Below are 144,179 nucleotides of genomic sequence, written 5' to 3'. Positions count from 1 at the left end.
TGGTGGCCCATAGATAAGGATCTGGGATGGAGAAGAATTCCGGAAGTTCCGGATTCATCCACAGTGGGGAGTTCGGGGAGCGACGACCCGGACCCGTCCGAACGTAGGGAGACATCAGTGTCCAGGCCCTGATCACCGCCTTCAAGGAAACCGTGAGAGGGTAAGGAGCCCTCGTCCCCCGAAGTAGTACATTACGCAGGGCCTCAAAGGACCCCAGCAGGGCCGCCTCCAAATCAACAACAGTATTAGAGGTGTCAGACACTAGCCAATTGTGTGCATGCGTGAGGAGACCTGCAACGTAATAGAGGAAGAAATTAGGGCAAGCCAGACCCCCCCCCCCGTGTCCAGGGCCGCTGTAGAAGGGAAAGTTGAAGACAAGGGGGGCTGGCACCCCAGAGGAAAGTTATGATATGGGAGTTTAACTGTTTGAATACCCTCTTCGGGATCCATACTGGGGAGTGGCGTAACACGTATAGGAGAGGGGGTAACAGCTTTATCTTGACAAGATTGATCCTACCAATTAATGTCAGAGGGAGGTTGGCCCAAGCCTTCAGTTGCACCTTAAACGTCTGCAAAAGGGGAAACAGGTTCAGGTCACAAAAATCGCTAACCTGAGGGGATATGACAATGCCCAGGTATTTAAGTTGGTGGGTCCAAAGCAGGGGCAAAGACGGATCTGCCTGAAGCCGGCCCGTCGCATCAATGGGGATAATAAGGGACTTGTCCCAATTGACCCTAAGGCCAGAGATGTCTGTAAAGGCCGAGAGCAGGTCCAAGGCTGACCAGAGAGACGGGCCGGGGTCCCGGAGGGAAAGGATAATATCGTCGGCATATAACGCCAACGTTTCCTCCAGGGACCCAACCCGAATCCCCCCCATCCCCCCGGAGTCACGGACCGCCACAGCCAAGGGCTCCACCGCTAAAGAGAACAGCGCCGGCGACAGCGGCACCCCTGTCGAGTGCCCCGCGCCACACTGGAGGCGGAAGATGGTTTGTCTCCCAGTTTGATCTGGGCTTGTGGGTGACTGTAAAGAATGCCAATCCATTTGCAAAAGGTCGGGTCAAAGCCAAAGGCCTCCAGCACCTCCCCCATGTAAGACCAGGCCACCGAATCAAATGCCTTTTCCAAATCGAGTGCCACCAGTACCCGCGCCCCTTGAGCCTCAGCCGGGACCTGCATGAAGCCTCTACGAATGTTAATATCAGTAGACTTGCCCGGCATAAAGCCAGTCTGGTCAATGTCAATCAAAAATGGGAGACCCTTCATTAACCTGGTGGCCAACATTTTGGTAAGGATTTTGAGGTCATAATTAAGGAGAGAAATCAGCCGGTAAGCCGAGCAAAGGGAGGGATCCTTTCCAGGTTTCTGGATGAGAACAATATGAGCCTGATACAGGGAGCTAGGGAGTGCCCTCAACTCCAAACAAGAAGCGTACAACTTTAGGAGTCTGGGAGCCAACTCCGAAATGTACATCTTATACCAGTCGCCCCGGCAGGCCGGCAGGGTGGGGGGTCTTCCCGGGGGGGAGGGAGCAAATAGCCAGCTCTACCACCTCAAGGGTAAAAGCAGCGTCTAGGGATGCCGCATCCATCCTCCTCCGACAGTGTGGGTAAGGACAACTCCCTGAGAGACCCCAGCCCCCTCCCCCCGGCCTGAGGGGATGGCTGTGCTCTATAAAGGTGCTCATAGTAATTCCGAAATTCCAGTAGTATGTCAGCATCCAAAATGGTATCCCCCTGGGCAGATTTCAGGGTAGGAACTACAGTTTGCAGTCTAGAGTCAGCCACCAGGTTCGCCAGGTGTCTCCCATTCTTGTATCCCAATTCAAAAACGCTGATGGGCTGATGGGATCACTGCTGATGGGATGTGGAAGCTGACAGCCCTGGGCGCCAAGGACTAAAAAATGTTTTGAAATATATCACTGAGGCGGCCCCCTTCCCCACCTCTCCTCTCTTGACCAACGGAAGCCTCAAAACTAGCTTTTCCATGAAACTGGAACCTACCAGAAGAGCGTTAAATAAACTACTCTTAAGGTGTCCTGAGGATATTTCATCCTCTGCTTCCTCTGTGGGGATGGGATGAGTTCCGAGATTTTCCACTTGTAACGGTGGTCAAGGAGGGTTATCAACCATCACACCCCAGATGAAGTCCAAGAGGACAAATGTACTGTATGTCGGGTTATAGTGAGCTTTCCCCTCAACACTGGGCCCATTCCAGACATGTGATCTTATCCAATGCTTGTTATTAATATGGAAAATGTACGTTTTTTACTTCTCAATAAATGTCAATTTTTGGACGTTATTACACTATGTGGAGTTTCTTTATCTCTTTGAGCACCTGAGCCAGCGAAAGAGGGACCATACATCAAGGGTTGTTTCAGCAAGTTTTTATACCCAATGCTCATGCGACTCTTTGCCACTGGTATTAGAGTGCACTATTTCTGGTAAGCGCTCCCAAGTTTCATATTTGGTGATTGGAGCACTGGCGATGTATTTTCCTTCTTCCTATTTTGGTTAGATACCTTGTCAAGCATGTGGTACCCAAATGGCTGGTGTTTTTGCCATGCTTGATCTGCTTGAAGCAATGTTTTCAAATTGCAACAGTGCGATCGGCAGCACATGTGCTAAAAAAGGCCCAGACAGCTGAGTTGTGTGACGTTGCCTGGGAGACAACAGCTCCACAATGTGTGATGGAATAGGGTGGCTGCTCTCTACTCTTCTATGATGACTGCCTCGTTGGGATTGTGCCTTATCCTCACTTTCCTTCTCTGCTCTATCCGGCACCCAAGTCGCATCAGTGACCTTATCGCCATCATCCCCTCCATCCTCATCATCATGGGAGCCAACTTGGCAATACCCTGCAGCAGGGGGAACATGACTGCCAATTTGTTGTTTACCAGTGTTCTCCCCTCTCTGTAGGCTCATGTACCTACCTTCCTAAACCTCAGAACCAACGTCAGAATCAAGTAATGCCTGTGCATTGTCAAGAAGCAAGTGGCTGACACTGTGTTCAAATAACTCAGCTGACTCCTCCATGCATGATATTGGGGCTATGGCAGTAGTGGCTGTGGGCAAGAAGGCAGAATAAGCCACTGTGGAAGCTGTGGTGGACTGAGTACTAGTCTCTGCTTGGGTTGAAAAGGATCAGGAGGATGAGGATGGTTTAGTAAGCCAATCCACCACCTCCTCTGCATGCTGTGGCTGGATAGAATTTGCAACATCACTAAACAGAGAAAATGTTGCCCTGCCTGAGGACTGACCAGGTCCACCTTTTCCTGTGGACACAGACGCTGCTGGCCCCCTCACAGTGCTATGGGAATGTCTTCCTTTCCTTGTTGGCCTCCCAGACATGATGGGGGGGGGGGGGTTATTACCGAAATGTAATAGAGATGGAGAAATGTGTACTTGGATACACTCTAATTAATGGAAAATGGTGTTTGATGCACTTTAACTTGAGCACTCACTACACAGGCACACTCCACAAACACAAAACAATATTCTGCAGTAGAACTGCACTGACACAATTCAATATACTGTAGTAAAATTGCACTAACACACTTCAATATATTGCAGTAAAAATGCCCTGATGCACTATAATATCCTGCAGTAAAGCTGCACTGAGGCACTTCGATATACTGCAGTAAAATTGCACTAATGCACTTCATGATACTGCAGTAAAAGTGTACTAATGCTCTTTGATATACTGCAGTAAAAGTGCACTAATGCACTTGGATATACTGCAGTAAAATTGCACTAATGCATTTTAATATACTTCAGAAAAAGTGCACTAACGCACTTCAATATACTGCAGTAAAATTGCACTAACATACTTCAATATACTGTAGTAAAAGTGCCCTGACGCACTTCAATATACTGCAGTAAAAGGGCCCTGATGCACTTCAATATACTGCAGTAAAAGTGCTCTGACGCACTTCAATATATTGACGCACTTCAATATATTGCAGTAAAAGTGCCCTGACCCACTTCAATATACTGCAGTAAAAGTGCTCTGACAAACTTCAATATACTGCAGTAAAAGTACCTAGAGGCTCTTCAATATATTGCAGTAAAAGTGCCCTGACACACTCCAATATACTGCAGTAAAAGTGCCCTGACACACTTCAATAAACTGCAGTAAAATTGCCCTGATACACTTCAATATACTGCAATAAAAGTTCCCTGATGCACTTTCACCAGTTGCTGACTGCCCGCCGCAGTTTTACTGCTTCAAGGTGGCTCGGCTGCGCTAACCGACGTAACTGTACGTCCCCACAATTTTCTGATTTGGTTCAGAACCGATCAGTCATCAGGTCCAGGCCAATGATTTTTGGCCTGGACCTGGTGATCGGTTCTGACCAATTGCAGAGCGTCCTGTGCCTGTGTAATGTAAACACAGGCACAGGAAATTATGTAATCTCCTCTCCTGGAGCCCTTTTCCGTTGCAGCGTGAAAAGAGAACATCAACTGTGAGTACACAAGCACTACACTGACACCAGTACACCTAGGCACACATTTAACCCCATGATCACTCCCCAGTTAACCCTTTCACTCCCTGTCACAGTGTACACTATATACAGTATACAGATAATTTACTGATCACTGTATTAGTGTCACTTGTGACTTCAGTTAGTGTGAGAGGCAGTTGGTGGTAGTTAGAGGTAGTCCCAAATAGGTTTTGAGTACCCGCCATATATCCCCTAATAAAGATTTAACCCCCTGATAACCTCAAGTTAACCCCTTAATTGCCGTGTGACAGTTATAATTCCCCTAATTGCCCTGTAAAGGACGACTGTTGACTATTATATTGTACAGATCTTTTTTCTGATCACTGTATTAGTGTCACAGGTGACATCAGTTAGTTAGCATCAATACAGGATAGCGTCAGATTGCTTGCTGAATATTTAGTAATACATTTTAACCCTTTGATTGCCAGTGATACACACACACTAAACACCCCCATTTCTAGTATAGTGTCAGAACAGATCAATATCTGATCAGAACTACACTAGCATTACCAATAGTTTAGTATTGCGCTCCCAAAATGCAGCCTTAGCAGGATCAGCCCTGACATCTGCCAGCATCTGTGTTTAGCCCCCCCCCCCCAGAAGCACAGAATCAGCAGATTACCATCACTTCCCATACACAGCACGCTACCGCAGTGTTAGCAGAGTCAGGCCTGATATCTGCTAGCACTAGCAGTTACATTTTTTGGCAGGGGTTTAAACAGTCCTTGACAACAAGGTGCTTTTTTTTACCTGTGAGTTACACTAGGTACTTATAAATTTATAGGCCAAAATGTCCAAACAGAGGTACACTAGTGAAGAGGCCTACACAATGCTGAGCATGACAGATGAGAGCGATGGGGAAGCCTCACGGTCAGAATCTGGCTCAGCATTTCAACCTGTAGACAGCAGCGGCACCCTGACAGATAGCTCTGACGATGGAATAGTGGTCCCTGCTAAGGACAGCTGTACCCGACCCCATTCTTCTGTTGCTGAGGTGCAACAATCGCAGGGTTCTCGTATGCAGCAGAGTGTCGGTACTAGTGCCACTCAACCTTCCGGTCAACTGGCAAGCACCAGCGGCTTAGTACATCCTGGTCGTAGTCAAACCAGCACTGCAGTAACACTTGGTGACGTGGCGAGTCCTATAAGTGCAGTTCAAGCTGGTGCGGTGGCTAGCACAAGTAGTGTCCCGCAGCCAACAAGAATTCAAAGACAGGCTCGCAGAGCTCATAGTGTCCTTTCTGATTCGCTTGCAAATCCTGATTGGGAGCCCGCCACTTCTGCAGCGCCTGTACTTCCCCATTCACTGGTCAACCAGGAATTCAGGTGGAAACAGCCGATTTTACTCCCCTTGGTTTTATAAGCTGTTTTTCATGGAAGATCTTTACAGATCTATTGTGGACCAAAGCAATTTATATGCCGATCAATTCATCGCCACAGATCCAAATTTGACCCTTGCCAGAGAATTTGCATGGAAACATATCACTGTTTCCGAATTTAAAACCTTTCTGGAGAGGGTGTGGCCGGCCGGAGATGGAGATGGACGCTCTGCTCTGAGGCTCGGATTACCAGAACGGGCACCAGCGACAATCAGCACAGCTCTGCACAGCATCGACACTCCAAAAGAACCCTAACTGATCCCCCTACCTGTCAGCTACATGGCAGCGAAACTAAAGGAGGACAGGCTGCCCCAAAAGCTTACCGACTTCATGTTTCAACCCGTGGACAGGCAGGGACAAGATAGCGCCAGAGCCGTGGCGCTGAAAACCAGCTCCATCCCCCTTCAGCCATCCCGACATGAGACTGCATCTTCTCAGAACAGCACTTCAATAGAGATGGCCAACGCTGCAGCAGACACAGATGAATCCCCTCCTGGCAACCCGACCTCCGGAAGCCTGGCCAAAGCGAGGATGAATCCCACATCGTCTGCTACATCTATATCTTGGGCCACAGCTATCACAACCTGATGCCATAGCCATGTACCCGACCGTAAATCAGCCTGTCTTGGACACTATGCTTAGGGATATGTTAATATCCTTGAGAAGTACATTACAATCAGATATGCTATCTTTCATGCAGCACTTCAAACAAGAGGTTACATCCCTGGGGGACAGAATCTCACATGTGGAAACGGATGCATGTGTGACTACTGTCAACGAGCTTATAGACACTCAAGCTGATCTTCACAATGAGCATAACTGGATCAAAGATAAACGGCAGACCTGGAGGATAGGCCATGCTGGAATAACATCAAAAACAGGGGAATTTCCGAAGAAATACAACCCCAATATCTATCTCCATATGTCTGAAGCCTAATCAAAGCTATGCTGCCCAAGCTCAAGAACATAGAACTAGTCATTGACCACATCCACAGGCTCCCAAAGCCCTCACACCTACCAAACAAAATACCCAGGGATGTTATCCTCCGTATACATTTTTTCCATGTTAAAAACCAACTCATGCAAAAAGCACGCACCATAGGATTTCTACCTGACCCCTACACTTACCTGCAAATATATGCTGACCTATGGCAGCACACCCTACAAAAACACAGGCAACTAAATATCACCAAAGCCTTACGCAACCATAATATCCCGTATCAATGGATCAACCCTGCCAAGCTTATGGTCACCTACCAAGGCTCTAAACAAATTATGAGAAAAAATGGTGAAATACCAAAATTAACTGCTCGAAGTGGATATTGGTTGCACAGAATGCACTAATTAGTGCTGTGTTAACCCTTTATATAGATCGTGAATATTAAATATTAATTAATTTGAATAAATAATTATATGTGAATATGTAATTTGTGGGAATTTCTTCCGCACTGCAAGCAGCAAATAAAACGTATATAACGTGATAAATGTGAAACGAGGGTAAAAATAGCTACAAACATTTTTGGCAAAAGTTATAGTTAAAATAACCACAGAATATATTGTAAACAGCATCCTTTCTTACTAATTATTTATTTATTTATTTACATAAGAATTGGCATTACTACTAGAGTCTAGGTTATCTGGACAAAAATTAAATAATCGCTTATTGTGGTTTGTATATATGAGTATAATGCTTGGACGTAAAATGCGTTATATATATCTATAACTTTTGCCAAAAATGACCTCGGCAGGCATCCTTAGCTAAAGGAATGAACCTATCAATCTGTGAAGGAATGGGCGGTTCATGAGCCGGAGGATCGGGATTGGATGCTGGAGTGTTTGTAGTCTCTATATAAAGTGAAAGGAGATGTACGGTCACATGATCCCCTGATGACGTCAGCACGGCCTGACGAAACGTGCGTCGGGAGCGTGAGACCGTAGACTTCCGGGTTGGCGGAACGCAGGCGTGGAGCAGCGTTCCATTCACCAAACCAACTGATATTGTGATTCTATTAGAAGGCGAATTTTTGTGAGATGTGGAGTAAGTGCAATTTTATTATTAAATTGTTGATTATACTGGCATACTGCACTATCAGAGTCTTCTTTTTATTGCATTTGGATGTCCTGTATATCGGAGTTCCATAAATACCTGGTCACACTCCAGAAGACAGTGATAAGGATGGCCTGGAGTTATTGTGGATACTAATGCTGTTTGCGACCCCCTATAGAAGTGTAAGGTTTTGCACTTGGGGACTAAAAACATAAAATCACAATACACGTTAGGAGGGGAACCCTTGGGGGAATCAATAATGGAGAAAGATCTGGGAGTCTTGGTTGATGATAGATTAGGCAATAGCATGCAATATCAAGCAGCAGCTGCCAAAGCCAGCAGAATATTAGCATGCATAAAGAAAGGGATGTATTCCAGAGATAAGACTATAATCCTTCCACTTTATAAAACTCTGGTCCGACCGCATCTGAAGTATTCTGTCCAGTTCTGGTCGCCAGTCCTCAGGGGGTATGTGTTGGAGCTGGAGAGAGTCCAGAGAAGGGCAACTAAACTGATTAGGGGATTGGAGGAACTTAATTATGAAGAGCGTCTGCAATCACTTGATTTATTCTCCCTGGAGAAGAGACGCCTGAGGGGGGACATGACAGCAATTTACAAATATCTCAATGGGGATCTCAGCTTAGAAAAAAAGCTGTTCAATCTAAGGGATTGCACGAGGACTCGAGAGCATACAATGCGTAGAGGAGAAGCGTTTTAACCTCAGGCAACGTGGGGGGTTCTTTACTGTGAGGGCTACAAGATTGTGGAATTCTCTACCACAAGAGGTGGTTTCTGCGGGAAGTATGGTGGCTTTCAAAAGACTCTTAGCCATACATCTCAAGGATCAGAACATTCAGGGCTATGTGAGATGATTACAGCCACACACACCTACACAAGTTGAACTGGATGGACTATTGTCTTTATTCAACCTCATCTACTATGTAACTATGTAACTATAATCAAGGGGTCATATCCTTCTGGTAAGGAGTATTTATTAAGAGCACTGGGTGAAGGTGTGGAGGTGAAGGTTTCACATCACTTCTATCAAGTCTACGATTAACTATTTGATCACCTTGAATTTCAAGCACTTAAAAGGACTTTATTTATATTTATTTATTTAATTATCTATTAATGTATTTATGCATATAAGCTGGTTTTTGTGCTTTTATCCATTGTTGTGGTGTTGTAGCTACTAATGGTTTTTAAGCATTATTGGACTTCTTGTATATCAGCTTTTATCTATTTATTTACGCACTTAAGCACTTTTTGTGAATATCATTGTGGAGCGCAATATTTACCCTCGTTTCACATTTATCGTGTTATATACGTTTTGTTTGCTGCTTGCAGTGCGGAAGAAATTCCCACAAATTACATATTCACATATAATTATTTATTCAAATTAATTAATATTTAATATTCACGATCTATATAAAGGGTTAACACAGCACTAATTAGTGCATTCTGTGCAACCAATATCCACTTTGCGCAGTTCATTTTGGTATTTCACAATTTTTTCTCATATTATCACTATTGTGTTGATCGTGCAGCAATGGCTATATTTGATTTCGTGAAAGATCGGAATACAACAGATATTTTTTCAGCACTGTAGTACTGTATCTAAAGACATGGAACAGAGTGTCAAAACTCTAAAAAATGTACTTGAGAAAAAAATCAGTGTATGGTGGGATTTGGCCACCTTAGAGCAGTACTCTAAAATGAAAATGACACCCAGGAGGTTACGTTGGGATCTGGGTCCTAATGATGGTTTTCTGGACCCAGACCTAAACAAAGAATGGTTTAATTTTTTCAACCATAGTGAAGCCAGACTACTCAGTCTAATAATAGCACGCAGGAAAGTCAAAATGGCCAAACTAGAGGAAAAAATTAGTGAATTAAAAACCATTTTGGAACCATTTAAGGAAAATGCTGATTTTAAAGAGAAAATTACTTCAACCCAGAGATTTTTAGATAAAATCGATAAGGACACCAGGAATAAAAAAGTCACTAAATATCAAAGAGATTTGTTAGACTACAAGGAATCTAAAGTTTATAAATGGCAAGGTATCCCTGTGGGACCTAATACTAATATTACAAATATTGCCCCTATTCAGTCGCCATTAGTGAGAGAGATAGGGATTGAAAGATTCACGGACCCCAATTTCACTCCTATTGGAGGGGCACCAAATTTTGACAATGATGGATCATATGAGAACTCAGGAAATAGGCAGAATAGGCCTCAGTATTACAACCCATCACAATATAATGTGCCTACCCACAATAGTTACTCCCCCTTGGCTTATACCCCTGATAATCAACAGTATAAGAGTTTTCAGAGGAGGGGGCGAGGTGGCGCCCCGGGTCACAGAGGGAGAGGAAGAGGCTCCTACCACCCAAATGCAACAACACGTGGCCACAGAGGGGGTGGGAGAGGCCAACCCTGGCAACGGGGACGAGGCTCGCAACATTGGGGGAGACCCCAACAAACATGGAACCAGGAGAACCATTGGCAGAGAGAGAACCATTGGCAACAATGGGGAGGGGATACTTATCCCCAATATCAACAAGGGGCAACACCTCAACGGAATGGTCCACCAGGAGGAAGGCCAGAAAACAGAGGAGAGGATGCAGAGGTGGACGAAAGGAACAAAAGAAAAAGAGAGTTCTAGGGGCTGGGATTTTTAATCTCAGTGATGCCCAGTTCACACCTGATGAATTGAAAATACTGGAGCTTGGCCTGAAGTTTGCTCCTGACAAAAGTTTTGATAAGTTCAATACTTTTATTGATGTGGAAAAGTATGTCAGGAAGCGTAAAATTAAAAAACATTTCCTAGAGAAACCCATAAGTCAAAATCCTAATACCACAGAGTATCAGGATAGCGGATTAAGGAATCGGTCTATTTTTAATCCACCCAAAGCCTCCAATCATTGCTTGGAAGTTTTTAAAAATATGGTCGAAGATGATGTGAGAATAATAAAATTCAGTAATCACCATACCAGAAAAGACATGGAAAAGGGTCTAAAAGAATTAGAAAATCGCAAAGATATTGTCATAAGAGGGGCTGATAAAGGTGGAGGAATAGTGGTCCTTAATAAAAGTGACTACAAGCAGGAACTTGATAGGCTGGTAGGTGATCAAGTTACCTACAAAAAACTGAAAAGTAACCCCACCCACAGCCTGAAATGCAGATTAGAAAAATTGGTTAAAAAAGCCAAAGAAAATGGTATTTTGACAAAAAAGGAGGCACAATATCTCGTACCTAAAGCACCAAGACTACCCACGATATACCAGCTGCCAAAAGTCCACAAAAATAAAACAAAGCCCCCTGGGAGGCCTATAATAAGTGGAATAGGATCCATATTTTCCCGAATAGGTGAATATGTGGACCATTTTTTACAGCCGGTAGTACCTTTATACCCGTCTCATCTCAAAGACAGCAAACATCTAATTAATTTATTAGAAGAAGTGGAAGTACAGTCGGATACGTTGCTGGTTACAATCGACATTGAATCTTTGTATACCAGTTTAAAACAAAACGATGTATTAAACTCCACTATTGCTGCTTTGAACACTAAAACTGATGTAAAACCGGCCCAAAAAAGTTTATTTGTGATGCCCTAAGTTTAGCTATGGGAAATAATTATTTTTGGCATGACCGTTGTTATTACAATCAAGTTAGAGGCGTGGCAATGGGCGCTAAATATGCCCTAAGTGCAGCAAATATTCTCCTTGGACAATGGGAAGAAGAAGAGATCTTTAAGAACCCTGATCCTTCTTTGATCCTATATAAGAGATTTATTGATGACTTGTTAATATTGTGGAACGGATCTGAAGATTCTTTGAAGCAATTCCTTGACAAGATTAACAATAATCAGCATGGTCTGGTTTTCACAGCCACATGGGACAAGGCGTCAGTAAACTTTTTGGACCTAACTTTGGTGAAACAAGGTGGGTCTGTTTCTACAATGAGCTATTTTCAAGAAACAGATAGAAATTGTTATATTCCCACCAAGAGCTGTCACCACCCTAAATGGTTAGGTGCTATACCGAAAGGGCAATACATGCGTATTAGATGCAATTGTAAAAATGATGAAGATTATCTTGCCCAATCCAATCTCCTAACATCAAGGTTTGTTGAAAAAGGATACAAACTTGAGGATGTTATAAAAACAAGAGATTCAGTGCGTCAGTTGCCAAGGAGTGAACTATTGAAAACAAAGAATAAGACAATAGAGAATAAGGGGGATATGGCTTTTTTAACTGATTTTAATAGGAATTTTTAACAAGTTGAAGCAATCGTGAGGAAACACTGGCCCATTTTAAAGAAGGACAAGACTCTGAATAAAATTTTACTTGACAAACCGTTATTTATTTATCGGAAAGCCCCCAATCTAAGGCATATGTTGGCCCCCGAATATATCTGATCCCCCAAAGAGAAAACCTACATTTTTGGATGTCAAAGGTTTTTTTTTCCATGTGGTAGATGCAATGCCTGCCAATCAACCAAAAAAAAAAAAACCCTAGGAAAATTACCACCTTTCAATCCAAAGCTACAGGGCAAAAATTCAAAATCAACAAACTCATTTCATGTAGATCCACACATGTAACCTATCTAATAAGTTGTCCTTGCGGGCTACAGTATATAGGCAGGACAACCCGACAACTGTCTATCAGGATAAATGAACACATTTGAAATGTGAAAAGAGGTTTTCCAAAACACAGCCTCTCCAATCATTTCCGTTTATATCACAATAGAGACCCCTCTTTGATGTCCTTTTGTGGTATTGATGCAGTTGACAATCATTGGAGAGGGGGAAACATGACCCAAAAGGTCTCTATGAATGAGACCCAGTGAATACTTTACAACCCTTAGGTATGAATATTGACATCGATTTAAATTGTTTTATCTCTAATTTTTAGTCCAATTCTTAGTCCTGAAGGTTGGATTTGCATCATCTTAAATTGAATTAATCAATAATAATAGTTTTAAAATTGATCGTTTAGATTGGGTATAATATAATTAATTTTTAAAAAAAATATATAATTTTTTTAAAAAATATTTTAAATTATATTTTATTAAAATCATAATCTATTGATATTTGTTCTTATCTGATTGATCCATTAATAAAATACAAGTTTTAAGCTATAATGCCATAATATTTAAAATAACCACAGAATATATTGTAAACAGCATCCTTTCTTACTAATTATTTCTTTATTTATTTACATAAGAATTGGCATTACTACTAGAGTCTAGGTTATCTGGACAAAAATTAAATAATCGCTTATTGCGGTTTGTATATATGAGTATAATGCTTGCACGTAAAATGCGTTATATATATCTATAAATGACCTCGGCAGGCATCCTTGGCTAAAGGAATGAACCTATCAATCTGTGAAGGAATGGGCGGTTCATGAGCTGGAGGATCGGGATTGGATGCTGGAGTGTTTTTAGTCTCTATATAAAGTGAAAGGAGATGTACGGTCACATGATCCCCTGATGACATCAGCACGGCCTGACCAAACGTGCGTCGGGAGCGTGAGACCGTAGAACGCAGGCGTGGAGCGGCATTCCATTCACCAAGCCAACTGATATTGTGATTCTATTAGATGGCGAATTTTTGTGCGATGTGCAATTTTATTATTAAATTGTTGATTATACTGCCATACTGCACTATCAGAGTCTTCTTTTTATTGCATTTGGATGTCCTGTATATCGGAGTTCCATAAATACCTGGCCACACTCCAGAAGACAGTGATAAGGATGGCCTGGAGTTATTGTGGATACTAATGCTGTTTGCGACCCCCTATAATCAAGGGGTCATATCCTTCTGGTAAGGAGTATTTATTAAGAGCACTGGGTGAAGGTGTGGAGGTGAAGGTTTCACATCACTTCTATCAAGTCTACGCTTTTAAACATTGCTGCGATTAACTATTTGATCACCTTGATTTTCAAGCACTTAAAAGGACTTTATTTATATTTATTTATTTAATTATCTATTAATGTATTTATGCATATAAGCTGTTTTTTGTGCTTTTATCCATTGTTGTGGTGTTGTAGCTACTAATGGTTTTTAAGCATTGCATACAAAAGTTGCCGTGTATTTTTGGCCCTTACCCCTATAAGGAGACCAACAAAAAAAGGGAAAGAAAAAGATGGGGCTTTGCAGGCCAATGGGAGTAGAAGGATCAGACTAGAGACCAGTTTATAAAACCAAACAGCATTTTATTGGTATATCGGATAAAAAACATAAAACACCATGCATAATGAATGCAATTGGACTGACATACAATATAAAATCAAGTAAAGTGAGTCATTTGCAACATAGAAATACGTCCCAAAAGGGGGAACAGAATCAAAAAGCCTGTATAGGATGGAGAGAAGGTCTCACGATGGAATCGGTCAGTGTAGGTCCCCAGCAAGCCGACGCGTTTCGCTCAAGGCTTCCTCAGGGCCTGAGAGACCAAGACAGACCGGTATTTCCTTATTGATAATGACTCAAAATAGATGACAGGGTTGTGGCGACACAGCTGCTGAATAGGGCTTACTGCTTCCGTATTCAGAACATACGTTTCCTTTTGGCGTATACATACATTCAATTTGTGCTGAATTCACACATTTTTTGGACCCTTATAGTCTCCACTGTTGGAAGTATCCTGGCAATCTCGACTATCCACACACTCTCCCTAATATATTCAGGATTATAGATGCTCACCATTAGGTGTAGGGGGATCTATTATGGTGTAAGGGTAGCCTCAGGCAGGTAGTAGTAGGCACATTTTATGTAGTCAGATACGACGTCATGCTCCAGACCTATTTTTACGTACAGGAATGGCTCCAGGCAGGGAAGGATATGCATATATGTCTCACTGTTTTAGATAGGAGGGACAATAAGTCCCGAGCTCCATAAGCCCTCAGCAGCTCTATTCCGTCAGCAACCTGCCTGGGACTTCTTGTATATCAGCTTTTATCTATTTATTCACGCACTTAAGCACTTTTTGTGAATATCATTGTTGAGCGCAATATTTACCCTCGTTTCACATCTAAACAAATTATAACATCACCTGATGAGGGCCTACAACACTTGCATGCCCAGGGAATCAAACCAGATCTTGCACCACATAGTGCGCATACTGCAGAAAGAAGAATTCCATCCCATAACCAGCCGATGCCACAGTGCAACAACCATAAATCAGGCCCACGTTGAATCCACTCCACGGACGACGCAAGCTACCATGCCCGTTTTAATACCAGCTAGCCTATGGCTATACAAGAACTCTTTACCCCCATATTCTCCCTGCGCACATACAGTGCTTGCTCAGGAAGTTACAACGTTTACTACTATTTTTCTTCTCTTGTTTTTTTTATTCATCTGCTTTCTTTTCTTTTTTGCATCTACTGCAAACGTTCAAGACCTGCCAGCTGCAGTTTTTTTCTCACTCACGGTCCACATACACGTTGCTCCAACTTTTTCTTGCCACCAACTACTCAGTCCAACCAGGCCACTTGTACAATCAACGACAATTACATTAACTGCACCCTAAATATAGAAGTGTTACCAGAACATAAAGCTCCTGCACAATGACTAGCAAGCTGTTATCCATCAACACTAATGCAGGGAATCAGACATTCTCCAAAACATCCACTGTGGGTGAATCTTTATAAGGCATGTGCTTTAAATGAGAGTGATTGATTCTTCACCAGTAAATGACACCTTTACTACTTTTTAAACTTGTGGGAAACAGTTAGTGCTAATCACTAATTAACCTGCGCTAAGGACAAGGAATATCAACAAGAAGGAACCTCTGACAGTTCCTTTCCCAGATAATATAGTATTTAATAATCGTGTATTGTCAATAATTTATTGGTAAGCATAAACCATATAGATGTGTGAATGGATGTGTTAGTATAGTATAAATTAAAATAAAATTAATATAAATATAAATATATAGATTCAAAAATATATATGGGCAGCGTGTCAAAAAGAGAGTGGATGACGCCCAATAAGTGGGTACACAGTGGGGTGTAGACCGCGCTCACATAAAAAATCAATAACAAGCTCATAAGCGTGCATAAAGTGATTGTGCCACAATGAATGCTCCACAGTGATCACAAATAATTAATGCACATTATAATTTTGGTTCAACCCCCTTGGGATTATTCATTGTTTTCAGCACTTTATAATTATTTGTGATCACTTGTGAAACATTCTTTGTGGCACGATCACTTTATGCACGTTTATGAGCTTGTTATTGATTTTTTATGTGAACACGGTCTACACCCCACTGTATACCTACCTTTTAAATTTGTCCCTTAGCATACCCACAGGCAGTGCAAGAAAAATGTAATCTAGAGCCCAGGGCAAACATGCCAAATTGCGCCCCCCCCCCAAGATGTATAAGCATTATGTATCAGCAAAAATCCCCCCCCCCCCCAAAAGATCAAGCACTAATCTGCATGCTTAGCTCAAATCCTCTCATTCCACATATGCTCCCAGCACAATTCCCTCCCCTAAAAAAAAAAAAATCCCCCCTCCTAGCACAAATTCTCTACCCCTCAAATTTCCGCTCCGAGCCCAAATCCCCCCCCCCCCCCCAACTCCAGATTCCCCTCCAAGCACAAATCCTCTTCCAATCCCCCATCCAGGCACAAACCCCCCCCAATCATCCCTTCTAGCACAAATCCCCCCCCCCACCCCCCCATCATATTACCTTTTCTAGCACAAGCTTCCCAAATCACCATCCTAGCAAAAATCCTCTTCCCTATCTCCCCTCTCAACACAACCCCCCCCCCCCCCCCGCAAGTCACCACTCCTAGCACACCTCCCAAATTTCCCCTCCTAGAACAACTCTCAGTGCGACCCACTGTTTATTAGTGTGCCACTCAGGCTCGATCACGGTGGAGAGTAGTGTGGGTGATGCCCATGTGTTTCGCTCCGCCACCGAACTCAGTCATGCTGGGGCAGGACGGAACACATTGGGGACGTGGCCTGGCAGGAGCCAAGGCTGAGGTTGTCTCTCTTATTACTACCATAGGATTCTATGGATATTTGGCACCAGGGATCTTTCCTCTCTTCCTTCTAGAACAGGTAGGACAAAAAAAAAGAAAAAAGCTAAATTGCACTATTGCTGGGCTGTACTATGGGTACAAAAAACTAGCATACACATACTTGGTATTGCTGTGATCACCAGGAGCAGAATTTATTTTGGGTTGTTTTTTTGGTGGTAGGTTATGGTAGTAGAAAAATACAGCTGAATTTTAAAATAAAACATTTTTTTACTATTTTGGGACAGTTTTCCTTTGATGATAAAAAAATCAGGAGATATCCATTACCATTTACTATGAAATTATAGTCCAATTTGTCCTGAAAAAACAAGCTATAGTCCACCTGGATGCACAAAGTAGTTGGGATGATATGTACGATTTTACTAACAAATGTTAAAGTTGCAAAATTGTGCTTAGGGATTTAGAGTTAATTTATTCTTAGGCACAAAGGGGTTAAAAACACATCATACTTACTTCTCTTTGACACCAGAAGATGTCTGGCAGTGCTATCAGCACAGAACTGATGGAAACCAGTGGGGCCCAGGTACCCTCATGTACTGTCAGATCTGATGAAGGGCTTGTCCCGAAACATATAATCTCCATCACTTTTACCCCCCCTTGTGGCATTCAATCTTTATCCCACCATCATCCCCCCATTTCCTGAACATGACCGCTGTTGGTGCGTGATACGTCAAGCACAGTGGGGCTGCCTTTACCATCTGCCTTGCAGCCAGGAACGGACTCTCGTGAGCTGACCGTCACCTGCCGATGACGTCATCCGCTGGCGCTGCTCGTGACAGCTGAGGTGAGGAGACACCGGCTTGTTGCGGTCTTGCGGCCGGTCCGTTCTACAGGGAGTTTTGCCTCTCCCCTCCACCCCCAGGCCACGGATCTCCCTCTTCGCCACTTCTCATGTGCGGTCGCTCCCTGGGCTTCTCCACCATCTAAGAGGCCTGAGAGATGTTTCCATCTGCCTCCCTGACTTCCATCACAGGTACTGCCTCACTTCTTGGATGTATCCTGCTTAACAGCATTTACACCAGTTTTAATAAATGAGACACTTATCATTTGTGACCATTCATTGTGATATTTCATCTGTGACTCCTGTGCCCACCTTCAATTGTTTTGGGGAGCGCTTACAATCCCATCCATTTGTGGTGTTTTCGTACTTTTTTCAGCTGAATCTGAGCATGGGACAGCTGCACCCCTGACATGGACTAACTGGCACTTCACATATGGACGTCCATCCCATTTAGCTTGACACCACAGCTTTTGGGTTCTCTGATCATCTAGTTTCCAGCGCCAGGATTTCTTTGTGTATTTTTTCACTTACTAGACAGCCTGCTGAAATCTTTTGCACAGTAATGTATTTCTGGCTCTTTTGTTCTAAGGACATGTAAAAGGGACATTCCAAACTTCTTAAAGCATCAATTGGATGCATTTTTTCATAAAGTCCTAATTTCAGTCCATTACAGGTAACTTTAAAGTGGCATGTGTTAGGGTCTCCCTGCCCACGCCCATTACCTTCATCTGCCCAATTTGTGCTATAATAATCATCCGATAAAACATAATGTTTACTTCATAACAAATACATGCACAAATTTATCATAATCAGCAACCTGCACAAATGTAATAGTAACAATCCTGGAAAGAAAATCGATGATTAGTCCTCTGTACACTGGTGGTCAAAGATGAAATGGCCCTTACATTGATAGTCAGAGGAGAGGTGTCCCCTTATTTTGGTGATCAGTAGACAAGGGCCCCTTACATGTGGTCAGTGGGAAATTCCCCCCCCCCCTTTACATTACAGTTGATATGGTTGACCACCCCCTCCTCCTCAAAAAACACCTTTAGCGTTACTTACAATTCTACTTCCTCCTCTCCTCTTCCTTTTGCTGTTGGAGTCCCCCAAGGTTCTGTTATTGGACCTCTCCTATTTTCAATCTACACCTCCTCCCTGGATCCAATACCATCTCTATGCTAACGACACCCAAATCTATTTCTCTACCCCGCAGCTCACTCCCTCAGTCTCCTCACGCATCACTAATTTACTAGCAGATATATCAGTCTGGATGTCACACCACTTCCTAAAACTCAATATATCCAAATCCAAACTTATAGTTTTTCCTCCACCACATGCCCCTTCCCTTGAAATCGATGACACAACTATCAGCCCTTCCCCGCATGCCAAGGTCCTAGGTTTAGTCCTGGATGCTGAACTCTCCCTGAAGCCCTACGTCCAATCACTGTCCAAATCTTGCCGCCTCAACCTCCGCAACATCTCCAAAATATGCCCTTTCTAACCAATGACACAACAAAGCTCCTAGTTCACTCCCTGGTCATCTTTCACCTCTACTACTGCAGCTTCCTTCTCATTGGCCTACATAGGCTATCCCCCCTTAAATCTGTCATGAATGCTGCTGCCAGACTCATCCACCTTACCAATTGCTCAGTGTCTGCTACTCCTCTCTGTCAATCCCTCCACTGGCTTCCGCTCACGCAACAAATTAAATTAAAAATACTAACAACAACTTACAAAGCCATCCACAACTTAGTCTCAAAATACCAGCCTAATCGTTCTCTTCATTCCTCTAGCTCTCTAGCTCCCTGGTCACCTCCTCCCATGCTTGCCTCCAGGACTTTTCAAGAGCCTTCCCAAACCTATGGAACTCCCTACCCCAATCTGTCCGATTATCTATTACTCTATTAGCTTTTAGACGATCCCTGAAAACCCTCCTCTTCAGAGAAGCCAATCCTAACCACACCTAACAATGGTATTTGACTTTTCTCCATCAGCTCATCTCCCACAGTTATTACCTTTTGTTTCACTTGACCCTCCCTTCTAGATTGTAAGCTCTAACGAGCAGGGCCCTCTGATTCCTCCTATATTGTATTGTAACTGCACTGTCTGCCCTCATGTTGTAAAGCAATGTGCAAACTGTTGGTGCTATATATATCCTGTATAATATTAATAATAATAATACATTGGTAGTCATTGGAGAAATGTCCTCTTTGCATTGGTGATGATGAGTAAAGAAGGGCCCCTTACATTGGTGATCAGTGGGAGAAGGGCACCCTTACATTGGTGATCAGTGGGAGAAGGGCACCCTTACATTGGTGATCAGTGGGAGAAGGGCACCCTTACATTGGTGATCAGTGGGAGAAGGGCACTCTTACATTGGTGATCAGTGGGAGAAGGGCACCCTTACATTGGTGGTCAGGAAAGAAGAGCCATATACATTAGTGGTCAATAAGAGAAGTGCCCACCTTACATTGTTAGTCAGTGGATAAGTGTCCCCTCACTTTTGGAGGTCAGTACAGGAGGACCCCCTTACATTGATGGTCAGTGGAGAAGGGCACCCTTACATTGGTAGTCAGTGGAAAAGGGTCGCCTGCATTAGTGGCCAGTGGCAGAAATGCCCCCTTACTAAAATGGTCACTGGAAAAGGTCATTCTTTCATTAATGGTCTTTGGGAAGAATGGCACTTACAGACAACTAAGAAGAGAAATATGAGAAGAAAGCCACCTCTAGTCCTACGCTGTTGGTTCTGCCTGGTGGTACTGGTGCCAGAACTATACAAGTACCCTGCTCTCTCTCTTTATTTTCCTGAATTAGAGATTGCAGGTATTTCACACCATCTTGTGTTTAGATATATTTTAAGGAGTTCCCCTACATATTTGAGGATGTTACAAGTTACTTGGTGGTAAGGGCTGGGGACACGGCCTACAGCTGAGCAATTTATTAGCATGCAGCCATTTGGAGTCCTAACACTTAGCTCCCAGTGGCAGCTTGAACTCGTAAGTTTTGTACTAAAATTTGCAAGTGATTTCCAGTGGAATTTTTATAGTTGATCTTATGTTTATCTGTGTATGATACTGAAAAAGAGCCACTACTCTTAAAATAAGAATCATAGGCTTTTACCAGGCAACCATTATGGACTAAGAAGGATTAATTACTATGCACCTAACAAACCCTCTTTTTGGATTAATCTAAACCAGCCTTTCTCAACCTTTTCATCTTGGAGAGACCCTTGACTTTCCATTCTCAGGGAACCCCTGCTAAAAGTTACTATATCAACAACTTATGATACATTAGTGTGATGGTTAGTGGGAAGAATTTCTCAAGAAAAAGAGAGGGGAAGCGCCACCTAAGTGTAGTGTTAAAATGTTAGCATTTATTGCACAGAGTTTAAAAACACTTACAAAAGGCAGAAGATAGTCACACTCAGTGGCGTCGGAAAGGGGGGCCTGACCCGGGCTATAGCCCTGAGTGGTCCCCCAAAAAGCCCCGGTTCTCTTGCTATATGTAAAGCATTATTAGCCCAAAGTCCATGATCCTCCTCTGAGTCCTCTCTGTGGTGTTGCTCTGTGCTGTCTGGCCTGCAGTGCCTGGCCTGCGTGCTGCGCCCACACTGGTTGCTAGTACAGCCTGCTGCTTAGCGTCTAGCAACCAGTGATTTCACGTGACGTCAGCGTCCTCACGTGACAGCAGGAGAGTGCGGGCAACGGTCAGAGCAGAGGAGGATTTCAAATTCCTCCTCCGCGCCCAGAATTACCTCCACCCACCGGCTACCTCCCTCTTCTCCGGGCAGCAGCGCGGGCTCAGCTTAGAGCCGAGGGAGGCCCTGAAGAGACAGGTCGCGGCGGCACTACAGGTCAGTCAGACTCATCGTCTGTGTAAATATTATTTACTATTTTAATATATTTTAATGTATTATTGTTTATTAAATAATATGTTGCTTTCTGTGCTTCCCCTGTCTCAAGTAATTGCAAATACTCTCTCAGGAAGAGTATTTGCAATTACTAAGTTGAGACAGGGAAGCACAGAAAGCAAAAAATGATAGGCTATATATTTATATATATTGTTTTTAAAGCATTTCCTTTATTAAATTCCTTATTTACACATGTGAGGGGGCTATTCAAATACATGGATGTTGTTTTACCTTAATACAGAGAATGTATCAGAGTAAAAAATGTCCTGCCTTTAACCACTTCAGCTCCGGAACGTTTTACCCCCTTAATGACCAGGCCATTTTTTGCGATTCGGCACTATGTATTTTAATGAATATTTGCGCAGTCGTGCGACGCTGTAGCCAGATACAATTGATGTCCTTCTTTTCCAACAAATAGAGCTTTTTTTTTTTGGTGGTATTTGAGATTTTGCGCTATAAACAAAAATAGAGCGACAATTTTAAAAAAAAAAATCGCCATATTTTTTACTTTCTGCTATAAAACATTCCCGATAAAAAAAAATTTAAAAATCAAATTTTTTTTATCAGTTTAGGCTAGTTTGTATTCTGCTACATATTTTTGCTAAAAATAATCCCAAAAAGCATATTTTAATTGGTTTGCGCAAAAGTTATAGCGTTTACAATCTACGGGATAGATGTTTGGACTTTTTATTTTTGTTTTTATTAGTAATGGCGGTGATCAGCGATTTTTAGTGGGACTGCTACATTTCGGCGGACAGATAGAGACCCTAACTGACATTTTTTACACTTTTTGAGGACCAGTGACATTAATACAGTAATCAGTGCCAAATAATATGCACTGTTACTGTATAAATGACACTGGCGGGGAAGGGGTTAACACTGGGGGTGATCAAAGGGGTTAATATATGTCTAAATATGCTTACTGACTGAGTGGGGGGGAAGGGTTCTGTGACAGACACAGAGAGATCGGGGTTTCAGCATAGCTGAAACTTCTGATCTCTCCCTGCCTGTATGACAGAAGACTTGCCTGCTTTGTTTACATAAGCAGGCGGGTCTTCTGTCAGTCACTCTAACAATTGCGGGAGGCCGGCGGCGATCACCGCTGCTCCTCCCGCAGCCCACCTTCCACTGTCCCCCCCCCTGAGACCGCTTGCACAAAGTCACGTAGATCTACGTGACTTTGCACAGCCGAGCTGCCCTGCCGCAGTAAATCTGCGGTGGGCGGTCAACAACTGGTTAAATATAGGTTTTATATAATACTCCTAATTGCTAATTATTAACAATTCCAAGATTTGGTGTCATAATGGGTTCATAGAACATTTTATGGTGGGGCATTGGGCAGGGGTGAGGGGGAGGGGCATTGGGTGGAGCTTAGGCGGTACCTACTTTTAAATGTGGGAGGAGCTTGGGCTGAACTTGCTTTAAAATGTGGGAGGGGTTATCAGATTTACCTTTGGGCTGAAGCCCCTGGTCTTTTTCCCACCTAGCAACACCCCTGGTCACACTCATCAATATATCATCAGTCCTCTGATCTCTGCCCTCCTGCAGGTTCCACCATCGGTCCGGATGGCTTGAAGGAGATGTGAGAAGCCTGGGAAACCTTGCAATTCCAGGATGTCCATGCAAACCTGTGTGGACTGCAGAGGCGGAGATTACATCACCGGAAGAGGCAGGGGTTGGGACCAAGAATGTCTGTAACACAGGCTACGTGCTCAGAGCTCACAGCTCCTTCTACTGCCCTCCTACTCCCTAGATGTAAGCAGTTTTAATATAGGAGTGTGATGTCCGTGGCCCTCTTTTTTTTTGTACACACTCTAAGGATGGCTGCCTCCTCTAGTTTTTAATCATTTATCAACTTGAACTAATGGACTCGTCATATATTCTTTGGCCATCTGCTCAGATACATTTATTGTTTTAAAGGACATATAATTTGGTGCGCCAGAACTGTTTCTTATCAGTGGGAAGAATGCTCCTTACACTTGTGGTCATTGGGAAGAATTACTCCCTTACAGATAGCTAAAAGATCAATGGTGTCAGTGAGAACTTATGTGAGAGGCAGAAATTGCTCAAGGAACCCTTAGCAACCTTTGGAGAAACCCTGGAGTTCCATGAAACCCTGGCTGAGAAACCCTGATCTAAACATTAAATCTCCTCTTTGTCGGAGAATAGTTAGAAGTTATTGAATAGCAACACAATGACAATAAACAATATTCTGACTAAATGTGTTTATATTACATATTCTTGTTCAATAATTTTTATTAGGTCTCAAAGGAAATGGTATGAATATTCATAAGAAACCGTAAAAGGAGAAAATGAGATTGAAAATGTTTGTTTGAGACATTAAGAGCAATTGTCAGCAGGGATACATTAATTACATCATATAACCGTATCAATACATGAATTAACCGTACTGAGGATAGGGTAGGAGTATATAGAATACGTTAGATACAGTATCGGAAAACCTATGGGAATGCTCATGAAGCTCATATAATTAAGGAGAAAGAAGTAATGTCAGAAGAGGGGCAAAGAGAGCGATAGAGCATAGGAGGGTGGGAAGAAAGCAAAAGTTTAGGGGATGCAGAGAATTAAAGGTGGGAAGGGGGGTGTACAGTGGCAAGTGTTGTTAGATGCCCTAAGTCAGCAGTCGCCAACCAATGAGAAAATGTTGGTGGTTCCCACAAATCAACATTGTGGTGGATGTACACTGCCAGAGAGATTAGGAGGTGAAGGAGGGGACTTCCAATGGTAGTGCTAATCACAGACTGTGGGAGGGAGCACAGAGCTCGAGCACATGGCTGGATAAGGAGGTGAGATCCAGAGTGCAGAGAGAGGTGGGGGGGGGGGGGTGTCAGAGAGCCGGAGCATAAATGTGTAAATAAACCATGTAAAATTCATGTTAGTGGTTCGCGTGATTAAAAATTGTGAGTTTGATGCTCCAAGAGGTTGGCGACCACTGCTCTAAGTGACCATTAAAGGACCAAAAAGTGATGATCAAGTTGTGTTGAGAGGAATGCCTTGATCCAGGGGTCTCAGTTTTTACAAAATATGAGCATGGAGTTTTGAAGAAATGCCATTAGCTTTTCGTTGATCATGGTCAAATGCAAGTGAAATTTTACCTCTGCAAAGGGTATGTTTCTTGTTAGCCAGGCCCTTGCCATTACTTGTTTTGCAGCCGTGAGAGCATAAGTCATTAGGACAAATTGAGTTTTGGATATCCCCTCAGATGTGCAATTGAGTAGGGCTTCTGATGGGTCTTGCATGAGATATAGTTGGAAATGTGTATGTAAAAGTTGTTTATATTATATTTTAAACTCTGGGGGTCTATATTTACCATGGTCTATCACACAATATTTCTACATTAATCCAACAGGATAGGTTATTCAGTGACATTACAATATTACACATGGTGGGAATATACCATATTGCACCATATTTTTAACCTGGTTCCATAGAGATATACAAGGAATTATCCTTGTTTAGCTCTAAGGTACAATACTTTAATATTTGCCATTTGGTGCAAGTAACATAGAGTGAACATTTCATTACAGTATTAACATTTTTGTCTGATCAATGGACAGATTTCAGGACATCCACAATTTGACTCTCGAGGAGCAGAGTGTAATTCAGTTTTGTTATTAATTGGTAATGACAACACTTCATATGTGTATTGTAAGTAACTAATTATATGTGAGAGGGCCCAACCAAATTTATTAATATTGCTTTTAATTAAACCTTTTAGACAGATTATAACAAAACAGGCAAAAGTTTTTATTTTGTTCTGTATTATTATACTTGGGTATTAGGGTCCTTCACAAAAACCCCTAAGATACTCCTTTCATAAGAATGTCACAGGTTACTTGGTGGGTAATGCTCGGGGCACGACACACAGCTGAGCATTAGACATAATGTCAACTTTGTTAGCATGAAGCCATTTGGAGTCCCGACGCTCAACTCCCAGGGGCAACTTGAGGGTGAATTTCTGGAGCAGAGAAGAGATGAGAAGGAAGAGCTCCATTTTGGCCAAATTCTCTCCGGCACAAACACGCTTTCCTGTAGAAGAGTTGAGGAAAATGGGGCAGAGCTATAAATCCATACAAGCAACATGGCTGTTTTTATTCTATTTAAAATTTTATCAAACACATCCAAAGGATTTGCCTAACCTAGAACAGCAACACCTATTTACAACCAGTGTTATTCTGATATGTGTTAGCGATAATGTGCACAAGGTTGGACAAGACAACTCAGGAGTGAATCTCTGGAACATTCTATGGATCGACCAATGTCCTCCATCTAATTATTAATACAAATAGTGCAGCGCTAAAATCATAAAAGCCAAAATGTATAAAATCAAATAAGAAAAAATTGATTATATACTGTATATATATAATAGTCCCAGGAAACAGCACTCCAAAAGGAAGAAGCTAAGAGGTCATGCAAGGAGACAGGGGTGACTTGAAAGGATGAATGAACACACTTCACACCCCAGGTGATACAGGGATCTCCTTACCAGAATGACAGGACCACCAAATTATAAGTGGTCAAGCAGGCATCTAATCAAATACAGGAAGGAAGCTGTATGGGACTCCAGATCAAATCTTCAGTTAATACATAAAGTAATCCCCAGATACTCCAGATGACAGTAGGCAAGGAAGGCATTCTATTCCTCACTTCAGCAGGCTTCCTTGATCCTAAGCAACTGTTCCTCTTAAGCCTCTTCTCTACGGAGCCCTGTCACACACTGATGTCATCAAGTACAATGCAGGACTAATACAGCAAGGCTCCACCCAAAACCCTGAGTATTAGAGCTCTGGTACAGAAAGTTAGATCTTGGCTCCTCTTCAGCAGTCCCGGCCAGGCTCAGCACCGGCTCCTGTCCTCGGACCCCGGTCTCTATGGACACAGACACATCACACTGATCATCTAACGTTCTGTACCAGAGCTCTAATACTCAGGGTTGTGGGTGGAGCCTTGCTGTATTAGTCCTGCATTGTACTTGATGACATCAGTGTGTGACAGGGCTCCGAAGAGAAGAGGCTTAAGAGGAACAGTTGCTTAGGATCAAGGAAGCCTGCTGAAGTGAGGAATAGAATGCCTTCCTTGCCTACTGTCATCTGGAGTATCTGGGGATTACTTTATGTATTAACTGAAGATTTGATCTGGAGTCCCATACAGCTTCCTTCCTGTATTTGATTAGATGCCTGCTTGACCACTTATAATTTGGTGGTCCTGTCATTCTGGTAAGGAGATCCCTGTATCACCTGGGGTGTGAAGTGTGTTCATTCATCCTTTCAAGTCACCCCTGTCTCCTTGCATGACCTCTTAGCTTCTTCCTTTTGGAGTGCTGTTTCCTGGGACTATTATATATATACAGTATATAATCAATTTTTTCTTATTTGATTTTATACATTTTGGCTTTTATGATTTTAGCGCTGCACTATTTGTATTAATAATTGTTCTTTTGGAAGCTTGTATATTTCCAAGTGCTAGCGGCTTCCCTCATTAGCGCAGTGTTACATTTTCTGTTTTATATTTCCTCCATCTAATCAGTCTCCAGAAAGGTCAGTTTTGGAAAAGGTACATTCAGCTAGCAGAAGCAAATTTTATGGAGGCCACTTTGAATCACAGACTTATGGATTGAAATTTGGGGAGGTCGCTACAGAGCATAGTCTGGAGATTAGATCTTGTGTAGGCTACTATGGATCACAGAGTGGGGACTGGATTCTTTGAAGACCACTATGGATCACAGACTGGGGAATTGGATTCCATGGAGGCCATTATGGATCACAGACTGGGGAATTGGATTTAATGGAGGCAGATGTCAGGAAAGGCTTCGCCATAGTATAGATGTTTTTCCAGGCGCACACGTATGTGAATGCGTCAGCCAAGAATGAGCCGAACAGATGTGGGCAAACATGCTTCCGATTATTTCTGTCTACTACTTGTCCTGACCCCTTAGCTTCACCCCAGATTCTGTCTCTGCCTGCTGCACCTGTTGATCCAGCATCCATTTCCGACTCTGCCTGCGACCTGACTATGCTGCTGTCTGCTGCATTTTTCTGATCTGTCTGTCAGAACCCTTGCAGCTCGACCTGATGCGTCCATCACTTTCTCCAGAAGAACGCTTACACCGTCAACAAAACAATCTCTACCTCTACTGTGGAGAAGCAGGTCACTATGTGCGCAGTTGTCCAGATAAACTGCGTAAGTGTCTCTCCATCATCTCAGCAAATCAGACGGCTTTGTCAGCCAGCTCGGTTCCTATTGCTCCTATCTCCTTCCAGCTTCCAGGAAGAATTTTGTCGGTAATGGCAATTATTGACTCAAGAGCTTGCAGTTGCTGCATCGATTTGACCTTTGCAGCTCAACAACGTATTCCTCTACAGTCTAAAAAACAGGGACTTACTGTATTCCTGGCCGATGGGTCTTGGGTGAAATCTGGATTGGTGATGAAAGAAACTCCATCTTTGCTAGCTATCACCTCTACCAATCATAAAGAACTCTTACGTCTAGACGCAATTTCTTCACCTCTGTTTCCTATCACCTGGGGCCTACCGTGGCTGCAGGCCCACAATCTGCAGAATGATTGGAAGTCCTGTAGTGTCAAGTTCCAGTCACCATACTGCCATGAACACTGCTTGTCAGAGCCAGCTGCGTCACCTTCTACCTTACTATGTATGAACATTGATGCTGAACTCTGCCAAAGGGTGTCAAAGGCTTAATCATGAATACCTGGACGTTTTCAGTAAACGGGGAGCAGACATCCTTCCCCCACAAAGATCCTATGATTGCCCCAATGAACTTCTTCTGGGGGCCGAAATTCTGCTTGGCCGGATCTTCCCACTATCTGAAAGGGAATTGGGGGCTCTGAAAGAATACATCAACGAGAACCTTCAGAAAGGGTTCATCTACCCTTCTACTTTACCTGCCAGTGTGGGAATATTCTTTGTGGATTATCATGTCCTAAATAAAATCACTGTGAAAAATCGATATCTCCTTCCCTTGGTACCAGAACTCTTCCAAAGACTTTGTTCTGCTACTATCTCCACGAAATTAAATTTAAGAGGAGCTTATAACCTAATCCGTATCCGGGAGAGGGATGAGTGGAAGACCGCTTTCCATACCCGGTTTGGCCACTATGAGTACCTCATCATGCCATTCGGTCTATGCAACGCACTGGCCGTGTTTCAACATTTCATTAATGGCCTTTTTAAGGACTTTCTGGATATTTTTGTCATCGATTACTTAGATGACATTCTCGTATTCTCTGTTTCTCTTGAAATCAACTGGGGACATGTCAAGAGTGTCCTCTGCCTACTCCGCCAACATGGACTCTATGCCAAGCATGCAAAGTGTGAGTTCAAGCAGCAAAGTATTCAGTTCACTTCATCATTTCTTCCGGAGGGATCGAAATCGATCCGCAAAAAGTCTCTGCAATTCTGAATTGGCCAGCACCCCCAAATAGGATAAGGATCCAGCAGATTGTGGGGTTCGCTAGTTTTTACTGCAGATTTATTAAGAACTTTTCATCTATTGTCATGCCCATTACACAGCTCACCAAACAGGGAATTCATTTTCACTGGTCTCCTGAGGCTCAAGTTGCTTTTGAAATGCTAAAAAAACAGTTTACATCCACTCCTGTACTCATGTAAGTCATCCAGATCCAACACTGCCTTATATCGTGGAAGAAGATGCTTCAGAAACCGCAGTCGGAGCTGTTCTGTCCCAGCAGAGAGGAACTAAAATCGCAATGTAAATCCTCGTAACATTAGTAATGTTTCAAACCGGTAAGATGGCCGACTACTAAGCGTGGCTATGTCACGTGAACAGACTCCGTCTAACGCATTTTGTCACACACAGGCTTTATCAGGAGCATGGTCACGCATGTACAGGTTGCTATATATACAGTATATGTTAAGGGCCAAAAGTAGAAAAAAGCATAATAGCCGTGCCCTGGAACCCGGAAGCGGGCAAACATCACTGAACCGGAAGTGATGCAATTGCATTCCAACAGGAGGAAGTAACGCATTTAGATGAATTTCGTGAGGACTTCGTTCCAATGAAAGGAAATAGCAGACCTTATGATATCGGAAATGTAACTCGAGTACTCAATTATGTACCATGATACAAAAAAAAGCTGAAACTAATTAGGAAAAAAGGTTCATATTTTCATTAAAAAAATTGTGCACAGAAATAAAAGTTCCTATGTGACATCGCCATTATGCATAAACCTGCAATGGACAGGCAATGGGGGATTCCACTCATAGTGGCATCTAGTGGTTTGGAAACATTCACAGTATATTAGTACAACAAAAAAGTTATAAATATCCCAAAAGCTTAAATTGTAGACATCCTAAACATAGACAATGTGCCTTAACCTACAATCTAAGAGGAAAAATTCTCATAGAAAGTGGGTAAGTTTCAAATTCATCAAATAAAAAAATGTAAAAATATATATAACATGGGTGGAAAACTCAATATAACCCCAACAAGTGATTGCAAGGGTTTTCAACTGTTTATAAAGGCGTTAATATCCCACTCTATATTTAAACTGTGAGGCCTATAAGTTCTCAACCAAAAAATCAATTTTGTTTCAAGTTTTTTAAATTTCCCTCCTTGTATGGCTACCTCTCCAATGGGGATTATATTGGTCTGTAGCCATTAAGGAAATACCTTTTTGGATTTCTACCATGATGGGAGTCAAAATGTTTAGAAAGGCTGTGTCTGGGAAAGCCTTTTTTTTGTTGCTAATATGTTCTTTCATTCGCACCTAAAAGGTGGGAATTGTACAGCCAACATATTGTAGCCCATGGGCAGGTGGTAAAGTACACCACATTTTTTGATGAACAATTAGAAAAGAGTCAATCTCATATGATTTGAAAGTGGCATTAGACTGAAAGGATGTATACTTTCTATCCTTAAGACAGCTGGTCTGGCAGACAACACACCTTCTATAAGGATAAAACACCTTCATCTGGTGGAAAAAAAATACTTTTCTTGAGAGGATCAGTTACATTGGGGGCAATCTGCAACCTCAAGGGGGCAACACCCCTAAATACAACTGCTAGGACGTCTGGCAATCCTGGGCCCAAAGCTCTATCGTTCCTGAGAACGCCCCAATATTTTTTAAGTATATTTTTAACAACAAAATGTTCAGTGGAATATGAAGCAATAAAATAAAAGTTTGGGAAAAATCTAGATGAATGGTTATTCACTCTCTCAGTGGGAGGAGCTAGAATATAAATGCTATCTCTATTATCTACTTCTTGAATAACCCAATCCATCTCCACAGAGCCATACCGTTTTTCAAGTCACTAATCTGTTATTCTATACCCTAATATTAAAATCTAAATAAATGTATCTCTTCCTTGCTCATCTCATGTTGGAGAATAATCCCACAGTCATTACAATTAAGCTGACACATAAAACCATTTAGGGATTCCGCATTGCCATCCCATAGGAGGACGACGTCATCAATGTACCTCCTCCAGAGAACCGATTCAGGTCTCCGGGGGGGCATCCACCATGGCTAGAATGTAGCTCTCTTTCCACCCATACTCTTTTAGTAAATTATTTAGGCGTTTGAGTGGAAAGAGAGCTACATCCTAGCCACGGCGGATGTGGCTTCTCTTTACACCATAATTTCCAACCAACATGTAAGGGAAGCCGTGCAGTATTTCATTGGCAGAGATTCTTCTCTACCTCTCCTACAGCAGGAGTTTATTTTACAGCTACCTGACTTTTCCATGGGAGACAATTATTTCTGGTTTCAGTATTTCTATTACCTGCAGTGTCATGAAATGACTATGGGCGCAAAATTTGTGCCAAGTATGGCTTATTTATTCATGGCTAAATGGAGGGAGGATGTTATTGATGCCCCCTGGAGACCCGACATTGATGATGTCCTCCTCCTATGGGATGGCAATGCAGAATCCCTAAATGGTTTTATGAGTCAGCTTAATAGTAATGACCGTGGGATTATTCTCCAACATGAGATGAGCAAGGAAGAGATACAGTTTTTGGATTTAAACATTAGGGTACAGAATAACCGATTGGTGACTTCCACCTATTTCAAGGACACCGATCATAATGGTTTCATTGACGTAAACAGCTGCCACCATAGGGCTTGGCTTAAGACTGTACTGAAGAGTCTGTTCCTATGTTTAAAAAAGAATTATTCTTTTCATGAGGATTATCTGCAAGAGGCGCATATTTTGTAAAGACGATTCCTCGAAAAAGCTATGACTCTGTGGAGCTGGATGGGGTCATTCAAGAAGTAGATAATAGAGATAGGATTGATATTCTAGCTTCTCCCACTGAGAGAGCAAATTACCATTCATCTAGATTTTTCCCTAAGTTTTCTTTTTTTACTTTGTATTCCACTCAACATTTTGTTGTTAAAAATATACTTAAGAAACATTGGGGCTTCCTCAGGAACCATAGAGCTTTGGGCCCAGTATTGCCAGAAGTACCAGCAGTCGTGTTTAGGAGAGTTCCCCCCTTGAGGTTACTGATTGCCCCCAATGTAACTGAGTCTCCCAAGAAAAGTAGTTTTTCCATCAGATGAAGGGGTTTTAACCCTATAGAAGGTGCGTGGTCTGTCTAATGCCACTTCCAAATCATATGAGATTAACCCTTTTCTAACCTGTTCATCGAAAAATGTGGTGTACGTTATCACCTGCCCATGTGGGCTAGAATATGTTGGCCGTACTATTCGCACCTTTCAGGTGCGAATGAAAGAATATAAAAAAAGGCTTTCCCAAACACAGTCTAAACATTTTAATTCCCATCAAGGTCAAAATCCACTATACTATATACCAATATAATCCCCATTGGAGAAGTAGCCATACTAGACAAAATGGATTTTGTGGATGCAAACTCATAGGCCCCACGGTTTAAATATAGAGTGGGATATTAACGCCTTTATAAACAACAGTTGAAAACCCTTGCAATCACTTATTGGGGTTATATTGAGTTATCCACCCATGTTATATATATATATATTATATATATATATTTTTTAATTTTTGATTAATTTGAGATTTACCCGCTTTCTATGAGAATGTGTCCCCTTAGATTGTAGGTTAAGATTGTCTATGTTTAGGATGTCTACAATTTAAGCTTTTGGGATAATTATAACTTTTTTGCTGTACTAATATGGTGTTAATGTTTCCAAACCACTAGATGCCACTATCAGCATTCCCCATTGCGGGTTTATGAATAATGGCGATGTCACATAGCAATTTTTTTTTTTGTACACAATTTTTTTAATTAAAATATGAGTTTTTTTTCCTAACTAGTTTAAGCTCTTTTTTATCATGGTACATAATGAGTACTTGCGGAACATTTCCCATATCATAAGGTCTGCTGTTTCTTTTCATTGGAACGCAGTCTTTACCGAATTTATCCAAATACGTTACTTCCTCCTGTTGGAACGCAATTGCATTACTTCCGGTTCAGTGATGTTTGCCCACCCCCGGGTTCTGGAGCGCAGCTATTATGCCTTTTTCTATTTCCGGCCCTTACCAAATATATGATGTCTGTGTGTGAAGAAACGCGAGGGGAGGAGTTTGGTCACGTGACATTGCCATGCTTGGTAGTCGGCCATCTTACCGGTTGGAAACATTGCTAATGTTACGAGGATTTACATGCGAATTTAAACTACTATGTTTGAATATTCTGGCTTCTTATTTTTTTAAATAAATACTTTATCAGTAATACTGCACAATGAAGTCTATTCTTGCCTATTCCCATATGCTTATGCTGTGAGAACCTGTCCATGGTGGATCGTGTTAGTACTTAAGGATTTTTTTATTCTTACATGTGTGGAGAGCTAGAGTTGAGTATTTTCAAGCATATTTGGCTACTTTTGATTAAGTAGTCCACCTTTTGGAGTAAGGGTCAGTGTGAACTTCTCCTATTGGTGACTGATCCTTCCCAGCACCCTTTTGTGTGGATCTGCACTTATTGGACTTTTATATGAGATGTTTTATTTTATTTTTAAACACTTGGACTATTATTAGTGTACAAGTGCTGCATTTATGTTATACTATCCTTGTTTTCTATACCAGGAGAATCGTGCTAGCATCTTTGCCATACCATTTGTAAACTTTGTAATTTTATTGAGCTGGGGTGATTTGTTTTTTTTTTTTTTTTTTTTTTTACATAGTAATAATTTACATAGTAATAAAAAAAACATGTTTTTTTATTACTGACAGAATCATGTTGTGGATTTCTCACCAGCTGAGAACGGCATGAAGGCTACCCGATTGCGGAACTGGCCCTCCTCATTCAGGAAGTGCCCAGGATTGAACTGTTCCGGTGTCTCCCATTGAGAAGGGTCATTAAGCACCGATGTCAGGAAAGGAACGATGATGGTGTCCTAGTAAAGGAGAGCAACAGAGACATTAATATACATTATACATGATATGTCGATAATAGCCCTGGGGTTATGGCTACCTACAGCGCTTGCTAAATGTTTTCAGCTCAAGAATATGCTTCAATGATTATCATGTGACTTGTTCAATCAATATTTAAGGTGCGAAGTGCAATAAATAAATCACTGCTATATAAATAAATTAAGTGGATGTACATCAACTATATAGTGAGCTGAATAATAACTGCAATAATGGACGATATACACATCAACTGAATAAATAAATATCCATTACAATATTCCAATATAATAAATACATTGTGTAAAATATATAGTGATGGAAGATTATAAAATTATAAGTGCAAGTGTCCCATTCGTGTTATTCCAAGTCCATATATAAAGTGACTGTAGTGAGCAGAGTTCAAAATGATTTTTCTTTGTGTAAAATATGCTCATCTGATACAATCAAAGTGCAGGTACTCAGTGTGGATCTAACCCAATCCGCTTTGTGACATGTAAGTTGCACAGGTTCCTCTCCACTGTGGTATGGTTAAAGTTGGGTAACTTACCAGATGTAGTGGGTCTCACATGCCTTATAGCATTAAGACCACTCACGCTTGTTTGGCCCCCCAGGCCAGGGTGGGTTTCCCCATGGCGCTCCGATGTAAGGGTAATTGTAGATTTCTCCTTTCCTCTCCCCGCATCAGTGTAGGGCCAGGGTATAAAAAAGAAAATACTCCGGATAGTGTAGTAAGGTTAAAAAGTTTATTTCCCATCCATGGGTAAATTTTAAAAGCAAGTAGGTGTGCGGTAATCGTGATAGTGTAAACTGGTACAAGCTACATGCAGAGTGGCGAGCGGAGATTCCGGCTTGCTTTCCACCTGCAGAGCTGGCGTCACGCCGTGCGTTCCAAACTTACGCGCTTCGCCACTTCCTGTGACGTCTTCAGAGGTAGGAAAGCACGTATTGCGGTATTCATTTATATGCGGCAGTCGCCGCCCCTCACTACGCCCTATCACTTCATTCCCGGAAGGGATGGGATACGGGAATGTCGCCACTGCTCCAACAATGCATCGTGAATCCCCGTGTCACCCTCCGTGTTCTTGGGGAAGGAAAATTCATAACATATGCTGGCAAATTAAATATGCAAAACGTATCATTATCCTCTCTGGTGGTATATGTAGCCAATTTTAGCATGATCACTGCATTAAATAAGTACAATAAATAAAATAGATAAGGTAAAATAAAATAAATTCTCATGTCATTATGTATATACTCATATTAAAGTGCTTAGCAAATGAAGTCTACAAAAATGTATCATTATCCTGTCTATTGGTAAATAGTGGCCGATTTTGGCATGATCGGTGGATTTAAGGAATACAATTAATAAATAAGTAAATATTCATCATCATTTGCATATACAATAATAGATTAAAATAAGAGATATTTGTAATTGGCTAGTGTATGGTTCAATATTAATTCTTAAATAAATTTTAAATAAAATATATAAATTATAAAATTCATAGTAAATACTTTCTTTATTAAAAGAATAGATATATCTCAACTACTCATCATATGATCACTGGCCCAAAATAACTGTATTGCCCCAAAGATGTTCTGTATTTTATTTCTATTTCAGCAACAGAGAATGTTAACGTTCTCCTGGAATCTTTTCATCAAGATCTTTGTTTGTTCCTCAAATACCTCCTTGTTTCCGCAGTTTCGTTTGAACCGCATCATTTGACCCTTAGGTATTCCCTTGATCCAATTTGGGTGATGGCAACTGTGGGTTGGAATGTAGCTATTCCTGTCCTCCAGGGAGGAGAGAAAGGAAGAGGAAAGAAGAGTAGGAAGAAATCCAAAGCATCATCTAACCAACTCTTCCCTCCCTATAGACCTGAGCGTCTGATCCCAGATTGCGCACCCCCCCCCCATCCTCCACTCAGACACCCCCGATCACTAGGACCGTTTGCGTTCTGATTGTTCAAAGGGAAAACGGCGCTCGGGAGAGGTCACAGCTGGGCATTGCTGTCAGTCCATTCTGGGACCAACCTGCCCCCCCCCCCGTGTCATCTTATCGCCCAAAGTATGGGGAAGTAATTTACAAAAGCGTTAGGTTGGCAGAGAAGTGCGGAGTATACCTGCTATACAGGCGATTTTAAGGTGGATCCTTCAGGAGGGCTCAGACACACTCTGGATTCTGATTATTGTGTAACAATTCTGCTTGCATTGACCCCCTATAACCAAGGGGTCGGTGCCTTCTGGTAAGCATTCCCACACACTGGGTGTCCATGTGGTGAAGGGAATGAAGATTTTTTTCATGTGGAAGAATCATCCTTTAGAGACTGCACCATTCAATTTTATTTCCTGTTGGTCTATGGGACTTTATCTATGATTCACTTATTTATTAATTGTTGATGCACTTTATATTTGTCAATGCACTTATTATTTAAGATTCTATGGATTTTCAATATATTGTATTTATTATATAGTGCACTTTAGGAGAGCGCAGCTCTGTACACTTTAGGTGTATTTTCTTATCACAGTGAAGAGGAACCTGTGCCACTTACATGTCACAGAGCGCATTGGATTAGATCCACACTGAGTACCTGCACTTTGATTGTATCAGATGAACATATTTTGCACAAAGAAAAATCCTTTTGAACTCTGATCACTACAGTCACTTTATATATGGACTTGCAATAACCCAAATGGGACACTTGCACTTATAATTTTATAATCTTCCATCACTATATATTTTGCACAATTTATTATATTGGAATATTGTAATGGATATTTATTTATTGAGTTGATGTGTATATTGTCCAGTATTGCAGTTATTATTCAGCTCACTATATAGCTGATGTACATCCACTTAATTTATTTATTTTGCAGTGATTTATTTATTGCACTTAGCACCTTTAATTTTGATTGAACAAGTCACATGATAATCATTGAAGCATATTCTTGAGCTGAGAACATTATTTAGCAAGCGCTGTAGGTAGCCATAACCCCAGGGCTATTACCGACATTTCCTATTTTTCCAGTCTATAGCTGCTGCCTCAATTCTGATATACTATTCTAACAAATATTATTACACACCTATAGGCGTGGGGGATATACTATTAGTATATTTTTTTTCAATTATACATGATACATTATACATGAGTACAATCACATCATAGGGTCTTAGTGGCAGTAAAATCATGTAAATGTCTGTGACACAAAATGGAACTTATTTATCTGGCAGTAGATGTTGTAATAACGTGTAAGAGTATAGAAACAAGGAAAGTTTGAAAGTGAACAGGTGCCGGAACAGAAAGAGAGACTTGTTTCTTATTGGCTTTTCTACCCAGCAGTATATTACATTCTGCTAAGGTTAAAAATTAAACGAAACAAACTCAGAATTAACAGGCTGCATGACATCTAAATGAGAATTTGCCATGTGTAGCACAAATAAGTGGTCTTATTTCTGACTGGCAGAAATCCAGCATGTGCTAATACTCCCATATCCTACAACTCTACATACAGATTTTATTGATTTTTGTTGTTCTTTTTTATTTTTAGCTGTATCACATCACTGTTTCCCTTATTATATGCACAGTCTGCCAGAAAGATGGGCTGGTGTATGTCATAGTCATTTACCTTTGGGATGACGTATCCGTGGAACTTGATATCTTTGGTCACGGCATGGAAGAGAGCAGTTGGTGCAAAATCTAGAACTCTCTGTATTTCATGGATGACGGCATTGGTGTACGGCAGTTGTGGTCTGTCTTCCATCCCAGGCAGACGCAATAACTGCGTCACCTCATCAATTTCCTGTTGGACCTTTGCTGAAATATGAAAGGATTTACCTGTGATTCCAGAAATCTTCTATTTTATAAGGAAATTATATACTTTAAAAAAAAAATGCACAGAGCTGCAGGAGACGACTAGTTGTTTGATAGCTGCATGGAGATAACTGATGGAGTTCTGAGTCTTGCCAAGTACTGGGCAACTGTATACGGTAAGTGGTACTCATCCATAGTCACTCAATATTACAATAGTGTGCTACCCTTCTCTTTCAAGACCATCTATTACTGGCAAGCATTGGCCAACAAACTCCATGTTGGAAGCACACATTCATGTGCTTGGCAATACTCAGAGCTCCATCAGTTGTCTCCATGCAGCCATAAAACAACTAGTTGCCTCCAACAGCGCTGGGCAGTTTTTGGCCGGAGACGGTGTCATGACTAGGTGGGTCACCAGCAGGAGGAAGGAGATTCTGGTTTCTCCATATGGATCTGTAGTTATCACTAGAGGGATTACCAGCAGGAGGAAGGAAGTCCTGATTCCTCTACATAGATCTTTATATCACTAGAGGGGGTCACCAGCAGGAGGAAGGAGATCCTGGTTTCTCCATATGGATCTGTGGCTATCACTAGAGGGATGACCTGCAGGAGGAAGGATATCCTGATTCCTCTATATAGATCTTTATATCCCTAGAGGGGTTACCAGCAGAAGTAAGGAAGTCCAGATTCCTCTACATACAGTCAGGTCCATAAATATTGGGACATCGAAACAATTCTAATCTTTTTGGCTCTATACACCACCACAATGGATTTGAAATGAAACAAACAATATGTGTTTTACCTGCAGACTTTCAGCTTTAATTTGAGGGTATTTACATCCAAATCAAGTGAAATGTGTAGGAATTACAACAGTTTGTATATGTGCCTCCCACTTTTTAAGGGACCAAAAGTAATGGGACAATTGGCTGCTCAGCTGTTCCATGGCCAGGTGTGTGTTATTCCCTCATTATCCCATTTACAAGGAGCAGATAAAAGGTCCAGAGTTAATTTCAAGTGTGCTATTTGCATTTGGAATCTGTTGTTGTCAACTCTCACTATGAGATCCAAAGAGCTGTCACTATCAGTGAAGCAAGCCATCATTAGGCTGAAAAAACAAAACAAACCCATCAGAGAGATAGCAAAAACATTAGGTGTGGCCAAATCAACTGTTTGGAACATCCTTAAATAGAAAGAACGCACCGGTGAGCTCAGCAACACCAAAAGACCCGGAAGACCATGAAAAACAACTGTGGTGGATGACAGAAGAATTCTTTCCCTGGTGAAGAAAACACCCTTCACAACAGTTGGCCAGATCAAGAACACTCTCCAGGAGGTAGGTGTATGTGTGTCAAAGTCAACAATCAAGAGTGAATACAGAGGGTTCACCACAAGATGTAAACCATTGGTGAGCCTCAAAAACAGGAAGGCCAGATTAGAGTTTGCCAAACAACATCTAAAAAAGCCTTCACAGTTCTGGAACAACATCCTATGGACAGATGAGACCAAGATCAACTTGTACCAGAGTGATGGGAAGAGAAGAGTATGGAGAAGGAAAGGAACTGCTCATGATCCAAAGCATACCACCTCATCAGTGAAGCATGGTTGTGGTAGTGTCATGGCGTGGGCATGTATGGCTGCCAATGGAACTTGTTCTCTTGTATTTATTGATGATGTGACTGCTGACAAAAGCACCAGGATGAATTCTAAAGTGTATCGGCAATATTATCTGCTCATATTCAGCCAAATGCTTCAGAACACAGTCTGCAGTTAAAGCACATCTTGTTTGTTTCATTTCAAATCCATTGTGGTGGTGTATAGAACCAAAAAGTTTAGAATTGTGTCGATGTCCCAATATTTATGGACCTGACCTGCCTGTGGACATTTTCGCTGCTTTCCTCTTCATTGGACAGCGGCCGGTATCACAGGGCTGGATGGGGGTGGAAACTGCTGAAGTTAACTTTTCACATTAACAGGCTGGTGATTGGTTGCTAGGATCACCCGGCAACCAATCACCTGCTGTTTGATGTGAAAGTTAACTCCAGCAGCTCCCACCCCCATCCAGCCCTGTGATACCGGCCGCTGTCCAATGAAGAGGAAAGCAGTGAAAATGTCAGCGGGCCGGGTGCACGTGAATTCATCACGGGCACTAAAGGGCTGGACATTTAGCAGGGCAGTATTTTAAATATCAAACAAAATGATGCAGCGCAAATCCTAATAATAATGATGCATAAAGAAAAGAGTCCAAAAAGATGAATAGGATAAGTTCTTAAGTCCTCTCGGTGCTGGAAAAGGATGTAGGAGACAGCGACTCCACACAGTGATCTCCCTCCACCAAAAAGCACACATATGCCCTCACCTCATATTTGGACCACTGTTTTACCAGAGGCCAAAATTCGCTGTATGTATCCACATCAATCAGCAGGCATCAAATATGCAGGCATGTACCTCTTGATAACTAAGGACCAGGCAGAACCCATATGCCAAATGCCCCAGGTGATAGTATTCACAGAGGCTCCGTGGAGTATATGTTCTGGGATTTCTGCTGTGTGTCCCGGGTCAGTGTTCAGCCAGCATTTCCATCTACATTTAGTTTCATCTACCTGTCTGCGCTGATTGTTTTTTTGTCTAAGTATTTTAAATATGAAATTGCAGCAATATGACCTAACACTAGTCAGAGGAAAGTTCAAAACTAACCTTAGAAAGAATAATTTTACCAAAAGTGTAGCTGTTGCTTGGAATAGATTTCCAGCAGGGGGGGGGGGGGGTGAGTCAGTCAACAGTAAATTAATTCAAATATGCGATGGACCGCTTGGTCTTTTTTCTGCTGTGGCTTTTCTATGTTTCTATATATTTTTCTAGCACCTCTTAGGTCAACATTATCAACTTTGAACTGCAGCCAATTCTTTGTTTGGGATGTAGTGTTGGATGAAATGGGCAAGGGTTACATAGTTACATAGGTACATAGTTAGTTAGGTTGAAAAAAGACACAAGTCCATCTGGCTCAACCAATAAAAAAAAAAAAAACAGTACAAAAGGTTGGACTATCTGACCGACAAACATAACAGAACGTTCTGAAATCTGTGGGGGTTATTACTGATCTTACCCTGGACATCAGGATAGTGAGCTAAAAAGACTAGGCAGAATTTCAGGGTGGAAGCGGTGGTCTCAGAACCTGCTGCTAACAGACCCACCGACACCGCCACCAGGCTGTCATCACAGAAATCTGGGTCCTCCTCATTCTCCACCTGAAGAGACAGAAGGGGGGGATAACATCAGGAGAAATAAGCAACAAGCATGAGCCAAATATTATAACAGGCTTATCTTGGGTCTTTCTGCCTTTAGTTTTTCCTTCAGCAAGTGAAATGCTCTGTTGGGTTGAGATCAGGTGATTGACTCAGGCCATTGCAGAATATTCCACTTCTTTTCCTTCAAAAGCTCCTGGGTTGCTTTTGCAGTGTGTTTTGGATCATTGTCCATCTGTACCGTCCAATCAACTTTGCTGCATTTGGCTGAATCTGGGCTGACAGTATATCTCTAAACACTGCAGAATTCATCCCGCTGCTTCTGTCTTCTGACACATCATCCAAAATGTCGTCCATCATCCAAAATGTCTTTGTATGCCCAAACCCTAAAAAAACAACCCCACACCAAAATTCCCCCTTCACCAAATGATTTGGACCAGTGCACAAAGCAAGGTCCATAAAGACATGGATGAGCAAGTTTGTGTTGGAGGAACTTGACTGGCCTGCACAGAGTCCTCACCTCAACCCGATAGAACACCTTTGGGATAAATTAGAGTGCAGACTGCAAGCCAGGCCTTCTCTCCAGCATCAGTGCCTGACCTCACAAATGCTCTTCTGGAAGAATGGTCAAACATTCCCCTAGACACACTCCTAAACCTTGTGGAAGCCTTCCCAGAAGAGTTAAAGGTATTATAGCTGCAGAGGGTGGGCCAACTCAATATTGAACCGTACGGACTAAGACTGCAGATTGCTGCGTGTGACATAAAAAGTTGCAACGACCGCCACTCTCTCATACTGGTCACTGGAAGTTCAACATGGCACTTCATGGCAAAGAACTATCTGAGGATTTGAAAAAAAGAAGTCTTGCTCTACATAAAGATGGCCTAGGCTATAAAAAGATTGCCAAGACCCTGAAACTGAGCTGCAGCACGGTGGCCAAGACCATACAACGGTTTAGCAGGACAGGTTCCACTCAGAACAGACCTCGCCATGGTGGACCAAAGAAGTTGAGTGCACGTGCTCAGCGTCATATCCAGAGGTTGTCTTTGAGAAATAGACGTATGAGTGCTGCCAGCATTGCTGCAGAGGTTGAAGGGGTGGTGGGTCAGCCTGTCAGTGCTTAGCCCATACGCCACACACTGCATTAAATTGGTCTGCATGGCTGTCGTCCCAGAAGGAAGACTCTTCTAAAGATGATGCACAAAAAGGCCCGCAAACAATTTGCTGAAGACAAGCAGACGAAGGACATGGATTACTGAACCATGTCCTGTGGTCCGATGAGACCAAGATAAACTTATTTGGTTCAGATGGTGTCAAGCGTGTGTGGCGGCAACCAGGTGAGGAGATCAAAGACAAGTGTGTCTTGCCTACAGTCAAGCATGGTGGTGGGAGTTTCATGGTATGGGGCTTCAGGAGTGCTGCCGGCACTGGGGAGCTACAGTTCATTGAGGGAACCATGAATGCCAACATGTACTGTGACATACTGAAGCAGAGCATGATCCCCTCCTTTCAGAGACTGGGCTGCAGGGCAGTATTCCAACATGATAACGACCCCAAACACCTCCAAGAGGACCACTGCCTTGCTAAAGAAGCTGAGGGTAAAGGTAATTGAGCACCTCTGGGGCATCCTCAAATGGAGGGTGGAGGAGCGCAAGGTCTCTAACATCCACCAGCTCCGTGATGTTGTCATGGAGGAGTGGAAGAGGACTCCAGTGCCAACCTGTGAAGCTCTGGTGAACTACATGCCTAAGAGGGTTGAGGCCACACAAAATATTGACACTTTGGGCCAAATTTGCCCATTTTTACTTAGGGGTGTACTCACTTTTGTTACCAGCGGTTTAGACATTAAGGCTACATTCACACCTGAGCGTAGCGTTTTTCGCGCGTTTTTTTACCGCGATTTTACCGCGATTTTTACCGCGATTTTTGTGCAGGCGTTTTTAGATTCAATAGAGATCAATGGAAAACGCCTGTAATCTGCCCAAAAAGAAGCTCATGTACTTTTTTGAGCGTTGGGCGTTTTGTATACAGCTTCAAAACGCTCAGATGTGAACAGGGGCCATTGAAATGAATAGGATTTGTCTTGTTGGGCGTTTTGAGAGCTGATCCTAGAGCAGAAAAACGCCCCAAAAACGCCCCAAAACGCCTACATGTGAACGGAGCATAATGGCTGTGTGTTGAGTTATTTTAAGGGGACAGCAAATTTACACTGTTATACAAGCTGTACACTCACTACTTTACATTGGAGCAAGGTGTCATTTCTTCAGTGTTGCCACATGAAAATATATACTAAAATATTTACAAAAATGTGAGGGGTGTACTCACTTTTGTGAGATACTGTATTTATAGAATCATGCCGCCTAAAAATGGCGATTTAGTTAGTCTAAGGCTGCCTATACATTATATAATTCTCTTGTACAATTTTACTTTAGATTTACCAAAACTATATAATAGGAGGTCAAACCTAAACACTTTCAATTTGTATGCAGTCAGGCAGGCCCTTCTAGTAGATGGTTGAAGGTAAATCGAAAGGAAATTGAATAAGAAAATTGTATAATGTATGGCCAGCCTAAGGCCTGTATGCTGTCATTGTGTATCAGAAGCCTTAGTGTGGCTGGTGTAGAGATTCTGAGAGTAGTCATAGGGGTTGATTTACTAAAACTAGTGTGTGTAAAATCTGCTGCAGCTCTGCATAGAGACCAATCAGCTTCCAGTTTTGTTTTGTTTTTTTGTTTTTTGTCAAAGCTTATATGAACAAGCTGAAGTTAAAGAGGAGTTCTGCCTGGGGAAAAAAAAAATTACCTTTAATATATAGACACTTACATGTCCAGGGAGCCGCCGATGTCGCCACCCCACTCGGATCGGCTGTCAGGTGCTGCCGCCGCCATTTGTCATATGGGAAACCAGCATGCTTTCTAATTGGCCCGGCAGAGGGAGAAGGAGGAGGGGGCCGAACTTCCGAGTGACGGCACCTCGGCGCTGTCTCCTTGAAGTTGGAAAGGGTACCTGTCAAAAACAGGTACCCATTCCCCCCTCCCCCCTGAAATGTGCCAAATGGGCCACTTTTGGGTGGAACTCCACTTTAAAGCGGTAGTATCCCGCTTTTTGCGACTTTTAACTACAGGTAAGCCTATAATAAGGCTTACCTGTAGGTACAATTAATATATCCTAAACCTGCACGGTTTAGGAGATATTTGCACTGCATGCAGTCGCTCATGCGAGCGGCGCATGCGCTCTGAAGGTCTGGCGGACCTTCAGCGTTCCTTGCCGGGAACTTGTCGAAAAATGCGCGGGAGTGGCGTCATTGCGGGTCCAGCCAATCACAGCGCCGGAGCCGCCGAACCCGGAAGAGACGCCGAGGGATCATGTCAGCTCCCACAGCAGTGTCCGGGGGTCCGTGTCGGGGCTTCGTTCTAAGGTAAGTGTTTCATAATGAGCTAGTATGCGATGCATACTAGCTCATTATGCCTTTGTCTTGCAGGGTTTTTTTTTTTTTAACCACTTAAGCCCCGGAGGATTTTCCTGCTAAAAGACCAGGGGGTATTTTGCGATTCGACACTGCGTGACTTTAACGGACAATTGCGCGGTTATGCGACGCTGTACCTTAACGAATTTGACGTCCTTTTTTTCCCACAAACAGAGCTTTCTTTTGGTGGTATTTGATCACCTGTGCGATTTTTTGATCACGCGCTATAAACAAAAAAAGAGCGTCAATTTTGCAAAAATAGCAATATTTTTCACATTTTTTTATATGAAATTCCCCCCCCAAAAAAATGTAAAAATCTAAATTTTTTAACATTTTCGGGCAATTTGTTTTATGCTACCTATGTTTGGTAAAAAAAAATCGCAAAAAGCGTATTTTGATTGGTTTGCGCAAAAGTTATCACGTTTACTAACAAAGGGAAAGATTTTTGTCATTTTTGTTGTTTTTTTTTTTAACGCGTAATGGCGGCGATCTGCGATTTTTTTTGCGGTACTGCGACATTGGGGCGGACAGATCGGACCCTTGACTGACATTTTTGACACTTTTGGGGTTACCAGTGACATTTCTACAGTAATCAGTGCTATACATATGCACTGTTACTGTAAAAATACACTGGTAGTGAAGGGGTTAACTTTATTTGGGAGGGAGGGGCTGTGTGTGTCCCTAGGGGCGTGCTTTCTACTGTGATTGGCTGTGGCTTGAGCTGTAAGGACACTGATCAACGGATCTACATAGTAGATCCGTGTGATCAGTGTTTTTACACCGAGGAGAATGACAGGTGGCTTGTTTACACAAGCCGCCTGACTTTCTCCCTCTCCCCCGACGAACGCCGAGTGACCGGCGGACATCGGGTCCGCCAGTCACACGCGCGGGGGGGCCCGTGACTGCGCGGGAGCGGGAGCGCGCCTCCGCGGGCGCGCGCTCGCTCCCCAGACCCTCCCAGGCTAGTGACGTTAATGACGTTAGTGACGGCAAGCGGTTAAGTATACTACCGCTTTAAGAAGCTGATTGGCTACCATGCACAGCTGCACTAGATTTTGCACTCTCAAGTCTTAGTAAATCAACCAGATAGATTTACAAGCTATTTATTTTTCACATTATATATACATTTATATAACACTGGCATACTTGCCAACTGTCCCGTTTTTGCCAGGACAGTCCCTGCAAACAGGAGCCTGTCCCGGGGTAATTTACATTGTCCCGGCAAGCGCCCGTAAATCGGGCTGCCCATAAATGCCCATTACGGGCAGCCGGTGCCAGTAAAAACAATGGTTGCGGGCCAACATCGTAACAGCACATGTGCTGTTCCGACACCTGCCGGGCTCGGGAAAGCTCGTACAAGCTCGGCCGGGTGGGCGCATGCGCAGTTACATAATGGCGCCGGCTGGCGCCATTTTTAAATCAAAGGCACTCATTCTCTGCAGCGCCTTGAAAAAATATCTGGTAACATGACATGTGAATAAAGTGTCAAAGGTGCTCAGGTGTGACCATACAAAAAAATGTAATATGTAAATATAAATAAAGTGCAAGGTGTAAATAAGTACGATAAAACCTAATTATAACAGATAGTGTAATCGTACTTATTTACACCTTGCACTTTATTTATATTTCCATATTAAATTTTTTCTATGGTCACACCTGAGCACATTTCACACTTTAGAATTGCAGGGAATTGTGATGAGAATTTTAAACTTTAGGCAGAAGTAGTGCAGCTGAATGGGAGAATTATTCCAACTCTGCTACTTTGGCCTTAAGTTTGAAATTCCCTTTTCAATCTCCTGTAATTCTCTCTTAGTAGTAGTAGTAGGCCCTATAATCTGATAAGTAGGTGCAGATAAATTATGCAGAGTGGGCGGAGCATCAGGGAAGTGGGTGTGGCAAGTAATTGATAGCTGTGCTGCAAAGTGTCCCTGGAAATTTAAATTTTTTTCAAATGTTGGCAACTATGCACTGGTATATCTGGCAGAATGGGTATATATGGTGTGTATATATATATATATATATATATATATATAGCACCATACAGAACCATTCACAGCAAACCCTGAGATCTCATCCTCTGTACTACAACCCATTACATTCACATGGCCATTCTCCAAATCAGTTCTGTTTCTGATTGGTTAGTTTATGTTGATACAGACAATTCTTATCAAAGATACTTTGTAAGAGGCGGCTGAGTGTACATACCTCCTTCATCTTCAGCAGGAAATAATCAATCAAATCTCGGGGGGCCTCAGGCTTCAGGGTGCGTTTGTGCTCCTTGATGTAATCTAGCACAAAGTTCTGCAGGTAGGAGTATTCCTTAAAGGCAAACTTTTGTACTAATGGTAGCTTGAGCAGGAACGGGGTGACATTGCAGAGCTGACCAATGAAAAAACAGGAGAAAACAATTATACAATTACAATGTAAAGTCAGGTCCATAAATATTGGGACACAATTCTAATCTTTTTGGCTCTATACACCACCACAATGGATTTAAAATGAAACAAACAAGATGTGCTTTAACTTCAGACTTTCAGCTTTTATTTGAGGATATTTACATCCAAATCAGGTGAACGGTGTAGGAATTACAACAGTTTGTATATGTGCCTCCCACTTTTTAAGGGACCAAAAGTAATGGCTGTCCCATTATCATCATCCCAATCATAAATCAAACTTTCACTTTTTAATACTTGGTTGCAAACCCTTTGCAGTCAATTACAGCCTGAAGTCTGGAATGCATAGACATCACCAGACGCTGGGTTTCATCCCTGGTGATGCTCTGCCAGGCCTCTACTGCAACTGTCTTCAGTTCCTGCTTGCTCTTGGGGCAATTTCCCTTCAGTTTTGTCTTCAGCAAGTGAAATGCATGCTCAATCGGATTCAGGTCAGGTGATTGACTTGGCCATTGCATAACATTCCACTTCTTTCCCTTAAAAAACTCTTTGGTTGCTTTCGCAGTATGCTTCGGCTCATTGTCCATCTGCACTGTGAAGCGCCGTCCAATGAGTTCTGAAGCATTTGGCTGAATATGAGTAGATAATATTGCCTGAAACACTTCAGAATTCATCCTGCTGCTTTTGTCAGCAGTCACATCATCGATAAATACAAGAGAACCAGTTCCACTGGCAGCCATACATGCCCACGCCATGACAATACCACCACCATGCTTCACTGATGAGGTGGTATGCTTTGGATCATGAGCAGTTCCTTTCCTTCTCCATACTCTTCTCTTCCCATCACTCTGGTACAAGTTGATCTTGGTCTCCTCTGTCCATAGGATGTTGTTCCAGAACTGTGAAGGCTTTTTTAGATGTTGTTTGGCAAACTCTAATCTGGTCTTCCTGTTTTTGAGGCTCACCAATGGTTTACATCTTGTGGTGAACCCTCTGTATTCACTCTGGTGAAGTCTTCTCTTGATTGTTGACTTTGACACACATACACCTACCTCCTGGAGAGTGATCTTGATCTGACACACATACACCTACCTCCTGGAGAGTGTTCTTGATCTGGCCAACTGTTGTGAAGGGTGTTATCTTCACCAGGGAAAGAATTCTTTGAACATCCATCACAGTTGTATTCCGTGGTCTTCCGGGTCTTTTGGTGTTGCTGAGCTCACCGGTGCGTTCTTTCTTTTTAATGATGTTCCAAACGGTTGATTTGGCCACACCTAATGTTTTTGCTATATCTCTGATAGGTTTATTTTGTTTTTTTTTCAGCCTAATGATGGCTTGCTTCACTGATGGTGACAGCTCTTTGGATCTCATATTGAGAGTTGACAGCAACAGATTCCAAATGCAAATAGAACATTTGAAATTAACTCTGGACCTTTTATCTGCTCCTTGTAAATGGGATAATGAGGGAAAAACACACACCTGGCCATGGAACAGCTGAGCAGCCAATTGTCCCATTACTTTTGGTCCCTTAAAAAGTGGGAGGCACATATACAAACTGTTGTAATTCCTACACCTTTCACCTGATTTGGATGTAAATACCCTCAAAATAAAGCTGAAAGTCTGCAGTTAAAGCACATCTTGTTTGTTTCATTTCAAATCCATTGTGGCCGTGTATAGAGCCAAAAAGATTAGAATTGTGTAGATGTCCCAATATTTATGGAGCTGACTATATGTCGGTGCAAAATAAAGATGCATGGTTAAACATGTCTGCAATACATGCGCGATTTCCATGCTTTGTAATAAATTTTGGGTTTACATATATCTCAGTTTAAACTCTAAACCTAAGCATTAAATGTAAAATACCATAAATTTGCGCCCGAAATTTCTAAAGCTAGCATATCATTGAATTCTTTAACAACAATTTTATAAGAGAAATACAGTGTGTTGCTGTGTTATGTAAACAAGGTATCATATGTCCAGTGATCCAGGTGTTCTGGGACACGTCCAGAGATCCAGCCATTCTGGGACATGTCCAGTGATCCAGCCATCTCTGGGATTTACTAATACTCTACTAGTGTGTGGTAGCAACGGCAACAGTCCCCGATGCAGAGACCAGGTTGGCCAGGACAGGAGGGACAAAAAATGCGGGTGTCACGCCTATATCCACGCTTTCTACAGACATGACATCTTCTTTGGGGTGCTCTTTGGGTAGGGGTACCAGGGAGGACATCCGAAAAATGCCTCTCATTTTGAATTTGGGCCACAGCACCTTCTAGATAAAGAAGGGCTGTAATGATCTCCTCCTGGAATTTTAGGAAGTATCCACTTCTTCCCGACGCTTTGTGTAGCACACAAGTGTTCAGCAGAGCCAATTGGAATAAGTATTTGTAACAGCGTCTTGCCTTACGGCAGTTAAGTACGGTGCCATCATTTGATCATTGAAGTCCACCCGTCCCATGTTAAGGTTGTATTCGTGGACACAGAGGGGCTTCCCAACAACACCAGTCGCTGTTGCAATTTGGACTGTCGTATCTGCCTAAATGGAAGACAGAACGAAAACATTCCATGTGTTCCTCCACTTCACTGCAAGCAATTTATTACACTTCAAGCAGGCTCTCTCTCCCCGTCTAAGTTGGGAATCTACAAGCCGTTGGGGGAAGCCCCGGTGATTAGGTTGCACGATGCCACATGCGCCAATTCCAGAATCAAAAAGGTGACTAAATAGTGGCTTCACTTGTGTAATAATTGTCCACGTATAAATGGTACCCCTTTGCGAATAAGGGTGACACCAAGTCATAAACAATCTTGCCACTGCTCCCCATGTAGTCTTGGCTATCTTTTCCCTTGTAAACCTGGAAACTACATATATAGCCTGTTGCCCTGTCACAGAGCTTATACATCTTGATCCTATATCTGGCACGCTTGCTGGGGAGAAACTGTTTGAAGGCAAGGATGCCAGAAAATGTATTCAGGGACTCATCAACACAGACAGCTTGTTGGGGGGTATACAAGGCTGCAAACTTTTGGTCGAAGTGATTTACGAGGAGCCGAACTTTGTGGAGCCGGTCATATCCAGGGTCACCCCAAGGACAACAGAGTTCATCGTCACTGAAGTGCATGCTCGTATCTAGTCCTGGCCATGGCAGTAGAGAACACGGGCATATGATGAATTGGGTCAGTGGACCAATATGACGGCAACTCACACTTTTTAGTTAATGCCCATGAGGAGGGATAGGCCCAGAAAGGATTTAAATTCAAAAACAGTAATACGTTTCCATGCAAATTCTCTGGCAAGGGTCAAATTTAGATTTGCCACAATTAATTGATCGGCATATACAGTAAATTGCTTTTGGTCCACAATAGATCTTTAAAGATCTTCCCTGAAAAACAGCTCATAAAAATCAAGGGAAGTAAAATCGGCTGTTTCCTCCTTTGTTGGTCAGTGAATGAGGGAAGTACGGGAGCTGCAGAATCTGTGGGCTCCCAATCAGGATTGGCAAGCGCATCAGGAAGGACACTATAGGCTCTACGGGCCTGTCTTCCAATTATTGGTGGCTGCAGGACACTACTTGTGCTAACCACCGGACCAGATTGAACTGCACTTATGGGACTCGCCACGTCACCAAGTGTTACTGCAGTGCTGGATTGACTACAACCAGGGTGTACTAGGCCACTGGTGCTTGCCGGTTCACCAGAAGGTTGAGAGGCACTAGTACTGACACTCTGCTGCAAACGACAACCCTGCGATTGTTGCACCTCAGCAGCATAAGAACGGGGCCGGGTATGCCTGACCTTAGCAGGGACCACTACTTCATCATCAGAGCTATCTGTCAGGGTGCCACTGCTCTCTACAGGTTTGAATACTGAGCCTGATTCTGACCGTGAGGCTTCCCCATCGCTCTCATAGGTAATGCTCACCATCGTGTAGGCCTCTTCACTGGTGTACCTGTAATCTGCTGATACTGCACTTCTTGGGGGATGGGCAGAGAGGCTAAACGCAGGTGCTGACAGGTGTCGGGGCTGATCTTGCTAATGCTGCATTTTGGGAACACTATACTAAACTATTGGGGACGCTAATATAGTTCTGATCTGATCAAAGATATTGATCCGTTCAGACACTATACTAGTAATGGAGGTGTTTAGTGTGTGTGTGTCACTGTCAATAAAAGGGTTAAAATGTATTACTAAATATGCAGCAGGAAATCTGACGCTGTCCTGGATTGACAATAACTAACGTTAACGCTAACTGATGTCATCTGTGACACTAATACAGTGATCAGAAAAAGGATCTGTACACTATAATAGTGACACAGGGCAATGAAGGGGTTAACTGGGGGTGATCAAGGGGTTAAATATGTGACTATGTGTACTGGTGTCAGTGTAGTGCTTGTGTACTCACAGTAGATGTTCTCTCCTCTCACGCTAAACCAAAAAGGGCTCCAGGAGAGAAGATTGCATCATTTCCTGTGCCTGTGTTTACATTACACAGGCACAGGACGTTCTGCAATTGGTCAGAACTGATCACCCGGTCCAGGCCAAAAACCATTGGCCTGGACTTGATGACTGATCGGTTCTGAACCGAATCAGCACATCGCGGGGACAGTGGGCTCGCGCGCCTTCAGCCCCGCGCACGATCAAAGTGCAGTTACGTGGGTTCGTGCAGCCGAGCCACTTTGCCGCAGTAAAACTGCAGGGGGTAGACGGCAACTGGTTAAAACAATAAGCAGATTGCTAAAAAACCACTAGAAATGAAAAAACATGAATATCATATTCTGAAGCATGAAAATGCACACACGTGAACAAACAAAACCAGCACTGATAAAATTAGTTGATACACCATCAGCAGAAACCCTGATGCGTTTCAACTATTTGTAGTCTTCTTCAGGGGGTTAACACAAATCTCCACAACAAAAACATGAATCAATCATTTATCGGGTACAAGAACACTTACAATTTGAAAACAAATGGATATCAAAAGAACAAGGATATGTAAGATGCTTCTGGAATAGGCAGATGCACCATATATTGCCCCTCAAGGAGTCCCGGTAACAGCACAAGGGATATTTCTGAACCCCTCACCATATAGAATTCTAAAATAATGAACAAAACTGGGGTACTGAAAAAGGGCGATTGTGTTCAAAGTTACTATTCATAGTATTAGAAGGGAAATAGTGTCAACACAGGATGACACTGTGGACACTTAGATTAATACGTGCCACGTCCTAGTCAAAATGTTTATAGAGGGAGTAGGAGCAATGGACTTTATTGGCACTCCTGGAGCTTTTTGAGGTCACGGCCGTTCCAGCCGGCGCTCTCCCCGGATACATTTGAATCTGTTGAATAACATTTACAGGAACTGGTGCCTTACTTACCAGTAAAAGTCTCCTTGTTATACAGCAGAATATTCGCATACAAGTTACCTGGCTATCCGGGGTGGTTGCATCTTATTATATATTTTGAGGGAATGCTGAATTGCCTTTTCCGGGACTTGTTTGTGATTGCATTTATGCACAACAATATCCAGCTATATATCTCGTGACCTTACCTATACTGTATAGCCTGAATGGATCAAGGACCGTGTTCCTAAATATCCCCCCGCCTCCTTTATTCACACCCCTCTCCGTTGTGTCCGGAGTGTGTTTTTGTTGGCATTTTTCGGACAGCTGCTCCTTTTTGTCTGCTTCGCGGACACAGGCATTTGCACCTTTTTAATAGAAAACAGTGCCTTTGTGCACTATGCTACCAACATTCCTATATTGAATTGTTCAGCTAATATTTAAACTCCTGAAGAAGCGCTAACCGCGCGAAACATGTAGAGTTTGTTTCTGACCGAATTCAATATACAAATACCAAGCCTCCCTATCTCTACCATCGATGGACTTGCTCACAAGCTTTATACCACTATATCAGAAATAGCCTCAGGGCTGTTCCACAACCTCCAGTTTATATAGATCCATCACGGTATATTTGGTCCATGTAGATGGTTTTAGTGGCCATGGTTATTGAGGTTATATATGCCTTTTTAAATTTATGTCTTTTGAATTGAATGTGATTGTCTTTTGATTTGTTTTTCATGTTTTGCACCTGTGGTGGTACACATACGCATATATGTTTTTTAATGATTTCTCAATAAAATATTTCTATTTTTATGACGTAATTGTCTGGTTGTCAGTGCCAATAAAGTCCATTGCTCCTACTCCCTCTATAAACAATACTATTCATAGTAAATAGGTACCTTCATCCCATAACATTAAATACCATGGAAACCATACCTGCTAAACCTGAAGGAAAAGCATCTATGGATGGGGAAAAAGGAATGAAGGGGCCATGGGGATTTTAATGGTACCGTAATCATGAAAGTATGTTCTAGTATTAAAATAATTAATTTTTTTGGGTTACAATCAATAATTAAAAACAATGATTATAAATAGAAATCATGATAGCATTGAACAAAAATGAACAACAATTCATTCCAAAGAAGTCCGAAAATGGATGGTTCCGACGCGTGGTATTTTTTACATTCATACTTTTTGTGGTATCGTAAAGACCTAAATCTTAATTTTTCCCCACTGTTGTTGGCCATGCTCAACTATTTTGATAAAATACAATACAGGAAGGAAACATTGACATAAAACAGCACTAAAATTTTAAGCTAAGTATAAGTCACTCAAGAGAACCTAGTAACATGCACTACTGGTTTCCTCCAGTGGCCACATCATTGGAGGTGCTAGTGGAAGGAAGGAAGGAAGACAAATCCACCAATGATGATAACCTACCATGTGCAACGGGGATGTAATATTCTTAACGTGTCGGGAGGTGTAAGACATCAGATCATGTAACTTTGGGTCTTCGTAATTAAAATGTTCTCCAAACAGCACCGAACTGATAATATTCCCAACAGCGCTGGCAATGATCAGTAGCGGATTAAACGGTTTTCCTGAAATAGAAAAATTAGGTAACTTTTAGACCTTTAGTTTTTCTTTTACAATTTTCTTTACAATTGAAAGAATAAAAGTCATAACACTTGTCTGAAAGGGACAACTTTGCCACTGGGCCCATTTGGGCCCATGGGGATAGACAAAGCCATCATGCCTATAATTCTGAGGCACTGCAGCAATTTTAGATGAGAGCTTAGAGTTAATCACACTTAGACTTGACTACTGAAAACTTTTCTCATGGAAGAGAAATTGGGGATGATTTACTACAACTGGAGAGTGCAAAATCTGGTGCAACTGTAATCATCTTCTAACTTCAGCTTGTTCAATTACACTTTAATGAAAAAAATTGGAAGCTGACTGGTTACTATGCAGAGCTGCACCAGATTTTACACTCTCCAGTTCTTGTAAAGCAACCCAATGTGTTTAGCTCGTTGTTCAGTCTAGCTCTGAGGTAGACCAGATTTTAAGGATGACCTAAGGTTGACTATCAAGCCGATGTTGGTCAGGCTGCAAATGGTTACTTTCTGGACATGAATAGATGTTTTGGAATGAGACAGATGTAACAGATCATCGAGGTAATAGTGGATATTCCATGTTCCATTTTATTGAATTCCCATGAATGCCTCTAGGAAATAGTTTAAAAGTACCCACATTTCTGAAATGTTCCCTATCCAGACTTGCCTGAAACCTGCAAGTCTTGCCTGACCTTGCAGGCCTGGACAGCCATCCCTTCAAATACACTTGGTGGATTCAGGACCAGCAGAGGTGGTAGCCTTAGAAAGATTTTCACTGGAATGCCTTTCCAGGTACTGTATATAAGATTTTTACAGCTCTTTCTGGTCAATGTCTTCTGGCCTAGAGTTATGTTGCTTTTTAGGAAGTCTTCAGTCCTGTAGAATCATCGAAGATTTCCCCTAATAGCCATACTGATAGTCTCCAGCTTGTCATTCAATAAGGAGCAGCCTTGAAAGGGTATTTCCCATCACCATTGCTTTGAGGATGAATCCTCCACCCACAGCTTGAGCCAGAGCACCCATTTGGCTGTCATGGACCAGAACATTGTTGTGGCACACAAGAACGTGCAATAAGCCACCACTGTATCCTCTTTAGAAGAGTCTGCCAATACAGCCCCTCTAACATGATTGGTCCAAACCACCTTTGGCCACTGATGTAAGGGCAACCACTGGATAGCAAGATCCATCTGAGGTTAGGTAGATCTCTTCAATATCTAATGCCTCGTTTCCACTGAGTGGTACGGTACGGTTCGGTTCAGTACGGTACAGTTTGGTTCAGTACGGTACGGTTCGGTACGGTACACATTGCTTTTCCACTGCCAATAGTACCCTTTTCATGATAGGCGTGGTGTAGCTGATCACAGCAGGAAAGCTGTGATAGACGATTCTCTGTCAACCAATCAAAGTTCTGCAGAGTGTAGCTCCACCCAGTTGGTACGGGTCTAATGTGCTTGGTACCCCAACGAAAGGGTACCAAAAAGTGGTACGGTACGGTTCGGAATTAGGGTACCATTCATAATGGAAACGGCATAAATAGCGTACCATACCGAACCAAACCGTACCAGAAAGCTCAGTGGAAACGCGCCATAAATCTCTAAGGCATTTGAGAATATCCTTGACTGTGAGAGAGAATCTAGAAAGAATGTAACATGTCTGGCAAACCTCATGGAGTGAGTGTAAATCGAATGTAACATGTCTGGCAAACCTCATGGAGTGAGTGTAAATCAAGCGTAAGGAAACTAAAATCTTCCTTTTTCAGCAGCAAATGGCATGTGCAGAATGATGCTCATTCTTGGCTACCATCTTCTTAGGTTCTCTGTCTTTATATATGAATACCCAATGTTCATCCAACCAGCTCCCAAGTTTCTGGTCAATCACAGCTAATATTGTCTTCTACACAACTTACGTTCTTCACCAGAATCTACTTATTAAATACAGAGTTGTATAAAGTACTCGAAACCCATACTTGAGTAGAAGTGGAAGTGCTGGATCAAAAAGTGACTTGAGTAGAAGTACTAAAGTATTCAACATTTTTTGTACTTAAGTATTGCAAGTAGTTTTTTTTTAGATTTTGCTACTCAAGTACTGAAAGTAAAAGTACCAGTAGTTTTGAAAAAAAAAAAGCGAATCAAGTACTGAAAGTAAAAGTACAAGTACTGTGTTATGTAGTTATTAAAGAAAGAAGTCAAAAGTTTGAACATCATATTGTTTTTTATTATTTCAAATGTAGCTTTTATTTATACATACAGTAGCATTTATTTTCGTATGCGCTGATCATACACATGTTTTGAGCTTCATGAAACCTGCCATCTACTGTTCTGGCAGTGGTAATTTTTATAATAGTAACGAGTAACTATGCAGCACAAAAAAAATATCGGAGTAGAAGTATTGAAATCATTGAAAAAATGTAGTGAAGTAAAAGTGGAAGTAGGAGAAAAAAATTCTACTCCAGGAAAGTACAGATACTGTCTTTCGGTACTTAAGTACAATAGTGAAGTAGTTCTACTTAGTTACTATACATCTCTGATTAAATATATGATAAAAATATTTATTAGTAACCCCAAAAATACCCATCTTATCTTGGTGCAGTCATGTATGGTCATCCCTAAAATATAAGATTCCCCCCCAAATGCATCCAAAATAAGCTCACTTCTGTGATGAGACAGCTGAGTGATTTCAGACTAATGGCTACAATTATTCCTATAACAAGAATGATTATTTTTAGGGAAAACTAATTTTCCACAACCTTGCATCTCAAAACAGGACTATAAGTAGCCTTCTACCACTTAAATTGGACCTCCCAGTATCTTTTCAAGACTGCGTGAATAAATTAAAATGTCACAGTATACAGCAACAGTATTGTTTTTCAGAAAAGCTCCACCTTTTACAATTAAAAAGGCAACCTTGAGCTCCAGTTGGTGACAGCAACACATATTAACATGTGTAGCACCCTCCTAGGTAGGTGCTAGGTAAAGCATATATTTGGCCCTGTTCTGCTTATCAGGAGGGCCTGATTTGTTAGTTAGCCTGTCACATGCTTCCAGGTGTGGTCTGTTGAGTCTGGGGAGTCTCACCACTGTATCTAATGAGGGATCTTGTTGGACAGTGGAGGAAATCCAGCCAATAGCGCACCAGGGTTAATGACTGTCCCAGTGGGTGGGCATTGCTGCAATGCATCCTGGGATTGGGAATAAATCCTAAGGAAGCATGTGACAGGATGTCTTTTGGCGGGAGCAATGTCCCAGGAGGGGGTGACGGCTGTCTCTCCTCCTGCTGAAGTGAGGAAGGTGGTCCAGGCAGTCGGTTTAGGGACCAGGGGTTGAGCTGTGCTGCAGAGCATCCAGTGTGTGCTGACCGAGTGAAGCTGCTGGGCAGAGATCTTTAGGAAAAACAGTGTCGTGAGTACTCAAGATCTGCCCAGGGGTCTGCCTAAGAGAGGGGGGCCACTCCAGAAAGGTCAAGGGGATCAGAGAGCCAGCTAACCCAGGATGTTGCAGTAAAGGGGGTGCCCAGTTGTGAAGCCCTGAAGAATAGGGAGTAAAGAGGGCGCCAGGAAGGGCCCTGAAGTGTCTCAGCAGTACAATCTGCACTACAAGTCAGCTACCTCAGGAAGGAGTACCTTAGGGAGCTTAAAGCGGAGTTCCGGGCACAAAAACTATATTTTTTTTTGTGCCCCTCCGCTAGGTACACCTCACCTGCAAAGGAATTGGATAGTTATTTTTTTTTTTTGTTTACTTACCTTGTAATTGAAGATCGAAGATACTCACCTCAGAGTACTTCCTCCCTCGGAGCCGCGGCTCACCCCGTCACTTCCTGTCTCGCTATGATTCCTGGGAGCTGAACGTCATAGCTCCCAGGAATCAATGCGACGGCACCGGCCCCGCTCATCATTTCCGGGCGACGCCGCACCGGAAGTGACGAGAGGGGCCGGTGCAGGCGCATTCTGGGACAAGAAGACGCGGAAGAAGACACAGAAGAGGACCGAGCCGGCTTCAGCTGCCCACAAGAGAGATGGAAACGCTGTGGAAGAAATTTTATAAGTAAGTATTTCTTCTAAAAGGTAAGTGCGAACCCGGACAGATCAGAGGCTATCCATTGTGGAATGTGCTAGCCCTGACTGTCCCGTGGGTATGTTTAGTAAAAAATTACTTCTGTGCCCGAAACTCCGCTTTAAAGGACTTTTCACAGTCAAAGATGAAGTTAAAGTAAGTGGCCTAGCCATGACCAGCATCAGTCGGCGTTAACCAGCGTCAATCAGCAGTTCTGTATAGTCCCTGCCTATTTTGTGCATAGTTCAGTTCAGAGGCATAACTAGAACCTTCAGGGCCCTGGTGCAAGAAACCATGAAGGGCCCCATGGGCCCCTGGCCAGGGGAGCACACAGGGGCCCAGAGACAGCAGAACACAAGTGAACTAGATAGGAGTGGGGGCAGCATACAGAGGAACCAATCTCCTTCATTTGCCTCCTGCAGCTACAGGAAGAAAAAGGAGGACAGTGATTTCTCTATATGCTGCCCCCGTCACCCCTCCTATCCAGGTGTACAGGGGAGCCACACAGGCCCCCTGGAGCATTGGGCCCGGTTGCAGTTGCAACCCCTGCAACCCCTGTAGTTACGCCCCTGGTTAAGTTGTTGGAGTATCCCACTTATCCCTTCTCCTGTCCAAGTTCTCAATAAACCCTGAAAAACCCAAAGAAACTGGACTGGTCCTTGTCTGAGGTAATCACACTTGGAAACATGCTTAAATGTACTACTGTTGCTAATGGTAACCCAGGGGAACCCACACTCAGAAGCTCCCTTGGGAGTAGTGCTACACATGTAAACTGCAGTGTGGTGCATAGCGGTGCCTTTCATTTTAAATATAACCTTTTTGCCACCACAATGGACCTGCCTTTTATTGCACCATAAAGCCATCTGTCAAATCATCCATGTGTTGTAGTGTGCTGGAACAAATAAAATGGCATGTGCTATAATAAAAACAGTATGAAAACGGTAATCAGCATGGATTTATGAAAGATCATTCTTGTCAGACCAACCTGTTAACATTCTATGAGGAAGTGAGCTGCCATCTGGATAGAAGGAGGCTTCTGTGGACGTGTTTTATATGGATTTTTCAAAAGCATTTGATATAGTTCCCCATAAACGCCTCATTTCCAAACTGAGGCCTGTTATCATGGATAATAATGTATGTTCCTGGATAGGAAAATGGTTACAGGGGCTCATCCAAAGGGTGTTGATGAATAGTGTCTACCTAGAATGGTCTGGAGTTGTGAGTGGTGTACCCTAAGGCCTTGTGCCTGGACCAATTCTTTTTAACTTGTACATAAATGATCGTAAAAATATGACTGTCCTCGCGCTTATGGTAAATAAATAATATATTAAATTATAGCTGCCGCTGAAAAATAAAGTGCTAGTGCCTTTAGTGTAATAAATAAACCAAAATATTCAGCGCTGCTATATCATGAATTCACAAATGAATTAATATATCCTAGAAATGTGCAACAATACAAATGTGCAAATAAATAACAATAATCGCATGAACAGAAATAGTGTTAATAAAGTCCAAAAAAGTCCTTGTGCTGTGGTGAATCAATAACCGAATCATTCAAATATGCAATCAATAAATACAAGAAATATATATAAAGTGTCCTTCAGCCCGTCGTCAGAAGAACGAAGAGGAGGAGAGGAGAGAGAGGAGCAGCGCCAGTGTCACGGTCGAGTCAGCGAGCCAGCCCAGGAGAGCAGGTAAGTGATTGAAGCCACTGCAGCACGATGACAGTGTGACCTGACCTGTAACCTGACCTGTGACATGACTTGTGACATGACTGTAACCTGACCTTTGACATGACCTGTGACATGCCTGTGACATGCCCTGTGACATGACTGTGACATGACTGTGACTTGGCCTGTGACATGACTGTGACCTGACCTGTGACATGGCCTGTGACATGGCCTGTGACATGACCTGTGACATGACCTGTGACATGCCTGTGACATGACCTGTGACATGCCTGTGACATGACCCGTGACATGACCCGTGACATGCCTGTGACGTGACCTGTGACATGACCTGTGCCATGACCTGTGACATGACCTATGACATGCCTGTGACATGCCTGTGACATGCCTGTGACATGACCTGTGACATGACCTGTGCCATGACCTGTGACATGCCTGTGACATGACCTATGACATGCCTGTGACATGACCTGTGACATGACCTGTGACATGACCTGTGACATGACCTGTGCCATGACCTGTGACATGCCTGTGACATGACCTGTGACATGACCTGTGACATGCCTGTGACATGACCTGTGACATGACCTGTGACATGCATGTACCATGACCTGTGACATGCCTGTACCATGACCTGTGACATGCCTGTGACATGACCTATGACATGCCTGTGCCATGACCTGTGACATGCCTGTGACATGACCTGTGCCATGCCCTTACCATGACCTGTGACATGCTTGTACCATGACATGTGCCATGCCTGTGTCATGACCTGTGCCATGATCTGTGACATGCCCTTACCATGACCTGTGACATGCCTATACCATCACCTGTGACATGCCTGTACCATCACCTGTGCCATGCCCTTACCATGACCTGTGACATGCCTGTACCATGACCTGTGCCATGCCTATACCATCATCTGTGCCATGCCTGTACCATCACCTGTGCCAAGACCTGTGCCATGCCTTTACCATCTCCTGTACCATCACCTGTGCCATGCCTATACCATCACCTTTGCCATGCCTATACCATCATCTGTGCCATGCCTATACCATCATCTGTGCCATGCCTGTACCATGACCTGTGCCATGCCTATACCATCACCTGTGCCATGCCTGTACCCTGACCTCAAGGTCACGCAATTTTTTACTGCGTTTTTTGCTGCGAAGCAATACCTATTACATTTTTCTTTTTGCGCCCCCCCCCCAAAAAAAAAATTTTGAGCACCAGCCGCCACTGAAAACAATACATCATATTTAGTGTCCAAAATGTATAGCAAAACGTCCATGCAATGAAGAAAGGGAAACAAGGCTGTGTCCAAACAAAATCCTCAATAATAATGTGAAATATATTGGATGAGAGATTCAAGGAGCCACAAGTCCCAGCATGTAGGTATAGTTGTCACATGAACCAGGAATGTTGGAGATAAAAAAACACCCATGTGCAGGTCACCACAGAATATAAATAAATAGGTTGGCAGCTTACCAGAACAAGTGGGTCACTCAAATTAATGAGTAGACCTATATGAGCTTTGGATGGTAATACCAAAAACGACCACAGGATGTCACCTCACCAGACAACTCAGATCAAATATCCATATAACATGTGTAAAAAAATTATGACAGGGACATAGCGTAATTCCATAAAAAAACAATCCATTTATTAAGCTAAAAAGTATCAAACTCACATTTCAGATGAGTATCACAAGCGTTGGAAACAAAATGCCAGGGTTAGAAGAGAGCAAACATCTCCTTGAACATGGCAGATCGTAGGAGTCGGCTGTTGGGGGCGTGGTAGCGTCACGTCTGACTCACCCGACCGGTTTCGTCACACATTTGACGTCATCAGGGGCGTGATTGTCAGACGTGACTCCACGCCTATATGCCCCCATAATAGAACGGCGGGCGGAGCCACACACATTCATTGTAATTCGACAAAAAAGAGCAGAAGTAAGCACCATGATGAACTGATAGAAAACAGTTTTTTTATTGCGTTTACTAACTAAGGGAAAGATTTTTGTCATTTTTTTTTTTTTTTACGAGTAATGGCGGTGATCTGCGATTTTTTTTGCGGGACTGCGACATTGCGGCGGACAGATCGGACCCTTGACTGACATTTGACACTTTTGGGAGTACCAGTGACTTTACTACAGTAATCAGTGCTAAAAATATGCACTGTTACTGTAAAAATGACACTGGCAGGGAAGGGGTTAACTTTATTGGAGAAGGAGCGGTTAAGTGTGTCCCTAGGGGTGTGCTTCTAACTGTGCAGGGATGTGGCTGTTTGTGTAACTACAGAGAAATACGATCCTGCATAGCAGGACCGTATGATCTCTGTTCTTACACAGGGGAGAATGACAGGCAGCTTTGTTTACATTAGCCGCCTGCCTTTCTCCCTCTCCACCCGATGATCACGAGTGACCGGTGGACATCGGGTCCGCCGGTCATACGCGGGGGGTCCGCGAACGAGCGGGGGGCGGGAGCGCGCCTCCGGCGGCGCGCGCTGGCCCCCTAGAGCCTCACAGGCTAGTGACTTACCCCTACGTCACTTTGCCTGCACGGGGCTGACCGCCGCAGTATATGTACTTGCGGCGGTCGGCAAGCGGTTAACACTATTGCTGTGCATGCGATTATTGCTATTTATTTGCACATTTCTAGGATATAATAATTAATTTGTGAATTCATGATATAGCAGCGCTGAATATTTTGGTTTATTTGTACATAAATGATATAGAGGTTGATATAAATAGTTCAATCTCAGTGTTTGCTGATGATACAAAGTTAAGCAGGGTAATAACTTCACAGCAAGATACAGAAATTTTACAAGAAGACCTCAATAAAATAAACAGATAGACAATCAATAAAATAAACAGATAGACAACTACATGGCAAATGAGGTTTGGAAAATAAAAAAAAATGTACTTGGGGCTTAAACTATGAATGCAAATTACACACTAGGGAGAGAACCTTGGGGGGAATCCAGAATGGAAAACAATCTGTCCTAGAAGATCAAAGGCTCAGCAATAGAATGCAATGCCAAGCGGCGGCAAGCAAAGCTAGCAGACTATTAGCATGCATTAAAAACAAGATTTACTCCAGAGGTAAAACTATAATCCGGCCACTTAATAAAACTCTGGTTCCGCCACATCTTGAGTATGCCGGCCAGTTCTGGTCACCACCGGTCCTCAGGAAGGATGTGCTGGAACTGGAGAGAGTCCAGAAAAAGGGCAACAAAGCTAATGAGTACCTTCAGTTATGAGGAATGATTACAAGCATTAAACATATTCTTCCATAGAAGAGACTCCTAAGAGGAGATGTGATAGCGATTTACCCAGAGCTGGGACAAGATCATCTAGAGCCCAGGGCGAACATGCCAAACTGTGCCCACCCCCCCCCCCCCTTCAAGATGTATAGGCGTTGTGTCAGCAAAAATCTCCCCACAAAAACTGAGCACTAATTTGCATGCTCACCCCCTAAGCATAAATTCCCCCTCCTGCAAGTACAAATCAACCCCCCTGCTGAAATCCCTTATTTCAGCACAAATATTTGCCCCCCCTCCCCCCCCAAGCTCAAATGCCCTCCCCCCTAATAAAATTCACCCCTCCTAGCACAAATCCTCTACCCCTAAAATTTCCCTTATTAGTATAGATCACCCCCCTACTTCAACCCCCTCAGCAAAAATTACCCTCTAATAACCCCCACCTAGCACAAATCTTCTTCCCCCATCCCCCTCCCAACTCAAATCCCCCTAAATCACCACTCTTAGCACCCCCCCCCCTAAATTTTCCCTCCTAGAACAATACTTACCCCCTGTGGCCCCAAATATTCCCCCTTCCAACACAAACCCCCCTGGCTCCTATCTCTTTGTGGTGCCCCCCAACCTCACCTGATACCACAGTGCCCAGGTAAGGCGTCCCTTCTGCCCACCCCTTGTCCCGGCCCTGGATTTTTTTTTTTTTCCACAATAAAAAGCTTTATTCGAGATTAATGTAAAACATAAATTACAACATGGTGATGAAATATAAAACACGTAACAGATAACAAGTATTCAAAGTGCATAGATATTGAAACCACATTTTGGAAAACCATGTGTCATCAAGATTCAACAAATAAAATGTGTTTGGATTTACCAATATCTTAATGGTGATTCTAGCATAGGGGGGAAATTATCCAGTTTCAGGTCGCCCCTAAGAGAACACATGGCCACTAAATGTAGTTGGATGATAACCAGCTTAAAGCGGAGTTGCGCCTCCCCACCTCCAAAAATGAAAAGTCAGCAGCTACACATACTGAAGCTGCTGACTTTTAATATTAGGACCCTTACCTGTCAGGTGCTGCCGCCGCCATTGCCGGTAGGGGAACCCGGCAGTGAAGCATTCCGGCTTCACGGGCGGGTCCCTACTGCGCATGTGTGAAGCGCGCTGCACATTGGCTCATGGAGGGGGCCGTCTCCCGGAAGTGGGGAAGGGTACCTGTCAAAAACAGATACTCGTTCCCCCCCCCCCCCAAAAGGTGCCAAATGTGGCAGCGGAGCTTCCCCTTTTGGGGGTTCTTTACTGTCAGAGCGGTAAGAATGTGGAACCCCCTTCCACAGTTGGTGGTGTCAGTTGGGAGTCCTGACAATTTAAAAAAACTCTTAGATAAGCATCTAATCAAATACACTATACAGAGATGTAGGAAGTGGTATTGACATAAACACACACATGCACTTATAAACCCACACCCACAGGTTGAACCGAATGGACTGGAGTCCTTATTAACCACTTCTGGACCGGAAAGTTTTACCCCCTTAATGACCAGGCCATTTTCTGCGATTCGGCACTGTGTTAATTTAACGAAAAATTGCGTGGTTGTGCGACGCTGTACCTAAATACAATTGATGTCCTTTTTTCCCCACAAATAGGGCTTTCTTTTAGTGGTATTTGATCACCTGTGCGATTTTTTATTTTTTTGCGCTATAAACAAAAAAAGGGCGACAATTCTGAAAAAAAAAAAATATAGCAAAGCAAAGAAGCCATATGGGTGTTAATTATTTCATTAGCGCAAGCATAGGTTTCTGCTACTTTCACACCTATATATGTGTATGTGTATATATACATACATGTGTGTGTGTATATATACCCCTACACAGAAGTTCTGATGTCATGCCTGACTCCAAACATGTCCTCAAAAAAGCCCAATAAAACGCCTGCAACAAAAAGCCGGGTGTAAAAGTAGCGAAGCTACTAACCTGTTCTATATTAATTCTAATACAAACACTTTTTTTTCTGGTTCTGGACATGCTACAGAGCTGAAACTTCACAGGTACACGTTTTAGACCCCCCCCCCCCCCCAGACACTAAATCCAAAGAAATCTCTTTTTTTTTTTTTTGTTTCAATAATTTTTTCAATAATTGGCTCTCTATCAAAAATGACAATTTATAAGAACTTTTTTTTGTGTGATTAATAGTCCCTGGGGCATGACCCAGAACCCTAGGCACTTTTTAGGGTCATTTATTGGGTTTTAGGGCTTCAAAATTGTGTTTTTTGATTACCGAAGTTCGGGTCCCATTGATTTCAATGGGGTTCTGAAATCCGGGGCGAACTTTCGGGAAGTTCGGGTGTTCTGGTCGAACCAAACTTTTGAAAAGTTCGATCATCCCTACTTATACAGCGTTAGGCCGTTTTTTTTTTTTAATGTTCAAATCAATGGTTCCCTATGGGAGCCTATTGATTTGAATGGAAGGCGCATCGCAAAGCGGATCAGGATGATCATCTGTGACATGAGGGGGCGGGGTCTCCTGATGATGTCACCGGGCGACCATGCCCACAATGGCTATATAACAAGCTGCAGAGACCGGAGACCGGCATAATCACCGGAGACATCGTCGGAGGAGGACCGGAGAAAGAAGAAGAGCCGAGGGCAAAAGAGCAGAAGAGCGGAGGGGGAGAAGACCAGAAGAGCGGAGGGGGAGAATACCAGAAGAGCGGAGGGGAGAAGACCAGAGTGGAGAAGACCAGAGTGGAGAAGACTGGATGAAGATTTTTAATAAACTTTCCAAAACGTCTCCTTTCGTTATTTACATACACTGCCTTTTATGGGGTGAATGGGTAGGGGTAAAGTGTACCCCATACCCATTCACATAGGGAGGGGGTTCGGGATCTGGGGGGCCCCCTTTGTTAAAGGGGGCTTCCAGATACCGATAAGCCTGCAGACCCCCACAACCACCAGCCAGGGTTGTGGGGATGAGGCCCTTCTCCTCATCAACATGGGGTCAAGGTGCTTTGGGGTGGGGGGTGCAGAGCTCCCCCTGCCCCAAAGCACCAACACCCCCCATGTTGAGGGCATGTGGCCTGGTATGGTGGGGGAGTGGGGCCGCTTGCTCGCCCCTCCCCCTTCCTGCCCTACCGGGCTGCATGCTCGGATAAGGTTCTGGTTTGGAACCTGGGGGGGACCCCACGCCGTTTTTTTTCCCATTTTGGTGTGGAGTTCTCCCTCAAGACTCTCAGAGCGCAAGTCGCACCGCAAATCGGATCATCCTGATCCGACTTGCGATGCGCCTTCCATTCAAATCAATAGGCTCCCATAGGGAACCATTGATTTTGAATGGAGGCAGAAAAAACGCTGCTAAAATCAATGTGGCCAAACGTGTAATAACGCCAATGGAAAAAGCTATTAAAAGCACGTTTTTACAGCTGCTTTTTCCCCGGGTCAGAACCAGCTCTGCAGCACGTTTTTTCTAACCCCCCCCCCCCCCCCCCCCGTATGCATGAGGCCTATATGTGGTGGGCGGTCGACAAGCGGTTAACTATATCGTTATGTAACTATGTAAGTCCATTGTGTTGCTTTGGCAGCACATTTAAAATGGTCTGGATGGGCTGCCTTACCACAATGCATGGTAATATACAAATATGTGAATCCAGTCTTATTCTTCCACCATTAAACTCTCCAATAGGACGGAGCCAGATCACTGTCCCGGGAAACGATTGCCAATATGAATGTTCATGTCTATGTGCAAAAGACTCATGCACACAGTGCCGGGACAAGGTCATCCAGCGCCCAGGCCAAGGATGCCAAACTGCACCCCCCCCCTCCCCTAGGGTTAGGGTCAAGGCGCCCCCCCATCCCTGCAATAAACCAGTGCACCCAGGGCAACCGACCCCCTCCTGCCCACCACTTGTCCTGGCCCTGCATGCACAAGCCAGTCCGCTCTCGCCGGAGGAGCTGCGTGAAGCAGCCATTGGGCCTCGATTCCTAGAAAATCCGGTCCCCCTGAACATTTTTCTGAACATGCAAACTTGTAAATTTTTCTAAAAAAATACTTTCTCCCACCTTCTGTCTCGGTCGCTGCCTGTGTTAGATGAATCATTTCCTCTTGCACGCGGGATGCCATGGTCTTCTTCCCCATCCCAAAGTTCCTCAGAGAGGAGATGGTGAAGCGGCGAAGAGGACGCCATCGGGCGCCACTAATATCTAAAGAAGAAAATAATCATCATCGGTGAGTGGATTTTGGGGGGACTGCACACATTTGTGTGGGTTCCCCCTTAACATATTTAACAGCCTCTCATCTAGGATAAGGTACAGTATATGCCCCCCAGGGCCCAACTTCTCATGCACATATTTGATTATGGGGGTTCATATAAACAGTCCAATGGGGAAATATTATTAAATAGCTAATTATTTTTTTTTTTAATTTGTAAATGTCACTTTTGTTGTAGTGCATCCTACAGATTCATCACTTCACAGGCAGGTTTAGGAGATCTCAAAGGCATGTTAAATAAATGAATCATGCATTTTAATGTTTCACTTTAAGCCGTATTAAAGCGCTTTTATCCAAACTGTATTTTTTTAAACATTTTTGTGCATTGGTACACGCCCCCCTGGCAGCTCTCTATGCCCTTTGTTTAAAAATTCCTTGCCCCAATAGATTTTAAAGATTTGTCTCCAATTGGCTTCAATGGGGTTCAGAATAATGCCTTTGCAGAAAATGATTTGACAACGCCCCAGTGTTGAACGGATAAAAGTCTTTATTTACTTAGTTACATAGTTAGTCAGGTTGAAAAAAGACACAAAGTCCACCCGGTTCAACCAAAAAAAAAACAGTATTGAAAATCCAACCATACAATCCAATATACTGTACACAATCCTATACCCGCAGTTGATCCAGAGGAAGGTGAAAAAACCCCAGCAATACATGATCCAATTTGCTACAGCAGGGGAAAAGAAATTCCTTCCTGATTCCCCGAGAGGCAATCGGATATTCCCTGGATCAACTTTACTTAAAAAAAATTTAGTACCCAGTTATATTATGTACACCCAGGAAAGAATCCAGGCCTTTTTTAAAGCAATCCAGTGAGCTGGCCAGAACCACCTCTGGAGGGAGTCTATTCCACATTTTCACAGCTCTTACTGTGAAGAAACCTTTCCGTATTTGGAGACAAAATCTGTTTTCCTCTAGACGTAAAGAGGGTCCCCATGTCCTCTGTGTTGGCCTTAGAGTGAACAACTCAACACCAAGTTCACTATATGGACCCCATATGTATTTATACATGGTGATTATATCCCCCCCCCCCCTTATGTATTATACATGGTTATCATATCCACCCTTAATCTCCTCCTCTCAAGAGAGAATAAATTCAGTTCCTCTAATCTTTTCTCATAGCTGAGCTCCTCCATGAAATCAGTTTGGTTGCCCTTCTCTGCACTTTCTCCAGTTCCCCGATATCCTTTTTAAGAACTGGTGCCCAAAACTGAACTGCATATTCCATAAATGTGACAGTACATAGACAGAAGCCTCAACTAGCAAACGCTAATTCAATCAAGTTCGCTTATTCATTGCAATGAATGCTGTCAAACCATTTTCTGCAAAGATGATACTCCCATGGTTCACGGACTGGATGTGCACCCAGTTTAGAGTGGATTGTTATCTCCAACCTGATTTCCTTTGTGTTGGTGTATTCAGAATAATGCTCCTACTTTGGCTCATTTGACTCCCATGAACTGAACCCAGTGTTCAACATCATAGCTAATGTACAGTAGAGCAAGTTGAGTTCTGAGAAGTGTCCTGAAATTCTTACTGTATCCTTTGCTGGGGATTTGCATTGTTGGTATAAATGGGCGGGCACTGAACTCCTCGGCGTGGTCCAGCAGGGCGTCCCTCACCATCTCATAACCACAGAGGACCACCACCGGCTCCGTCAGTTTCCAGATAGTAAATATCGAGCCATACTTTTGGCTGAGCTGTCATAAGTAAAAGAAATGAAGAGAGACAAAGGTCAATGATGTCCGGTATTCTCCCTCTGTGGGATTCGAGACATACAGTGCACCCCCAGATCACACCTCATTGCCAAATAATATGTAGCACCTAAACCCAATATTTATTGTACAAACCCAATTCCAAAAAGTTGGGACACTGTACAAATTGTGAGTAAAAAAGGAATGGACTAATTTACAAATCTCATAAACTTATATTTTATTCACAATATAATATAGATAACATATCAAATGTTGAAAGTGAGACATTTTGAAATGTCATGCCAAATATTGGCTCATTTTGGATTTCATAAAAGCTACACATTACAAAAAAGTTGGGTCAGGTAGCAATAAGAGACCGGAAAAGTTAAATGTACATATAAGGAACAGCTGGAGGACCAATTTGCAACTTATTCGGTCAACTGGCAACATGATTGGGTATAAAAAGAGCCTCTCAGAGTGGCAGTGTCTCTCAGAAGTCAAGATGGGCAGAGGATTACCAATTCTTACCAAGAGTTTGAAGTTATCATCATCTACAGTGCATAATATCATCCAAAGATTCAGAGAATCTGGAACAATCTCTGTGTGTAAGGGTCAAGGCCGGAAAACCATACTGGATGCCCGTGATCTTCGGGCCCTTAGACGGCACTGCATCACATACAGGAATGCTACTGTAATGGAAATCACAACATGGGCTCAGGAATACTTCCAGAAAACATTGTCGGTGAACACAATCCACCGTGCCATTCGCCGTTGCCAGCTAAAACTCTATAGGCCAAAAAAGAAGCCAAATCTAAACATGATCCAGAAGCACAGGCGGTTTATCTGGGCCAAGGCTCATTTAAAATGGACTGTGGCAAAGTGGAAAACTGTTCTGTGGTCAGACGAATCAAAATTTGAAGTTCTTTTTGGAAAACTGGGACGCCATGTCATCCGGACTAAAGAGGACAAGGACAACCCAAGTTGTTATCATCGCTCAGTTCAGAAGCCGGCATCTCTGATGGTATGGGGTTGCATGAGTGTGTGTGGCATGGGCAGCTTACACATCTGGAAAGGCGCCATCAATGCTGAAAGGTATATCCAAGTTCTAGAACAACATATGCTCCCATCCAGACGTCGTCCCTTTCAGGGAAGACCTTGCATTTTCCAACATGACAATGCCAGACCACATACTGCATCAATTACAACATCATGGCTGCATAGAAGAAGGATCCGGGTACTGAAATGGCCGGCCTGCAGTCCAGATCTTTCACCCATAGAAAAATTTGGCGCATCATAAAGAGGAAGATGGGACAAAGAAGACCTAAGACAGTTGAGCAACTAAAAACCTGTATTAGACAAGAATGGGACAACATTCCTATTCCTAAACTTCAGCAACTTGTCTCCTCAGTCCCCAGACGTTTGCAGACTGTTATAAAAAGAAGAGGGGAGGCCACACAGTGGTAAACATGGCCTTGTCCCAACTTTTTTGAGATGTGTTCATGCCATAAAATTTAAAATCAATTTATTTTTCCCTTAAAATGATACATTTCCTCAGTTTAAACATTTGATATGTCATCTATGTTGTATTCTGAATAAAATATTGAAATTTGAAACTTCCACATCATTGCATCCTGTTTATTCTTATTCACAATTTGTACAGTGTCCCAACTTTTTTGGAATCGGGTTTGTAGATGTAGCTGATCCTCCCTGTTCCCTGGCTGTCTCTGGCTTCAAGATTTGGTAGGAGTGGGGAACAGGAGAAGAAGAACTGCTTAATCTCCACTGGGAAAAAGTAGAAGGGTGAACTGAGCTGCTGGGTCACTGTTGGTAGGAATTTGGGGGAGAGGGAGGGCCTTGGAGGGCTTCAGTGCTTCTGTTTTGAAATATTGGTTGTTCGATAGTACCCATAGGCACAGAGGTTACTGATGGCCTTATTTTTAAAGCTCATTTAGTGCTTGTAAAGAACACAAAAAAGCGTAAATGTTCTTACTCAGACCACTACGCAACCCTGTTTAAAGTGATAAACGTAAACTATGACCAGCAGTCATACTGGGGTTTATTTACTAAAGCTGGAGAGTGCAAAATTAGGCTCACTTCTGCATAGTAACCCATCAGTTTGCAGGTTTTATTGTCAAAGCTTAATTGAGCAAGCTGAGGTCAGAGGCTGATTGGCTACCATGGACAGCTGCACCAGATTCTGGGTGCTCCTGTTTTAGTAAATTAACCCTATTAAGTGAAAGATAACATTATAATCAGTGATTAGGCAAGTGCCTAAATGTTATGGTATTCGGCATAAATGGGATGTTTTGTAACTCAGGGGTAATAGTGTGCCTTCCCCTTGCATACGGCTTTTCCCGTTGAGAGGGGAAATATGCAAAAGGAGGTTGGGCCTCTTTTGGGTGTTGGAAGGAGAACATACACGTGAGATGTAATAGTTGAGCTAAGAGTTGGGTGTCCCCATAATGGGACTCTGATGTGAACCAAATCTGTTTTGTCGATTTATTGAAAACTAACACATAAAACATGCACCACAGTCACAGCTCTTATAATAGGAGAAGGATTATAATAGGAGAAGGACCATGCCATGTTTCTTTGTAGCGCTGCCCCATTTTTTTGATTAACATATTAGGAACTGTATGTACAAGTGACTTGCTTCAGTAAAAGAAGTTTTAATTAGACACAGTGCCTTGCGAAAGTATTCGGCCCCCTTAAACTTTGCGATCTTTTGCCACATTTCAGGCTTCAAACATAAAACTAAAATTTGTTGTGAAGAATCAACAACAAGTGGGACACAATCATGAAGTGGAATGAAATGTATTGGATATTCCAAACTTTTTTAACAAATAAAAAACTGAAAAATTGGGCGTGCAAAATTATTCAGCCCCCTTAAGTTAATACTTTGTAGCGCCACCTTTTTATGCGATTACAGCTGTAAGTCGCTTGGGGTATGTCTCTATCAGTTTTGCACATCGAGAGACTGAAATTTTTGCCCATTCCTCCTTGCAAAACAGCTTGAGGTTGGATGGAGAGCGTTTGTGAACAGCAGTTTTCAGTTCTTTCCACAGATTCTCGATTGGATTCAAGGCTGGACTTTGACTTGGCCATTCTAACACCTGGATATGTTTATTTGTGAACCATTCCATTGTAGATTTTGCTTTATGTTTTGGATCATTGTCATGTTGGAAGACAAATCTCCGTCCCAGTCTCAGACTCCATCAGGTTTTCTTCCAGAATGGTCCTGTATTTGGCTCCATCCATCTTCCCATCAATTTTAACCATCTTCCCTGTCCCTGCTGAAGAAAAGCAGGCCCAAACCATAATGCTGCCACCACCATGTTTGACAGTGGGGATGGTGTGTTCAGGGTGATGAGCTGTGTTGCTGTTACGCCAAACATAATGTTTTGCATTGTTGCCAAAAAGTTTGATTTTGGTTTCATCTGACCAGAGCACCTTCTTCCACATGTTTGGTGTGTCTCCCAGGTGGCTTGTGGCAAACTTTAAACGACACTTTTTATGGATATCTTTAAGAAATGGCATTCTTCTTGCCACTCTTCCATAAAGGCCATATTAGTGCAGTATACGACTGATTGTTGTCCTATGGACAGAGTCTCCCTCCTCAGCTGTAGATCTCTGCAGTTCATCCAGAGTGATCATGGGCCTCTTGGCTGCATCTCTGATCAGTGATCTCCTTGTATGAGCTGAAAGTTTAGAGGGACGGCCAGGTCTTCGTAGATTTGCAGTGGTCTGATACTCCTTCCATTTCAATATTATCGCTTGCACAGTGCTCCTTGGGATGTTTAAAGCTTGGGAAATCTTTTTGTATCCAAATCCGGCTTTAAGCTTCTCCACAACAGTATCTCGGACCTGCTTGGTGTGTTCCTTGTTCTTCATGATGCTCTCTGCGCTTTAAACGGACCTCTGAGACTATCACAGTGCAGGTGCATTTATACGGAGACTTGATTACACACAGGTGGATTCTATTTAGCATCATTAGTCATTTAGCTCAACATTGGATCATTCAGAGATCCTCACTGAACTTCTGGAGAGAGTTTGCTGCACTGAAAGTAAAGGGGCTGGAAAATTTTGCACGCCCAATTTTTCAGTTTTTTATTTGTTAACAAAGTTTGAAATATCCAATAAAGTTTGTTCCACTTCATGATTGTGTCCCACTTGTTGTTGATTCTTCACAAAAAATTACAGTTTTATATATTTATGTTTGAAGCCTGAAATGTGGCAACTGGCAAAAGGTCGCAAAATTCAAGGGGGCCGAATACTTTCGCAAAGCACTGTTTGAGCAACTATTCTGATTTTCTTGGAGAAGAGAGACAGTTTGTGCTCCTACAGTGAACAAGACTTGGGGAACAAAGTGTAAATCTTCACGTTAACCCTCTGGATGGTGAAAAGTGAGAAGTAAAGGAAGGAAGATCAACATGCTCAGGAGTGGAGGCAATGGTGGTGAGGAGATGGAGGTCCTGAAGAAGTAGTGGACTGGTAACTGTATGCTTTGCCCTTTCTAGCAGCTGGGTCCCTTCTTAAGGGTCCACTACAGAACAGAACCTTCCTAAGGAACTGTCTTGGAGCCATGGTGTACTAGCAGGTAAAATGATCATGGGGCCCAGTGTGGTGATATGGCCTCTGGCTATAAGGGGTGCAAACTAGGGTTGCCACCTCATCCCTTTAATCCAGGACACATTTTAATTACACAGGTTCTGAGGCTAATATAATTATGCACTTAAGGCACTAAGTGAGTTTAATTACCATCTTAATCAGCCACAGAACCTGTGTAATTAATGTGTCCTGGTTTATCCGCTTCCCGACTGCCCGCCGCAGTTATACTGCGGCAGGGTGGCCCTCCTGCGCGAACCAACGTAAGTATACGTCGGTCGCACTCCTGCAGCACTCCTGCAGCTAGGTGGCACGCTCCCACCCCCACTCGTCAGCGGGGACTACGATACACGGGGCAAGTGGCTCCGATTGCCGACTGACACCCATGATCGCTCCACCTTGAGAGAGAAGAACGGTCGGATGTTGTAAACACAGCTGACCGTTCTTATCTCTGGAATGATCAAAGAGTGCCTGTGATCCTTCTATATAGGATCACAGGTCTCTGTGATCATTTCACAAGCCCATCCCTCATACAGTTAGAATCACTCCCCTAGGTACACATTTAAACCGTTGATCACTTACTGTGTTAACTCCTTCCCTGCCAGTGTCATCATTACAGTAACAGTGTATATTTTTAGCACTGATTACTGTAGTAATGTAAACAAAGAAAATTGGTGCAGCGCAAATCAAATCACACACAGATTAATTATTGGCACATAAATTAAGGATGAGGGACTTCCTCCTTCGACAAAGTCCTGTAGGACGTAACGCGTACGAGAGGTGGACTCGCCTGCTGCTGACATCACCCGCTGCTGTTCCAAGCGTCTTGCGGCTCGATGTGTATGAGCGGAGACCGCGGCACTGCTTGTTGTCTGGATATTGATTGATGTATAAAAAAGGGGATAACCGCGCTATGCAAATAATAAATGGAGCAGCAGCTTAAAGTGTGACATACACCCAAGAGAAATAATAAAAAACAAGCTGTGCTACTCAATTGAAAAGTGCTATAACCACACAATATCAAATATAGTGAAATTCAAAAAAAGTCCTTAAGTCTCTGTTTGAAACTCCAAAGGAAATAAATAAAATTAAGTGTTCATAGGGTCCACTGGGTATGAACAAACATCCACTAGTGGTACAAACTGCTTACCGAAGTGCATCAAAAATTGTGCCCAATGCAAGGGTTTGTACACCCAAGATCTCCAAACGGATATCCTACAACCAGATCCGATTCCACTGTGTTTCAGGTCTTGTACCATAAGATGACTCAGCAGGCATTTAGACCACGCACAAGGAAAAGAAGATGGTATAGGATCCCATAGCGTAAAACTGATAAATGTTAAACTACATATATATAAGACGTGGAATATATCCCACTAAACAGTGAAAAATTAAGTGAAAAAATTCCAAGTATAATATCAACACCGAATGTGCAGTGACCACCACCAAGTGTGCAATCTGCTTACCAGATGGATATAATAAAATCGCCAATTAAAGTGTATTGGGACACCCAACTTACTCAAGAGGACAATACCACCACCGATAGAGCTATCTGCTTACCAGACAGAAAATGTATTTTTGCCAGTGGAAAGATATGAAGGGTGCTGTAGATGGATACCACATCATCATTTAACCGCTTTCCGACCGGCCCATTGTAAAAAAAACGGCTGCGGTGTGGTCTTCTAGTTCTGGGAGGGTGTTCATGGACGTCCTCCCAGAATCGCGATCCTGCGCGCCCCCTGGGGAGTGCACACGGGAGTGACCGTGCTCGCCAGGTCGCGGGGACCCGACGCATCACGGATCAGGGTAAAGGACCAATGAGCGCGGTCCTTTACCACGTGATCGCTCTGTCCTATGACGGAGCGATCACAATGTCAACAATGCAGGGTCAGGCAGGGGTTGAACTCTCTCCTCCCCTCACACCGATGCAGCATTTGTGGAGAGGAGAGAGAGACCTGTATACAGTAAGCCTTGTCATACTTTTCAGTGCCCAGCAGTGCCACATCTGTGCCACTACAGTGCTCATCTGTGCCACCAGTGCCACATCAGTACTCCTCAGAGCCACATCAGTGCTCATCTGTACCACCAGTGCCACTACAGTGCTTATCTGTGTCACCAGTGGCGCATCAGTGCTCATCTGTGCCACTAGTGCCACATCAGTCTCACATCAGTGCCAGATTTGTGCCGTCAGTGTCACATCAGTCTCACATCAGTGCCACTACAGTGCCACGTCAGTGCCAACTGTCAAACTACAGTGCACATCAGTGCTACATCAGTGCCACCTGTGCCACATCAGTGTCAAATCTGTGCCACCAGTGCCACATCAGTCGCACATCAGTGCCACATCTGTGTCGTCAGTGTCACATCCGTCTCACATCAGTGCCACTACAGTGCCACGTCAGTGCCAACTGTCAAACTACAGTGCACATCAGTGCTCCTCTGTGCCACTAAAGTGCCCATTAGTGCCACATCAGTGTCAAATCAGTGCCACTACAGTGCCACATCAGTGCCAACTGTGCAACTACAGTGCACATCAGTGCTACATCAGTGCTCCTCTGTGCCCTACAGTGCCACATCAGTGCTCTACAGTGCCACACCAGTGTGCCACATTAGTGCCACTACAGTGCTAATCGGTGCCACTACACATCAGTGCCACCCTATAAGTAGATCCTCATCAGCACCCGTCAGTGCCGCCTTATCCGTGCACAACAGTGCAAGATAATCAGTGCAGTGCATTATTGCACCCTCATCAGCACCCACCAGTGCACACTCATCAGCACCCACCAGTGCACCCTCATCGGCACCCATCAGTGCAGCCACATCTGTTGCCATATCTCAGCAGTTTGTCACCACAGCCCACAGTCACCAGTATGGCCAAAAAATTTTATTCCGCTGAAGAGGCATGCCAGCTACTTTGTTTGACCGACGAGAGCAGCGAGGAGCTCTCGGAGTCTGATTCTGAATTTGAACCAGTTGTAAGCAGTAGGTCTGCTACAGAATCGGAGGATGAAGAAAGTGTGCCCAGGAAACTAAGGCGTTTTGACGAGGAGCAGGCTATCACAGATAGAGCAGTGGCATCAACCAGCAGCTCAGTGCCATCCACCATTAGCGCAGTGGCATCCACAAGTAGCATAGTGGCATCCACAAGAATTGGAGTACCACTGCAAGAAATGCCAAGCACTAGTGGGGTGTCATCTCAGCCCCAAAGGGTTAGCACCCATGCCAGCCTTCCCTATGCCCTTCAAAACCCTCTGCGGCATCCCCCTAATTCAGGCGCAGCAAACATCCCCCCTTTTACCGCCCAGCCAGGTGTCCAGGTGAACAAAGAAAATGTTGCCCCTATTGATTTTTTTTATTTACTTTTTACCCAAGACCTTCTATCTACCATCGTGACCCAGTGCAACCTCTATGCACAACAGTTCATTTCAAGCAGCCCAAGTTCAAGTTACGCCTGTCCCTATGAGTGGAGAGAAGTAACAGTGGAGGAATCTAAAATATTTTTAGGACTCACTTTCAATATGGGACTCACAAAAAAAAACGAATTATACTCCTACTGGTCAACCAAGCCTATTCACCACATGCCAATCTTCTCATCCGTTATGCCAAGATCAAGATACCTAATGATTATGCGGTTCCTACATTACAATGACAACACCCAGTGCCGTCCCGAAATGACCCAGCATTCGACAAATTATTTAAAATTCAGACGCTTCTAAATTTTTTCTCTGAGAAATTCCCCCAGTTATTTACCCCCCGACAAAAATATATCTGTGGATGAGTCACTTGTCCATTTCACAGGGCGGCTGGGCTTCAGGCAGTTTATCCCCAGCAAAAGGGCCCGATATGGGGTTAAACTCTATAAGTTATGCGACAGAGCCACAGGTTACATCTACTCCTTCCGGGTGTACAAAGGGAAGGACACCCAGCTGCAACCCCGTGAATGCCCAGAGTACATTGGAGTCAGCGGAAAATTTTTTTGGAGCTTGTATATCCACTCCTTGAAAAGGGTTACCATCTATATGTGGATAATTATTATACAAGCTTGCCCCTCTTCCGCAATCTTCACAGGAGGAAGACTCCAGCATGTGGTACAGTGAGAGCCAATAGGAAGGGCTTCCCGCAAAAGCTTGTTAATCAAAAACTACGACGAGGGGAGACAGCAAGTTTGCGGAACGATGAGCTATTGGCTATCAGGTGGAGGGACAGAAGAAATGTGTACATGCTCTCAACTATTCATAATGACACCTATGTGGAAATCCCCAGAAGAAGAAACGGCCCAATCAAGAAACCAGCATGTGTCCACGACTATAATTTATTCATGGGAGGAGTCGACTTCAATGATCAAATGATTGAACCCTACCTTCCCACTGTAACGCTCCTGCGTTTTTATTATAGGCTGGATTTGCAGCTGCAAAATCTCCACTCAGTAGTCATGTAGAGATGTGTTGAATACCAGATCCAACTCTCCAGGACTCATCACCGTGGGCCTGTCAGCTTCAACATACAGATATATACACACTCAATGAGATGTTCCTGGAGTGATAGGATGTATATGATAGTATGAAGGTGATGTGCTGAAGGGACAGGTGTGAACAGTGACAAGGATGGTAATCACTTGATAGGTTTGTATAGGAGAGTTCAAGATGGTATTTAGGAATGCAGATAGGTTAGTATCGAGTATGCTAACAGGTGGTGAGGACAGCAGATGACAAATACAGGATAGATTAACCCAGTGCAAGGATAGATAGTAGTAGACAGGAGAGCTAGCAATCTATGCAGCAGTGCAGATGATAGATGGTAGTAGGCTCAAGAGCTAGCAATCTATGTAACAGTGCAGATGATAGGATAGTATGGATAGGTAGTAACAGTCCTTAATGTGCATAGGTAGATAGTGCAATAAGGTTATGGAGGGTTCCCCTGCGGGGTACTTATCACTTGTAATGTTAGTAGTTTAGAGAGGTCCAGTAGATAAGGAATGATCCGGTAGCGAGATACAGGGATCAGTAGCGAGGTTCCGGTCTGCTCCAGGTAAAGGGAATAGCTGGAGGTTCCGATCGAGAGACAGGCTTGAAAGCATGTGGATAACAAGGCAGGTTGAACGAACAATGTGAGTGAGACCGCCGGCGGTTGAAATAGCCGCTCTGCGGCGCTCAGCAGTGACATCATCGTTCTTAAAGGTATATGCGTACCACCTGAAGAGAAAGGTGGGACGCATTACAGAGAAAGTGGTGATTAAGGGTACCGGAGGTACCAGAATCTTACAGTACCCCCCCCCTTAAGGCCGGCTCCGGAAGGCCTATAGGACAGGTTTCTCTGGGTGTTTCGAGTGAAAGTTCCGTATAAGTCTAGGCGCATGAATATCAGAGGTATCTAGCCAGGTGTCGTCTTGGGGTCCATAGTTCTTCCATCTTATGAGATACTGGAGTCTTCCTCTATGGATGCGAGAATCCAAAATTTCCTTGATCTCATACTCTTCTCCGCCTTCAACTTGTATTGGAGGTGGAGGCAAGATGGTAGGCCTTACCCCTTGGTTAGGAACATGGGGCTTCAGTAGCGACACATGGAAGTTGGGATGGATCTTGAGATCTGCTGGTAGGGTGAGCTGCACTGCAGCTTTTCCGATAAGTTTTTTAATTGGGAAGGGTCCCAAAAATAAAGGTCCAAGCTTCTTGCTAGGGATTTTTAATCTTAAGTTCTTTGTCGATAGCCAAACAAGGTCCCCAATAGCATACTGAGGAGAAGGTCTTCTACGAAGGTCGTAGTACTTTTTTTGTTGACTGTGAGCGCGTGATATAGTGGTATTGAGTAAACCCAAAGAGTCTTTTATTTAGTTAAGGTAATCCGAGGCTACTGGGTTACTCGATGGCAGGATGCTTGGTGGAAGAAGAGTGGGATGAAACCCATAGTTCAAGTAGAACGGACTTTGCTTCGTAGTACTGTGGGTTGCGTTGTTGTAAGCAAATTCTGCTAGAGGAAGGAGATCCACCCAATCATCCTGCAAGTATGATGTGTAGCAACGTAGATATTGCTCAATGCACTGGTTGACTCTTTCAGTCTGTCCGTTGGTCTGAGGATGGTAGGGAGAAGTGAACTTTCGCTCAATGCGTAAAATTTGACAAAGTGCTTGCCAAAATTTAGAGATGAATTGTGAACCACGGTCGGACAAAAGAGTTTTTGTAATTCCATGCAACTTAAACACATGTTTCATCAGTAGTTCCGCTGTTTGTTTAGATGAAGGTAGTCTACGGATAGCAATGAAATGTGCCATCTTTGTCAAGTGGTCCACTGACACTAGGATGGTATTAAATCCTTTAGAGGGTGGTAGTTCTACTATGAAATCTAAGGACACAACTTCCCATGGAACCTGGGGTATTGGTAGACTACAAAGTAGTCCAGATGGTTTTGTAGTATCAATTTTGGACCTTGCACAGATGTCACATGAAGAAACTAATTTTTGTACAGACGTCTTCATATCAGGCCACCAAAACTGCCTGGTGAGCAAATTAAAGGTTTTCGTTATACCCATATGTCCTGCCATGGGCACATCATGCGATAACTCCAAGATCTTGGTGCGCATAGTAGGGGGTATGTAGAGTTTGTCATTGTAATAGAGGAAGCCTTCTGCATCAGTACTTAGTTGTGGTGGAGGTGAATCCATTCTTATACAGTGCAAAATCTCTTCCTTCAAGGAATGGACAACACCAATAATGCGTTCATAGGGTATTATGGGAATGGAAGGGATTTCGGTGCAGTTATCTTCGGTTAATCGTGATAGCGCATCCGCTTTTTTATTTTTGTCTGCAGGCGTGTAGGTCACTAGGAAATTAAATCTTAAAAAGAATAATGACCATCGTACCTGCCGGTGGGAGAGAGTCTTGTTAGTCTGGAGGTATTGAAGGTTTTTATGATCTGTATATATGAGTATTGGTAACTGGGTACCTTCGAGCAGATGTCGCCAATTCTCCAGTGCCAGTTTTATGGCAAGCAACTCCTTTTCACCCACTGGGTAATTCACCTCTGGGCTGCTTAGTGATTTTGAAAAGAAAGCAACTGGGTGGAGTGATGAAGTGTTTGTTGGTCGTTGGGAGAGAACTGCTCCTACTGCCATATTTGACGCATCTACCTCTAGAATATATTGGAGGGATGGGTCTGGATGGCGTAGTATGGGAGCAGAAGTAAAGCTTGATTTTAACAAGCAGAAAGCTTGATTTGCTTCTTCTGACCATTTGAATGTTTTTTTTATACTTGTCAGTTGTGTGAGAGGTCTCACAATAGCGGAAAAGTTCTTGATGAACTTCCTATAGAAGTTCGAGAATCCAAGGAATCGCTGTAGGGCCTTACAAGTTGTTGGTATAGGCAGAGGCGTAACTAGAACCTTCAGGGCCCCGATGCAAGAAACCATGAAGGGCCCCCCAGACCCCTGGCCGAGGCCCTTCCCTTCAAGCCCGGGGCTCTTCCCACTAATCCTGGGGCTCTTTACTCTTGTTGCATGGCCTTTTATTATGGTCCCACAGCGGGACCCTTTCACAAGTTCTGCAGTGGGTACCCTTCCTGCAATCTTGGGGCCTCCCCACAGTGGTGCAATGCCAGGGCCCGGTCGCAAGTGTGACCTTTGAGATCCTGGAAGTTCACCCACTGGTTTGCTACCGGGCCCCCTGGAGCATGGGGCCCGGTAGCAATTGCAACCCCTGCAACCCCTGTAGTTACGCCCCTGGGTATAGGCCAGTCCAGAATACAGGATATCTTACTCATATCCATCTTAATTCCAGTTTTGGATATGAAGTATCCTAGAAATAATATTTCTTCTTTATGAAATAGACATTTTTTTAATTTCACATATAGTCTGTGTGAGAGCAGTCTGGACAACACAAGTCTTACATGTTTTATGTGTTCAGGCATAGATCGAGAATAAATAAGTATATCGTCTAGGTATACTACAACACAGACATCAAGTAAGTCTCTAAAGATGTCGTTTATGAATCTTTGGAAAGCTGCGGGAGCATTACATAGCCCGAATGGCATCACAAGGTATTCGAATAGTCCGTATCTGGTTCTGAATGCTGTTTTCCACTCATCCCCGTCACGGATTCGGATTAGGTTGTATGCCCCTTTCAGGTCTAATTTGGTGAAATAAGTAGCCCCACGCACCTGTTCAATAAGTTCAGGGATGAGCGGCAAAGGATAGCGATCCTTTATCGTAATCGTGTTTAATTGCCTATAATCGATAATCGGCCTGAGACTGGAATCCTTATTGCGGACAAAGAAAAGTCCTGCAGCAGTGGAAGAAGTAGAGGGTCTAATGAACCCTTTTGTCAAATTCTCATCCAAGTATTCCTTGAGATGAGAAAGTTCATCCTGTGAAAGGGGATAAACATGACCGAAAGGCAATTTGCTGTTAGGGAGTAGATTGATAGTGCAATCGTAATCCCTATGGGGAGGCAACACTTGAGCATTTTTCTCAAGGAACACTTCGGACAGATCCTGATAGCATAGTGGTGCAATTTCATCTGACACCACAGACAGGATCTTTCCATAAGATGGGAGGTTACATGTATTCTCACAATAGTGAGAAGGGAAAACCAAAGTCCGTTTTTTCCAATCTATGATTGGTTGGTGTGTGTGTAACCAGGGAAGTCCCAAAATAATAGGAAAATGGGGTGAGGATAGTATGTCAAAGGTGATGGTCTCCACATGTGATTCGTTGGTAGTGGCAAGGAGTGCCCGTGTCTGGTTGGTGATTGGACCAGAAGACAGTGGAATACCATTAATGAAACTAACAGAAACAGGCTTAGATTTTGAAATAATAGGTATTTTATTTAAGGTAACAAGGCGTGTATCAATATAGTTTCCACAAGATCCAGTATCGACCATAGCCTTGGTGGTGATCCTAGTTTGGTCCCACTGTAATATTAAATGAACAAAAAGATAGGGGTTAGAAAAGGAAGTCGTTAATCCTCCCAGCAAGACATGTGAACACTCACCCTCTTTTTTGCGGACAAGGGGACAGGTGCTTATCAAATGATCCGAGGATGCGCAGTACATGCAGAGATTTCTGGATGTTCTTCTAGCTCGTTCAGTAGTCGTTAAAGGTGGGCGTATGGTTCCTACATCCATGGGAGTAGGGTCAATGGCCGAAATCTGAGAAGGACTAGACAATGGCATTCCCATCTTTTCAGCCCTTTTTTCTCGCAGTCGTCTGTCGATGTTGATACTAAGTTGTATCAAGGCCTCCAAGGTGCCAGGTAAATCCGCTCGGGCGAGCTCGTCTTTAACAGCTTCCGATAACCCGAGTCTGAATTGAGTTCGCAAAGATGTGTCATTCCACCCTGAATCAAGGGTCCATCTTTTGAACTCAGATACAAAGTCTTCTACAGGTCTCCTTCCTTGTTTTAAGGCCCTCAACTGAATATCTGCAGTACTCTGCCTATTGGGGTCATCGTATAAACTAGCGAGTTCCGCTAGGAATAAGGAATAGGTGTTGAGAATCTGATCATTATTCTCAAAGAGAGAGTCTGCCCAGGCCCGTGGTTCACCCGTCAAGTATGAAATAACGGTACAGACTTTTATTTGATCAGTGGGGTATGTACGAGGTTTTAACAAAAAAAGCAATTGACATGCGTGTTTGAATTCACTAAATTTTTTCCGATCACCTGTAAACACTAGAGGAGGGTTTATTTTAGGTTCAGGAGGCTGAACAGCAGTAAGCCGTGAGAGCTGGGTTACCTGCTGTGTCAGAGTCTGATTCTTTTCTTGTACGTCAGTCAGAGCAAGTATTAACACTTTTACTTGTTGTGTTAATTGTGTTACTTGAGTGGGTAATTCTGCTGAATCCATTTTTAAGGTTCGTTCAATCTGTAACGCTCCTGCGTTTTTATTATAGGCTGGATTTGCAGCTGCAAAATCTCCACTCAGTAGTCATGTAGAGATGTGTTGAATACCAGATCCAACTCTCCAGGATTCATCACCGTGGGCCTGTCAGCTTCAACATACAGATATATACACACTCAATGAGATGTTCCTGGAGTGATAGGATGTATATGATAGTATGAAGGTGATGTGCTGAAGGGACAGGTGTGAACAGTGACAAGGATGGTAATCACTTGATAGGTTTGTATAGGAGAGTTCAAGATGGTATTTAGGAATGCAGATAGGTTAGTATCGAGTATGCTAACAGGTGGTGAGGACAGCAGATGACAAATACAGGATAGACTAACCCAGTGCAAGGATAGATAGTAGTAGACAGGAGAGCTAGCAATCTATGCAGCAGTGCAGATGATAGATGGTAGTAGGCTCAAGAGCTAGCAATCTATGTAACAGTGCAGATGATAGGATAGTATGGATAGGTACTAACAGTCCTTAATGTGCATAGGTAGATGTAATAGGTTATGGAGGGTTCCCCTGCGGGGTACTTATCACTTGTAATGTTAGTAGTTTAGAGAGGTCCAGTAGATAAGGAATGATCCGGTAGCGAGATACAGGGATCAGTAGCGAGGTTCCGGTCTGCTCCAGGTAAAGGGAATAGCTGGAGGTTCCGATCGAGAGACAGGCTTGAAAGCATGTGGATAACAAGGCAGGTTGAACGAACAATGTGAGTGAGACCGCCGCCGGCTGAAATAGCCGCTCTGCGGCGCTCAGCAGTGACATCATCGTTCTTAAAGGTATATGCGTACCACCTGAAGAGAAAGGTGGGACGCATTACAGAGAAAGTGGTGATTAAGGGTACCGGAGGTACCAGAATCTTACACCCACAAGAAAAACACACCATTGGTATAAAAAAGTCTCCATTTATTTTTTCAGTTTAGCTATGTATAATACTTATGTTATTTACCGCAAATCTACTGAGACCCCCATACCCTTATCTTCAATACCAGGAAGAAATTATCACTACACTTGTGTACCCTGAAGGCCCACCAGAAAGCATTTGCTCGGATTCAGTGAGCAGACTCTATGAGCGGCATTTTCCTGAACGACTCCCCCACAGTGAAACAGGCCGAATACCTCAGAAGAAATGCAGAGTCTGCTCCAGAGGAGGATTTAGAAGGAACACCACATTTTATTGTCCCGAGTGTCCTTCCCAACCAGGCTTCTGTATAGGTCAGTGTTTCTGCCGTTACCATACTTCTCTAAATTATTAGTGAAGTACGGTAAATGTAATTTTCAAATCTTGTCATTTACCTCCACACCCCTTATGCCACTGCACTAAATTGTATATGCCTCTGCCTTCTCCGGAACTGACCCTGGCTTGTTATTTGACCACGCTTCTGCCTAACGCTTAACTGTACATCTCTGCCTGCTCTGGAACTGACCCTGGCCTGTTATACAACCACGCTTCTCCCTAACACTTAACTGTACATCTCTGCCTGCTCTGGAACTGACCCTGGCTTGTTATTTGACCACGCTTCTGCCTATCGCTAAACTGTACATCTCTGCCTGCTCTGGAACTGACCCTGGACTGTTTATTGACCATGTTTTACACTTGCCTCTTGGACTGATCTTTTATCCTGCTACTGGAGTAGTGGGATTTATAACACAGGGGTCTCACATATGTGAGGGGCTGCAGAAATGTTTTTCTGGATGAAGAAAACTAGTTTTTTAGTTTTCTCATTCCCGAATTAGGGTCTGGAGTCCGGAGGCTTCAAAGAGATTTGGGTGGGAGAAGCCTCTACCCCTGTCCCCATTCTTTCCTGTCCTGCTACCTGTCATATGAACCATGTTCCTGCCTACTACCAGGACTAATACCAGGAATACAAGGCACTGCTGGCAATATCTCTACCTGCACTGACCCTGGACTGTATATGGACAGTATCCCTGCCTGTACCGACTATGGACAATATTTGCCTGCTGCCTGGACAATTCCATTCACTGTGGCGGACCACTTCCCTGCCTGTTGCCTGGACCAATGTTCTCCTGTGGACAACTGCACTACTAAAACCATGTATTTTTGGGGTGTAAATATTGATATGTACATGCTAGGTGTTAGAAATATAAAGGGCCTTCAACAATGTGAGGTGCTACTTTGATTGTGGGCCTCTGTATGTAGCCAGGTTGTGTAAAAGTCTCACACATGTGGTATTTCCGTACTCAGAAGGAGCAGCAGATTGCATTTTGGGGTGCAATTTGTGGTATGCACATGCTGCGTCTTAGAAATATCTTATAAATGGACAACTTTGTGTAAAAATATTGTGTTTTCCTTTTCTTTCCACATTTTCCACAAACTTGCAAAAAAAAATGACATGTTCAAAAGACTCATTATGCCTCATAAAATATATGTCGGAGTGTTTGCTTTCCAAAATGGGGTCATTTTGTGGGCATTTCCATTGTCCCGGTGCTCCAGGGCCTTCAAAAGTGTGGTAGGTAGTCAGGAAATTATATGTGTAATTTATGCTCCTAGAACGCCTGGAGGTGCTCCTTGCATGTTGGGCCTCTGTATGTGGCCAGGCTGTGTAAAGTCTCGCACATGTGGTATCGCCATACTCAGGAGGAGTAGCAGAATGTATTTTGGGGTGAAATGTGTGGTATGCACATGCTGTGTTTTGAAAATATCTTATAAATGGACCACTATGTGTAAAAAAAAATGTGTTTTCATTTTCTTTCCCCGTTTACCAAAAACATATGGACAAAAATGTTATGTTCCAAAGACTCATTATGCCCAAGAGATTATACGTTGGGGTGTTTTCTTTACAAAATTGGGTCATTTTGTGGGTGTTTCCATTGTCCTGGTGCTCCAGGGCCTTCAAAATTGTGACAGGTCCGGAAATTATATGTGTAAATTATGCTCCTAGGACACCTGGAGGTGCTCCTTGCATGTTGGGCCTCTGTATGTGGCCAGGCTGTGTAAAAGTCTCACATATGTGGTATCGCTATACTCAGGACGAGTAGCAGAATGTATTTTGTGGTGAAATGTGTGGTATTCACATGCCAGGTGAGAGAAATAACCCTTTAATATGATACATTTGTGAAAAAAAATGTTCATTTGCAAAGAATTATGGGAAAGAATTACAACTTCAAAAAACTCACTATGCCTCTTACTAAATACCTTGGAATGTCTACTTTCCAAAAAGGGGTCATTTGGGGGGTATTTGTATTTTCCTGGCATGTAAGTGTCTCAAGAAATGAGATAGGCCGTCAGTACACGAGGTGTGATTAGGTTGTGATCAATTTTCATTGATTTACACCAAAGCTTGTAGACTCTATAAACTTCATAAAGATCAAAAACTATACACTTATTTTGGGTTGTTTTAACCAAAGATATATAGCAGTATAAATTTTGGCCAAAATTTATGAAGAAAAATTACTAATTTGCAAAATTTTATAACAGAAACAAAGAAAAATTCATTTTTTTACAAAAATATCAGATTTTTACATTTATAGCACAAAAAATAAAAAAAACTGTGATGATTAAATACCACCAAAAAAAAAGCTTTATTTGTGTGAAAAAAGGACACAAATTTCATATATGTACAGTGTTGCATGATTGAGTAATTGTCATTCAAAATGTGAGAGCACTGAAAGCTAAAAATTGGCCTGGTTAGGAAGGGGGTTTAAGTGCCCAGTGGGTAAGTGGTTAAAAACTGCATTTTGTATTTACTTAGTTATCTTTGTGTAATATTAAAATGTGTTTGATGATCTGAATCATTTAAGTGTGACAAATATGCAGAAAAAAAAAAAAATCAAGGGAGGGGGCAAATACTTTTTCACAGCACTGTATACATAAAAACGGTCGCAGAGAAATTGCCAACTGAAGAGCAGACTGATATGTATCTACATCTGTTGCAAATTTTCATTCCTGTCTGAGAACCTCTGTTTGTATTCTGTGCAACATCCAGGTACAAATTCCTCAGGCACAGGAAGGGTTCAATGTTCAGAGTTGGCGGAAGTTCAATTCTAATGTCTCCTCTCACCCAGATTACACAACTTTTATAAAAAAAAAAAAAAAAAAGAGCAAAACATGTAAAATGACAGCTTGATACAAAGTGAAGAGAGTTTGGAGGAAATGATTTTCATAATAGTGGTAATATTCCTTGTTATAGAGCCTCCACATAATAAACTTTTTGAGGGACTGTCCTATTTTTGACCTACACCCCATTCCATTGTCACAAAAAACATGAAAAAGGCAAACTGATACTGAAACTCTGGGCAAAATAAAAAAAAAAGACATATATGATGCGTTCTGCCAGTAGTACATGCAGTGTTTTTTTGTTTTTTTAAGCCGGTAACATAATTGTAATACCTGTTGATCCTGCCAGTAGAATCATTGCTTCTCTGCTTTCTGTAACAGGGATCAGTGGCGACCGGTCCATAAGGGGTGCAGCCCCCCCCCCCCAAAGTTCCCAAAGTTAGTTTGCCAAAAAAGAAAGCTACTTTAACCACTTGCTGACCGCCCGCCGTAGATATATGGCGGTTGGTATGAGCCAGGGGCGTAACTACAGGGGTTGCAGGGGTTGCAAGTGAAACCGGGCCCCATACTCCAGGGGCCCTGTGCGGCTCCCCTGTACACCTGAATAGGAGGGGCGGCGGGGGTAGCATTAGAGAAATCACTGTCCTCCTTTTTCCTCCTGTAGCTGCAAGAGGGAAATGGAGGAGATTGGTTCCTCTGTATGCTGCCCCCGCCACTCCTCCAATCCAGATCACTTGTGTTCTGCTGTCTCTGGGCTCCTGTGTGCTCCCCTGGTTCACAGGGGTCCGGGGGGCCCTTCATGGTTTCTTGCACCGGGGCCCTGAAGGTTCTAATTACGCCTCTGGTATGAGCACTCCTGCGGGCACCCGAGCGTGCTGCCGAAGCACGTGCCCGCTCCCATTAGGCAGTGGGGAAGCCAATCCATGCATGAGTGCTGCCAGCATTGCTGCAGAAGTTGAAGGGGTGGGGTGGTCAGCCTGTCAGTGCTCAGACCGTACGCCGCACACTGCGTCAAATTGGTCTTCATGGCTGTCATCCCAGAAGGAAGCCTCTTCTAAAGATGATGCACAAGAAAGCCCGCAAATAGTGTGCTGAAGACACGCAGACTAAAGACATGGATTACTGGAACCATGTGCTGTGGTCTGATGAGACCAAGATAAACTTATTTGGTTCACATGGTGTCAAGCGTGTGGTGGCAACCAGGTGAGGAGTACAAAGACAAGTGTGTCTTGCCTACAGTCAAGCATGGTGGTGGGAGTGTCATGGTCTGGGGCTGCATGAGCGCTGCTGGCACTGGGGAGCTACAGTTCATTGAGGGAACCACGAATGCCAACATGTACTGTGACATACTGAAGCAGAGCATGATCCCTTCCCTTTGGAGACTAGACCGCAAGCCAGTATTCCAACATGACAATGACCCCAAAAACACCTCCAAGATGACCACTGCCTTGCTAAAGAAGCTGAGAGTAAAGGTGATGCACTGGCCAACCTTGTGTCCAGTCCTAAACTCTATTGAGCATCTGTGGGGCATCCTCAAACAGAAGGTGGAGGAGCGCAAGGTCTCTAACATCCACCAGCTCTGTGATATCATCATGGAGGAGTGGAAGAGGACTCCAGTGGCAACCTGTGAAGCTCTGGTGAACTCCATACCCAAGAGGGTTAAGGCAGTGCTGGAAAATAATGGTGGCCACACAAAATAATGACACTTTGGGCCCATTTTGGACATTGTCACTTAGGGGTGTACTCACCTTTGTAGCCAGTGGTTTAGACATTAATGGCTGTGTGTTGAGTTATTTTGAGGGGACAGCAAATTTACACTGTTAGTGTCGGTTCACGCTATGGCGATCCGACTTCGGGGGCGACCTGTGAAGTTGCGTGCACCGCGACTTCGGCGCGACTTGCACGGACTTCACATAATGGAAGTCAATGCAAGTCGCTCCGATGTCGCCCCGAAGAAGTACAGGAACTATCTTCTAAGTCGGAGCGACTTGAGTCGCTCCTATTAGAACGGGTCCTGTAGCACAGAATGGACCACGACTTGTCAGGCTGACAAGTCGCCTGACAAGTCGCGATAGTGTGAACCGGGACTTATACACTCACTACTTTACATTGTAGCAAAGTGTAATTTCTTCTGTTGTCACATGAAAATATAGAATAAAATATTTACAAAAATGTGAGGGGTGTACTCACTTTTGTGAGATACTGTATATACTTATATAAAGAAAGGAAAAAAAATGAAAAACAACAAGAAAACAAAACAAGCAACCACCAGACTGTACTTCATCTAAAATTAAAATGAATCTAGAACAGAGAAAAACAAAAGCGAAAGAAGAGAGAAAAAAAAAACCCTCCCCTTATTTTCTCTCCACCTCACCATAAGGTTTTTTTATCTTAATGCATAGAATGCATTAGGATAAAAAAAAAAAACCTTCTGACTTTAGAACCACTTTAAAAGCTTGTTGAAAGCCTGCTGAAGCCTGTAAGCAGCTTGTTTAAAGTGACAATCAGAACTCCCATTAAGATCTGCCTATAACATTTACAAATAGAAGCGTAATGGTGCTTTAAAGGGGTTGTAAAGGCAGAAGGTGCATTCTATGCATTAAGATAAAAAGCCTTCTGTGTGCAGCAGCCCCCCTCAGCCCCCCTAATACTTAGCTGAGCCCCACCTTGATCTACCTATGATGCAGCAGTGTCTCAGCTGAGACAGTAGCATGGCACCATTGGCTCCTGCTGCTGTCAATTAAAGTCCATCAGCCAATCAGGAGAGAAAGGGGGCAGAACCTTGCTTTGTGCACTGGTGCTCAGTCATGTTGGAAGAGGAAGGGACCATCCCCAAACTGTTCCTACAAAGTTGGGAGCATGAAATTGTCTAAAATGTCTTGGTATGCTGACGCCTTAAGAGTCCTTCACTGGAACTAAGGGGCCAAGCCCAACCCCTGAAAAACAACCCCACACCATAATCCCCCCTCCACCAAATGATTTGGACCAGTGCACAAAGCAAGGTCCATAAAGACATGGATGAGCGAGTTTGGGGTGGAGGAACTTGACTGGCCTGCACAAAGTCCTGACCTCATCCTGATAGAACACCTTTGGGATGAATTAGAGCGGAGACTGCAAACCAGGCCTTCTCATGCATTATCAGTGCCTGACCTCACAAATGCCCTTCTGGAAGAATGGTCAAACATTCTCATAGACACTCCTAAACCTTGTGGACAGCCTTCCCAGAGGAGTTGAAGCCGTTATAGCTGCAAAGGGTGGGCCAACTCAATATTGAACCCTTTGGCCTAAGACAGTTTTGCCATTAAATTTCATGTGCGTGTAAGGGAAGGTGTCCCAATACTTTTGACAATATAGTGTATGTACAGTGTAATGAATATACAGTATCTCACAAAAGTGAGTACACCCCTCACATTTTTGTAAATATTTTATTATATCTTTTCATGTGACAACACTGAAGAAATGACACTTTGTTACAATGTAAAGTAGTGAGTGTACAGCTTGTATAACAGTGTAAATTTTCTGTCCCCTCAAAATAACTCAACACACAGCCATTAATGTCTAAACCGCTGGAAACAAAATTGGGCCCAATTAGCCATTTTTCCTCCCCGGGGTCATGTGACCCATTAGTGTTACAAGGTCTCAGGTGTGAATGGGGAGCAGGTGTGTTACATTTGGTGTTATCGCTCTCACTCTCTCATACTGGTCGCTGGAAGTTCAACATGGCACCTAATGGCAAAGAACTCTCTAAAGGTTGTTGCTCTACATAAAGATTGCCTAGGCTATAAGAAGATTGCCAAGACCCTGAAACTGAGCTGCAGCACGGTGGCCAAGACCATACAGCGCTTTAACAGAACAGGTTCCACTCAGAACAGGCCTCGCCATGGTCGACCAAAAAAGCTGAGTGCACATGTTCAGTGTCATATCCAGAGGTTGTCTTTGGGAAATAGATGTATGAGTGCTGCCAGCATTGCTGCAGAGGTTGAAGGGGTGGGGGGGTCAGCCTGTCAGTGCTCAGGCCATACGCCGCACACTGCATCAATGGTCTGCTTTGCCGTCGTCCCAGAAGGAAACCTCTTCTAAAGATGATGCACAAGAGAGTCCGCAAAGAAACTGTTGATGACAAGCAGACTAAGGACATGGATTACTGGAACCATGTCCTGTGGTCTGATGAGACCAAGATAAACTTATTTGGTTCAGAAGGTGTCAAGGGTGTGTGGTGGCAACCAGGTGAGGAGTACAAAGACAAGTGTGTCTTGCCTACAGTCAAGCATGGGGGTGGCAGTGTCATGGTCTGGAGCTGCATACTGGGGAGCTACAGTTCATTGAGGGAACCATGAATGCCAACATATACTGTGACATACTGAAGCAGAGCATGATCCCCTCTCTTTGGAGACTGTGCTGCAGGGAAGTATTCCAACTTGATAAGGACCCCAAACACACCTCCAAAACGACCACTGCCTTGCTAAAGAAGCTGAGGGTAAAGGTGATGGACTGGCCAAGCATTTCTCCTGACCTAAACCCTATTGAGCATCAAATGGATGGTGGAAGAGCGCAAGGTCTCCAACATCCACCAGCTGCATGATGTTGTCATGAAGGAGCAGAAGAGGATTCCAGTGGCAAGCTGTGAAGCTCCATGCCCAAGAGGGTTAAGGCAGTGCTGGAAAATAATGGTGGCCATACAAAATATTGACACTGGGCACAATTTGGACATTTTCACTTAGGGGTGTACTTACTTTTGTTGCCAGCGGTTTAGACATTAACCACTTCTGGACCAGAAGGGTTTGCCCCCTTAATGACCAGGCCATTTTTTTTTGCGATTCGGCACTGCGTTACTATAACGAACAATTGCGCAGTTTTGCCACGCTGTACCTAAATAAAATTGATGTCCTTTTTTCCCCACAAACAGAGCTTTCTTTTGGTGGTATTTGATCACCTCTGCGATTTTTTATTTTTTGCGCTATAAACAAAAAAAGAGCGACAATTCTGAAAAAAAAAAGCTATATTTTTCACATTCTGCTATATAACATTCCCAAAAAAAATAAAAAAATAAAAATTTAACATTTTAGGCCACTTTGTTTTCTGCTACATATTTTTGGTAAAAAAAAAAAAAATCACAATAAGCGTATTTTGATTGGTTTGTGCAAACGTTATCGCGTCTACTAACTACAGAAAAGATTTGTCATTTTTATTGTTTTTTTTTTTTTTTTTTTACTAGTAATGGCGGCAATCTGTGATTTTTAGCAGGACTGCGACATTGCGGCGGACAGATCGGGCCTGCCCCTGCAGACCTGCAAGAATCTCTGCACCGTTGTGGTTCCTGTCCCCTAGACACACCAACTGAAGCTCTGAATGGCACCTTTTAGCCTCTCATTGAATAGCCCCCTGAATGCTTAGGGGGTATTTGTGGTTCATAGGACAATTCGCAAGAGGAGGGCATGGAGGATTTCTTTTCACGCTTGATGTGCTTGAAACAAAGTTTTCAAATTGCAACAGTGCGATTGGCTGCACATGTGCGGAAAAAGGCCCAGCCAGCTGAGCTGTGGTAATGGTGCTGGGAGATAACAGCTCTATAATGTGATGGAATAGGGTGGCTGCTCTCTACTCTTCCATGATGGCTGCATCGTTGGGGTTGTGCCCCACCCTCACTTTCTTCCTCTGCTCTATCTGGCACCCAATTCGCGTCAGTGACCTCATATTATCATCTCCTCCATCCTCATTACCACTGAGGACAACTTGGCAAAATGCTGCGGCTGGGGGAACATGACCATCAATTTGTGTACCAGTGTTCTCTCCTCTCAGTAGGCTCATGTTCCTACCTTCCCATAGTTGCCAACATTTGAAAAAAATTTCCAGGGACACTTTGTAGCATAGCTATCCATTACTTACCACACCCACTTCCGTGAAGCTCCACCCACTCCACATAATTAATCTCCGCCTACTTATCAGATTATAGGGTCTACTCAATATAGAGAGAATTACAGGAAATTGAAAAGGGAATTTCAAACTTGAGGCCAAAGTAGCAGAGTTGGAATAATTCTCCCATTCAGCTGCACTACTTCTGCCTAAAGTTTAAAATTCTCATCACAATTCCCTGCAATTCTAAAGTGTGAAATGTGCTCAGGTGTGACCGTACAAAAAATGTAATATGTACAGTGCCTTGCGAAAGTATTCGGCCCCCTTGAACTTTTCGACTTTTTGCCACATTTCAGGCTTCAAACATAAAGATATAAAACTGTAATTTTTTGTGAAGAATCAACAACAAGTGGGACACAGTCCTGAAGTGGAATGAAATTTATTGGATATTTCAAACTTTTTTAACAAATAAAAAAACTGAAAAATTGGGCGTGCAAAATTATTCAGCCCCTTTACTTTCAGTGCAGCAATTTCTCTCCAGAAGTTCAGTGAGGATCTCTGAATGATCCAATGTTGACCTAAATGACTAATAGAAACATAGAAACATAGAATGTGTCGGCAGATAAGAACCATTTGGCCCATCTAGTCTGCCCAATATATCTGAATCCTATGAATAGTCCCTGGCCCTATCTTATATGAAGGATAGCCTTATGCCTATCCCATGCATGCTTAAACTCCTTCACTGTATTTGCAGCTACCACTTCTGCAGGAAGGTTATTCCATGCATCCACTACTCTCTCAGTGAAGTAATACTTCCTCATATTACTTTTAAACCTTTGCCCCTCTAATTTAAAACTGTGTCCTCTTGTGGTAGTTTTTCTTCTTTTAAATATGCTCTCCTCCTTTACCGAGTTGATTTCCTTTATGTATTTAAAAGTTTCTATCATATCCCCTCTGTCTCTTCTTTCTTCCAAGCTATACATGTTAAGGTCCTTTATCCTTTCCTGGTAAGTTTTTTCCTGCAATCCATGTACTAGTTTAGTAGCTCTTCTCTGAACTCTCTCTATCTATATCCTTCTGGAGATATGGCCTCCAGTACTGCGCACAATACTCCAAGTGAGGTCTCACCAGTGTTCTGTACAGCGGCATAAGCACTTCTCTCTTTCTACTGCTTATACCTCTCCCTATACATCCAAGCATTCTGCTGGCATTTCGTGCTGCTCTATTACATTGTCTTCCCACCTTTAAGTCTTCTGAAATAATTACTCCTAAATCCCTTTCCTCAGATACTGAGGTCAGGACTGTGTCAAATATTCTATATTCTGCCCTTGGGTTTTTACGTCCCAGGTGCATTATCTTGCACTTATCCACATTAAATTTCAGTTGCCAGAGTTCTGACCATTCTTCTAGTTTTCCTAAATCCTTTTCCATTTGGCGTTTCCCTCCAGGAACATCAACCCTGTTACATATCTTTGTGTCATCAGCAAAAAGACAAACCTTACCATCGAGGCCTTTTGCAATATCACTTATGAAGATATTAAACAAAATTGGTCCCAGTACAGATCCCTGAGGTACCCCACTGGTAACATGACCTTGTTCTGAATGTTCTCCATTGAACACAAAGAAAAAATCATCAAATACATCAAAATATAATATCTTTGATCTTTTTTTTATGCATTTGATGATTAATTTTTTTCATTTATTTGATATTTTTATATACATTAGTAGGTCTGTCTATCTGTCCAGGTACTGTACCATAAAAATCCCTTCCTCCTATTTGCCCCTGTTTCTCCAGAGAGCAGCGTGTCAGGGTGGGGAGAGAGGAAAGAGGAGAGAGCAGCGTGTCAGGGTGGGGAGAGAGGAAAGAGGAGAGAGCAGCGTGTCAGGGTGGAGGGGGGGAGAGAGCAGCGTGTCAGGGTGGGGGGAGCAGCTTGTCAGGGTTGTGGTGGGGGGAGAGAGCAGGGTGTCAGGTGAGAGAGGGTAGCAGGGTGTCAGGTGAGAGGGGGTAGCAGGGTGTCAGGTGAGTGGGGGTAGCAGGGCGTCAGGTGAGAGGGGGTAGCAGGGCGCCAGGTGAGAGGAGGTAGCAGGGCGCCAGGTGAGAGGGGGTAGCAGGGTGTCACTGTCAGGTGAGGGGGGGTAGCAGGGTGTCAGGGGGTGTCAGGTGATGGGGGCAGCAGGGTGTCACTGTCAGGTGAGAGTGGGTAGCAGGGTGTCAGGTGAGAGTGGGTAGCAGGGTGTCAGGTGAGAGTGGGTAGCAGGGTGTCAGGGGGTGTCAGGTGAAGGGGTTAGCAGGGTGTCACTGTCAGGTGAGAGTGGGTAGCAGGGTGCCAGGTGAGGGGGTAGCGGGGTGTCTGGTGAGGGGGGGTAGCAGGGTGTCAGGTGAGGGGGGGTAGCAGGGTGTCACTGTCAGGTGAGAGTGGGTAGCAGGGTGTCAGGTGAGGGGGGGTAGCAGGGTGTCAGGGGGTGTCAGGTGAGGGGGGTAGCAGGGTGTCACTGTCAGGTGAGAGTGGGTAGCAGGGTGTCAGGTGAGGGGGGGTAGCAGGGTGTCAGGTGAGGGAGGGTAGCAGGGTGTCAGGTGAGGGAGGGTAGCAGGGTGTCAGGTGAGGGGGGGTAGCAGAGTGTCAGGTGAGGGGGGGTAGCAGGGTGTCAGGTGAGGGGGGGTAGCAGGGTGTCAGGGCGTGTCAGGTGAGGGGGGGTAGCAGGGCGTCAGGGCGTGTCAGGTGAGAGGGGTAGCAGGGTGTCACTGTCAGGTGAGAGTGGGTAGCAGGGTGTCAGGTGAGGGGTAGCTGGGTGTCAGGGCGTGTCAGGTGAGGGGGTAGCAGGGTGTCACTGTCAGGTGAGAGTGGGTAGCAGGGTGTCAGGTGAGGGGGGGTAGCAGGGTGTCAGGTGAGGGGGGTAGCAGGGTGTCACTGTCAGGTGAGAGTGGGTATCAGGGTGTCAGGTGAAGGGGGTAGCAGGGTGTCAGGTGGTGTCAGGTGAGGGGGGTAGCAGGGTGTCAGGTGGTGTCAGGTGAGAGTGGGTAGCAGGGTGTCAGGTGAGGGGGGTAGCAGGGTGTCAGGTGAGGGGGGGTAGCAGGGTGTCAGGGGGTGTCAGGTGAGGGGGGTAGCAGGGTGTCACTGTAAGGCTAGAGTGGGTAGTAGGGTGTCAGGTGAGGGGGGTAGCAGGGTGTCAGGTGAGGGGGGTAGCAGGGTGTCAGGTGAGGGGGGGTAGCAGGGTGTCAGGTGAGGGGGGGTAGCATGGTGTCAGGGGGTGTCAGGTGAGGGGGGGGTAGCAGGGTGTCAGGTGAGTGGGGTAGCGGGGTGTCAGGGGGTGTCAGGTGAGAGTGGGTAGCAGGGTGTCAGGTGAGGGGGGTAGCGGGGTGTCAGGTGAGAGTGGGTAGCAGGGTGTCAGGTGAGGGGGGTAGCGAGGTGTCAGGGGGTGTCAGGTGAGAGTGGGTAGCAGGGTGTCAGGTAAGGGGGGTAGCGGGATGTCAGGGGGTGTCAGGTGAGAGTGGGTAGCAGGGTGTCAGGTGAGGGGGGTAGCGGGGTGTCACGGGGTGTCAGGTGAGGGGGGGTAGCAGGGTGTAAGGTGAGGGGGTAGCGGGGTGTCAGGGGGTGTCAGGTGAGGGGGGGTAGCAGAGTGTCAGGTGAGGGGGGTAGTGGGGTGTTAGGGGGTGTCAGGTGAGAGTGGGTAGCAGGGTGTCAGGTGAGGGGGGGTTGGCGGGGTGTCAGGGGGTGTCAGGTGAGGGGGGGTAGCAGGGTGTCAGGTGAGGGGGGTAGCAGGGTGTCAGGGGGTGTCAGGTGAGGGGGGTAGCAGGGTGTCACTGTCAGGTGAGGGGGGGTAGCAGGGTGTCAGGGGGTGTCAGGTGAGGGGGGTAGCAGGGTGACAGGTGAGGGGGTAGCAGGGTGTCAGGTGAGGGGGGGGTAGCAGGGTGTCAGGTAACATATAAGGCACAGCAGCACACACAGGTCTCCATGCACTAATCTTACCTCCTCCCCAGCAGCCACAGCCCCACCTCCTCGCGGCTCAGCATCCTGTGTTCTCTGGTCTCTCTCCAGGGCAGCCAGATCTCCCCGGCGCTGCCAGCACTTCCCTCCCTGCAGCCCACTGCTCCATGTGAGGATCCCGGAAGTAGCGGTGGGCGGAGCTACACATCACAGGCTGCTGAGTGCTGTCTGAGAGACTGTGAGGCGGGCGGGCTTGGGCGGGGCTCAGGCACGCTGCGCCACTGGACAGGCGCACGCCAGACCCGCCATGTACAGTTCATCCAATCACAAAGCGGGGCGGGCGGGCCATCGCTGAGCCGGAAGATGCAAGTGACACAGGAAATGTATTAAAGGTCTGACGTGCCCCCCACGCTACGCCACTGGCCGGGACAAGTCCCGGGAGAGAAAATGACCCGGGACCGGGTCCTATTTCCCGGGACTGTCCCGGCAAAAACGGGACAGTTGGCAGCTATGCCTTCCTAAACCTCAGCACCAACATCTGAATCAAATAATGGCTGTGCATCGTCAAGGAGCAAGTGGCTGATGCTGTGTATAAATAACTCAGCTGATTCCTCCATGCCTGATGCTGTGGCTATGGCAGGAATAGCTGTGGACGAAGCATATGTATCCACTCTGGCAGCTGCAGTGGACTGCACACTAGTCTCTGCTTGAGTGATGGAGGATGAGGATTGTTTAGTAAGCCAGTCCATTACCTCCTCTCCTGGAACTCAACTGGACACCCACTGAGAAGCAGCCTATGTCTGCTGCTATAGACTGTAATTTATCTTCATCAGGTGCAGGACACAAAGTTTGCACAATGACCAAGGACAGTATCTCAGAAGCTGGTTAGATCTCAGAGGTCACTTACCAAGGTGAAGTTTTTATCAGCAGCTCGCAGATTCATATATTTTGGGGTGCCCAGGAAAGGCAGCAGGGTGGGTCCTGGGGGAAGTGACCTGTACCGTCTGTGCCATCTCCACCATGATACGATAAGGTGGAGGGTGATTAGGACAGTGACTCTCTATGGAGCCGGTTCACATATCTCAGGAGCGGCTCTGGTGTGAATTGCACAGGAGTCCTGTGCGTCTTCTAGTTTGTTTCAGGTCTGAATTTAGCAGAAAATTCAGACTGAAAATCGGACCTGAAACAGTGAACAGGGACGGACCTGACCCCTGCTGTGAGCCACTCCGTACAGCACTGTGAAACCAGCCTAATGGGGCGAAGCTTAACCATGTCATCGTGATGAGTTCACTGTTATTTTTTCCAGTTCTGCTGATTTTTACAAAGAAGTTTGCTACCTAAAAAGTTGCTAATTATAAATGTCTGTGCTTGATCCTGGAACTCAACTGGACACCCACTGAGGAGCGGGCCATATCTGCTGCTATAGACTGTAATTTATATTCATCAGGTGCAGGACACAAAGTTCGCACAATGACCAAGGACAGTATATCAGAAGCTGGTTAGATCCCAGAAGTCACTTACCAAGGTGAAGTTTTTATCAGCAGTTCGCAGATCCATATACTTCGGGGTGCCCAGGAAAGGCAGCGGGGTGGGTCCGGGGGGCAGTGACCTGTACCGTCTGTGCCATCTCCACCATGATATGATAAAGTGGAGGGTGAGGAGGACAGTGACCGACAGAGCGATTAATGCAGAAAATCCCATCTTCCTGGAAGAGACAAACATATACCATCTATGACAGCAGCAAATATTCCTCTAGAGCCCACATCTTCACGTAAACTAACATGCTTGTGACTCAGGTAGATCTCTGTGACAAAGATGGATGTAAGGAGCCCCTCATTTTGATGGCAAGGTCCATGATATGGCCAATACATATGGATATATAAAGTGTACTCTGTGAAGCATCTGCCTCATGTATGTAGTGGTCCTAACCAGTGGCGGCCCGTGCATAGCGGGCGCCAGGGCGCCGCCCCCCTACCCCTAAAAAAAAAGAAAAAAAAAAAGAAAAAAAAAAAAATGACAGCGAACAAATAAAGTTTAAAAAAAAAAAAAATTGGGTTCGCCGGCCTTTGTAGGGGAAGTGGTGGCTAGGGGGGGGGGGTGGGGTTACGTCCCAGAAGAGGCGCCGATCGGCAGCCTTCTGGGGGCGTAACCCGATCGCAAGTCCTTGCGATTGGACACCCCCACTTTCGGATATCCTGGCTGTGATTGGTCCAGTCTCCAGCCTGGACCAATCATCATCCAGGACATCCGATCCCTGACGTCACAATGGGGGCGGTGCCGGTGCGTGAGTCATTCACTCACCGTCACCGCCGCTCGGAGGACGAGGGAGAAGCCACTCTCCTTCCCGCCGCCGCCGCAGAGAGGATCGAGGAGGGAAGAACCCGCCGCCGCCGCCGCCAGGTAAGTGCATTAAATTGAAGGGAGCACGCACGCTGCACTCTGCATTTATTGGGGTACATTGCTGTGGCACTCTGCATTTATTGGGGTACATTGCTGTGGCACTCTGCATTGATTGGGGGACAATGCTGTGGGCACTCTGCATTTATTGGGGGACAATGCTGTGGGCACTCTGCATTTATTGGGTTACAATGCTGTGGGCACTATGCATTTATTGGGGTACAATGCTGTGGCGCTCTGCATTTATTGGGATACAATGCTGTGGCACTCTGCAATCATTGGGGTACAATGCTGTGGGCACTCTGCATTTATTGGGGTACAATGCTGTGGCGCTCGGCAATCATTGGGGTACAATTCTGTGGCACTCTGCAATCATTGGGGTACAATGCTGTGGCGCTCTGCATTTATTGGGGTACAATTCTGTGGCGCTCTGCATTTATTGGGGTACAATGCTGAGGCGCTCTGTATTTATTGGGGTACAATGCTGTGGCGCTCTGCATTTATTGGGGTACAATGCTGTGGGCACTCTGCAATCATTGGGGTACAATGCTGTGGCACTCTGCAATCATTGGGGTACAATGCTGTGGCACTCTGCAATCATTGGGGTACAATTCTGTGGCACTCTGCAATCATTGGGGGACAATGCTGTGGCACTCTGCAATCATTGGGGTACAATTCTGTGGCACTCTGCAATCATTGGGGTACAATGCTGTGGCACTCTGCAATCATTGGGGTACAATTATGTGGCAATCTGCAATCATTGGGGTACAATTCTGTGGCACTCTGTAATCATTGGGGTACAATTCTGTGGCACTCTGCAATCATTGGGGTGCAATGCTGAAGGCACTCTGCAATCATTGGGGTACAATGCTGTGGCACTCTGCAATCATTGGGGTACAATGCTGTGGCACTCTGCAATCATTGGGGTACAATTCTGTGGCACTCTGTAATCATTGGGGTACAATTCTGTGGCACTCTGCAATCATTGGTGTACAATGCTGTGGCACTCTGCAATCATTGGGGGACAATGCTGAGGGCACTCTGCAATCATTGGGGTACAATGCTGTGGCACTCTGCAATCATCGGGGTACAATTCTGTGGCACTCTGTAATCATTGGGGTACAATTCTGTGGCACTCTGCAATCATTGGGGTACAATGCTGAAGGCACTCTGCAATCATTGGGGTACAATGCTGTGGGCACTCTGCATTTATTGGGGTACAATGCTGTGGGCACTCTGCAATCATTGGGGTACAATGTTGTGGCACTCTGCATTTATTGGGGTACAATGCTGTGGCGCTCTGCATTTATTGGGATACAATGCTGTGGCACTCTGCAATCATTGGGGTACAATGCTGTGGGCACTCTGCATTTATTGGGGTACAATGCTGTGGCACTCTGCAATCATTGGGGTACAATGCTGTGGCACTCTGCAATCATTGGGGTACAATTCTGTGGCACTCTGCAATCATTGGGGTACAATTCTGTGGCGCTCTGCATTTATTGGGGTACAATGCTGAGGCGCTCTGTATTTATTGGGGTACAATGCTGTGGCGCTCTGCATTTATTGGGGTACAATGCTGTGGGCACTCTGCAATCATTGGGGTACAATGCTGTGGCACTCTGCAATCATTGGGGTACAATTCTGTGGCACTCTGCAATCCTTGGGGTACAATGCTGTGGCACTCTGCAATCATTGGGGTACAATTCTGTGGCACTCTGCAATCATTGGGGTACAATGCTGTGGCACTCTGCAATCATTGGGGTACAATTCTGTGGCACTCTGTAATCATTGGGGTACAATTCTGTGGCACTCTGCAATCATTGGGGTACAATGCTGAGGGCACTCTGCAATCATTGGGGTACAATGCTGTGGGCACTCTGCATTTATTGGGGTACAATGCTGTGGGCACTCTGCATTTATTGGGGTACAATACTGTGGCACTCTGCAATCATTGGGGTACAATGCTGGGGGCACTCTTCAATCATTGGGGTACAATGCTGTGGGCACTCTGCATTTATTGGGGTACAATGCTGTGGGCACTCTGCAATCATTGGGGTACAATTCTGTGGCACTCTGCAATCATTGGGGTACAATGCTGTGGCACTCTGCAATCATTGGGGGACAATGCTGTGGGCACTCTGCAATCATTGGGGACAATGCTGTGGCGCTCTGCAGTGATTGGGGACAATGCTGTGGCGCTCTGAATTGAAAGGGGCATGCGCGCTGAACTCTGCATTGTGGGGGCACAGCACAGTGTTTATTGCATTGAAGGGGGCACAGCACAGTGTTTATTGCATTGAAGGGGGCACAGCACAGTGTTCATTGCATTGAAGGGGGCACAGCACAGTGTTCATTGCATTGAAGGGGGCACAGCTTCAAAGTCACGCAATTTTTTTACTGCGTTTTTTGGCGCGAAGCAATACCTATTACATTTTTCTTTTTGCGCCCCCCCAAAAATTTTGAGCACCAGCCGCCATTGGTCCTAACAGAGACCCCATTTACGTTGATGTAATATTAGACTAGGAACGTGTCTGGTGCATGTAATTTTGGGGTTCCCGTGATAATTTTGAGAGAATACTGATTGTGAATTCTCCTCCAAATCTACATATTTGCAATTGCTCTATTGCATATAACCTCTTGTATATATCTGCCTGCAGTGATCTGCTCTTAAACGCATGTGTCTGCCAAGGTCTCTATCGCAGCTGGAAATATCGGTCTGCCTTGGTCTCTCTGGCCCTGAGGAAGCCCTGTTACGAAACGTGTTGGCTTGCTGGGGACCCTAGACCGTGCTATCTAGAGCCCGTAACATCTATTGAGATACACTGTATCAGCATTCCCTATGGGAATATATTTCTACACATGCGTTTTTCTTTTATCCATTCTTTCTATGTATTTACAGTATATTTGTTTTTTGATTTTATATATATATATGTCTGTTCAAATAAAGAGAGTCATTTTTTAATCATATGGTGTGTTAATTGTGATCATCCTCTCTCCATTGCCCATATAAAGCCCCATCTTTTTCTTAGTAATTTGTTGCACGTTTGTGAATCAGTTCAGTTTTTTCTACTTAACATTATCCTTTTGGCTCTTCCCATGTTGCCCCAATGACCATAATCAGCAAATTTCTGTACTCCCTACCGCCTGTGTCAGCATTGGAGAGATTTCCCGTCGCTTCCTGCCTTGGCAATCTCTACAGCAGGAACCAGAGGCGTAACTAGAACCTTCAGGGCCCCGGGGGAAGAAACCATGAAGGGCCCCCCGGACCCCTGGCTGAGGCCCTTCCCTTCAAGCCTGGGGCTCTTCCCACTGATCCTGGGGCCCTTTACTCTAGTTGCGGGGCCCTTTATTACAGTCCCGCAGCGGGACCCTTTCACAAGTTCTGCAGTGGGCCCCCTTCCTCCCATCTTGGGGCCTCCTCACGGTGGTGGAATGCCAGGGTCCGGTCACAAGTGTGACCTTTGCAATTCTGGAAGTTCACCCACTGGTGTCAGTAGTTTTTATTTTTTGGTATTTTAATTGTATTTTTGACTATGACTCTGTCCATTCAGAAAAGGAAGGAGCTGGTAAATTACATATTTACTGATCCCTTCCTGGTTCTCTATTGTGACACATCCCCTGCAGCAGCCGGCAGGAGAGGGAAGGGAGCACAGTGGGGGGGGGGGGGGGGAACCAGGGGAGCACACAGGGGCCCAGAGACAGCAGAACACAAGTGAACTTAATAGAAGGAATGGCGGGGGCAGCATACAGAGGAACCAATCTCCTTCATTTTCCTTCTGCAGCTCCTCCTATCCAGATGTACAAGGGAACCGCATAGGCCCCCTGGAGCATGAGGCCCGGTTGCAATTGCAACCCCTGTAGATACGCCCCTGGCAGGAACACTGACAAAAAAAAACAAAAAATAATTTTTGAAGTGTAGCCACCCAAGGTGAACGTTTCTGGGTAGTACAGGCAGTCCCCGGGTTACAAACAAGATAGGTTCTGTAGGTTTGTTCTTAAGTTGAGTTTGTATGTAAGTCCGAACATATACTTTTTTTAACCACCTCCTTCTCAAGCATATTTTGACACTTCGCTCCTACATGTAAAAATCTATTTTTTTTTTTTTTGCTAGAAAATTACTTAGAACCCCCAAACATTATATTTTTATTTTTAGCAGAGACCCTATAGAATAAAATGGTGGGTGTTGCACACGGTATTTGTGCAGCGGTTTTTCAAACACGATTTTTTGAAGAAAAAAAAAAACACTTTCATGAACTAAAAAAAAACACTAAAGTTAGCCCGATTTTTTTCTATAATGTGAAAGATGATGTTACGCTGAGTAAATTGATGCCTAACATGTCACGTTTTAAAATTGCGTCTGCCAAACTACGGTGCTTAAAATTCTCCATAGGTGACGCTTTAAACGCCTTTACAGATTACCAGTTTAGAGTTGCACAGGAGGTCTGATGCTAGAATTATTGCTTTTGCTCTAGCGTTCGCGACAATACCGCACATGGTACATATGCATGCAGGAGCAACGTATGCGTTCGCATTTGCGTGTAAGCATGGTGGGACGGTGGCGCTTTCATTTTTTTTTTATTATTATCTATTTATTTTATACATTTTTTTTTTTTTTTACACATTTTTATTTATTTATTTTTAACTAACTTTTTTGCTATCACAAGGGATGAACAATATCCCTTGTGACAGCATTGGCCGTGACAGGTCCTCTTTATGGAGATATTTGGGGTCTCAAACATCTCCTCTGACCCCCCAAGCAGCCGATCAGACTGAGATCTGTCCGATCGGCTGCTTCTCTGCCCATTGGCAGCCAGGTAAATAAAGGGGCGGAACCAGAAGTGATAAACTATTCATCGCTCCCGCTTTCCAGGGTTACAGAGAGAGGGGAGCAACGTCAGTAACAAAGTAACATATGTGTTTGCATTTACGTGTAAGCGCGGTGGGATGGTGGAACTTAAAAGTTTTATTATTTTTTTTATTTATTTTATACAACTTTTTTATTTTTTTATACTTTTTTATTTTTTTTTGTACTAACTTTATTGCTATCACAAGGGATGCACGGCATCCCTTGTGACAGCATTGGCCATGACAGGTCCTCTTTATGGAGATATTTGGGGTCTCAAACCTCTCCTCTCACCCCCCATGCAGCCGATCAGACAGAGATCAGTCCGATCGGCTGCTTCTCTGGCCATTGGTGGCCAGGTAAATAAAGGGGCGGAACGGGAAGTGACAAACTACTCGTCGCTTTCGCTTTCCGGGGTTACAGAGAGAGGGGAACAACGTCAGTTCCTCTGTACAAGACAGCCATTGCTGCCGGCTGCATCGCTCCCGGGGCACCGCGTTCCTATGCTAGAGCCTGGGAGAGGTGGAGGCGGGAGGGGGGTGGGGTGGGACCCCCTTCCGCCATCCGCAGAAGGGATCGAATGGCTAATTAGCCACTCAGACCACTTCTGCCTAAAAGAGAATCGCCGGCTTCAAAAAATGATACCGGGATGATGCCTGTAGTGTAGTGTAGGGATGGTGATGACCCACCATCCCGGTATACACACTAAAACCCGAGGATGTACGGGCACGTCCATTTGGAGGAAGTGGGTAATTGTAACTCCTGCCATTATCTAAGTTTTAGATCGCATAGGGAGGGATTAAAGTGGTTTTAACCACTTGCCGACCGCCTGCCGCAGATATACTGGCAGGGAAGCTGACTCACCGGGCCGGTGGCCGCGCTTGCTGCTGGGCACCCTCGATCACTCCCCGTGGAGAGAGAACTGCGGTATGCTGTTGTAAACACAGCAGAACGTTGTTGTCTCAGGAATCAGCGCAGAGCGCCTGTGATCCTCCTATTTAGGAACACAGGTCCCTGTGTTGATTCCACAAGCCCACCCCCCACACAGTTAGAAAACACCTCCCTAGGCTCATACTTAACCCTCTGATCGTCCCAGAGTTACCTCTTCCCTAGTAATGTCACTGGTCCCCCCAAAAGTGTCAAAAATGTCAGTTAGGGGTCCGATCTGTCCGCTGCAATGTCGCAGTCCCGCAAAAAATCACAGATCGCCGCCATTACTAGTAAAAAAATTTTTTTATAAAAATTACATAAATCTTTCCCCTAGTTGTAGATGCGATAACTTTTGTGCAAACCAATCAAAATACGCTTATTGGGATTTATTTTACCAAACGTATGTTGTAGCAGAATTCAAATTGGCCTAAAATGATGAAAAAATTTGATTTTTACATTTTTTTTATTGGGAATATTATATAGCAGAATGTGAAAAATAATGCTTTTTTTTTTTTTTTTCCAGAATTGTCGCTCATTTTTTGTTTGTAGCGCAAAAAATAAAAATCGCACAGGTGATCAAATACCACCAAAAGACAGCTCTATTTGTGGGGAGTGGGGAGAAAAGGACATCAATTTTATTCGGGTACAGCGTCACACGACCGCGCAGTTGTCAGTAAAAATAATGCAGGGCCGAATCGCAATAAATGGCCTATTTATTAAGGGGGGTAAAACCTTCCGGTCCAGAACTGGTTAAAGGCGCAAGGTTTTTTACCTTCATGCATTCTATGTATGAAGGTAAAAAGCCTTCTGTGTACAGCGCACGCCCTCACCTGAGCTCCCTCTCAAATCAGAGATGTGCATGAGAGCTGAGCTTCTCCCAAGTCTCTCTTTCCTCATTGGCTCCTGCTACTGTCAATCGCAGCCAATGAGACAATGAGGGGTGGGACTGAGCTGCGGCTCTGTGTGTCTTATGGATGCATAGAGCGGGACTTGGGAGCGAGCATGCACCAGTGCCGCACGTAAAATACACTAACAGTAAGGAGAGCTGATGAGAAGAAAAAGCCGGGCAGATCACAAATTAGAGATTACTGATATAGATATTGTACCGATCTGAGGAATGAAACTGGACATGTGCGTTTCATTCCAAATTTAAATCTAACAATTTCCAAATTACAATAGTAATGAATTTAAACGTCAAAAAAATATATAAAGCAATGTATATGTAAAATCGGTGCTAAAATAACACAGGTAAAATAGAATTTATTTAAAAAACAAATAGTAACTCACAGTAAAGCAAGCAGAGTTGCACAGGAAAGTGGACCGCTAAGTCCCCGCACTCTGCGGCGTGCTGTAATCCGAACTTCAGGTCACGGCCGTAGACCAGAAGTGATGTCACCCGGTACCTCCCGATGCGTTGCGTCACTCCAATCACGTGACTTTATCAAGGGTAATGGCCGCTTGTTTTGAAATTTTTGAAGCACTAGTCACTTTAATTTTTATGCAATTTATGGTTTATCCGTTCACTTATTTGCACTGAATTCTATGCACTATTATCCTATCATTTTTTGATTATTGTTACCTGTGTGATTTTAGTGCCGATTTTACATATATATTGCTATATATATTTTTTTGACATTTATATTACAAGTGGTGACACTGCAAAAATTGGCTGCTTTTTAGCTTCATTGCCCAGTTCTCTATCATTTATTTACTCTCCTATTGGTTAGCGTATTGGTTTATTGCCCTCAATGAATTTTAATGAATTTGAAATAACAAAACAAAATTTTGGAAAAAATTTGGGACAAAATTCGAATTACAATAGATTTCAAATCAAATTTGAATAGTTTTCTATTTGAATTTAAATAGTTTTTTAAACGAATCTTAATTTCGGAAGAGAATAAAACAGAATAGAAAATAAATGAATAGAATAGAAAAGAATATAATAGAAAATAAAGGAATATTATATAATAGAATAAAACAGAACACAAAATAAAAGAATAGAAAAAAATAGAATAGAAAACAAAGGGATAGAATAGAAAATAAAAGTACAGAATAGAAAAGAATATAGTAAAACAGGACAAAATAGAATAGAAAATAAATAAAAACAGAATAAAATAGAACAGAAAATAAAGGAATAGAATGGAATAAAAAAAAAATAGAATAGAAAGAATTTAACCATCTTCTGAAATTCGAATGTCAAATAGAATACAATCAAATTTGAATACAATTGAAAAGAATAGAATAGAAAAAGAATTGAATAGAATAGAAAAGATTAGAATAAAATTAATAAAATAAAATAAAATACCCTTCTTCTGAAATTTGAATTAGGAAAAAAATAAATTTAAATTCAAATATAATAGAATAGAATAGAATAGAAAATAGGATTAAAAAAGCAATAAAATAGAAGGAATATAACCATTTCCCAAAATTCCTGTTTTAAATAGTAAAAAAATTTGAATTTGAATAGAATAGAAAAAAAAATAACAGAATAGAAAAAAATAAAATAGAATAGAAATGAATAGAATAAATAATAGAAAAGAGTAGAAAGAATATAACCTATATTACTCGAATTTCGAATTAAACATTTTTTTAATTTCAAATAGAATACATTTTAATTTCAAAAAGAGTTATTTAAGTACTGTCCATGATACTTTTTTTATTTGCACTAACATACAGTTTTTCAGGACAAGCTTTCGGGGTAGGTCCCCTTCTTCAAGATCCAAGCAGTACTGATTAACAAAATGTTTAGCAGAATGGTAAAAAAACACAAAATCTCTAAGCCAAAGGAAAAAAAGAGAAAACCAAACAAACATAAACAAATGTAACTGGCAATGGTAATAAAACTAGCATAGTTAGTGAGATAAGATAGAGGGAGAGCTGAAGACAGGGGGAGGTGGGGGGGGGGGGGGATAGTCACAGATGGGGTCGTAAAACTGTGGGATAATGGGTTTTCAAATCAAATTTGAATATTTTTTTAATCTAATTTTAATTTCGGAAGAGGATAAAACAGAATAGAAAATAAATGAATAGAATAGAAAAGAATATAATAGAAAATAAAGAAATATTATATAATAGAATAAAACAGAACAGAATAGAAAATAAAAGAATAGAAAAAAAATAGAATAGAAAACAAAGGGATAGAATAGAAAATAAAAGTACAGAATAGAAAAGAAAATAGTAAAACAGGACAAAATAGAAAAGAAAATAAATAAAAACAGAATAAAATAGAACAGAAAATAAAGGAATAGAATGGAATAAAAAAAAATAGAATAGGAAGAATTTAACCATCTTCTGAAATTCGAATGTCAAATAGAATACAATCAAATTTGAATACAATTGAAAAGAATAGAATAGAAAAAGAATTGAATAGAATAGAAAAGATTAGAATAAAAAAAGAATAGAATAGAATATAATATAAAGAAAATACCCTTCTTCTGAAATTTGAATTAGGAAAAAAATAAATTTAAATTCAAATATAATAGAATAGAATAGAAAATATGAGAACAGGATTAAAAAGCAATAAAATAGAAGGAATATAACCATTTCCCAAAATTCCTGTTTTAAATAGTAAAAAAATTTGAATTTGAATAGAATAGAAAAAAAAAATAACAGAATAGAAAATAATAAAATAGAATAGAAATGAATAGAATAAATAATAGAAAAGAGTAGAAAGAATATAACCTATATTACTCGAATTTCGAATTAAACATTTTTTTAATTTCAAATAGAATACATTTTAATTTCAAAAAGAGTTATTTAAGTACTGTCCGTGATACTTTTTTTATTTGCACTAACATACAGTTTTTCAGGACAATCTTTCGGGGTATGTCCCCTTCTTCAAGATCCAAGCAGTACTGATGCACAAAATGTTTAGAAGAATGGTAAAAAAACACAAAATCTCTAAGCCAAAGGAAAAAAAAGAGAAAACCAAACAAACATAAACAAATGTAACTGGCAATGATAATAAAACTAGCATAGTTAGTGAGATAAGACTGAGGGAGAGCTGAAGACAGGGGGGAGGTAGGGGGGGGGGGGGATAGTTACAGATGGGGGTCTTAAAACTGTGGGATAATGAGTAAGGAAACCCATGTCTAAATTTAAGCCGTTATTTTTTATGTCAAAAAGAAATATCATTCTTAGTTCAAAAGTTTTCCTTTCCTGGATAGTTCTGAAATTCCCTTTAACCACTTTACCACCGGAGGATTTTGCTGTCTTACGTCCAGGCCACTTTTTGCGATTCGGCGCTGTGCGACTTTAACTGACAATTGCGCAGTCGTGCGACACCGTACCCAAACGAAATTTACGTCCTTTTTTTCCCACAAACAGAGCTTTCTTTTGGTGGTATTTGATCACCTGTGCGATTTTTACTTTTTGCGCTATAAACAAAAAAAGAGCGTTTATTTTGAAAAAATAACAATATTTTTAACATTTTTTTATATGAAATCCCCCCCAAAAAAAATGTAAAAAACAATTTTTTTTTAAATTTTTGGCCAATTTGTTTTCTGCTACCTATGTTTGGTAAAAAAAATCACGATAAGCATATTTTGATTGGTTTGCGCAAAAGTTATTGCGTTTACTAACTACAGGAAAGATTTTTGGTGTTTTTTTTTAACGCGTAATGGCGGCGATCTGCGATTTTTTTTGCGGGACTGCGGCATTGCGGCGGACAGATCGGACCCTTGACTGACATTTTTGACACTTTTGGGGGTACCAGTGACATTACTGCAGTAATCAGTGCTATAAATACGCACTGTTACTGTAAAAATGACACTGGCAGGGAAGGGGTTAATTTTATTGGAGAGGGAGGGGTTAATGTATGCCTGGTGCTTACTGACGTGTGGGGGGGGAGGTGACTGAGTGAGACAGGGACAGATCGGATGTCCAGCAATGCTGAACACTCCGATCTGTCAGTCCCTGTCACTTAGGAGATCCGCCCGCTCTGTTTACACAGGCGGGCGGATCTCCTCACTCGATTCCCCGGCGATCGCCGCTGCTCCTCCCCTGGCCCGACTCCCGCTGTGACTGAACACAGCGGGAGCGAGCCTCCGGCGGCGCGCGAGCGCCGCCCACAAGGGGCGAAGTCCAGCAACGTAGGTCTACGTCGCTGGACGGGATCGTGCCACATTGCCGCAGTAGCACCAATGTGAGCAGGGTTGAAGTGGTTAAGAACTAAAACATTGAGGTCTTCTATTGTGTGGTCCTGTTGTGAAAAATGATGTCCCACAGGTGTGCAGAAATTATCTTCCTTATGTTCCTTGATGGTATGTCTGTGCAAGTTTATCCTCGCTTGCAACTTCTGTCCTGTTTCGCCTACATAAGATCCTTTGCTACATCTTTTGCATTGGATGAGGTACACAACATTACTGGAGGTGCAGTTGTATGATCCTGTTATATTGAAGGTCCCATTTGTGTGTGTGTATCACGGACAGTACTCAATTGTCTCTGTCGCAAGTTCACTAATATGGCTACAATGACCTCAAAAAAGAGTTATTAAAATTCTAATACAATAGAAAAAAATAGAATACAATAGAAAAGAAAAGAACAGAACAGAAAATAAAATAATAGAATTGGATGGAAAAAGCAATAGGATGGAATGGAAAAGAAAGAATATAACCATCTTCCAAAATTCTAATTTTGAATAGAATAAATTTGATATTAAATGAAATTCAAATCAAAATCGATTTGAGTTTTCTGAATTTGACAGAATTCGGACAATTTGCATTGATTCTAATTTGAATTAAGGAAGCTAATTCCGAAACCAAATAAACAAATTAAATGTTTTAAACAATTTAATTAACCGCTTGCCGACCGCCGCAAGTACATATACTGCGGCGGTCAGCCCCGTGCAGGCAAAGTGACGTACCGGTGCGTCACTCGCCTGCGAGCCAATAGGGGGCGAGCGTGCGCCGACGGAGGTGCGCTCCCGCCCCCGCTCGCTCACTGGGATCCCCGCACGAGTGACCGGCGGACCCGATGTCCGCCGGTCACTCGCGATCGTCGGTTACAGAGGGAGAAAGGCAGGCAGCTAATGTAAAGCCTGTCATTCTCCCCTGTGTAACAGCACAGATCATACGATCCTGCTATGTAGGACCATAGATCTCTGCTGTTACATGAAAAATGACGCCCCTTTACAGTTAGAAGCACGCCCCTAGGGACACACTTAACCCCTGCTTCTCCAATAAAGTTAACCCCTTCCCTGCCAGTGTCATTTTTACAGTAACAGTGCATATGTATAGCACTGATTACTGTAGTAATGTCACTGGTACCCCCAAAAGTGTCAAAAATGTCAGTCAAGGGTCCGATCCGCAATGTCGCAGTCCCGCAAAAAAAAACCCAAATCGCCACCATTACTCGTTAAAAAAAAAAATGACAAAAATCTTTCCCGTAGTTAGTAAACGCAATAACTTTTGCGCAAACCAATGAAAATACGCTTATTGCGATTTCTTTTACCAAACATATGTAGCAGAAAACAAATTGGCCTAAAATGTTAAAAAATTTTGATTTTTACATTTTTTGGGGGGGGAATTTCATGTGAAAAAATGTGAAAAATATTGTTATTTTTGCAAAATTGTCGCTCTTTTTTGTTTTATAGCGCATGATCAAAAAATTGCACAGGTGATCAAATACCACCAAAAGAAAGCTCTGCTTGTGGGGGGAAAAGGATGTCAATTTCATTTGGGTGCAGCGTCGCACGGCCGCGTAATAGTCTGTTAAAGTCACACAGTGCCGAATCGCAAAATAGGCCCTGGTCAGGAACGGGGTAAAATCTTCCGGGGCTTAAGTGGTTAATTGTAAATACCAAATCGAAACGAAATGTAAGAAATGTTTTTCATTCTGCATGACTAAATAAAGCTGCATTTTTTGTTATATTTTATAATAAAAGTAAAAGAGAGCATCATAAAACTCGTGCGATATTTCACACTGTTTCTGATAAACTAGGAAAGAAATGTCTCCCTTGGGACTTTAAATAACAAAAAAGGTTTTATATACAATAAATAGATATCGTTATTAATACAAAGGCTTTTGCCAATAAAAGATGTGGATCTTTGTACAAATGTCAAAAGATTATTGCTTTCACTGCATAAAACATACATAGTCGTATTACATATTAAAATGAATACCTTTTCAAGACACAAATTCACAACGCGTTTCAATATTCTGCGATATTCTTCAGGAGAAAAAACTGAGAGCACATCTGTATGTCAGCATCCTAGCATAAAATGGTTATGGCAACAGCCTGTCCTGGAAGACCCCCCAGGGCATATGAACCTGGCCCCAAATGTATCCCACAGGAGACTGAGATGGAGGGTCATAAAGAGCCAGAGGGGGGCAGCACCCAGAATGCTCACAAATATCGGTGCTGCCGAAAACTGATGACATGAATAAGGTGGTATTGTATAGAGTGAGAGATTTATCTTAGGGAATATAAAACTTATAAAAATCCAGTAAAGAAACAATGTAACTTTTTATTCAGCCACATGTGTTCAATAAGTGTAAAAGCATTTACTAAACCCCTCCCCAAAAAATCTAAATTTTTAAGTAAGTTAACGATTTTGTGTTGGGCTGCATTCATAGCCACCTTGGGCCACAAGTATTTATAAATTAGGGACAGTTATACCGGAATAAAGTGGTTCTTAAGTCTGAATGTTTTTTACCTTAACCACTTGGCGCCCGCGCTATAGCCGAAAGATGGCTATAGCGTTTGCTTAAAATGCCGGGATGGACGTCCTCTCATTCTCTCACTGCCTGCGCACCCCCTGGGGCACATGGGCAGCGTGTCTTGTGATCGCAGAGTCCTTGGGACTCGGCTGATCACTAATCGAGGTAAAGGGCCAATCACAGCAGCCCTTTACCACGTGATCAGCTGTCAGCCAATGAAGTAAACAGAAGCCGATTATCATCTTTTGTTACTCACGCTGTCAGCGTGAAGAAAAGAAGAAAGCCGTTAACCATCTTCCTTCTAGAGGGACATCAGTACTGTGATCAGCAGGCTATATGGCACTCACTCTCCTTCCTCTCCCACAGTGAAGGTGAAGCCCCTGTTTGCCCTTTCCAGGGCCCAGCACACCCAAGGGCAGACTGGCAACTTTCAGCCCAGGGGGCAAGTAAGGCCCATGGTGCAGCGACTCGGCCCTGCTTCCACTCTCCCTCTTCCTGTTCTCCTCCTGACCCTCATTCGAGGCTGAAGCTCCGCTCTTGGTACTCTCTACTCACCGGCTGAATCCCGGTTCCCAACCTGGCCAGCAGGGGGCAGTTGGGGGTAGCTGGGACAGCTTGGATGGGGCTCCAGTGGGGCATTAATCTGGCCTCTGCTCAGACACAGTTTACACCATCCATGCTGGGTTGGGGGGGGGTGGGGGGAGAAGGCCTGCGCTCTGTCCTTGTCTTCAACCCGCACTCAGTAGGTCAGCGGTGGGGACTTTTTACTTCTCTTCACCAGGAATCCTTTAGGCATGTCTGTAGCAGAAGCGGTGCAGCCTTTTTTACGGGACATCAGAGCGGCCCAGGGGGCAATTGCCCCCCTGCCCCTGGCCCAGTCCTCCCTTGAGCACACCTCACCCAGAGTCTCCATGATGAGGAGCTCTATGCTGGTCTTGGTGTCCTGGCTCTTCTCCTTTAGAGAGCCTGTGACTCCTTCCTCTACTGGGGTCACAGGAGATGCAATGAACTCCTGACACCGCCAAGCCACCTGGCCCTCCTATGACACTCAGGCTGCCATCTCTGCCCGCTATATCTAAGAGAATCCCGCCACCAGTCTAGCCACCACCGCTGCCACCAGCAGGACCAAGGAGCTGGCTCTGCACCCCATCAACATATCCTACTTAACAGCCCACATACGTACTCACTGATGCAAGTATCCTCCTCGTGGGAAATGCAGACCAGCCTCCTGAATCCATCGCGATTTGACTGCTCTGGCTCTCTGTAATTTGCGCAGGCTCGCACAGCACAATTTAAGCCGGCCCACTCTCAGTGATTTCTGGCTCAGCGCGACCCACTAAAATGCAGCTGGTGACCCACCAGTGGGTCCCGACCCACAGTTTGGGAACTCCTGTGTTATATTATTTTTATTTATTTGCTTATTTTTGGGTTTTTTTTCCACCAAAGTGGTGTTACCCTTTAATGCATTCCTTGCAATATAGGGATTGTAAAAGCTGAAGGGTTTTTTATCTTAACCACTTGCTGACCGCCAGTAGCAAGGGCATAACTACAAGGGTTGCAGGGGTTGCAATTGCAACCGGGCCCCATGCTCCAGGGGGCCTGTGCAGCTCCCCTGTACACCTGGATAGGAGGGGCGGCGGGTGCAGCATGTAGAGCAATCACTGTCCTCCTTTTTCCTTCTGTAGCTGCAGGAGGAAAATGGAGGAGATTGGTTTCTCTGTATGCTGCCCCCGCCACGCTCCCCTGGTCCCCCCCCCCCACTGTTCTGCCCCTCCCCTCTCCTGCCAGTTGCTGCAGGGGATGTGTCACAATAGAGAACCAGGAAGGGGTCGGTAAATATGTAATTTACCAGCTCCTTCCTTTTCTGAATGGACAGAGTCATAGTCAGTGACATTGTAATATTTTTTATCATTTTATTTTATTTTTTTACAATTAAAATACTAAAAAATAAAAACTACTGACTCCAGTGGGTGAACTTCCAAGATCAAAAAGGTCCCACTTTGAACCGGGCCCTGGCATTCCACCACTGTGGGGAGGCCCCAAAATGGCAGGAAGGGGGCCCACTGCAGAACTTGTGAAAGGGTCCCACTGTGGGACTGTAATAAAGGGCCCCGCAATGAGAGTAAATGCCCCAGGATCAGTGGGAGGAGCCCCAGGCTTGAATGGAAGGGCCCCGGCCAGGGGTCCGGGGGGCCCCTAATGGTTTCTTGCACCGGGGCCCTGAAAGTTCTAGTTACACCTCTGGCCAGCAGTACATATACTGCAACAAGTCAGCTCTGTCCCGCGAAATGATGTAACCTTATGTCGCTTTGCGGGACCGCTAGTGGGGGCGCACGCGCAGATTGGCTACAGGGGGAGCCAATAAGCGGGTTTGGCAGCCGTAACTCCCGCCGGGGACCCTCGATCGCTCCCCGTAGAGACAGAACAGCGGTCTGTGGTGTTTACTGTTCTGTCAGTAATGAACACAGGGATCCTCTTATTTAGGAACACTGGTCCCTGTGTTCATGCAGCAAGGCCACCCCCCTCCTCAATTAGAAAGCACCCCCTAGGGACACATTTAACACATTGATCGCCCCTGGTGTTAACTCCTTTGCTGTCATTAGTACAGTAAAAGTGCATATTTTTACTGTTTTTGTTTTTTCTTTTTGTCGCCTGCAGTTGATGACTCAATTTTCTGAAAATAGATGCAAAAGGCAAAATCTTGATTTAAAAAAAAATATATCAACTAATATTTTATCTTATCAGCCCATCAGATTAGAAGCCTTCTGTACAGCTCTTATCACTTCTTTAGATTGGATGCTCACAGTGCCAAAGATTAGATTTCATTTGTGATAAAACGTACTTACTCAAGAAGAGTATGTCCGCCGTATAAGCTTACCTTGCCTGGTACCAGCATGGTCCAAGATCCCTTAGCCCACCCAGTCACTTGTCGAGACATCAGTGTAGGGTGGTAAGCAGTGGCGGCTGGTGCTCAATATTTTTAGGGGGGCGTAAACAGAAAAATGTAATAGGCATTGCTTTGCGGCACAAAACGCTGTAAAAAATTGCGTGACTTTGAGGTCACAAAAGTGTGAAAGGGGCCTTCAGTAATTAAGGTGCCCCCTTTCAATGCACAGAGACCAGCGTGCCCCCTTTCAATGTACAGAGACCAGCGTGCCCCCTTTCAATGCACAGAGACCAGCGTGCCTCCTTTCAATGCGCAGAGACCAGCGTGCCCCCTTTCAATGCAAAGAGACCAGCGTGCCCCCTTTCAATCCACAGAGACCAGTGTGCCCCCTTTCAATGCAGTGACCAGCGTGCCCCCTTTCAATGCAGTGATGCCAGCGTGCCCCTTTTCAATGCAGAGATGCCAGCGTGCCCCCTTTCAATGCAGAGATGCCAGCATGCCCCCTTTCAATGCAGAGATGCCAGCATGCCCCCTTTCAATGGAGAGTGAGCAGCATAAGCGTTTGTGTGTGTGTGTCCCCCCCCCGCGTGAGACCAGTGCACTTACCTCACACCCTGCTCTGTGTCTGTCTCCTGCCTGGGCAGCAGCGGCGGCTCTTGGCTTCTCTTCCGTTTCCCGGCGTGGCGGCTTCTCTTCAGTCCTCCGCCTCCTCCCCAGCCAATGGCATGGGGTTTGGCCAGGAGGAGGGTGGGGTCCACCCTTTCCTGAAGCCTATTAGAGCCTCTGGCTCTAATAAGGTGATGGAAAAAAAAAGCCCCATTGAACTCCATGCGTCCGGCACCCTGCATGTAGATTAGGGGGCCAGACGCATGGATGGGGGGGGGGGCGGCGCCCCTGCGCCCCCAACACACAGGCCGCCACTGGTGATAAGAAGCATAGGACTGTTTATTCAAACACAGGCACAAATAGATATACACTCAAGGGACAATCCCCCCTTCTTTGCATAATGACACAGGGCGGGTTAAACTACATTCAGTAACATGATACACAGGTATATTCAACTTTCCAGCAGTAGACAGTCTTTAGGAAGGGCTGCTTGAGAAATCCCCCCTCCCGTCTAGCAGCTAATCCACATACACATATACATCCCATAATAGGTTGTTCCCAAGGCAGACAAAAACAATAGAACAATGGGATACAGGCACTTAACAACAAACCCCACCCCCCCCCACCTCAAACTATCTAGCAATGGTCTATGAGATAAGCGCCTACAAGCAGCCTGTAAAGGTCCAACCAATTTATCTTCATATATTTCCTGAAGGCCCCACATATAGTGTCTGTCTTTTACTCCCAGTGATGGTGACTACCGTCACAGGACCCTTTTACATGATCGGACCGCTCAGGTCAGCCTGTCCGTTTTTTTAGGCAGACCCGATTGGGTCATTCATTGACCTCTATGGGCAGATGTCAGGGGACATGTGTCCGCTGACACCCGCCTGGCATCCGATCTGACGAGATCCACTGAAAGCAGAAGTATGGCGATACGTTCGCCATCCGTCCAGCGGGTCGGATTGAATCAGATGAAAACAAACAGATTTTTATTTTTTGCGCTATAAACAAAAATAGAGCAACAATTCTGAAAAAAAAGAAAAATAATAATAATTTTCACATTCTGCTATATAACATTCCCAAAAAAATGTAAAAAAATCAAAATTTTTTAACATTTTAGGCCAATTTGTTGCCTGCTACATATTTTTGGTAAAATAAATCGCAATAAGCGCAAAAGTTATCGCGTCTACTAACTATGGGAAAGATTTATGTCATTTTTATTGTTTTTTTTTTTTTTTTACTAGTAATGGCGGCGATCTGCGATTTTTTGCAGGACTTGCGGCAGACAGATCGAACCCCTTACTGACATTTTTGACACTTTTGGGGGTACCAGTGACATTAATACAGTAATCAGTGCTAAAAATATGCACTGTTACTGTAATAATGCTATTGGCAGGGAATGGGGTTAACCCAGGGGCGATCAAAGGGTTAAATGTGTACGTAGGGGCGTGTTTCTAACTGTATAGGGGCGGGGCTTGTGAAATGATCACAGAGACCTGTGATCCTATATAGAAGGATCACAGGAGCTTTGTGATCATTCCAGAGAGAAGAACGGTCGGCTGTGATTACAACAGCTGACCGTTCTTCTCTCTCAACGGGGAACAATAGCGGGTGTCAGGTGGCAATCGGAGCCGCCTGCCCCCTGCATCGGAGTCCCTGCTGCCGAGTGGGGTTGGGAGCGCACCGCCGGTGGCCCATGCTCGCCCCCTAGCTGCAGGCCCGCGACCGGCGTATACCTACGGCGGTTTGCGCCGGAGGGCCAGCCTGCCTCAGTATAACTGCAGCGGGCGGTCCTTAAGTGGTTAAGGCAGATCCGATGTGGTATGTTGGGAATATGCATTAGGGGGCACCACAGTGAAAGGTAAGCCTAGCCAAAGGTGGGCTGTGTCTTAAAATAATTGCTAATTCTGTTTTTTTACGCGTATTAATTATATTTCTTTTAAAGTATGTATAAAGGTAAAAAAGGTTCAGCTTTAGAACCACTTTATAGGACATGGTTTATTGTGACAAACATATCTGCATATAATGTATATGCAGACAAATTGATGATAAACCACGGCACTACCTGCCTGGAGTTTGCATGTTCTCCCTGTGGCTGTGTAGGTTTCCCCTGGGTATTCCGGGTTCCTTCCCCATTTCAAAGACTAAGACAAAGACAACTACAAAGACTAAAACGAAGACAACTGGTAGGATACTTGGCTCCTGTCTAAATTGTCCCTAGTATGTGTATATATGAACGTGAGATGGGGACCTTAGATTGTAAGCTCCTTGAGGGCAGGGACTGGTGTGAATGTACAATATTTATGTAAAGCGCTACGTAAATTGATGGTACTTTATAAGTGCCTTTAATAAATAAACGAATAATACGTAAATAACAGAACTTCTTAATGCTCTGATCAAATGACTGCTGAGCTTTAAAATGACATGGACTCGCCTAACTAAATGCCATGTCATCATAAAGAAACTTCATTGCTTAGTGTAATTTACTAAATGCAGCATGTGTGACAGTTTTGTCAATTATGCAATAAGTACAGGGAAGGCTGGGGGGTTGAATTATGGCAGGGAGTAGAGGGAAGGTAGTGGGCTGCATGTTGGAAGAGAGTATAGTGAAGGCAGTGGTGTTGGATGATGGAAGACAGTATAGTGAAGGCAGTGGTGTTGGATGATAGAAAGGAGAGGAGAGATGACAGTGAGGCTGAATGATTGAATAGAGTGGAGCAAAGGCAGTGGGGTTGGATGATGGAAAGGGGCACAGAGATGGAAGTGAGACCTGATGATGGAAAGGTTGGAAAAGGGAAGGGAGTAGAGAGAAGACTGAGAAGACTGAGACCGGATAATGTTAGGTAGTAAAGGGAAGGAAGTTGGATTAGATAATGGAAGAAAGTAGGTGGAGGAGGTGAAGATTGAGTGATGCTGAAAAATGGAAGGGAAGAGAGCGAAGGCAATATGGTTGGATAATTGAAGGAAGAAGAGAGAAGGGAGTAAGGCTGGATAATGGAAGAGAGTAAAAAGAAGGCAGTTGGAATGGATAATGAAAGGGAGTATGAGAAAGGCAGTTGTGTTGGTAAATGCAAGAGAGTAGAGAAAAGGCAATTGAATTGGAAAATGAAAGGCAGTGTGGCTGGATGAAGGAAGAGAGTAGAGAGAAGGCTGTAAAACTGGATAATGAAATTGAGTAGAGGGAAGGCAGTGGATTGGGTAATGGAATGGAGTAGAGAGAAGGTCTTGAGTTGGACTGTGAAAGGGAGTTAGGTTAAGGCAGTGGGACTGGATAAAGGAAGGAAGTTGAGAGAAAGCAGAGAAAGCTGGAAAATGGAGGGGACTAGAAAGAAACCAGTGTGGTTGGATAATAGAGGGGAGTAGAGAGAAGGGAGTGAGGCTTGATAATGGAAGGGAAAAGAAAGAAGGCGGTTGGGCTGGATAATGGAAGAGAGTAGATAGAAGGCAGTTTGGTTGGATAATGGAAGGGAGTAGGGGGAAGGCAGTGGGGTTGAATAATGGATAGGAGTAGGGGGAAGGCAGTGGGGTTGAATAATGGATAGGAGTAGGGGGAAGGCAGTTGGGTTGAATAACGGAAGGGAGTAGAGAGAAGGCAGTTGGGTTAGATAATGGAAGGGAGTAGAGGGAAGGCAGTTGGGTTGGATAATGGAAGGGAGTAGAGGGAAGGCAGTTGGGTTGGATAATGGAAGGGAGTAGAGGGAAGGCAGTTGGGTTGAATAATGGAAGGGAGTAGAGGGAAGGCAGTTGGGTTGGATAATAGAAGGGAGTAGAGAGAAGGCAGTTGGGTTAGATAATGGAAGGGAGTAGAGGGAAGGCAGTTGGGTTGGATAATGGAAGGGAGTAGAGGGAAGGCAGTTGGGTTAGATAATGGAAGGGAGTAGAGTGAAAGCAGTGGATTTGTATAATGGAAGGTAGTAGAGAGAAGGCAGTTTGGTTGGATATTGGAAGGGAGAGGAGGGAAAGCAGTTAGGTTGTGGATAATGGAAGGGAGTAGACAGAAGGCAGTGGGACTGGAAAATGTAAGGTATTAGAGGAAAAGCAGCAGGGTTGTATAATGGAAAAGTGTGAAGGCAATGAAGCTGAATAATTGAGGGGAGAAAAGGGAAGGCATCGAGGCGGGATAATTGAGGGTTGTAGAGGGAAGACGGTGAATCTAGATAGTGGAAATTGGTTAATAGGCAGACTAGCAATACGTTATATGTTTGAGGGGTAGAAAGATGGAATTGTTGGATGGGAAACTAAACAAGAATGTGTAGGAAAAAAGGAAAAGAAGGTAGCAAAAGTGGATTGTGAAGGATGGCAAAAAAAGAGGCAGCAGGCCCAGAATGTAAATATGGGAGGAAAGAGGCAGCAGGACCAGAATGTAAAAATGGGAGAAAAGATGGATAGTGAAGAACAGTAAGAAAGATTTATTTGCGCAATAAAAAAAATGCCGGAAATTATGTCAATGCATTTCGCCCCTTCCACAGGGCATCATCAAGGACATAATTTCCAAGCTTTGCAACCAAAGACATCATTTCAACCCTCCGTGGAACGCACTCCGAGTCAGGGCAAACCCGAAGAATAATTATTGTTCTAATGCCTGTTTTATTCAGAGATTTTGTATGTGAAATTTTTTTATTGTGCAAATAAATCTTTTTTACTGTACTTCACTATGAGTAGATATTTCAGGTTCCCTGAAGAGTAGCATTTTGGAGACCTCAATAAGGATGCCAAAGAGGCCTGGTATTCCCAACACCAGACACATGTGTTTTTGACCCCCCCAGACTGAAAAGCTGAGGGTCCATTTTCTGCGGTGAGTGGGGATACAAGAAGGGAGTGTGGCACACTGCACGGCATGTTTACTTGAAGCACTTTAGCACTTTGTCTATAGAATTTGGTGGCCGATATTGCCGATATTTCGAAAAGTGCTTGTACCAGAGTGATGCCTGCAGCTAGAGGCATCACCCCGGTACTAGTGTCCATAGCCGACGGTCGGCTGTCTTGTAATGACAACCAATGTGGCTGAGAAGCCGCTTGGCTGTTATTACAAGGAGCGGGAGGGGATGTCCCCCCCCCCCCTCCTGCCGCCTTCCTACCTGCATGGCCACCGAAGACCCGATCAAAGCCGCATTCGGCTCTGATCGGGTCTCCATGCAAAAACCCGGAAGTGATGTCATGGCATCACTTCCAGGTACTGTCTGGTGCCAGATTTAAAAAAATGACAGCATTCAAAACAGCCAAACTTGGCGTTTTGAATGCTTTTAAGTGCAGAGGAGGGGTTTGGGGTCTTTTAGACCCCCAGATCCCTCCACAAGAGTACCTGTCAAGTGATAAAAATAAAAACATTTCAAATGTACGAAATATTGGCCTATATCGGCCGATACCGATAAGCGATGACCAAAATATCGGTATTGGTATCGGCAATGAAAAAACGATATCGGTCGATCCCTAATACATACACATATGTTTTGGACTGTAAGTGTAGAAGCTATGATTCCCCTGCATGTGTCACTCATTGTGGGCCCCTATATCAGTGTCTAAATGGGGGAGTATCTCCACTCCAGGCCACCAGCCCAACACATTCAATTTGTATTGGCTAGACAGGGACAAATACCATCCTGCCCCCAGCCTTGTCCTCCCCTGACTGACAGTGAGATATAAAGAGCAGCAAGGTACAATCATTGTGCAGCCTAATAGGCAGCATGCAGGGTCTGCATTCTGTGTACATGTAAAATTACAATCTGTACAGATAAAAAGGGCTAATAAGACATTTTCATACAGTAATAAGGTTATGCACAGCTGATCTCTTCCATTTAAACTGTACGTAAAAAGATAAAAGTATTACAAAGACTACAATTCTCCTTCAAGAGATTCTATGGAAAACATGCACATGATTGGAAGTATATGTAATAAATGGTTATGCTTATCATTTCAATACACTGAGTAGAAGATACAGAGTGATCGCCTCCAGAAGAGAACCCCATAATCCTTACCGGCTATTTAGTAGAGGAGGGACCTCTAAACAGTCAGTATTTTCCTTTACTGGTGACTTGGTGTGAATGATCCTGACTGCAGTCAGTGGAGTTCATTCTTGTTGACTGCTTGTTAACAATCCTCCCAATTGATCCTGTTAATGATTAAGCCATCGGTACCTGTAAACCATGTGTGCATGTTACCGTAATATAGTCTTGTCTTGTATACTAGTATTACCTTATTTACCTGTCCAACTAGACCTTCCAGATCTCAAGTAGGGATGAAGTTTGGGTTTGGGTTTACCATGGGTTTAAGGAGAATCTTGCATGTTTGGGGTTTGCAGTCCCAGCTGCCCATTTATTTGTAACCATAATGTGTTGCAAGGGCTTCTTGGCTAAGGTCAGCTTGCTTAAGCCAACCATAGATGGTTTGAATCTCAGCCGGTTCAGCAGGGACTGGCCAAGATTCAAACCATTTATGGACAGGCTGATTATACCCAAGTTGATTGATCGATCAACTTGGATACAACTAGACTGTTGGGTTTTCCATGTTATTATTGGCAGCAGCTATAGCCGATAGCAATAATCACTGTGTTCTCCCCCTCCCCCTCATTGAGAGGACACAATAGCTTTGCAGGATGCATTTCCCTATCAACACTGACTGTAGTTGCAAGAAAAACAATTTCTCCATCCATAGCCTGCTTTGGAAGGGCCAAAAATGGGGAATTTGTTATGTGCCAGCCCCCTTGGTGTATTGAAAATTGCTATGGGGGAAGCTGACAAACTGCATAAGGAAAGATTCAGGTCAGTTAAAAAAACTGTACTTTAATTCTGACTTTAAGCTCCTTGTGCAAAGCACATCATTGTTGAATTTTGCTCTAATTGGGGGCTTATTTGTCTTTAATTAAATCTTGTGGTTGATTTAAGGTCAGGAGTCACTTTAATTGTTGTCCTGTCCATATCAAGACTTCCTTTTAAGGAAGTAGAGAGTAGTGAGAGATTCTGAATGTGAAGGTAATAGGTAAGCTGAAGGTAGTAGGGGGTAGAAGGTTCTGCACAACAAAGCAGTGATTGGGCCTCACTACCTAGACCCAGGGAAATTCTGCCTTTTCTATCGCTAATGCTATACAGCCACAGCCCATGGCCAAGCACAGTATGCACTCAAGGGGCCTTCATCACTGCCACCTTTACTAGGTCCTTCCACCTCTCCTGAAATATTTCAGTGTTTTGGCACTGTAAAGGTGTCACACAATATTTCCATAGCTGGACCTCAGCTGCCAAATTTCTATTGTTTGCTGTGTTGCATTTAAATGTTTTCAACCTATTCCAGTGCACCATCACTCACAAACATTTGTGGCTATTGTCCCTCAAATAATACACTGTAATGTTTGTTTCAAAATAAAACCTACCTTGTCTCTCCCTCTTAGATTGCGACCTTACCAAGTTGCTTAAATATTGTCTTGCTATGGGGTTGCTTCCCCCTCCTGTGTGCTGTCTGGACAAAGAGCATGGTCCAAGAGACCCTAGCTCCATCCTAACAGATATTTACATACACTAACATTTAGAACTTTTACCTGTGGCCTTACGTCACTGAATGGCTTAAAGGAGATGCAGATAAAAGTGTTGATGTACACAGGTGGGGAAAAAACAATTTGCACAGGGGGGGATAATGAGTCCATGTGCAAATATCTGACAGTTCTTAGAAGCAATCCAAGGGTGGTCCGCAGCTCAGGGTCAGCTCATTCAAACAGAGTGAAGTCAACTCTAAACGGATAAAGGAGGAGGGAAGAGCGCCACTTGAGTGCAAGATTATGATTTATTATGACATAAAAACGTAGTAACTTACATTAAAGTAAGGATAAAACCGTCTGTCAGGTACAAAATGGTTCCATGATGGTGAGAGGGGTCCGCACAATCCAGGGCGCCTCAGGTACAGAGCGCCAGACCAGCTTGCTGTGTGCGTCCAGGCGATCGGGGAGATCAGAAAGATGCGGCCTGGGAGGGAACCCCAAGGCGTCTGACGTCAGCGGCTTTGAAGTTCCCTCAGCCATCTTGCCAGTTCCCTGCCGCTGATGTCAGACGCCTTCCGGTTCCCTCCATGGCCGCATCTTTCTGATCTCCCAGATCGCCTGGACGCACACAGCCAGCTGGTCTGGCGCTCTGTACCTGAGGCACCCTGGATTGTGCGGACCGCTCTCACCATCGTGGAACCGTTTTGTACCTGACAGATGCTTTTATCCTTAATTTAATGTAAGTTACTACGTTTTTATGTCATAATAAATCATAATCTTGCACTCAAGTGGCGCTCTTCCCTCCTCCTTTATCCGTTCTTTCCAATGGAGACGCCTAACCGTAGAGGAGTTTAGATTGTTTTTGTGCCTTACGATCAACATGGGGCTTACAACAAAAAAAAATGATATGCATGCTTATTGTCAGTGGCGGCTGGTCAATAGGGGGCGCAGGGGTGCCGCCCCCTCCCAAAGCTAGTCACCGTAAAATTCAGCATAAAAAAAAAAGTGTACCTTTAATATGCCAGCAGGGCGCCGGACACATTGCTGACTATAGGACGGGGTTTTGGCATCATGTGCCTCTTTTCTTTTACGGTGATTGGCGGCCTTTTAGAGTGTCCTCGGGGCACAGAGCGATGCGCCCTGAACACTCCCACTCACAATTGCCATCCTGTGATTGGTCCAGCATGGACCAATCAGGACGTCCAAAGTCGTAGGGGAGGTGCTTGGGCCGGGCATCACTCTCTCTGTTTCCCGCCGTCTGACTGAGCCTCGCCCCAGAGCCCAGATGTCTTTGTCTCAGTGACAGTCTCTCTCTCATCATCTCTGAGCCAGACTGTTGCTAGCTAGATGGCTACGGTGTTACACAGGACGGCGCTGTGAGGACGGGTTCAACGGACTGATTGGACAGGACAGGACAACGCTACCAGCCAGGGCAGCCAGTAAGCCAGCCAGCCAGGACAGCAAGAGAGCGGGAGGGAGCCCTCAGCCCAGTCAATCCAGTTCTGCGAACACAAACAAAAGATGAGTGGAACTCAGCAAACCCCCATCGCCAGCTTGCCAGGGAAGGGAGGGAATGGATCATGTAATGGCCCATACTGGAAGGATTGAGCAGGAGTTTGTTACCATTCCTGTTCAATCCATGAAGAATTTATGGAAGATTGGGAAGAAAGGATTTTCCAGGCACATAGATAATTTAAAAAGTACAATTTTATTGGTTACAATCAAAAGGAAGAAAAAGAAAAAAGAAAAACCAAACGAATAACTCATAAAGAAAAAACTCATAAAATTGACTCAACCCAGAGTAGCTGGGGGGTCAAATAGATAACATACAGCAGTTCTGTTATATTGGATCATACATACATAAATGCCTATAGTCACATTAGTGACCATGTGTACATAGCGTATATTCTAATAATGGTGACAAATAATAATACAAATGCTCGAATCGCTCAACATGTTTCGCCTCATAAAGAGGCTTCGTCTGGAGCCTGCTTGTAATTAGAAACGAATAATTCTGTGTAACTGTAATGTAGGACGCACGTCACCACAAAAATGTATATAGTAATTGATAACGGAGGGACATTCATGGGTAGGTACAGAGTTCGATGTTGAAAAGGAATTGATTAAACCAGGAATAGTAGGGCCTGGGTATACCAAACATTATGCTGTATAGGCATGTCTCCATAGATTCAATAGGAAAAAGGAGCCATTAACATATATCAGCTTATATACATGTATATGTGTCCTTAGCAGCTCTGTCCTATACCGCCATGATGTCTACTCCGGATGGGGAACCGCCGCCAACAACGATCATGGCGGCGGTTCCCCATCCGGAGTAGACATCATGGCGGTATAGGACAGAGCTGCTAAGGACTTCCATAAATTCTTCATGTAATAAACCCTAGGATTGGCACGTTAAAATACTAAAATTTATATGCCCAGATTGCTGCTATCTGATGGCATTCTTTAAATAACTATTCCTGCTCAATCCTTCCAGTATGGGCCATTTCATGACTATAAGATTTCTGGTCTGTTATCAGTTAGCATTGTAACCCCCACGAACTACAAAACACCTCCCCCTGTTATGAGAGAAAGAGCAACCCCCAACTGAGCATCAGAATTTTTTTCACCATCTAACTGAGCACCAAAGTTTGATTACATCCCCCCCAACTGAGCACCAAAGTTTTATTACATCCCCCCCAACTGAGCACCAAAGTTTTATTACACCCCCCCCCCCCCCAACTGAGCACCAAAGTTTGATTACATCACCCCCAACTGAGCACCAAAGTTGTATTACATCCCCCCCAACTGAGCACCAAAGTTTTATTACATCCCCCCAACTGAGCACCAAAGTTTTATTACATCCCCCCCAACTGAGCACCGAAGTTTTATTACATCCCCCTAACTGAGCACCAAAGTTTTTTTTCTGCCCCCAACTGAGCATCTGGATTTTTTTCCCACCACCTAACTGAGCACCAAAGATTTATTCCACCCCCCACTGAGCAGAAAAGTTTTATTCCACCCCCAGGCTTTACCTCCACTCAGATTTTAATGTTACAATACAGTTACAATACAATTCAAAACAGGAGGAACTAGAGGGCCCTGCTCGTTAGAGCTTACAATCTAGAAGGGAGGGTCAAGTGAAACAAAAGGCAAAAACAGTGGGAGGGTGGGCAGATGGAGAAAATGGAGGTATATTTGTTAGGTGTTGGTAGGATAGGCTTCTCTGAAAAGGAGGGTTTTCAGAGATCGCCTAAAAGCTAATAGAGTAGGAGATAATCGGACAGATAAGGGTAAGGAGTTCCATAGGATTGGAGAGGCTCTGGAAAAGTCCTGGAGGTGAGAATGGGAGGAGGCGACGAGGGAGCTAGAGAGCAGGAGGTTTTGAGAGGAACGAAGAGAGCTATTCGGTTGGTATTTTGAGACTAGGCTAGTGATGTAGTTGGGGGCTAAGCTGTGGATTGCTTTGTAAAATGTTGTAAGTATTTTGAATTTAATTAGTTGGGTGAGCGGAAGCCAGTGGAGGGATTGACAGAGAGGAACGGCGGACACTGAGCGATTGGTAAGGTGGATGTGTCTGGCGGCAACATTCATGATGGATTGAAGGGGGGATAGCCTGTGTAGAGGTAAGCCAATGAGAAGGGAATTGCAGTAGTCGAGGCGCGAGATGACCATGGAGTGAACTAAGAGCTTTGTTGTGTCTTTGGTTAGAAAGGGGCGTATTTTGGAGATGTTGCGGAGGCTGAGGCGGCAAGATTTTGACAGTAATTGGATGTGGGGTTTGAAGGAGAGTTCAGAGTCCAGGACAACACCTAAGACCTTTGCATGCGGGGATGGGCTGATAGTAATGCCATCGATATTGAGAAATCAGGGGAAGGGGCACGCGGTGGAGGAAAAATTATAAGCTCAGTTTTGGATGGATTGAGTTTGAGGAAGTGGTGAGACATCCAGACCGATATATCTGACAGTAAATTAGTGATACGTGAGGAGACTGAGGGAGAGAGCTGAGGGGTGGATAGATAGATTTGGGTATCATCAGCATAGACATGGTATTGGAAGCCGTGGGAGGCTATCAGCTGACCCAAAGAGGAGGTGAAGATTGAAAATAGGAGGGGTCCAAGAACAGAGCCTTGGGGGACCCCAACAGAGAAGGGAAGAGGAGAGGAGGAAGTAGAATTGTACATAACGCTAAAGGTGCAGTTGGATAGGTAGGAAGATAACCAGTGAAGATTACAGTCACGGAGACCAAAGGCATGAAGTTTATTGAGGAGGAGGGGATGGTCAACCGTATCAAAGGCAGCAGAAAGGTCCAGAAGTAGGAGTACAGAACAGTGTCCATTGGTTTTGGCTGTTAGTAGATCGTTTGTCAGTTTTAGGAGATTTTTTATTTTTTTTTGCCCAACAAAATAAAATGCTTTTAATTGTATTTTTAGAGGAGCAAATAAGAGAAATGTATTGTTAGTGTTTAAATACACTTTAACCACTTTAGGCCCGGAAGGATTTGCCCCTTTCTGATCAGGCCCTATTTTGCGATTCAGCACTGCGTTAATTTAATGGACAATTGCACGGTCGTGCGGCGCTGTACCCAAATTAAATGTACGTCCTTTTTTCCCACAAATAGAGCTTTCTTTTGGTGGTATTTGATCACCTGTGCGATTTTTAATTTTTGCGCTATAAACATAAAAAGAGCGACAATTTTGAAAATAAAACAATATTTTTCACTTTCTGCTATATGATATTCCCAAAAATTAAATGTAAAAATCTAAATTTTTTAACATTTTAGGCCAATATATTTTCTGCTACATATTTTTGTACCTTGATTACAATAGGCCCATTTCACACTTGTGCGACCTTAAAGTCACGCAATTTTTATCGCGTTTTTTGCCGCAAAGCAATGCCTATTAAATTTTTCTGTTTGCGCCCCCCCCCCCCCCCCCCCCAAAAAAAAAATTTTGAGCACCTGCCACGCCACTGCTTATTTGTCTACCAACCCCATCCACCACATGACAATTTTTTCAGCTGTCATGTCCAGGTCTTGATATAATCATGCGCTTCCTGCATTTCAGCAATAACTCATAGTGCCCTCCCCGAGATCATCCCAACTTTGATAAAATATATAAACTTTGCCCTAATTGATTTTTTTCTAAGAGGTTTGCCGAAATGTATGTCTCTGACCAGAACGTCTCTGTGGACAAATCCCTGGTCCATTTAACAGTCCAGCTGGGATTCAAGCAGTACTTTCCCAATAAGAGGTCCAGGTACAGATTGAAACTCATTGAAGCTCTGTGAAAGCACCACTGGATATGTGCATGCCTTCCACGTGTACGAAGACAGGGACTCCCAGCTCCAGCTCCCTAAATGTCTAAAGTACATGGGAATAAGCAGATAAACTGTCTGGGACCTAGCATTTCCACTGTCTCAAAAGGGGTGTCACATGTACATGGACAATTATTATACGAGTCTGTCCCTTTTACACCACCTGTACCTTGAGGAAACTTTGGCCTGTGGTACAGCAAGAAAACACAGGAAGGGCTTCCCACAGAGTCTAGTCACCACAAGACTACGAAGTGGGGAACCAGCAAGCCTGAGGAATGAGGAAGCGTTGGCCGTGAAATGGAGGCATAGGAAAGATGTGTATGTCCTATCCACCATCCACAATGACACCTCAGTGAAACATCACAGAAGACTCAGGCCCATTCAAAAGCGTGTATCCATGATTACAATAGGTTTATGGGGGGGGGGGTTGTATTTAAATGATCAAACCTGCAGTCCTATCTATCAACACAAAAGTCCCTCTTCTAATATAAAAACTTAGCAATTTACTTTTTCTATTTGGCCATTTATAACGCATACATCACCTATCAAATGTCAATGCAAATACCCAACACTTTCCTCAAATTAATCAAAGATATTGTCACTGCCCTGGTCTACCAAAAAAGATCCCCCCCAGAGAATATTCGCTCTGATTGTGTCAGCAGACTGCATGAGCGCCATTTCCCTGACAATATACCACCATCAGAAATGGAAGACACCAAAAAAAAAGTTAGGAAAGACACCATTTTTCATTGTCCCCAATGTCCCTTCCCAACCTGGCCTATGCATCAGAGAATGCTTCAGATGTTATCACACGAAACTATTAGCCCATATTTCTAACAGACTGCCATTTCCCCGTTTTACATTTCTGTGCTGATTATTTCCCTGCTGCCCTAACTAACCATATCACTGCCTTCCATGTGAACTGACCCTGTACTGTTTATCGACTATGCCTCTGCCTGCCATCTGCATAGTTTATCCGCCACGTTTCTGCCTTTCAGGGGAACTGACCCTGGACTGTTTATCGACTATGCCTCTACCTGCCATCTGCATAGTTTATCCGCCACGTTTCTGCCTTTCAGGTGAACTGACCCTGGACTGTTTATCAACCATGCCTCTGCCTGCCCTCTATTTCTGGCTTTTACCTGCACTGACCTTGGCCTGTTAATCGACCATGTTTTTTGCCTGCCCCTTGGACTGATCTTTCTCCCTGCTACTGTAGAAGTAGGATTGGAGATAACAGGGGCTTCAGAATAGTGTTCTGAGTTGGGAAAACCAGTTTTTGGTTTTCTCTGGGTTTTGTAATTCCCAGAACAGGGTCTGGAGTCCGAAGGCTTCAAAGTGATTTGGGTGGGAGAAGCCTCTACCCCCTGTCCCCATTCTTTCCTGACTGAGGCCCTAAGCTTGATGGTCCTGCCTGCTGCCTGGACCAATACTTTGGCTGTGCTGACAAGATCTCTGCCTGCACTGACCCAGGACTTTTTATGGACCATGTCCCTGTTGCCTGGACCAATACTTTGGCTGTCCTGACCATATCTCTGCCTGCTGCCTGTACTAATTATTGACAGTATTCCTGCCTGCTGCATAGATGATCCTTTCGCTGCTGCTGACCACATCCCTGCTTGCTACCTGGACCAATGCTTTGGCTGTGCTGACAATATATCTGCCTGTACTGACTATGGACAGTATTCCTGCCTGCTGCCTGGAGGATCCTTATGCTGTTGCTTTCCTTGTTCCTGACGGCTGCCTGGACCAATGCTCTCCTCTATAGGCCACTTCACTACTAAATCCACATGTAATCTTTTGTTTACCCTTTGCTCAGCAGAATATATTTTGGTGTGTAATTGGTATGTACATGCTATGTGTTACAAATATGAAGGGCCTTCAAAAATGTGATAGCTTACCAGGAATTTATGTGTGTAATTTATGTCCCTAGAACACCTGATGGTGCTCCTTGGATGTTGGGCCTCTCTATGTGGCCAGGCAGTGAAAAAGTCTCACAAGTGTGGTATCACCATAGGAAGAGTAGCAGAATGTATTTTGGGGTGTCATTTTTGCTATGTACGTGCTATGTGTTAGAAATATCTTATAAATTGACAACTTTGTGTGAAAAAATACGTTTTCATTTTTTTCCACATTTGCCAAAAACTTGTGGAAAAAAAAATAACATGTTCAAAAGACTCATAATGCCTCTTAGAATATATGTTGGGTTGTTTGCTTTCCAAACTTGGGTCATTTTTTGAGCGTTTCCATTGTCCTGGTGCTCTAGGGCCGTAAAAGTGTGATAGGTAGTCAGAAAAATATATGTGTAATGTATGCTCCTAGAACGCCTGAAGGTGCTACTTGGATGTTGAACCTCTCTATGTGGCCAGGCTGTGTAAAAGTCTCACATATGTGGTATCGTCATAGTCAAGTGGAGTAGCAGAATGTATTTTGAGGTGTCATTTTTGCTATGTACATGCTATATGTTAGAAATATCTTATGAATTTACAACTTTTTGTAAAAAAAATAAGTTTTCATTTTATTTCCACGTTTTCCAAAAACTTGTGGAAAAAAATGACATGTTCAAAATACTCATAATGCTTCATAGAATAGATGTTGGGGTGTTTGCTTTCCAAAGTGGGGTCATTTTGTGTGCATGTCCTGCTGCTCCAGGGCCTTCAAAAATGTGATAGGTTGTCAGGAAATTATTATTTTTTTTCTATACAAATGTTTTTTTTTTTTAAAAGGTAGATAGGTAGTACAAGAGATAAATATAGTATCACATAAATTTGGTACATCAAGTTATACATAGCAATCTTGAAGACATATTTTTAATTGAACAAGAGTAAAGGGAAAATAAAGAAATAAGCAATCAATATTGGATTGTACATGGAGTGAAATAATTAATAAAGTTTAATCAACTTAATCAAAATAAACCCTTCTTAACTGTGTATAAAGAGGCAGACTCAGTTGTCTGCGAGCCAAAATCTTATTCTAAGTAATATGCTTTAAGATCCAGTGGAAATGGTTTGAATCAAAAGCCTTTAAACCAAGGGTCTCATTTATTATTATAGAAATGTATTTTCCCAAAAAAAAGGGGAAAATAGGAGGCAATTAGGTAAAGAAAGTGTTATGGGGACACCAGATATAGCTGAAGCAAATCTCTCTAACTGATGCCAGATGAAAAATATTTTATCACATTCCCAAAAAATATAAGAGAAGGAGCCCGGGGAGGAACAGCCTCTGAAGCAATCAGAAGGGACTGAAGGGAAAATTGCATGCAGTTTATTCGGAGTAAGGTACCATCTAGTAGGTTGTCAGGAAATTAGATGTATAATTTATGTCCCTAGAACACCTGAAGGTGCTATTTGGATGTTGGGCCTCTGTATGTGGCTAGGCTGTGTAAAAGTCTCACATATGTGGTATCGGCATACTCAGGACGAGTAGAAAAATGTGTTTTAGGGTGTAATTGCAAGTATGCCTATGCTGTGTGTGAGAAATAACTTGTTAATATGACAATTTTGTGTAAAAAAATACATATATATATATATATATATATATATATATATATTATATATAATTATTTTTTTCTTTTTTAATTTTCCCAAGAATTGTGGGAAAAAATTACAACTTCAAAAAAACTCACCATGCCTTTTACTAAATACCTTGGTCTGTCTACTTTCCAAAAGGGGTCATTTGGGGGGTATTTGTACTGTCCTGACATTTCAGGGCATCAAGAAATGAGATAGGCAGTCAGTACATCAGGTGTGATCAAATTTCAATGATTTGGTACCATAGCTTGCAGACTCTATAACACATAGACTAAATAATATACACTAATTTGGATTCTTTTTACCAAAGATATGTAGCAGTATAAATTTTGGCCCAAATTTTTGAAGAAAAAGTTACTTATTTGCAAAATTGTATAATAGAAACGAAAAAAAGCATTTTTTGTTTTTTTTTAAATTCACTATTCTTTCACTTATAGCACAAAAAATAAAAAACCCAGTGGTGTTTAAATACCACCAAAAGAAAACTCTATTTGTGTGAAAAAAAAATTATAAAAAATGTGTTTGGGTACAGTGTAGCATTACCTCTCAATTGTCATTCAAAATGTGAGAGCACTGAAAGCTTAAAATTGGTCTGGGCAGGAAGGGGATGAAAGTGCCCGGTATTGAAGTGGTTCAAAGAGAATTTGGTTTAGTTCCTTCTTGAAAAAGTACATCAAAGCTATCATAGGGGACAAGAGTACTCTTCTCCCCCAGAAAACAAAGGCCAGCCCTTCCGTGAGTAGACCTTTTACTCATGAAGTTAGGAAACGTTCCATTCATTCCTCTCAGGCCCCCAGATCCAAATTGAAAACTTAAAAAGGGCTATGCTGTGTGATGATGCTGTGTAAATCTCAGGATTGGATGGACAGAAATACAAATCCTTTGGCAAGTAAAACAGCTCCCATTAAAGTTTTTACGTATTTCAGCCTGTTAGTATCAGAATGTATTAAAATAAACCCCATTGTGTGCTGTCAGTGGGTGTAAGCTGGAGAAATAGTTAACCCCATTGTGGGTTTCAGCGTGAGAAACAACCTTACCCACTGGTGTTCATGGGAGAAATAATATACAATAACTGGTGACAGTGGTTGAAATATTAAACATGTTGGTGGTGCTTCTCTACAGACACCAGAACTATGGTGTCACTGTTGGGCTGGCTGATGGTGCCATCACAATTGCAGTACTAGGTGTTTTGTTTTGTTTTTTGTTTTGTTTTTTTTTGCAAAAAATTGCTGCCATCACAGACATGGGCACATGTAGGGTTTTTTTTTTCCAAAGCTTCGGTAAAAATACAGATGGCTGACGGCCCTGACCTGGAGGGAAAAGCAGACAAAAAAAATTGTCAAAATAGGAAACGAAACACATTGTCCTTACCTTTCTACAGACTGCTCAGTATTTATTTAATGTTGTAAGCCAGGAGTGCCATAGTCCACACTGCTAAGGCTGTGTAACATTTAGTTTTCACCATCATTACTACTACTATTGTAGTATTGCTCTTTCCAAAGTGGAATAGAATGAGCCCCAAAGTGCTTTATCAGGCTGATATCTCCAAAAGCCCCTCCTGTGCTCATCCATTCTCTGGGAACCAGTGACAGTGGGAAGCTGTCATATATATAGAAGTGGCAGAAACAGTGGCAAAGCTAGACATTTTGCCACCTAGGGCAAGGACTCAGTTCATCACCCACCCTAGAGAGCATGCCTAAACAATCACTGCATGGGCAAAGTTTGACTGAGGCTACTTCACTTCCATAACGGATTAGGAGGAACGCCGACATGAAAGAAGAAGTGAGCTTAGAAGCGGTTCTTTATTAAGCCTGCTTCTGTGCACTCTTCTTCCTTCCCAGATGCGCCCCTCCTAATCTGCCGCGGAGGTGAGAGGTGAAGCTTGGAACTTTAGGAACACTATAGGGTTCTAAAAGACCTGGGACACTTTTGGGTGCCCAAAGGAGAACAGTAATGCGCCGCGCATAGCACTGAGTGTGACCAAATTGTGTTAACAGTGGAAGGGGCTTAAAGGGACATGCTTAAATAAAGCAAAAGCATTCTTACACCCATAAAATATGCTTAGATAAATAAAACAAATGTCATTGTAAAAATGTGAACTTAGCCTACTTTAAAAGTGAACAGTGACAGTAGGGCAGTGGATGGTGTCAGTAGGGCAGAGGATGGTGTGTGGACAGCTGTGACTGGTGTTTGATAGCTGTTTGGTCCCGCCCACCCCCGACATCACCGCTGAGTTTTGACAGCTGGTCTTTCTCCCTGCAAGCAGTTGCATGACAGTGTAACACACACTGATCGGCTCTGACAAGCCTCATTATCTGCTGAATGTGAACCTACCTGCAGGCTGCACACTACTTGGATGCAGCATTTCACGGTCCAGCCTGGTGCCATGCATTCCAGACTGGACCAATCACAAGACGGCAGACGGAGAGTGGGAGTGTTCAGGCGCATCTCTCTGCACCCCCAGGACACTCTAAAATGCCGCCAATCACCTTACAAGTAAAGAGGCACGTGATGCCAAAGCCCCCACCCCTCCCATAGCCAGCAATGTGTCCGGTGTTGTGCCGAAATAGGTTTCCTCAAGGAAACCAGTTTCCCCTTCCTTTCGGCTGTGATCGGAACTCCGCCCCTCCAGCCCGATGCAATCCAGCTCCGCCTCTCCAGCCGATCAATACTCCGATCCAGCTCCGCCCATTGTCTCTCCGTGGAATCTATTTACAAAACACTAAAGCACTTTATTCACCCTGATCCCGCCCCCGTGCGCGCCCCTGATGCAGCCATTCAGTTTATGGATAATAGTGAAACAATAACCACTTCCCGCCCGCCATATAGGCAAATGACGGCGGGAATGTGGTTGCATTATCCTGACCGGACGTCATATGACGGCGGCAAGATAATACAGCTCTGCGCGCCCCCCGCAGAGCGGCGATCGGTGATGCGAGGAGTCAGTCTGACTCCCTGCATCTCCGATCTCGGTAAAGAGCCTACTGACGTAGCTCTTTACCATGTGATCAGCCGTCTCCAATCACGGCTGGTCACATAGTAAACAGGAAGAGCCGTTGATCGGCTTTCCTTAGTTCGTGCCTGACAGGCACGAGTAAAGGAGTGCCGATCGGCGGCTCCCCTGACAGGGGGGGGGGTCGGCACTGGTAATCAGATCATTGATTACCAGTGCAGACCCTCGGGGGGGTGCCACTAGAACCACCAGGGATGCCCACCCATGACCCCAGGGATGCCCACTATGACCCCAGGGATGCCCACTATGGCCACCAGGGATAGCAATCAGGACTCAGGGAGCCCCCCCATTGCCCTCCCCATCAGTGCTGCCCGCCAGTGCCTTCCCTATCAGTGCTGCCCACCAGTGCCCATCATTGCCATCTATCAGTGTCGCCCACCAGTGCCCATTATTGCCCATCAGTGCCGCCTATCAGTGCCCAATAGTGCCCATCAGTGCCGCCCTTCAGTGCCAATCAGCGCCGTCTATCAGTGCCACCTATCAGTGCCCATCAGTGCCACCTATCAGTGCCCATCAATGCCGCTTATCAGTGCCCAGCAGTGCCGCCTATCAGTGCCCACCAATGCTGCATATCAGTGCTACTTATCAGTGCCACATATCAGTGCCTATTAGTGCCACCTATTAGTGCCGCCTATTAGTGCCACCCCATCAGTGCCACCCCATCAGTGCCACCCCATCAGTGCCTGTCAGTGCAGTCTCATCAGTGCTCATCAGTGCAGGAAAAAAACTTATTTATTTACAAAATTGTATAACATAAACAAAAAAAAATTTTTTTTTTAATTCAAACTTTTCGGTCTTTTTTTATTTGTTTAGCAAAAAGGAAAAAACCCAGAGGTGATCAAATACCACCAAATGAAAGCTCTATTTGTGGGGGGGGGAATTACATAAATTTGGTGTAGGTACAGTGTTGCATGACCGCGCAATTGTCATTCAAAATGCAACAGCGCTAAAAGGGGAAAATTGGCCTGGGCAGGAAGGGGGTGAATGTGCCCGGTATTGAAGTGGTTAAACACACGTATATGAGGTGATATAATGGCACACATACATGTTACATGTATGTGAAGATGAGAGGCTCTATTCAATGCAAATGGTAGAAAATGGTAGAAAGGTAGAAAATGATCACACATACATGAAGGGTATACAAAGTGTTGTCACCCTCCCTGGACTCTCTCAGTAACTCTGCTGCTGTCAGATTTGGTTTCTCCAGCTTTTCAAGGGTTAACCCCTTCATGTCCTTTTCTGACATTTGCTGCTTGTAAGAAAACATCTGTATTTTTTTGCTAGAAAATTACTTAGAACCCCAAACATTATATATATATATATATATATATATATATATTAGCCTAGAGATTAAAATGGCAGTCGTTGCAATATTATATGTCGCACAGTATTTGCATAGCGGTCTTTCAAACACAATTTTTTGTGAATAAATACACTTTCATGAATTAGAAAAAAAACAAAACTGTAAAGTTAGTCCAATTTTTCGTATAATGTGAAAGATGATTTTACACCGAGTAACTAGATACCTAAAATGTCACGCTTTAACCACTTGCTGACTGCCGCACGACTATCTACGTCAGCAGTCAGCCCCTCACAGGCAAAGTGACGTAGGTCTACGTCGCCAGCCTGTGAGGGTCTAGGGAGCGAGCGCTCGCCGCCGGAGGCGCGCTCCCGCGTGGTCACGGACCCCCCCGCGCGTGTGACCGGCGGACCCGATGTCCGCCGGTCACTCTGCGATCGCCGCTGCAGAGGGAGAAAGGCAGGCAGCTTGTGTAAACAAGCCGCCTGTCATTCTCCCCTGTGTAGAAACTGTGATCACACGGCTCTACTATGTAGAACCGTTGATCACTGTTTCTACAGCTCAACAGACAGCCAATCACAGTTAGAATCACGCCCCTAGGGACACACACAGCCCCTCCCTCTCAAATAAAGTTAACCCCTTCACTACCAGTGTAATTTTGCAGTAACAGTGCATATATATAGCACTGATTACTGCAGTAATGTCACTGGTAACCCCAAAAGTGTCAAAAATGTCAGTCAAGGGTCCGATCTGTCCGCCGCAATGTCGCAGTACCACAAAAGAAATCGCAGATCGCCGCCATTACGCGTTAAAAAAAAGACAAAAATCTTTCCCTTTGTTAGTAAACGCGATAACTTTTGCGCAAACCAATCAAAATACGCTTTTTGCAATTTTTTTTACCAAACATAGGTAGCATAAAACAAATTGGCCGAAAATGTTAAAAAATTTAGATTTTTACATTTTTTTGGGAATTTCATATAAAAAAATTTGAAAAATATTGTTATTTTTGGAAAATTGACGCTCTTTTTTTGTTTATAGCGCATGATCAAAAAATCGCACAGGTGATCAAATACCACCAAAAGAAAGCTCTGTTTATGGGAAAAAAAGGATGTCAAATTCATTTAGGTACAGCGTCGCATGACCGCGCAATTGTCCGTTAAAGTCACGCAGTACCGAATCGCAAAATACCCCCTGGTCAGGAAGGGGGTAAAATCTTCCGGGGCTTTAAGTGGTTAAAACTGCACACATTAGTGAAATGGCGACAAACTACGGTGCTTAAAAATCTCCATAGGCGTCGCTTTAAAAAATTGTAATGGTTACCAGTTTAGAGTTACAGAGGAGGTCTAGCACTAGAATTATTGCTCTCACTCTAATGATCGCAGACAATACCCGACGTGTGGTTTGAACACCAGTTACATATGCCGGTGCAAATTAACTGCTTGCGGACCAGCCGCCGCATTTTACTGCGGCAAGCTGGCTCTCCCAAGCGAACCGCCGTAGTATTATGGCGGCTCGCGGGAGCGGTGCTGGGCGCGCGTGCTGCCCGCGGCGCAGTCCCGCGCCCATTCTCCTCCCCCACAGCCCAGCTACGGGTCCCATGGCCGCCGGGAACCCGACAATCGCTGCGGGGAGTGACAGAAGGTGGTGTGTCGTTGTAAACACGGCACACCTCTCCTCTGACACTGACAGAAGCAGGGCTCCTGTCATCCTGTGATTTTGGATCACAGGAGCCCTGCTTCTATGTTCACTATCTACCCCCCCCCCCCCCACAGTTAGAATCACTCCCTAGGTGCACATTTAACCCTTTGATCACCCCTGGTGTTAACCCCTTCACTGCCAGTGCCATTGTTACTGTAACAGTGCACCCCCCAAAAGTGTAAAAAATGTCACTTAGGGTTCCGATCTGTCCGCCGCAATGTCGCAGTCCCGCTAAAAATCGCAGATCGCCGCCATTGCTAGTAAAAAAATAAAAAAAAAATAAAAATTACATAAATCTTTCCCCTAGTTTGTAGACGCGATAACGTTTGCGTAAACCAATCAAAATACACTTATTGAGATTTTTTTTTTTACCTAAAATATGTGGCAGAATACAAATTGGCCAAAAATGATGAAAAAATTTGATTTTGAATTTTTTTATATTGGGAATTTTATATAGCAGAAAGTGAAAAATACTGTTTTTTTTTCAAAATTGTCGCACTTTTTTATTTATAGCACATGATCAAAAAATCGCACAGGTGATCAAATAACACCAAAAGAAAGCTCTGTTTGTGGGTCAAAAAGAATACAAATTGTATTTGGGTACAGCGTCCCACCACGCAGTTGTCAGTTAACCACTTTCCTACCGGAGGATTTTGCAGCTTAAAGACCAGACCCCTTTTTTCAACTTGGCACTTCGTGACTTTAACTGATAATTGCTCGGTCATGCAATGCTGTACCTAAACGAAATTTACGTCCTTTTTTTCCCACAAACAGAGCTTTCTTTTGGTGGTATTTGATCGCCTCTGCGCTTTTTATTTTTTGCGATATTAATAAAAAAATAGCGAACATTTTGCAAAAAAATGACATTTTCAACTTTGTCTTTTAAAAAATATCCAATATACTCAATTTATGTCATTTTTTTTGCCAAAATATATTTAGCTACATGTCTTTGACAAAAAAAAAATCAATGAGCGTATTTTTATTGGTTTGCGCAAAAGTTATAGCGTCTACAAACTATGGTGTAAATAGTGAAATTTACGCAGCTTTAATTTCTGACTGCCTATCTCATTTCATGAAGTGCTAAAATGGCGGGGCAGTACAAAACCCCCCCAAACTACCACTTTTTGGAAAGTAGACATCCTAAGGAATGTCCTGACAGGCATGTTGAGCTCATTGAATATTTCATTTTTTTGTCACAGGTGTTTGAAATATGACAAAAAAAAATTATTATTTTTTTTTTTACACAAAGTTGTCATTGAAATGATATATTGCTCACACATGCCATGGGTATATGTGTAATTACACCCCAAAATATATTCTGCTGCTTCTCCTGAGTACAGGGATACCACATATGTGGGACTTTTTGGGAGCCTAGCTGTTTAGGGGTCCCCAAAAACAAATCACCACCATCAGAATTTCAAAGGGCGTACATTTTTCATTGCATTTTCTCACTACCTCTAACGGTTTAGGAGGCCCTGAAATGTCAAGATACCACAAAACCCCCCCAAATGACCCCATTTTGGAAAGTAGACACCCCAAGCTGTTTGCTGAGAGGCATGGTGAGTCCATGGAATATTTTATATTTTGCCACAAGTTTTGGGAAAATTACAATTTTTTTTTTTTATTTTATTTTTTTACACAACGTTGTCACTAAAAGATAAATTTCTCACACATGACATGGGTATATGTGGAATGACACCCCAAAATACATTCTGCTGCTTCTCCTGAGTATGGGGATACCCCATGTGTGAGACTTTTTGGGAGCCTAGCTGTGTACAGGACCGCGAAAGCCAATCAACACTCTCAGGTTTTCTAATGGCGTAAATTGTTCATGTCATCTCTGCACTACCTGTCACAGTTTCGGAGGCCCTAAAATTCCAAGATAGCACAAAACCCCCCCAAATGACCCCATTTTGGAAAGTAGACACCCCAAGCTATTTGCTGAGAGGCATGGTGAGTCCATGGAATATTTTATATTTTGCCACAAGTTCCGGGAAATATATATATATATTTTTTTTTTTTTACACAAAGTTGTCAGTAAATGATATATTGCTCACACATGCCATGGGTATATGTGAAATGACACCCCAAAATACATTCTGCTGCTTCTCCTGAGTACAGGGATACCCCATGTGTGAGACTTTTTTGCAGTCTAGCCGAGTACAGGACCCCGAAAACCAGTCCCCGCTTTCAGGCTTTCCAAGGGCGTAAATTGTTGATTTCACTCATGACTACCTATCACAGTTTCGGAGGCCCTAAAATTCCAAGATAGCACAAAACCCCCCCAAATTACCCCATTTTGGAAAGTAGACACCCCAAGCTATTTGCTGAGAGGCATGGTGAGTCCATGGAATATTTTATATTTTGCCACAAGTTCCGGGAAATATATATATATATATATATATATATTTTTTTTTTTTTTTTACACAAAGTTGTCAGTAAATGATATATTGCTCACACATGCCATGGGTATATGTGAACTGACACCCCAAAATACATTCTGCTGCTTCTCCTGAGTACAGGGATACCCCATATGTGAGACTTTTTTGCAGTCTAGCCGAGTACAGGACCCCGAAAACCAACCTCCACTTTCAGGCTTTCCAAGGGCGTAAATTGTTGATTTCACTCCTGACTACCTATCACAGTTTTGGAGGCCATGAAATGCCAAGACAGCACAACCCCCCCCCCCCCCCCCCCAAATGACCCCTTTTCGGAAAGTAGACAACCTGAGCTATTTGCAGAGAGGCATGTTGAGTATTTTGCAGATCTCACTTTTTGTCACAAAGCTTTGAAAATTGAATAAAGAGGGAAAAAAATGCATTTTCCTGTTTTTTCTTCATTTTCCAAAAAAAATGAGAGCTGCAAAATACTCACCATGCCTCTCAGCAAATAGATTGGAGTGTCTACTTTGCAAAATGGGGTAATTTGAGGGGGTTTTGTGCCATCTTGGCTTTTTATGGACTTCAAAAGTGTGATAGGTAGTAAGGAGTGAGATCAACAATTTACGCCCTTGGAAAGCCAAAAGGTGCGCATTGGTTTTCCGGGTCCTGTACGCGGCTAGACTGGCAAAAAGTCTCACACATGGGGTATCATTGTACTCAGGAGAAGCAGCAGAATGTATTTTGGGGTGTCATTTCACATAAACCCATGGCCTGTGTGAGCAATATATCATTTACTGACAACTTTGTGTAAAAAAAAATTAAAACATTTAAAAAAAAAATTTTCCCGAAACTTGTGGCAAAATATAAACTATTCCATGGACTCACCATGCTTCTCAGCCAGTAGCTTGGAGTGTCTACTTTGCAAAATGGGGTCATTTGGGGGGGTTTTGTGCTATATTGAAATTTCAGGGCCTCTGAAACTGTGACAGGTAGTCAGGGGTAAAATCAGCAATTTACGCCATTAGAAAACCTGAAGATGGGGATTGGTTTTCGGGGTCGCGTACACAGCTAGGCTCCCAAAAAGTCTCACACATGGGGTATCCCTGTACTCAGGAGAAGCAAAAGAATGTATTTTGGGGTGTCATTTCACATATACCAATGGCATGCATGAGCAATATATCATTTAGTGACAACTTTCTGTAAAAAAACAACAACAAAAAAAATAATAATAATTTTCCCGAAACTTGTAGCAAAATATAAAATACTCCATGGACTCACCATGCCTCTCAGAAAAAAAGCTTTGGGTGTCTACTTTTCAAAAAGGGATCATTTGGGGGGTGTTTGAACCGACCCGACATTTTACGCTCAATCTTAGCCACACATCACCCACTCTTCTAACCACTTGAAAACCAAGCCTTTTCTGTGCCTTTTTGTTTACATGAAAAAATATTTTTTTTTTACTAGAAAATTACTTTGAACCCCCAAGCATTATATATTTTTTTAAAGCAGAGGCCCTATAGAATAAAATGGTGGATGTTGCAAATTTTTTTGTCACACTGTATTTGCGCACAGATTTTCCAAACGCAATTTTTGTGAAAAAAATACATTTTTTTTAATTTATTGCACAAATACACTATATAATTCCAATTTTTTTGGTAAAATTTAAAAGATGATCTTATGCCGAGTTCATAGACACCTAACATGACATGCTTTAAAAATTGTGCATGCCTGCGCAGCGGCAAAAACCTACATTTTTAAAAACCTTTAAAAGTCTCTACAGGTTACCACTTTAGACTTACAGAGGAGGTCTACTGCAAGAATTACTGCACTCGATCTTGCGATCGCGGCGATACCTCACATGCATGCTGCAATTGCGGTTTACATATGACACTAGACCACCGCTTGTGTGCGCCATTGCGCGCAAGCACCGGGGGAAAGGGGGGGGGGCTCAATTTTTTTTTTTTTCTTTTGCTTTTTTATGTTATTTTGACACCTTTCCTTTAATTTTTTTTTTTTTAAATCATTTTTATTGTTATCACAGTGAATTTAAATATCCCCTATGATAGCAATCTGTGGTGACAGGTACTCTTTTTTTAAAAAATTGGGGTCTTTTAGACTCTAGATCTCTCCTCTGACCTTAACGCATCTGACCACACCAAAATTGGTGTGATAAAATACTTTCCCAATTTCCCAATGGCCCTGCTTATTTCTGGCGAAACAGAAGTCATGAAATGCTCGTAGCCTCCGGCATCTTAGGCCATAGAGATGATTGGAGCCATTCTCATCTCCAATTAGCTCTATGGTTAGACAATTGAACCACCGGCTGCACTCTCGGGTTAACCGGTGGGACAGGAGAGCCCGAGAAAAACCACGGAAGGCTGCGGAAGGCGGCGGTGGGGGGGGGAGGCCCCTCCCACTGCATGTAAAAGCAGTCTAGCGGCCAATTACCTGCTAGGATTGCTTTTACATGTAAGCCGACCGCTGGCTGTAAAAAACGATACCAAGATGATGCCTAAATCTGCAGGCATCATCCTGGTATAACCACTCAAAGTCCAGCAACATACCAGTACATTGCTGGTCCTTGTTTGGCATATAGGTTTTTTTTTTTTTCATGCAGCCTGTGGGCTGAACGGAAAAAAAGAGAACCTATCAGAAATCAGCACAGGAATAATGTGTAGTATTACTCATCATTAACCGCCCAAACAACCACCCACTGAATTTAATGATGGGTATACACGGCGCTATCCACGTATACCAAAATAGGATTTTAACTGCAGTGCTGAAATCAGAAAATCACCACAGCTGCTATCAGCAAAGGTATCCATATATGCTGAGCGCAAACACTGTTTGTGTCAGAATATATAAAATCAATGCGTGGTAGCCGACGAGTACCTGCAAGAGAAACAGGTCACAAAAGAATGAAAAAACAAACAAAGGATATTGAAAAAAGTACAGTAGGAAGAGTAGAAG

At 43.6% G+C, this 144,179-nt stretch overlaps 1 protein-coding gene across 1 annotated transcript; it reads right to left on the bottom strand.

Moving 5' to 3' along the window:
• Positions 1–25,506: 25,506 nt before the first annotated feature.
• Positions 25,507–98,880, bottom strand: LOC309555534 (cytochrome P450 2C29-like). The gene is made up of 9 exons (XM_082257601.1): positions 98,700–98,880; positions 68,741–68,903; positions 66,996–67,136; positions 53,769–53,929; positions 46,805–46,978; positions 40,995–41,136; positions 37,707–37,894; positions 33,925–34,066; positions 25,507–25,737 (listed from the first exon to the last, which is right to left on the bottom strand). The coding sequence occupies exons 1-9, from the start codon at positions 98,877–98,879 to the stop codon at positions 25,541–25,543; spliced, it is 1,488 nt and encodes a 495-aa protein (XP_082113727.1). The 5' UTR covers position 98,880; the 3' UTR covers positions 25,507–25,540.
• Between the last annotated feature and the right edge of the window lie 45,299 nt (positions 98,881–144,179).

Source organism: Pelophylax lessonae, assembly GCF_965119305.1.
Source record: "Pelophylax lessonae genome assembly, chromosome: 5".
Classification (NCBI taxonomy): Eukaryota; Metazoa; Chordata; class Amphibia; order Anura; family Ranidae; genus Pelophylax; species Pelophylax lessonae.
Note: the sequence above shows the minus strand (reverse complement) of the source record. Positions and strands in the feature narration are given on the sequence as shown.

Coding starts and splice junctions, on each gene's coding strand:
- LOC309555534 (XM_082257601.1), bottom strand. CDS start 98,879: ATGGGATTTTCTGCATTAATCGCTCTGTCGGTCACTGTCCTCCTCACC. Junction 67,137..68,740: donor AATCCCCAGCAAAGGATACA/GTAAGAATTTCA, acceptor TTTCTTCTTTAG/ATATTAGTGGCGCCCGATGG. Junction 41,137..46,804: donor TCCTGCTGAAGATGAAGGAG/GTATGTACACTC, acceptor CTGTCTCTTCAG/GTGGAGAATGAGGAGGACCC.